Source organism: Panicum virgatum, chromosome 9K (genome assembly GCF_016808335.1).
Source record: "Panicum virgatum strain AP13 chromosome 9K, P.virgatum_v5, whole genome shotgun sequence".
Lineage (NCBI taxonomy): Eukaryota > Viridiplantae > Streptophyta > Magnoliopsida > Poales > Poaceae > Panicum > Panicum virgatum.
The window spans coordinates 9,222,065-9,359,741 of record NC_053144.1 but is presented as its reverse complement, the minus strand read 5'-3'; the positions used below and the strand labels follow the sequence as shown (position 1 = coordinate 9,359,741).

Here is a 137,677-nt window from a genome sequence, read left to right as displayed (position 1 = left end):
TGTGCACTTCTGTTCTTTCCTCGCTGGGCTACATTTTGCTAGCAGCTTGTGGAAGGCAAATGATAGAATCGGAGAAGGGGGCGCCTCAAGTTGGATTGAGGTTCAAAAATCTAGATGAAGCTTGGCAGTTTTGGGTGGCATATGGAGGCCGTATGGGCTTTGATGTGAGGAAAAGATACAAAAATGTGAGCAGATATGATGGTGAGGTGACTTCATGCAGATATGTTTGTTCCAATGAGGGTCATCGAAGGAAAGGACAGTCAGATAATGCACCAAAGCTTTTTAGAGCTGAAACAAGAACTGATTACAAAGCTCGGATGAGTCTTATATTGGATCGAGAAGCAAAAAATTATGAAGTCACTGATGTTGTGCTCGAACACAATCACCTCCTTCACTTGCCAGAAACTCGCCACTTGATGGTATCACAAAGAAAAATTTCAGAACTTCAAGTCTTTGAAATCGAGACAGCTGATGATTCTGGAATTAGACCAAAAGCTGCACGTGAGTTGGCTAGTCGTCAAGTTGGTGGATCACTTAACCTCAGCTACACAATTAAGGTGAAGGAGAAATGGGCTGAATGTTATATGAGAAATGTCTACACTTTGGGAGTGAGAAGCACACAATTAAGTGAGAGCTTCAACAACGCGTTAAAGAACCATCTGAAATCAGATTTTGATATTGTTCGATTTTTAAAACATTTTGAGAGGACAGTGCAAGAAAAAAGAGATAAGGAGCTGGAGGCTGAATTTGAGGCAAGGAAAAAAATACCAAGAAGACTAATGAGCACACCTATGCTGATGCAAGCAAGCAAAGTGTATACTCCAGCTATTTTTGAAGCTTTCCAAAGTGAATATGAAAGATCCATGGCTGCATGCAGTAAGGTATTGGATGGAAATACATATGGCATTGCTATTGGGAGTTTAAATGGTGATATCTTTGAGGAGGAGCGCATAGTTACATGTGATCCTTCAAAGCAAATTGTGTCCTGTAGCTGTGGAATGTTCAGTAGAACTGGAATATTATGTGCACATGGTTTGAAAGTTCTTGATTTAATTAACACAAAGACATTGCCGGCACATTATATATTACCGAGATGGACTAGAGAAGCATGCAAAGGAAATATACAAGATAGTCAAGGAAGGAACGTGGTAGCAAATCCTAAGTTGGAAGCTCATCTTCGGTACAGATCTTTGTCTCATAAGTTCCTCAATTTGGCATACAAAGCAGCGAATTATCCAGAGTGTTGTTTGATGTTAGACAATGGACTTGATTGCCTTGATGCACAGCTAGAGGATAAACTCATAGTCATTGCATTGATTGCTCCCATGAAAAATTCATGTAATGACCAAGAAAATGTTGAGCCCAATGTGCAGCAGAGAAATAACTTGGTCAGTGCAGCACAGCTAAAGAAAAAGGAGGTCCAGCCGAAAAGTTCAAAGAGGAAAAAATCTTGGATTGACAAGTTGCAAAAAAGGAAGCCTAAGCCAGCTAAATCTACCAAACAAACAAAAAAAGCAGCAAAGGTATTTGTTCCATTGAACCTGCACACTCTTACATGTTATTGTCATTCATTCATAAAATAATTAATTTAACTTGCATTGCTAGGAGCAAAAGAAAGATGATGGTGTACATCCCCAAGTAGAAGAGAATGGTGACAGCAACAAAGGAGCACCTGTGGAGCTTCAAGAATGCAGTATCATTCGCAGCTTAGGAATTTTTACCGAACTCCTAACATCTCCAAGTTGTGATCTTGGTGATGAAAATCAGTTCTAGAATGTGGATTCCAACTTAGTGATTTTGGACATACCTAACCACAGTATTTGGTTAGCTAACTATAGCATTTTGTGGCCTAATTGTACAAGTGAAATGGCCTTTACTTTGAAAGGTTCAGCTGCTGGTCTATTGCACTAGAATGAACAATATATGTTGTAATAAGCCCGCAGCTGCAAGACAGACAATACCTTTCCTTTTGTATCTATTTCAGTTAGTGTCCTGAAGATATAAAGTATGAACTTGTTAATTGGGGCAAGTTCTTAAAGAGTTCAGGGGATGATAGATGTGTCTATTTTACTACTGAATATTTCCTATTTGTTCCCTAAAATTCTGTTTGAATGATTCAGAATTCCATGTGTTTGTGATGTCCTGTAAATGTCACTTAGAATGCTTGGAAATGCATGCTTTGCTTCCTGTCATGTGAGGCACCTTGGATTTGACACTCTATTTATGAATTAACTATTTTTTTAGAGAAATATATAGTAGTATAAAAATCTGAATGTTTGGTACAAAACTAAAACTGTTTAGTCTGAATGTGTAGGTGTTTCCGTTGTATCCTGCTATCTTCTCTTGGGAGTGCTGAGAGCTGTTAGATTTGAAATGGACGCTGGATATGGCAGGTAAAGGTACAGCGTGCCTTTGTGAAGCAAAGGTACTGAAGCTGAGTCCCTCGCACGCGGCCTGGTCTGCTTGTGTGTGTTTGTGGGAGAGAAAGGTGAGCACGGCAAGACATTTGGCGTGCGAGCTTGCATGTCGTGTGTGTTGCCTGAGCTAGCTTGCTAGTGCAGCTTGTCTGACTGCAAGCATAGAACGTGAGGAGGTATGGAGAGGGTAAAAGGATTAGGGAAAGAAAAGATTAGAGGAAGCGTTAAGCTGCAATGATGAACTTGAAGGAAAGTTAATAATTGGATGGTTATTAGATAAAAGATGGGTTTTAGATAACAACGGAGATTCAGCTCAAAGGCTTTTTACAAAGTCTCAAAATTGATTTTTAACGAGTGATTTAACTTGGAAATTTTATGGGTGTTACAAAGGTATACATTTATTGAAAAGTTGTGCTTATCTTTATACTATGCTTTTACCAAGTTGAGACATTATTTGTTATCTAGTACATGTATAGTAACTTGTCAAGCCGATGTTATTAAGCATATGTTACAAAAACCGATTTTGAGTGGGAGAATCGGCAAATGGGCTTATGCACTTGTAGAGTACGATTTGGCTTTATGAGTCTTTGAAATCCGTAAAAGGCCAAATTGTAACGGATTTTATTGTTGAATATCGGATTAATGATGAATATGATTTGGAAGTCGGCTATATTACTTACACACCATGGAAATTATACTTTAATGGATCGGTTTGTGATGATGGGAGAGGAGTTGGCATTGGTAATGTTCTCATTTCTCCAAGTGGTGCTGCTTTTGAGTTATCAAACCGATTGGAAGAATTTTGCATAAACAATCAAGTTGAATATGAAGCACTTCTGTTTGGCTTGGAGTTTTTGCAATCCATGGGCGTGAAGCATGTTGAAGCCTTTGGTGATTCACTTCTGGTGATGCAGCAAGTATGCCAATGTTACAATGAAATTCTAAATGCATATCTTTACAAATGCCTTGATATTATCTCTTGCTTTGATGAATTTGTAATTCAACATATTTCAAGAGAGGATAATGAAAAGTCTAATGCTCTGGCTCAACAAGCATCAGGCTATAATGTGACGAAGAAATACTTCAATGTTAGAAAGCCGATGCGGATTAAAGCTGAGTCGCTGGTTCTAGACGAACCGGTCCGACCGGTCGCTGAGACCGGTCGGACCGCTGAGGGCGGTGTGAACAGCAGTTCGGCTGAAATTTCTACTCAAAAGGTTGAGGCCGAAGTGCATGATTGGAGGATGCCTATCATGGCATATTTGAGAGATCCTGGTCGTGGTGCAGATAGAAGTATTCGGCGTTTAGCATTTAAATATGTTTTGGTTGACGATGAGCTTTATCGTCGGACCGCCGATGATATTCTTCTCAAATGTTTGGGGGACTGATCAGGCCCGTGTTGCTATGGGAGAAGTGCATGAAGGCATTTGTGGTACACATCAATCGGCTCCTAAAATGAAGTTGTTGCTTAGGAGAGCCGTTTTTTGTTGGCCAAGTATGATTTCAGATTACTTTAGATATTATAAAAGATGTGAGGAATGTCAGCGGTTTGGTGATATTCAGTTGGTGGCTGCTGCGTTATTGCATCCTATCATTAACCCTTGGCCATTCAGAGGATGAAGTTTGGATTTTATTGGTCAAATCAATCCTCTTTCTTCAAAGTGACATCGCTTCGTGTTGGTGGCGACGGATTATTTTACTAAATGGACCGAAGCGGTACCTTTGAAGAATATGACACATAGAGAGGTAATTGAGTTCATTACGGAGCATATTATTCATAGATTCGGTATTCCTCAGACTTTGACAACGGATCAAGGCTCGTCATTTATTTGAAAGAAAGTTCGAGAATTTGCCGAATCTTACAAGATTAAGATACTCAATTCATCTCCATATTATGCTCAGGCCAATGGTCAGGCCGAGTCTAGTAATAAGATCTTGATAAAGCTCATCAAGAAAAAGATAGAAGAAAATCCTAGGAGGTGGCATGAGATTTTATCCGAAGCATTATGGGCTCATCGCATATCTAGGCATGGTGCTACTAAAGTTACTTCTTTTGAGCTCGTTTATGGTCAAGAGGCCGTTTTACCTGTTGAGATAAATCTGGACGCTTATAGATTGGCTAAACAAAATGACCTTTTCGCTATTAATTATCATTATTTGATGGTGGATAATATTGATGATGTAAGTGACAAGCGGTTGCAAGCTTTGAAGAAAATTGAGAAATACAAGCTTCCGGTGGCTAGAGCTTATAACAAAAAGGTAAGACCTAAATCTTTTCAAGTTGGTGAGCTGGTTTGGATGACAATTTTGCCTCTTGGGACAAAGAGCAATAAGTTTGGTAAGTGGTCGCCGGCTTGAGAAGGTCCATACAAGATTGTCAAAGTTATCTTCGGGAAATTCTTATATGGTGGAGACGCTGCAAGGAGAACGTCTACCCAGGGCGCTGAATGGAAGATACTTGAAGAAGTACTACTCAAGTATTTGGCAAGACGCTTAAAGATGAAGATGGCCGGTATTTGGATATCGCCTTAGCATTATTTTTAGGCCAGTGCTGGATTTTTAATTTTGTATTTTTAGAGCATGTCTAGGTACTTGTTTTTTTGGCTTGCATAGCTCACCAAAAAGGCAGGGGGGCATATGTTGGAGGCCAAAATTGACAATAACCGAGGCCTACCGGTCTGACCGGTTGGGCCGACCGGTCAGACCGTTCTGGGCCTGTAATCCGAGTAGGGTTAGGGTTTTGTATTAAGAGTTCTATTGTAACCCGATTTGGAAGGGGTACGTCCTCCCCGGCCTATAAATATAAAGGTTGTGGCCGATTGAGGGTTTTCGAACCACAATCGTATCAAGATTATTCTCTTTACTCAATCTCTCAAACCCTAATATTTTCTAACCCCTTTGCTGTTCTTTGCTCGTCTCTACGGCGTTCAAGGGCATCTTGAGTGGCCTGCCGACCTCAAGACAACCCTAGATCTTCGAGCTCCGACGGGTCCCTCCCGAGCTTGAGATTTTAGGTTTACGCGTGTTTTTGCCTTCAACCGGTCTAACCGGTTGGAGCGGCCAGTCTGACCGGTCGCCGTCTGAAGCCCGCTGGTGACGATCGTTGCGATCTGCACATGCTAGCGCTTCGGTGTGTTGATCAGATTAGCGTCAACAGAAACTGTCCGTTAGCTGAGCGCTTCCCTGCACTGCTCTCTCACTCCCTGCGCTTGAACATCTCGGTTGCTGATGCTCTTTCGGACGGCAACCTGCATCTGCGGAATCGCCTCTCCGCCGTTGCTGAGGCAGAACTCTCCCAACTTCTTGCCGTCACAAACTTGATCCATCTCGCCCCCTCGGAGCCTGATTACCGACACGTCCGGAACTCCACCAGCTCCGTTTTTTCCACAGCTGCTAGCTACTCCTTCGCTTTTTCTCACCTTCCTGATGACCCTTTTGCGCCCTTCATTTGGCGGAATTTCGCTCCGTCACGTTGCCAGTCTTTCCTTTGGCTTGCCCACCACCATAAACTCAACACAAATTTTAGGCTGCGTTCTCGCCGTGCCAACAACTCAGGTTGCTGCCATTTCTGGGGTGCCATTGAAGACACCCCTCACCTCTTCCTTCACTGTCCTCGGGCACAAAGTTTTTGGGCGCTTCTCAATGTTTCTTCCCCTTCCCTAACTCATTATTGAGCTCCTTTGGTCAACTCCCCTACCGGGTCCCGTCCCCCCTAACCAAAAGACACGCTCGACTATAATCACCTGTTTTTTGTGGAATTTATGGAAGTGCAGGAATGCCAAGGTCTTCGACCAAGAAGAACTTTCCAACTACAACCTGGTGCGACGTTGCTCTGCTGACCTTGCCCTTTGGGCGAATAGATCAACTGTACCTGATAGTAACATGTGCATTATGAACTGGAGCTCTTTTCTTCTTCTTATGTAATTCTCCTCTGTTTTGGCGTTTTCGGTTGTAATCTCTCTCTCCCATCCCCCTGCTCTGTTCTTTTGCTCACCATCTCCCTGTAAACGATACCTTTTTGCTTAATATACGTGTTCAGGCTAACCCCCAACGGGTTTGCCGCAGTTCGCGTCAAAAACACGAACGAATGACAATAATGAAAGTTCAAAAACTTGCTCGATTACAATTTCACAGGGTGACTAACAGGGAGTTTCTCTAGCTAGCTACTGATGATCTCCTCCACCTCCAAGCCGGACGTTCACGAGGGGCTGCAGGGCCTTGACGACGATGGTCATGTTGGGCCTGAAGTCGGCCTCGTACTGGACGCACAGCGCCGCCACCGCCGCGAGCTGCACAGCACAGACGAGCAACCCAAACACATCAGCAGGACGATCATGGAGTGATCAAGCAAGTCATGCTGGCATGCTGCCATTGCCCGCGCAGGAGAAATCGCCGTGTCCAACGGCGGCGTTGCGTACCTTGGCCACGGCTTTGGGCGGGTAGTCGTCCTTCAGCTTGGGGTCCACGCACTGCTTCACCTTGTCCTCGCTCAGCCTTGGAGTGGCCTGGACAAGATAGATCACCAATTGTTTTTTTCCCCTCAAGCGCCTCATCATGAGAAATCAGAAATGTGATCACGGCAAATAAAATGGGGGATCGGGACCCACCCAGGTGACGAGGCTCTGCTGCCCCTTGGGCATGGTGTGGTCCACGGGCTTCCTCCCCGTGAGGAGCTCCAGCAGAACGACGCCGAAGCTGTACACGTCGCTCTTCTGCGTGAGCTGCCCCGTCATGGCGTACTCGGGCGCGTGGTAGCCGAACGTACCGAGCACCTTGGTGGAGTGCAGGCGCGCGGCGGAGTCCGGGGACTGGTTGGTGAGGTTGAAGTCGCCGATCTTGGCGTCGTGGCCGTCGAAGACCAGCACGTTGCTGGAGCGCACGTCGCGGTGCACGATGGGCGGCCGCACCTTCTCGTGGAGGTGCTCCAGGCCCCGCGCCGCGCCGTACGCGATCCGGGCGCGCTGGCTCCACGTCAGCACCGTCCCGGGCTCCGCGCCCTGCACCCCCTTCTTCCCTGCAACAAGAGCAATGCTTGATTGATTCTGAACTCTGAAGACGCTCCGGATGATGGCTAGCTGCCTCGTTGCTACTAGTACTAGCATACCGTGGAGTATGTCGTAGAGGGAGCCCATGGTGGCAAACTGGTAGAGCACGATCCGGTTGTTGAGCTCGAGGCAGTAGCCGAGCAGCTGGGTGAAGTGGTCGCACTTGAGCCGGGACACCACGGAGAGCTGCTCGCAGAACTCGGCCTCCGACTGGCCGGAGGAGCTGCCGTTGTCGAACATCTTGACGGCGACCAGCTCCCCGGAGGCGAGCTTGGCGCGGTAGACGCGGCCGTAGGAGCCTTCCCCGATCAGCGCCCGTTCCCCGAAGTTGCCCGTGAGGCGGTTCAGCTCCGCCAGCGGGAACGCCGGGACGTCGATGGGCAGCACCTTGGCCGCGGACGCGCCGCCGCCGGCCCGAGGCATGTTCGGCCCTCTCGGCTGGGCTGCGCATATTAACCATACATGAGCGAGTGCGCACGGTGAGATTACTGTCACGTCTCTTCATCAGGAATTATTCAGGATGATGATGTCGATCAAGCATCTGGCTAACCGCCGGAGGAAAAGGTGGGAGAAAGGAGAAAGAACGAACCTGGTGCTCGCGGCGGCGTGGCGGCCGGGTAGCCGGCCGGCGGGGCGGCGAGGGGCTCCTCCTCCGCGCCGCTGCAGCACCACATCGTCAAGTCTAGCTACGCGCGCGTGCCGCCCTGAAACCTTAATCCGAGAAGCGGCGGCAACCACGGTGGATCTGCAGCTCTCTATCCGTATAGTCCGTATGCGGCAGGTTTGAACTGACCCCTCGATCTCTAAGGCGAAGGGAGACGCGGACGATCGAGGAGGCGAAGGTCGGAGAGCGGAAAGCGGAGGCAATGGCCGGCAGCTGGCGGGTGTTGGACCGAATGGTTGGGCGAAGGTCGGAGCTCGCGCGCGGCGGGTCGACGCGATTCCCGGCGCGCGGTCGGCCGGGCCGGCGTCGCAATCATTCGCCCGCTCCGCTACGTGCGGCGTGCGCGCGCGGCTGCGCTGATGTTGCTGGCATGTCGAACCAATAGGTCGGACTCGTTTCTTTCTTGAGCTCTTTTTCTCTGCTCTGTCGGGTGCCATCCCGCGCCGGCACCGTTGTCTGTCGGGTGCATGCACGTAGTCCGTAGTCGTCGTGTCAATGTACAAGCACGAGTCAACGTGGCAGCGCGTACAGCCCTGCAATGCGTTCAGATGGCCATCAGGCCATTGGCACGACCGGAGAGCAACCGGCAACCGCGAACGTACGGGGGCGGTGGTCAGACGATAGATTGCCCACGTTCCCACCGCAGGTAGCTCCAGGCCCAACGCCCCAACCCAACGTGCTCACATGCTCCCTTCACGTCGTCAAACTCAAACAGCAATGACTTGACCACAAAAAATTAACAAATCCTAGTCAATCATCAGCCAACCATAGGATCATGTTTTTTTTAAAAAAAAAAACAGGATCAGGATTACAGGTTCATCCGCACGGCAGTCCGTCTCCTAGTTCCGGCAAGAAACAGACGGACCCCGCGTCGGTCAACGCTGACATGCTGGCAATAACACGGCAACACAAACAACAGTACAGTCAGATGCTCAATCTGCAGCGCAGGGGCGATCTGCTTGCCTGTTCTCCGCAGAGATGGGCGGGGCCGATGGGGATTGTTGGTCGTTGAGGTTGATCGCCAACCTGGTTGATCAGCTTCCAGCAATCAACCTTCCGGAATGAACCTAGAACGAAAAAACACGGCAGGCAAATGCCCGTCTGGGCAAACACCGTCGGCTGCTCAGCTATGTGCAACTTGCAATTTGCAGACCCTCCATGAGAATGTGACATGGCTCAAGTTAGATGCATGCATACAAAGAGTTCAACACATGACCAGCAATTGAAATCCTTGCTGATACCAGAGTAGAAGCACATGAGATTGTATACATTGAGCAGCAACTTCCGAGAGTCAAATATATATTTTACAGAAAGGAGAGAAAATATGAATGTAAAATCAGACTATGTATCTGAGTACAATGAGAAACATTGCTTCGGCCAGATTCAATGCAGTGGGGGACATATATACAGGTTTTGAAGCGCGCTGTCCATGTTGACATCACACCATCGAGCTCCTCTCCCTCTGAACTCAAGTTGCTTTCTTGCTCTTGTACTTGCCGGCGCAGACGACATATACGACCAAGTTCAGAAAACTGAGACCGGCAAGGAGCCAGAAGAAGTAATCGAGGTGCCCTTGGTTCAAGTTATCTGGAATCCATCCAGGGTTGCCTCCCCTTGTCGTGAAGTAGGCGACCATAGTTAAGATAAACGTGCTGAGATAGTTCCCAAATGCTGTCGTGAGGAGCTGTAGCGCGCTGCAGAGGCTTCTCATGGCGTCTGGTGACTGATCATAGAAGAACTCAAGCGCCCCGATGAACGTGAACACCTCTGATAGACCGACCAAGAAATACTGAGGAATTTGCCAGAATATGCTCAGTGGGACTGGGACGTTCTGATCCACCAAGTGTTGCTCCCTGGCAATCGCCAGCCGCTTGATCTCGAGGATTGCAGCTACTGCCATGGTTATGATGGAGATTACCAAGCCAATGCCCATCCTCTGCAACTCCGTAAAGCCCCTCTCATTGCCAGTGAATCTCCTAGCTAGTGGGACCAGTATGTAATCGTAGATCGGGACACAAAGAATGACACTTAGCGTGTCAAAAGTGGATAGGGATGCTGGAGGAACCTTGAATGAACCCAAGGATGGGTCAAGCACCATCCCTTGCTCCACAAACATAGTTGACATCTGAGCATAAACAGCGGAAAACACTATTGTTGTTGTGAAGATAGGGAGCATCCTTAGCAGTATCTTCAGTTCTTCCACCTGGGTGACAGTGCATATCCGCCATGGATTAGTGAAGTCAGCTGTTTTCACATCAACATCAGTAATTGTAGCAGCCTTGTCCAAACATCTGAAACAAATGTCAGCGGAATATGTTAGGCTCTTAGCTTTCACATCATGGGAAAAGAAGGATACCACAATTCAAGTCATAAATATTCATCTATTTGGCAAAGCAACAAAGAAAAAGGTTTACAGAGCTTATAAGTTGCAATTGAGCCAAACTAAATCCTGACCAGAAAAAATTAGGGACTGATTTAGCAACTAGAAAAAACCCATGTCGACATTATTTGACAATTAAAACATTGATGGCAGGTTATATGCTTTAGAATTGCATCACAGAAGGAGACTTACCTGAGTTCATCGGTGTGCTCCAATTGTCGGCTCCCTTCAATTGCTGACACCCCATCAGGTAGCTCATACAAGAGGGAGCTGTCCTCTGGGACATGTACATTCCACTTGCGCAAAGAGGCAACAACCACCTGGCATACTCGTGTAATAGGACTACCTCCTGGTTTCTGGAACCTATAAATTGATGTGCCAGAGAAGAAACTTATGATTGCCAACCCCATGAATACTGTCGGGATGCCGAAGCCCAGCCCCCATCCTAGGTTGTCTTGGACCCAAACCAGAAAGCTGCTTGATATGAGAGCACCAATGTTTATTGAAAAATAGAACCAGTTAAAGAAAGACCCCTTCTGGATTCGCTCAGCTGGATCTGTATCATCAAATTGATCCGCTCCAAAAGATGAGACACATGGCTTAATTCCACCAGTACCCAGGGCAATCAGATAAAGACCAAGAAAAAATACAGTATACTGAAAAGGGCTTGCTGGTGGGCAAAAGGATCCTTCACAGGATGGAGGCATGAGCATAGGAACTGATGCTGAAAGAGTCAGTATTGCCATCCCCTACAATTAAAAGATGATGTCAAGTTAAAAATGTAACAAACTAACAGGGTCGTACCAGGATCAGTTGAATGTAGCACTTTGTGTATGGGCTAACCGCTAACGTATAAGCAAGAACTAGTAGCCTAGTTCACAGAAATTAGAGGGCACGTTCATTTGTTAAAAAAAGAACAAATTACTCACATAGTCACATGTACCTTTTCAACATCCATGCTAAGGGTTGACAGATTCCAATAATAGTACAAGGCATCTTTAAAAAATTTTTCTTTTCGTGTGTGGGTTCAGGGCGGTTGAAATGAAAACATCTTTAGCTTGACAGAGATATGCCATTTGGAAGCAAATTGTGTTGTATCAGTAAAATCACATGCTATCAAGAAGACAATTTCTACCAGCATATGCCATCGTTTTGCCTTCTTTCGATTGGAGGGGTCTTTAATGAGCAGCAAAACGGAATGTACCATGGCACTACAGAGCAAAATAACTTACAATGAAGTATATCGTGGAGAATGTTGCAATCGTCCAATACCTCCCCCAGTACGCATCAGCCAGGATTGCTCCAATAAGCGGAGTCAGATAGCAAGTTCCCTGCCATGTAGTCACATTGCTAGCAGCAGATGCATTGCCATCATGTAGCTTTTTTGTCAAGTAAGTAACGAGGTTTGTAGAGATGCCATAATAGGCCAGCCGCTCACAGCATTCATTACCTAGGTTAACCGCGATAGTTAATTGCAGGTTATAAGGGAATTAAATGGAAGAACGTACTTACGCACTTAGTGAGCTTATCCAAAAAAAAAATTACCTAATATGAATGGACATGCCTTCCATCTACCAGTTGTTTCCTTCACAACAGGATTTCCAGAAAAGTCGACAGATCCATCTCCAGTGTATATTAGTTGGTTCGTTTCCTGAAACCAAGATATCACGCCATTATGATTTTTGTACAACAAATGGAACAAGTACTAACAGACAAGAGAGCACTTTGACTACATTAGCACATCATCATACATTGCTGCACAGACTTTGACTAAAATAATATAATAATCCATTAGGACTTTCTGCACTTATTCAGCAAGGCCCAATACAGACTATATGTTCAGGCTTTACTTCAACATTAATGTGCAAAGGACACCACTCCAGCAATGCGCAAAGCTCCATCAGCTTAAGAAAAAACAAAGAGAAATGTCCTGGAACTGGAACTCTGGAAGCCTTTCAACCCGCGCAAGAGTTCAACGGACCCATAAGATAAACAGTTTAGGCTCAGATATATAGTATACATCAAGCAAATTAAGTACGAGAAAAGAGAGCTTCTAATTAAAACTGCAATTGCAATTCTCGAATTTTACTCGTGATCGTGACCCCGTGTCCATGTATAGAACACCAGAACTATGCCCAACTACAAAGTGGTGGCGGTGTGGCAAGCTATCCTTAAGAATTGTGTACTAAATCAATCAGGAAGTTCCACTCAAATTATTCCAAATTCGGTGCGCCAAGGTACGATTTTTTTTGTTGTCCATGAAATAGATTAGGAATCTCACAAAAATATGCTCCCTACAGATCGAGAGCCGCCACTCATCATCACTAAACACAAGAACACGATCGAAGTGGTCGAGTCAACTCACCTCCGGAGCGAGGAGCCCCTGCTCCAGCGCGGCCTCCTCCCCGCGGTCTGCGCCAGCCATCCCTAAGGCACGAGCACGCCGCCGGATCGAACCCCGGGCGCTCCAATCCTCCGCCCGATCGGAGAGCAAGGGCGGCGGCTGTTCTATCCGTTTTCCGCGAGGAAGCAACAACCGCTGGTCCAAGGTGGGAATCGCGGCGGGAGTGGTATTTATGGGAAGGGAAGGCGAGCAGTAGCTTGTAGATCTGGGTACTCGTACTACGTTTCAAGGGAGGAGTGAGTGAAGGATACGGCACCGGCGCCCCCGCTGCCCGCTGCTGTTGCTGTTCCGGTGTCCCGTTGATTTGCGCCCGTGCTGGGATTGGTGCCGGAGTTGGAGTCGGGATGTGCAGGGGGGTTGGGGTGGAATTTGGAGAGTTGGAGCGAGGGGGAGACCGCAAGGGGGATGAGTTCGGCTCGGGGTACTCGCGCCCGGCGAGGCCAAGCTGTGGGTAAATGGTGGTTGCGAGTCAGTTTACTTGCGCTCTTTCCTTGCCGCCTTGCCGCCTTGCCGGGGTCTGTTAGCCTGTCAGGACGTCAGCGTTAGTTCTTCGCATATAATAGTATACTTTGTTAAGCTAGATGTGACAGCTTTTGTTTTGGCTAGTGCGCTTCTTTGTATCGGTCTTGGAGATTTTAGGAATAGTGCGCGCATATTTTTTAATAGAAAAATCTGCATGCATGGAATATTAAATGAACTCTATTTGCGAAATTTTTGTAGGGATGAATGTAACTGTTCGCGACGAATCTAATAACGGTAATTAATTGATGATTGGCTACAATGATGCTACAGTGATCATCTTTTTATCACGCGATCAAAGATCTCATTAGATTGTTCAGGATTCCTAGCGCAGGGTTTTAAAGTTGGTTTTATGAATTAACTTTGTTTGACACCTTAATTAGCGGTTAAAGTTAATAAAATTCTTAGTCTAGACTTTTCCAGTCCAAACCAAACAGACCATTCACGCCATGGTCGTCCAGCGCGGGAAGCCCTAAATTGCCTAATCCACTTGAGGGAAATGTGTTCTTTTATGACTAGGAGTGGAAAGAAAGCGCACAAAGAGACGCGATAGGAAGGAGAGCCGGCACGGCACGTCAGAATCCGATGATCCTTTCCTTCGGAGCTCAGACTTCAGTCGAGCGTCCCCAGCACTAGTTATGCGAGGGAATTTGATCATTAATTTCTGGTACCAAAACAGCTTGCAAAACTAATTTTATAATTCTTGTGTTACTTCACGAGAAAAATTTAATAAGATTTTTGACCGTATAATTAGAAAATAGTTATTGTAGTATCATTGTATTCAATTATAAATTAATTATCATCATTAGATTCGTCGCGAAAAATTGTATCTATTTTTTAAAAAAAAATACAAATAAATATCATTTAGTACTCTATACATAAGAGATTTTTTCTTTAAAAAAGTGGGTTCTAGATGTTAGAACGATTCAAACAAGGTCCGCCGCGAGACGCTCAGGTAGTCCTAGCAGTAGTCTGCGGTCCACGAATTCTTCCCGGCCGAACGGCCCGCGGGGGTAGGGATGAAAACGGTTGGGAACGGTCGGGAAAACCCCTCAACCGTTCCCGTAACTGCATTTTTTGGTCGGGAACGGAAACGGGAACGGAAAAATCGGACGGGAAAACGAAATCGGTATTACGGGATATCGGGAACGGAATCAATCGGTCGGGAGCATGCCGATTACGATCGGGAATCGATAACTCAAAACGGGAAAATACATACAACCACTTCAAACATTTAACTCGATAAAATAATTACAACTATGCATAAATAACATGGAAACAAGACTCGTATAACTAAGAAACACAGGTAAAGTGAATCACAAATTCACAATTCATGTTGGAACACATGCAAACAATAATTCATGTTTCCAACACAGGTAACACAGCCGACTACGACAAATACGGGAATTCCCGCGGGAATTTTCTCGGCTGAAAACAGGAACCGTGAAAACGGTCGGGAAAACACCCCAACCGTTCCCGTTCCCGCCCGTTTTCCCGTTTTGTTTTCCCATTTTTCTATTTTTTTCGCGAAAACAGTTTACGGTCAGTTTAAACAGTAAACAGAGCCGATCGGGACGGAATTTCCCCGTCCCATTTTCAACCCTACCCGCGGGGCCCGGGGGCGGCCATCATCCAAAAGTACACCAGTTTCCGGCCCCATCGACATCGCTCGAGGCCGAATGGAATAGATCGTGATACCGGGCGGAACAGATCGTGATACCGGGCGGGCTGATTCGAGAGGCTGGCTAGGCTCTTGGGTGAGGAAGCCCATGGATAAAAAAGACCTGAACGACGCGACGCTTTCTTATTGTGTCGTGGGTGGCGGTTTTTTTATTTTTCATTTTTGTTTTTTACAAAAATATATTTTTGTTTTTAAAATTTACAGGAATATACCCCGGCCGCCCCGCTGCCGGGCGGCCGGCACTTGGTCGCCCCGCTGCCGGGTGGCAAGAACTTATCTGTAAAAAATTTCACAAAAAAATTACACTCCGGTCCCTGGAGGACCGGTCGCCCGGCAGCGGGGCAACCGGCCCCCAGGCCGCCCGGCTGTGGGGCGGCGGGCGAGCAGCACCTTTGTGTGCTGTGCTGCGCTGCCTGCTGCCTTGTTTCAGTGAAGTAAAAGAAAATTGAGAGCAGAGAGAAGAGTGTGTGTGCGTGAGTAGATGTGCTGCCAAATTGAGAGCGGAGAGGAGAAGAGTGTGTGTGCGTGAGTAGATGTGCTGCCAAATTGAGAGCAGAGAGAAGAGCGTGTGTGCGTGAGTAGATGTGCTGCCAAATTGAGAGCAGAGAGAAGAGCGTGTGTGCGTGTAGATGTGCTGCCAAATTGAGAGCAGAGAGAAGAGCGTGTGTGCGTGAGTAGATGTGCTGCCAAATTGAGAGCAGAGAGAAGAGCGTGTGTGCGTGAGTAGATGTGCTGCCAAATTGAGAGCAGAGAGAAGAGCGTCTGTCGGCAGCACTTCTACTCACGCACACACGCTCTTCTCTCTGCTCTCAATTTGGCAGCACATCTACTCACGCACACACGCTCTTCTCTCTGCTCTCAATTTTCTTTTACTTCACTGAAACAAAATAGCAGGCAGCGCAGCACAGCACACAAGGTGCTGCTCGCCCACTGCCGGGCAGCCTGGGGGCCGGCCGCCCCGCTGCCGGGCGACCGGTCCTCCAGGGACCGGAGTATAATTTTTTTATAATTTTTTTTATAGATAAGTCCCTGCCGCCCGGCAGCGGGGCGACCAGGTGCCGGCCGCCCGGCACCGGGCGGCCGGGGTATATTTTTGTAAATTTTGAAAACGAAAATATACTTTTATAAAAAACAAAAATTAAAAATTAAAAATTAAAAAACCGCGTCGTAGGGTGTATCTCGGAAAGGCCCACTAATATGCTGCGGCCCAAACGCTCTTGGGTTTATTCTCTCTCTTGCACGGTGGGTTCATGTTTGGATGCAGCCCACGTCGAGTGCTGCCGCAAATACTATGAATCACACGTGTGACTAACATCAAATCATTATACAAGATCTAATAATTATTTCTTTTGTTTCGAAATACTTTTTGTTGTTGGAACAATTATTATTATTCGTGCAACAAAAAAATATTCCGAAATAAATTTTACTGAATTACACATGTGAGCCTAGAATCTGGAGTGGGAGGTGCTTTTGCGCATGACGGCACCCAGTCACGCGGGCTGCCCGAGTAGCGCCTAATGCCGCTCCCAGGTCAAATCATCATACAAATGTCAATAATTTTTTTTGAAATATTTTTTTTGTTGCTGGAACAATTGTTATTGTTTATGCAACAAATAAAAATTATTTGTTACGAATTACACATATAAGTCTGTTTGTTGAGCTGATTAGGCCCAAAACAAAAAATTTGAAGTGGCGTGGGAGTCTCTAGCCCGCAGTGTTATTCTCTTCCACCAAATCAGCATCAGCCACCAGCACTAGCCAGCCAACAGAATTTTTATCACAACAAATCAGCATCAGTCATCAACCATCAGCCACGACTAGGCGAACTGAAAGTGCATGGTATGAAATCGGCGGTACGGCGGTGGTCGGCAAGCCGGCAAGCAAAACCGCGAGAGCGCGGGGTCACTTTGCGGTGACCAACGGCTTGATCCCGTGATAAGCCGTAACGGTGCGACGCGCAGGTGGGTGCTCATTCTTCTTTGGCAGATCGGAGCCTCGAAGGTGTACGGGGAAGGCGACGCCAGCCCGGTCAGCACGGGCACGAGCCGCCGTGGGAGGCATGTGCGTGAGTGCGTCCGCGACGCGTCCGTCGTCGAGGCCGAGCCGCATAATCCAAGTTGCCGTTGGGGAGGATTTGGTTAATCCATACCCATATCCAGAATTGTCCATATCCATTTACAATTATGTTGCCCACTGCACAGCTGTAATTCGATAGCATGCGAGGGCGAGGTCGACGAGCAGGCGGCCGCATCCGGAATCGCCGATCTTCACACAGTCTCACGCCTCGTGGCCACCCTCCGGAATCTGCAGTAACTCTCCCCTACCTTCCTGCGCTCCAACATTCCACTATTGAACTGTGGAAGCACAGCAACCGCAGGTCACTGTAGCTTCGATTTTCCTTTTTCTAAAGCACTCATCAGTCGTGGCCAAGAGAGAAGCAGAAAGAAAGAGAGGGAGGAGGGGGATCAGATTTGCTCCTGGTAGTCATTTTTTGGTGACGATGAATGCAAAGCTAGAGAGAGAGGGTGAGGGAGGGAGGGAGAGAGAGAGAAAGGAAGCGGGAGGTTGAAGACGATAGGGAAGAGATGAGATGAGATGAGCCGCTGCTTGCTGCCTTATTTATTTATTTTTAGAGTAAATGTTTCCCCCATTTTACTCAAACGAATAAAACGTTTACAAGTGTAAGCATCTGCGTATTGGAAGCGCGCCCGCTATATAGCCAACAAAAGGGAACATACATCACAGATCATGGGCTACCTCATTAAAACTACAAGCACCCCGCATCAACGAGTTTGCTGGCAGCACCCGCTGCACCCCCTCAAACATTGGTGAAGCATCCGTCTGAGGCCAAGTAAGACGCACAGGTTCTCTCGTCTTTCTGTCCATAGCTTCCGCGATCTCCCCCAAGCGTGCACCTTCCGAGTCCTTGCACATCACCCTCCATCTTCTTAACATTCTAGCCGCCTTGCTTAGAATCCTCTTCACATCCATCAACACAAGTCCCTGAAAACAAAGAGCATTTCTCATTTTCCAAAGGCTCCAAAGAATAGCAGAGATGCACATATTAGTAATGTAGTGTTTTTTGCGGCATAGCCACAATTTAGCAATGGAATCAAAGTCCGACAAAGGAGTCTCTAAGATGTCCGAACAAACATTCCAAATATTTGCAGCAACACAGCAACCAAAGAAGAGATGATTTACAAACTCCGGTTCTGCACAGAAAAGACAAGACTTGTTTTCGACATTTCTTCTCTTACTAAGGTTATCCCTAGTAAGGAGTTTATTATTGCTCAGTAACCAGAGAAAAACTTAGATTTTGGGAGGGATATTCAGCTTCCAAACCACAGGGGTGTGGATTGGTTGGACCCCTCTAAAGCTGATAACAGCATAAAGGGATTGGACTGAGTAAACCCCATTGGAATTAAAAGTCCAAATAGCTGAATCTGGTTCCTCAGAAAGGGTGATAGCACTCGTAATACCTAGGATTTCCTCCCATATCCTCATCACATAAGCCGACACGGTTCTCCTAAAAGTGAATTTAAGGTTTACCCCATCTCAACACTCAGAAATTGTGCTCTCTTTCTCATTAGCTAAGACATAAAGATGCCAGTATTGGATAGCAAGGCTAGAAGAGCCAAACCATCTATCCTCCCAGAAGCGGACATGTTGACCATTACCAATCTTCCAAGAATAACCCATCCGAGCTGCTTTAACCGCCCATAGAACACCTTTCCAGAAAGGAGAGGAGTTGATGTCAGGGCAGCAGAAGAGGTTAGGGTCATTAACTCTATATTTGAACTCTACTATTTTTTTCCAAAGGGCATTATCACTTAAGTGATACCTAGAAATCCAAGAGGCTAGCAGGCACAAGTTGAAGTTATGGAGGTCAGGGATGCCCATGCCTCCCACCTCTTTCCTCTGGGAAACAAGCTGCCAGTTGGCAAGATGGTACTTGCCCTCTCCCTCATGGTTATTCCATAAAAAGTGAGCCATTTGAGAGTTAATTGCATCAATAGCCCACTTGGGGAATTTGATTACAGAGAGTAGATAGGTGGGAATGCTAGCTAAACAGGATTTTAGAAGGGTTAAACGCCCCCCATAAGAGAGGAGTTTCCCCCTCCACCCAGCTACTCTCTTGATCACTTTGTCAACTATAGGTTGTATGTCTTCTCTTCTGAGCTTGTTAAAGTGAAGGGGTACACCCAGATAAGTAATAGGGAAAGTGCCAACTTTGCAGCAAAAGAGATTGGCAAAGGCATTAAGTTCGTCCTCATCCAACCCTACACCAATCATATCACTCTTCTCATAGTTTATTCTCATCCCAGAAAGCTGTTCAAAACAGGCCAGGAGCCATTTAAAATTCCTTGCCTTATCCAAAATTTTTTCCAAGAATAGCAAGGTGTCATCAACATATTGCAAACTAATTACTCCTCCAGAGCAAACCTCAGGCATAAGTCCTGAGATCAAGCCCTGCTCACCAGCTTTCATAAACATCTTGGTGAAGACATCAGCCACTAGGTTGAAAAGGAGGGGGGAGAGGGGGTCCCCTTGCCTCAAGCCTTTTCCAGTTTTAAAATAAACACCGTCCTCATTATTTATTCTAATACAAAGAGAGCCACCCTCACCACATTCCTAATCCAACCCACCCATTTTTCTCCAAAACCTCGAGACGTCAACATCTCATCCAAAAATTCCCAGCTCACCCTATCGTAGGCCTTCTCATAGTCAAGCTTGAAAATAATGCCACAATCTCGTTTTCTATGAACCTCATGTATAATTTCATGGGCTGATACTACACTCTCAAGGATATACCTGCTCTTAATAAAGGCAGATTGGTTTGAAGAAATCAGCTTATCACACAGATTGATTAACCTATTGTTCATAGCCTTGGAAAAAATTTTGAAACTGCAATTAAGTAGGCTGATAGGTCTGAATTTCTTCAAAGTTTTGGCATCCATTTCTTTAGGGATAAGAACAATTGAGGCATAATTAAGCCTAGAGAGATTTAACATCCCAGTTTCAAAAGCGGAAAACAGGGCTATTAAATCTAACTTGATAATATCCCAAAAGTGCTGGTAGAATAAAAAGGGGAGGCCATCAGGACCAGGAGCCCCTTCCGCATAAGAGTCAAAAACAGCTAGCTTAATTTCATCTTCAGAGAAGGGTGCCTCCAAAAAGCAATTATCTGCAGGAGAGACTTTATCCTCCTCTTTCCAGAAGTTGTCCCCCTAAAGAGAGACCCAAACTAGCTTCACGACAGAAAAGATTTTTATAATAATCTACTGCTAAATCAAGCATATCCTTAGTACTATCCACCATTCCAACAGGGCCCTCAAGGGCATGCCTTTTTTATTTATTTTGAGGGTGGGTATGGGTAAAACGGATATTATCTAGCAATACCCTATCTATACTCATATTTAGATGGGTAATCCATACCCTGCCCAAACTATGCGGATATGAGTTTGGATGCGGACAATGGGTACCCAGTGGCATCTAGACCGCTGATCCAACTGCTCGATCAAGATGTTTTTGACCCCGGGCACTGGATGCTGCCTGCCTTGACGCTTGACGGCCATGGGAACGCTGTAAATGCCGTGGAGAGCGAGAGGCTCATTGGTCCTCGCACGCGGCCAGGTCATGCGGTGCCTACTCGTACCACCCGAGCGGGACGGGGATCACGGAACGTTCTGCGGCAAAGTGCCATTTACCTGGCTTGAGGGAGGACCATGAAGCTTCTCGCGTTGGGCTTTCTATTCTGGAAGCCTTTTTGGCGCCAGAAAACTTGATCCACCAAGCCCACCTCGCCAGTTATTGTACCGTGAACTCCCCGTCGTCTGGACGGCTTTGCTGGTATATGGATGGTCTGAATCAGCACGGTGGTTGATTGACTAACGTGCAAAGTTATCGCATAAGCAGTTACGCCCTGACGACTTTGGAGGATTAATCGGGTGATCAGTGTGGGACGTAATTCCGGTACGTGTTGGAATGGTCTGTTCCGACCGTCGGTCAGACTCGATGCAGCTGCAGAACAGTAGTTTCTAGACGCGAGAGGAACTACTGATCCGCCTTGCAAAGAGGGTCATTCAGAGGGATAACGGGAAAATAGAAGGAAAGAAAAAACTACAGGCTCCAGCTGAATCCTTGGATGGTTTTATGGGTTTGTTGCATGATTACCGGCATGATAGGCTGCCTACTAACACAGCCACATGCTGGATGCAGCAGCATTTATCGCAGTTCAAGAACGGAAACGATCACTCGCTGTCACGTTGATCATGACAGGTTTGCGCGGATATTTTAGGCATTTAGAGCTGCGAGCGCCAGACTGAATAGGGACAGGAATGTTGAATACTCCTAGATCTAGTGGGGAAGTTTTTCGTGATCTAACACGGTAGTGGAGTATTAGGTCGGACTTTTGGATAAACAAGATGAGATATATTCCTGCTATGAAATCACATGTGTTGTCCAGCGGTCTGATTTTTTTTTGTGAATTTCCTGATTTTACAAGATTTAAAAATGTCGTTGCTTGTCCTTCGGTCCAAGTAATTGAGAATGCTAACCCGGCCGGAACCTGGGTTTTGTCTTGGTCAGGATTCCATGCAAATTGTCATGGGTGATGTCAGATTGTTCATTAGCATGAGCTCGGCCGCAGGGACCAGCGGACCAGTTGGAGTTGGTCGTCTAGAAAAAGGAGATTAGTTTTTGACGTATCTCTCAATAATTCATTGACTCAATTTAATATGGTAGAAATGTTTGGCTGTCACTTTGATTATGGGAAAACAACAGACAATAACTTAAATCCCATATATTCTCATTGACGAAGGCACGCATGTTCTCCAAGAGACTCTATTTCCATCCCAATTGTTAGGAATAGATATTCTGATAGAAAAATACTCTCCAAGAGCTTCTCTAAGTGGTTATCCAAATATAGACATCATCTATTCTGGATTTTTCGCTAGCCAAAGATAGATGACGAAAATAACTCTCTAGAGTATAAACACGATATAGAAAAACTGTTGGAGAGTAAACATGTATAGAAAATGATTTTTATGTAGATGACTCTCCAAATGATAATTTAGAGATTGAAATTTAGAAAGACTCTTGGTGATGTGAGTCTTTCTCTTTATCTATGCCAAGTGTAAAAGTAAAGCATACGAAGATTACTGAAACATGATTTGAGTTTTGCTCATAGCCTTGAATACTAATACATTCAGTAGGTGGCGAGATCATCATGAGAGTGTTGACCCAAAGCTCAAACGCACTAAGTCCTTTGTTTAAGCAAGCATTAGTCGCTGTTTTTTTTTGTAATAATGACCACTGGAGAAGGCATATTCTTACATAGATTTAACAGTGTTCGATCACCACTATGCAGATTGCGGAACATGATCCCCCCAACAACCACTCCAAAGTCCAAATTCCCATCGTGCCACAGTTTCTTTTACGTCTCGCACTATTTTTTCAGAGGGAGCGAGCTGATCCAGAGCTCCAAACCATAAGCCCTTTCTTTAAGCTAGGGTTGATTGCTTGTTTCGCTCCTTTTATATTGACAACTACTGGAGCAGACACGTTCTTCGCAATGATTAACCGTGTGTTGTAACGCCGATAGGCTCATGCGGAGGGAGAATAATGATCTCCCAACCACCACTCCAGTTTCCCATCGTGCCACACGCACGTCGCTTACAAATGAACGGGCCTTTGAAAATCTCAATCTGCCTATATATGGAAGAAACGATAGGTGCTGAAAGCGTGCAGGATTAAGGGTTACTGAAACGAGCCGTTTTCAAATCAGCAGAGGAGTTGTAAAGCGCGTAGATCGCAAAACAAGAGCGGAACCGATTATTGCTCGGCCCCACCGCCCATCACACATCACGCTTCCCCGGCATCAAGGAAACCAAACATCATTTACTTAGTCAAGGGTAATTTATAAAAGGAAAGCGACAAATACCATTTTTTCTAGAGGGAGGAAAAAAGGAAACGAGGAGGATACCGAGGAACGTGGAAGGAGCAAAGGAAAAAAAAACTTGTGAATATCTTTCCAAAAAAAAAACTTGTGAATGCGAAGACCGTGGCGGGGGGGAGGGGGCGATCGGTCAGAGGCACGGCCGGTGCACGACGCAGCTGCCCCGGGTAGAGACGGGCTCGGAGCGGAGCTCGCCGACCGGTTTCAGTTCACCCGCACCGTCGCCGCGGCCGCGGCGTCCTAATAAAACGAAAATTCAGCGAGCGCGTCCACCGTTTCTTGTTCCATTATTTAAAGTCCCGGAAAGCCAACAGCTACGACCGCGTCAGTTCTTGCTCATCACCCCCCCCCCCCCCCCCCCCCCTCCCCCAAGCCATCAGCGACTAATTGGAAGGCCCACTCAGAGCAGAGAGAGAGAGAGAGAGAGAGAGAGAGAGAGAGAGAGAGAGGAGCCTTACTTCTTCCTCCTCCCCGGCCGCCGGCGGCGAGAGATCGACGAGCGAGCGAGATGGTGCTGTCCCACGGCGTCGGCGGCGGCTCCGATGAGTCGGTGCACTCGACGTTCGCGTCCCGCTACGTCCGCGCCTCCCTCCCCAGGCACGTCGACCGACCGTCTCCTCCCGCGGCGGCTCGCCGCCGCCTAGCCCTTGCCGCTGTCGATGATATCATTACTGCTACCTTATTAATTAGCGACCTTCTATACATCTCGCAGGTTCCGGATGCCGGAGCAGTCGATCCCGAAGGAGGCGGCGTACCAGATCATCAACGACGAGCTGATGCTGGACGGGAACCCGCGGCTGAACCTGGCGTCCTTCGTCACCACGTGGATGGAGCCCGAGTGCGACAAGCTCATCCAGGCCTCCCTCAACAAGAACTACGTCGACATGGACGAGTACCCCGTCACCACCGAGCTCCAGGTACGCCGGCTCCCTTTATTAATTAATCTCGCTCCGTCGACCGGCCGTCGGCGTCGTCCCTCTCGCCTGATAGATGATCCCTGGATGGATGGATGGCTGCCAAGTCTCGAATCCCTTTTGCGCTGCCTGTTTGTGCCGGCGGCGACGGCGAGCCCCCTGTTTCTGATTGGTCCTCGCGGTGGAAACAGAACCCTGGTTTTTCATTGGCCCACTTGGCGTCTGATCTGGCCGCGGATATTTTAGTTTATTTTCGGAGAACAATCTGGCCTTGGATCCAGAAAACTAATGCTCAAACTGAAAGCAATCGAAAGCGATCGAGTACCCAAGGCATGCACATGCCCGTCAAAAGCCTCCGCCCAAGTTCCCATCTCTTCTCCCTGCTGCTCTCCGTCTCTTCCTCCGCTAGTCCGTCGATTACTCCATTTTCCCTTTCACTGTTTTGGAACGAGCACTGCTGCACTGGCCCCCATTTCTCCCGGATACCTGCCTTTGAAGCCTCGCGAGAACAAAGCGTAACGGAGAGAGCACGCTGGTCCGTGTAGCGTGCAGGAATTAGGGCCATGTTTGGATAAAACCATCAAAACTTTTGCACAAAAAGACGAATGCATGTATAAAGTACTAAACGAAGTTTATTTGCAAAACACTTTTAGGAATGGGGGTAATTTTTCGAGACGAATCTAATGAGCCAAGTTTCATCATTATTGGATACAGTGATGCTACAGTAACCGCGCTCAAACATCCTCTAATCATGCGGTCAAAGACCTCATTAGTTAGAGCAACTGCTACAGTACCACAGTTGTGGAGGTAATTTTATAATTAGACTTTATTTAATACCACTAATTAGTAGTCAAAGCATCGTTTCTCTCTCATCAAAACTTTTCCACCTTTCATCCAAACACGGCCCAGGATGGACCAGGCACGAAGAGGAAGCGCACTGGCAGCCTAGCAGTAGCAGCGATGTCGACAGAAATGAAAGCGTACAAGTGCCACGTGGTCAGACTGCGTGGCCGGCCGGGTACATCTCCTCGAGAGCAGGAACCTGAACGGCTGCACCTGCTCGTCGTCTTTTGCCTGCGGTGTTCGTGGGCCCTGTTTGGTTTTCTTTGCTGGCGAGTTTTAGAAAATTTTGACTACTAATTAATTATGGTGTTAAATAAAGTCAATTTATAAAATCAACTCCAAAACATCTGCGCTAGGAATCTAAAGAATCTAATTAGGCTTTTGACCGCGTGATTAGAGAATAGTTATTATAGCATCATTGTAGCCAATCATCGATTAATTATTGTTATTAAATTCGTCGTGAAAAATTATATCTATTTCTAAATTTTTTTTGCAAATAGACTTTGATTACCACTTCATATATGCGAGATTTCTTTCTCCGTTTGTTTACGTACACTAGAGGTTTCCAAACAAGGCCGTGGGCACCCAATTCTTTTCTGGTGTTTGCCTTGCCTGTCGGTGTCTGAAACCAAGAACGTGCGTGACCAGTGCCTGCCTTGCCTGCCAGAGTGCCAGCAGTGATTTCAGATCAGAGAGCCCGCTGCCGGCTGCTGGGTGCCAATTGGCCGGCGGTCGCCGTCGAGGATGGCCTGCTCCCGTAGCCGAGCCACCGCCCGCCAATCCCACGGCCGCCGGTGGCGCCGTGGCGGTGCTCCAATCCTTTCGGGTCGCCAGGACCAAACGCAAGATCATGAGGCGAGGCAGGAGGACCGAGGACGAGTTCAGATCGTGGAAAAGGCCACCGAGCTCGATCCTGACCTCCTGAAGTGTTCGACTAACCTGAATCAAAATTAGTGGGGCATGTTTAGTTTCCAAAAATTTTCCTACAGTAACCATCACATTGAATTTTTAGACATATACATAGAATATTAAATATAGTTGAAAAAATAATTTATTATACAGTTTAAGTGTAAACAACGAGACAAATCTTTTAAACCTAATTAGTTCATAATTGTATATTAATTAATTATTAAATAATAATAAAAATACTACAATACTAAAATCCAAAAAAAATTGCGAACTAAAGCCAATCTCAGTGGAAATGTCATAAGAGTGTCATGAACATTAAATTTGCTAACATGTACCAATAGTATGAGGAGAAAGAAGAGAAGAGTCATGAAATATGAGAGAAGTGTCATCACTATGACACTCTACTAGCACAATTCTTAAGATTTCAATCTAAATAACTGTATCGATAATACTTTCAAACCGGCGTGAACAAGGACCTAATCCTGGATCTGTGGCGCACGGGCCATGGAAAAGGTCATTGCCTCCTATCCACGAGGAGCCTGCTGTAGCACAGTGTTATCCGTCCTGCTTTTGGGAAACAGTTCCTTTGCATTATTGACTGCAGAGTACATCTTCACTGTACAACTCCACGTGTGCTGCCGCAGCCGGTGTATCCGGCTATCCGCGGGTAGCGCTTGCGGCTTGCCCCACTTGCCGGTGGTCGCCGGTCGCGGTCGAGAACTGCCTGCGACTCACCGGCGTTCGGCCAACTTGGGTTCTGTTTGGTTTGGTTTACCATATGTAGCACAAAAATTTTGACTAATAATTAGAAGTACTAAATAAAAGTAATTTATAAAAATAACTTCACAGCCCTGCGCTATTTCGCGAGACGAACCTAATGGGTTTTTTGACCGCACGATTAGAGGATGGTTACTATAATATTACTGTAGCTAATCATCGATTAATTCCTATCATTAGATTCGTCGTGAAAAGTTACACCCATCTGTAAAAAAAATTTGCAAATAAACTTCGTTTATAAAATTTTTTTCTCGGGAATTATGTGTTCTGATATAATAGGGAAAACCAAACAGGCCTTGCTATCCCTGCAGCTGGCTCCCACTGTCCCTTTGGCATTTACCCCGTCCCGAGGCACCTGAGAATAAACTACGGCAAGAAAACAAACCGGGGTGGCTTCTTGGCCCAATGAGATTCTTCTCTCAGAGAGAGAAAAAAAAAGAAGGATATCCGAAGAGATCTGCTGGCCCGCTGCTATCCACAAAAGCAAAGATGGGACAAATGCTAGTGGGACTGGTGCTGGGGAGATATGGTAGTGTTGGTCATTCGCACGGCCGAAAGGCGGAGCTGAGGGCACATTTTAAAAAGGCTACAACTCTAACATGCCCTTTTTGAATGAAAAATGTGTCATTAAGGAACAACAAAATTAGGAGAGCCAAGAGGGAAGAGGCCAAGTTGCGCTTTTGGTTCAAGCTGTGACCTTTTGTGATATCAGAGCATCTCCAAGAGTTTGCCATATTTTATTTGTCATATCTTGTGTTTTGCCAACTTCTAAAAAGATATGCCAAGTAAAAAAAGAGGTTATCTCCAACAGTTTGGCATAATTCACTTGCCAAATCCAGATCTAACTTACATCAGGAACCCTGAGAGATAAACAAAATTATATTTATGCACTTTCACATCTTGAAAAATTAAATCAGTAACCCTTCTCTGTTATTTATTTCTTTTTTCACCCTTTCACCTGACTAGAAACCACGATGCCAACCGCGCGCCGCGCGCGTATATTTACGCGCTGGAGGCTGTTTTTTCCCAAGTTGCCAAAAATTGCCAAGTCTTTTGCCAAACTGTTGGAGGAGTATTTTTAACGTTTTTATCAAAAATCAAAGATGACAACTCGATTTGCCAAACTGCTGGAGATGCTCAGGAGTTCGGGACACCTGCCTGGATCAGACATTTGGGTTAGGTCAGGAGGCGCTCCGAAAGCGAAGATTGACCTGAAAAAGAAAATACTGTGATGATTCGTGGCGGGCGCGCATGAATCGTGGAGAGACACCTGCATCGATCCACGGCCATTCCTTTTTTTTTTCGGGAACACCGGCCATTCCTTTTGTTTTTTTGCGGGAACACCGGCCATTCCTTGAAGCACAAGCCCAACACTATCTTTCCCCCAACTACTATTCGAATGGTTTTAGCATTGGATTCCAAACTTTAACCAGTGTGAAATCTCAGCACCCGTTCGTTGGGGAAAAAAATCTCAACACCCATCTACGAATTCTTCTTTTTTGGGAAATATTAAGCGCTATAATGACAGTTCCCTCTGTAGTGTGGATAGGGGTGGTAATAGGTCATGATCCTAGTAGTCTCTTCACAGCCCAACAAGGCTCTTAAATATTTTAGTTTAAAATTGTATAAGATTAGAGCCCGACCCTTTTAGGGCCCGACCCTTAGATTTTCTAGTACAAAATATTGAGCCCTTTACGACCCAAGTGTGGTATTTGCAAATTGCAACAGCTTTTTTCAATTTCTTAAGATTGACGATTTCTTTGAGAAATGTTTTTTTAAAAAATATTTTCTTAAAATAATGATTGTGAGTCAAAAGTTCTCCCTATTCTGAAATTAGAAAAAAAATATTTGTACTGTCCAAGGGGAAATGCACCGTGACCATCGTTTTGAATCTTAACTAATTTTAAACTGATCGGTGATTCTACAGAATCGGTGCGTGAACATGATCGCCCATCTGTTCAACGCCCCTCTCGGCGATTCTGAAACTGCCGTCGGGGTCGGCACCGTCGGCTCGTCCGAGGCCATCATGCTCGCCGGGCTGGCGTTCAAGAGGCGTTGGCAGAACAAGATGAGGGCCGCCGGCAAGCCCTGCGACAAGCCTAACATCGTCACCGGCGCCAACGTCCAAGTAAGCAGAAATCGCAACGCCCAATTTTGGTATATGTGCCAGTGCTAGTTTATTTCCACTGGATAGATCTTCTGAATAATTGGCTGGGGAAATGCAGGTCTGCTGGGAGAAGTTCGCGCGTTATTTCGAGGTGGAGCTCAAGGAGGTGAAGCTGAGCGAGGGGTACTACGTCATGGACCCGCACAAGGCCGTGGACATGGTGGACGAGAACACCATCTGCGTCGCCGCCATCCTCGGCTCCACGCTCAACGGCGAGTTCGAGGACGTGAAGCTGCTCAACGACCTGCTCACCCAGAAGAACGCCGAGACAGGGTAACTGCTGGCACTCTCTACCCGTGCAAGCGAGCTCAGCTCAATGTTTCGATGTGCTGCACACGTGTGGTTACTTGCCAGCCGTGCGATCCTGACCGATGAGCTCGATCTGAACGCGCACGCAGCTGGGACACGCCGATCCACGTGGACGCGGCGAGCGGCGGGTTCATCGCGCCGTTCCTGTACCCGGAGCTGGAGTGGGACTTCCGTCTGCCGCTGGTGAAGAGCATCAACGTCAGCGGGCACAAGTACGGCCTCGTCTACGCCGGCATCGGATGGTGCATCTGGAGGAGCAAGGAGGACCTGCCGGAAGAGCTCATCTTCCACATCAACTACCTGGGCGCCGACCAGCCCACCTTCACCCTCAACTTCTCCAAAGGTCTCTTTTAACTTCATTATTCTGGCCTGTTCCCCCCTGTGCACACACCACAGTGATCTGGCTGTTGTGCTCACGGCGCCCACCATGATTTCAGGTTCCAGCCAAGTCATCGCACAGTACTACCAGCTGATCCGCCTTGGCTTTGAGGTAAAATTTGCCATCGCTTATACTTGCTGATACCGTCAATGGATTATGTGTGTAACAGAGTATTCTGATTTTTTTAAAAAACAAAAAAATAAAAAAACGTGTGCTTCCTTCCAATGCAGGGTTACAAGAACATCATGGAGAACTGCCAGGAGAACGCGATGGTGCTGAAGCAGGGCCTGGAGAAGACGGGGCGGTTCAACATCGTGTCCAAGGACACCGGCGTGCCGCTGGTGGCCTTCTCCCTCAAGGACAGCAGCCGGCACAACGAGTTCGAGATCTCCGACTTCCTGCGCCGCTTCGGGTGGATCGTGCCGGCCTACACCATGCCCCCCGACGCGCAGCACGTGACGGTGCTCCGCGTGGTCATCCGCGAGGACTTCAGCCGCACCTTCGCCGAGCGCCTCGTGCTCGACATCGAGAAGGTGCTGCACGAGCTGGACGCGCTGCCCGCCCGCGCCCCCAGCGGCGACCTCGCCGCGCTCGCCGCCGCCGAGGCCAGCCAGAGGGAGATGGACAAGCAGCGCGAGGTCATCTCGCTCTGGAAGAGGGCCGTCCTGGCCAAGAAGAAGATCAACGGCGTCTGCTAATAAGCAACGACGCGACCGATGCATGTATATGGCCTATGGGGTGCGGTGCAGGCCAGTTGCTGTACCAACCGAAATTACCCTCTTTTATCTTTTTCTTCTTCTTAATTTCCGGTGAAAATTGTCGTGTATTGTGTTTTACCCCTGATGGAGGCTGCAATTTGTCGACGTTAATTTTGAGAGGACGGAGTTGCTCCCGCTTGGTATGATGTAGTGAGTGTATTATGTTACGTGCTGGGCACCGGTTTCTTTTTTTTTTGGGGGGGGGGGGGGGGGGACATGCTGGGCACCGGTTTCATGAATATTGGTTTTGTAATATTTGTTCAAGTTAATAATAAACTACTAGTAAGATGGACCTGCAAGTAAGTTATTTTCAAAGGATGGAACTGTTAAATTTTAACGTGAGGGCTTCGACGCTTCTGCTTTTTGGGCCAGGAAATTTTCTCCATAGCCCATCGTCGTAGTCGTAGACATAATATGAGGTCACAAGCCCACCCGACCCCTGGCCTCTCCTTTGGTTTTCTTTTCCTTCGCTGCGAGTTTATATATATATATATATATATATATATATATATATATATATATATATATATATATATATATATTCGATTTATCAAAAATATATGTTGTGATTTTTTTTTCAAAAATGTCACCCAGCCGCCGGTTCATCCGGCGGAAGGTTGTTACCGCCGGATGAACCGGCGGTAGGATCGTACCGCCGTGGGCCGTGGTGGGCCGGAGCTTACCGCCGGTTGAAACGGCGGAAGGTTGTTACCGCCGGATGAACCGCCGGTAGGATCGTACCGCCGTGGGCCGTGGTGGGCCGGAGCTTACCGCCGGATCATCCGGCGGTAGGTTCCACCTACCGCCGTTTCAACCGGCGGTAAGTTCCACGTATTAAACTGCGCGCGCCCGCTCCCCCAGCGCCGCCGCCCTCTCGCTCTGCCCACGCCGCCGCCCGCCCTCGCCGCCGGCCGCCCGCCCCGGTTATGAGGCAGTTCGGTCTCTACCTGCAGACCCCGGTCCCGATTGTGCACTCAGTGGAGGCCCACATCCATAGGTACCGAATAAATAGTTCTGTTAATAATTCATCATTTTTTATAACCTACCATTTAGCATTGAATCGCTCAAGCTTTCTATTATAGGTGGACACGGCAGGATCAGCCACCAGGCTCGCGGTGGGCCGACAAGGTCCGTCCTTACGTCGACTCTTGGGCCGCGGCCCTCGACGACGTCGTTTTCGAGGATCGGCCGCACAGCGACGAGGCGTTCGCGGACTACCTACGGTGGTACCTGCCGAGGACGCGCACACGGGTCGTGCACGTTCCACCAGAGGCTCCGATCGAGGCCGCAAGGGTGTCGGAGACGTACCCCGTAGTTCGAGACCAGAACTTCGCCATAGCGGTACGTTTCTCTGATTGATTTTGCAGTAAAAAAACTGGTTGCATATGATGTTACTACTTTCTCGGTACAGTACGATGTCATACGAGCGATTGAGTCCGAGGCTTCGTCGAGTATAGGCCAGTACCATGACATGACGCCCGCCCAGCACCAGAGCACGCTGCAGAAGATCGTCGATATGTGCAAGCGATTCCGATGAGCCGTGACCTGTCGTGAGGACGACACCTTCCTCCCACCTCGCAGTTCGGGGCCGGTTCCTGTGACCGGTCCATCGTCACGACGGTCTGCACCTGCGGCACAGTCAGGTCCACCGCCACCGCCACCGCCACCGCCACCTGACACGATGGCGACACCTTCGGGTTCTGCAGTTCGGCCCACGTACGTGCCGCGACCGGCACATTTGTACTCGGCAGGTAAATCATACTCTAACCTCGTGTCACTTACAATACCGTAACAGGTAAAACTTTATTCATTAACTTGTACTTCTTATTCGTGTAGCGCCCGGCTCGTCGCTGTTTCCGTCGATGGATCCCTACGACGCTGGATCTTCGTCTCTTCGTCGTCCAATACACGATTTAGGTACGTCTAAGACCAGTTGTTAATTTGCGGTAACAAGTGCATTTTTAATTGAATATTGATGGATTGAAGTTTGTGAATCAGAGTACCGGCAGGTGGGAGGGACAGACGACGATGAGGAGATTCAGGAGGTGGACGACCTCGCGCAGATGGAGTGGGTGAACACGTTCTTCTCTTCTGCACCGACGCAGGAGGTCGTCGGCACTTCACAGCTGGGGGGTGCCCCACTCGCGATGCAGGACTACAGTCAGGTGGAGCAGACGCCTGTTCCTGAGCAGGGTCATCGGTCCACTCGCCAGACCATCCCACCGGAGCCACTGACGTACTCGCAGCACCACACTAGGGCGGGCCAGGCTGCAGAGCGACGTGGCAGGAGGAGAGGGGGCAAGCGTGGACGCATCTAGTTTACAGGTTGTAGCTTGTTAATTACTTTGTTCCGTCATACTATGTTATGTATGCATGTGCAGACTATGATTTGATGTGTCCATTACGTACCATTATGATGAGTTGGCCGGTGCAATATTTCGGGCGATGGTATATGTCCGTGCAGTGAAATTATGATTTGATATGTCGGGGCAGTGCAATAATCACGAGTGAGCGCTGTGGAGCGTGCAAGTGCTGAAGTCATGAGCAGTGAGACGTCGTGTTGTTGTTTAAAGTGGGAGGAGTGAGCGGTGTTGAGCGTGCGAGGGTACAAATCAAGAGCAACGAGAGGTCGTGTCCGTGTTTAAAGTGGTAGGAGTGAGCGCTGTGGAGCGTGCGAATACAGTAGGCTTTTCATGTGTATTTACACTCCACACTTCGGGTATCAGACCTTTGTGCGCCTATAAATACTCACAAGCTTGTGAACTCCCAGCACCACTCAAACACCAAAGCTCATTGTATACCCAATGTCTGGAGGTGGGTCTAGCGGGAAGAATTACTACGGTTTTGGGAAAGGAAAAGGGAGAAGAAAGGGAGACCCCATAATATGGGAGGGGCCTCTTGGACCGGATTCCTTTCCGGAACCAGTGTTTGAGTTTCCGCCACAGCACAAGAGTGAATTTACCAATGAAACTCCTCTTCTACAATACGATAACCATAGAGAAACGTGGCCAAAATGCAGACATGGTGAGGACTGCTTAGTGCAGATGTGCACCGACGGGATGGATGGCGGTCAGCATTTCTTCAAATGCCCACACGCATGGGTAATGCTCGGTTGTTTTATTTCTTTATCTTCATTGAGACACCTTACATGAAATTTGTTTTGCAGTCTTCAGATGCTCCAGAAAACTGTGGGTTTACCAGGTGGGTCGATCCTGCACCAATTGATTCAGTTCAGGAGTTCATCGAGAACCTCCAGATAAAGATCTTTGATCTGGAGTGCAAGGTGAACCATTATGAGGAAGTGAGCGAGGGTAACAAAGACGACGTAGATGATGATACCAGCAATGCTGCCGCTTCACAAGATGAACCATGCACTATTCCTTACTGCAACTGCCCTTGTCACAAGAACAAGGGCACTGCCCCTCCGGTACCACCGCCTGCGCAACCTGCAATGGGTGGATACTGCGGAGAAGGCTCAACGCAGTTTGCTACGTATGGGTACTGCTATTAGTACTACCTAGTCCAAGTGACATGCTGCATCGTTGTATTTGTTGGGTTTTTTAAATTACCTAAGACATGTTAGCTTAGATCAGAATTTGTTTACCATAGTTGCAACGGGTTCTGCCATACCACTGTATTTCTGCTGTGTGTTTCATTAACATTGTATTATGATGTAATTTCTATGGTTAACATTGTGACGATTACGCCGGTACCGTGTAGTGTTCCGGGCGATGGGATGTGTCAGGGCAGTGCAATAATCACGAGTAGGTCGATGCAGTGACAGTACAACGAGTTTAAAGTGGGCGATGCGATGAGTAGGTCGATGCAATAATCCGTGTTTAAAGTGGTAGCAGTGAACGCTGTGGAGCGTGCGAGTACTGATGGTACGAGCAGTGAGAGATCCTGTTGTTGTTTTTTGTGGAATGAGTGCACACTGTGGAGCGTGCGAGTGCAGAACCGTGGACGACTGTGGAGCAGTGAGAGGTAATATCTGTGTTCAAAGTGCTTGGATATGCAAACAGCCCTGCGTCTATAAAAGAGCACCTTGTGGTTCCTGAGAGCACAGACTTGCAATTCAGTTTCCACTTTTTTTAATTAGCCCAACCAAACAGCTATGAGCTCCTCATTCTCCCGGACAGCTTTCCGTCGGGAAATGGAGGCTAATTTAGGACCCTCTCCTAACGATCCCAATAGATGTATTACAGATTGCAAGGTATGGCCGAAAGGTGTAGAGCCACCCAATTGCTATTGTCAAATGCGTTGGGTTCCGAATATATCTCGTGATTACGAGACTTTTGGCCAGAGGTATTGGTGTTGCAAGAATATCGAGGAAGTCCAAAAAAGAGGTGCAACATCACAGGTATAGATTAATTTGTAAATATGCTTTTATTATTTTTATTAATTTTGAATCGTTTCTTATTTGCAAAAGTATGCTGGTGATGACACGCATACTCATTGGTGTCATTTCCATGAGTGGATTGACACGTGGATCACTCATCGTGATCAGGAATATATGGAGTGGTTAAAGAAGGTGAATGAAGATTTACGCAAAGGCGAGCATGCAAAACCAGACATCGCGGGACGTGATAAAGGTACTGCCCGTGAATGATTGATGTTGTACTGCTCCGTCTGAATATATAATGTAACGTTTGTTCGAATTACCTAAGGCATGTTAGGTTTAGTATTGGACCTCGTTACCATAGTATGCAACAGGTCCTGACATGCCATGTCATGTGTTCTGTGCGTTGAATTGTGTGGACCACTATTTAATTTGTGTTCAATGTTTGAACGGTGATTGTTTTCATTGTTTTTATTGTGTGTACTGGCCGATATATGCCAATGGAGTTGTCATCGCATCGGTCTGAAAAGTTTATTTATAGGGAAATGCTTCTGAATAATTTAGTTGCAGCTAGTACAAATTACACAATGCAGATTAATTTGACATTGAAATTACAATAACAATTGCACTGGCATGTACATGGAACACGCTAACGTCGTGTTCCATCTAGACCTAACATGCCTTAGGGAATATGAAATTCGAACATTACATGATAGTCATCTACTGAGTGCACCGAGGATACTTCCCCTTCCTAATAGCCTCGGGTCCCGCCTCCTTCGCACGGCGGGCCCTCTCTCGCTTCCTCTCCCTATCAGCTTCACGCTCCTCCGTCTGCCGACGTTCCACTTCTGCGAACCTCTTCTCGATCTCTTCTTTATCTTTCTTGCGCTTCTCCTCCATTTTTTCCTCTTGCAGCATTCGCTGCCACCTTTCCGCAGCCCACCTTGCTTTGCGCTCAACGTGTTCCTTAGCTTCGGTCGATTGCTCCGTGTCCAGCCACTGTATGAAATCACAAAGAGGTGGTGGACTCTATTTCCAAGCCGAGTTAGAATTAACATACTGAACTCCGAAGACGCAAACTACATAATGCGAGGTGATACCTTCGCTTTGTCCTTGCCGTAGCGCTTTGGCGGATCGTACTCGTAGTTCTCACACATGAAGAACCTCCTGCCGAAGTCATCGCCCAAAACTTTGGACTCCATCAGCTTGCACAACGAACCGCAGAAGCACATTGGAACCTGCACTCCTTGAGGCACATGTTCTCTAATCTTGTTCCACGGAATGTAGGTAGAACCAGAGGAAGACATGGTGGCCGTGCGTGGATGGTTAAAAACTTCGTATGAGATGGCTACTGACTTCATATGAGATGGGGCGATGTTTTATTTATAGATGGAGCTATTTGGTCTATAGGCATGGTTCACGCATGTCTATCGCCGTTTGAAACGGCGGTAGGTACTCCCACATTTTTAATTATAGTGGGGGTGCTGAAGAATCTAATGCAAGGTGACAGGACATCGAAATCGTAATTGAAACTCATGAATATCTCATGAAAATATATTTTCACAGACTATTAGAGTTAAATCTAATTTGTATAAATTTAAAAAAAATATTTCCCTAACCTCCGCTATCTCTATTATTTTCTGAAATATCTCTAAACGTAAAGAAAATAATTATAGTTCAGACAGTCTTTAAAATAATTATACAATTAATTACAGTAGTGAAAGCATATAAAATAATTAAAAATAAATTGTGGGAACACCTACCGCCGTTTCAAACGGCGGTAGGGCGCTGCCGTCTACAGGGCAGCTACAGCCGGCTGCTACAGCGCGGCGGTAGCACTTACCGCCGGTTCGTTTGGAGGTAAGGAGCTACCGCCGGATCAAACGGCGGTAGGTTCCATGGGCCGTGGGCCAAGGATCTTACCGCCGGTTCATCCGGCGGTAGCTCCTTACCGCCAAACGAACCGGCGGCAGGGTGACATTTTTGGAAAAAAAAATATAGCCACATATATTTTTGATAAATCGAATAAAAAAAATAAAAAAATTCCTTCGCTGCCGTCCAGTGCAGGTGAACCGGCCCAAACTGGCTTCCCTGTTCTTCTATATGGTGCCGTCTGCACAGCAGCACATCAGTAATGCCATTCCAATTTCCATCCAATCCAATGACCGCAAAAAAAAAAAGCTATCCCATCCAACACCGCCGCTCACAACCGCCTTATAGCACCTAGCCACCTCTGGGTGATGCTGTGATGCAGGCACACCATGGGGTGCTTCACGTTCCACTTTCTTGGACGATGCGTAGTACAAGTGTACAACACATCTGTACACCTGGAAAGTTCGAACCACCCCACACGCACGCACGCACTCGCCTACCTTTGCCAATCCCAGCACACCACACCCAGCCGGCCAGTCCCAGAGGGAATCCAGGCACGCCGCGCTTCTAGAGCTGCTGGTAGCAGCATCAAGCCTGCGCAGATGCACACGCGGCCGCCCCGGCGCCGTCGATCCCCGCGGCTCACCCCCACTGCGATCCGTTATCACCGTCGCGCCCCGGCCCGGCCGCTCGTCGCCATCGCCGCCTCTCTTTCTCCCCGCGGCTGATGGCTACGCGCTCGCGCATGTGGCGCTGGGTGCGGGGCGCTCTCGCTTGGGTTCTACGGAACGGACCCCGTGCCCGGGCGCGCGCGCACCGCCTGGCAACGGAAAGCGCTCGGCTTCCGGCGCGCGGGCGGACGACGACGCGTCATCATTGTTACCCGCACCCACGAGAGGTCTGCAGCCGGCCGGCAGCTTGGTGCGCGACAGCGTCGTCAGCAGCGCACCACTACCTGAACGCTAGCTCGTTTAGGGGCGCAGGATGAGCTTTGGAGCATCAAATCAGAAACGTGTTCAGTGGCTCGACAAAGAACAGGGCTCTGAGAGCAACGCTAATAGGGTTGTTAAATTTTGGTGAACAAATATTTATTTAGAAGCCCACTTCTAAATTTTACTCATCTAAATATGGGCCTTCACTCCAGCAGGCTGAGTAAATTGGGCTTCCATTTTTGTGTAGTGGAGGGGTTGCTTCTTGAAAAGGAACAAAAAAGGGGGCTTCTTTGGAAAAGAACATAGAGAGGGGGGTTTCTTTAAAGAAAAGAAAGAAAGGGAGGGGCTTCTGGGCAAAAGTGCCCTTTTCTTCTTCCTCGGGACAGAACAGGGGAGGGGGGCGGTGGCGGTGGCGGCGCTGTGGGCGCCGGCGACCTGGGGCATGGCGGCGGCTGGGACATGGGGAAAACGAAGAGGAGAGAAAGGAGGTTTGATTCCCCTTCTCACCTCGGGCTGGGGCAGAGCGAGTAGGGGTGGGCAAATTTAACCGAAACCGAAGAACCGAACCGAAAGAACCGGAACCGAAACCGAAATAACCGGAACCGAAAAATTCGGTTCCTTGTTCGGTTCCAGATATTGAAGAACCGAAATAACCGAAAAAAATTCGGTTCCTACCCTCGGGTAACCGAATTAACCGAAAGAACCGAATTACATAAACTTTGTATTTTGTAAGAGTATATTTAGTTTACATGTGATGTATCATACTTCAATTGCCATGTATTTCTCTTACTATATTGTTATTGTTCTCTTCTCAATTATTATTCTCTAAAGTAGAGGAAGTATTGTCTAAATTTGCTATAGAACATGTATATTTTTCTTGTTATCTTAGCTTTCGGTAAAAAAATTCGGTTAGTTCGGTTAGAACCGAAACCGAACCGAAAGAACCGAGAACCGAAATACTCGGTTCCTGAAATTTCTTGGAACCGATCGGTTCCTATTTTCTAGGAACCGAATTTCTTCGAAAACCGAGGAACCGAACCGAACCGAACCGAAGAACCGAATGCCCACCCCTAAGAGCGAGGAGGTGGATCCACGGTGGCCGGCAGAGGAGCTTGGGGTGGCGGCTCTGCGGGCCTCGACGAACCTCCACACGGACCGGCCGTCGACCACGGTGTGGTGCATCGCGATGCCGAGCGCCAGCGCGCCCCGCAGCCGCGTGACCTGCGCAGCTATCGTCTCGGCGGGGAGCTAGCCGGCGTCGAGTGCCGGCGCGAGCGAGCGGAACGCCTCGGCGTCGTGGTCATCGGCCCCATGAGGTGCCCCGCGTCGGTGTCGCCAATCGTCTCCGCGACGACGAACCTGACGCCGCCGCCCCGGCGCAGTGGACGGCGGCATCGCCCGTGGCCGGCCGGTGCACGACCCTCCTAGCCAGCGTGGGGAACCGCGCGGCGGTCTCCGCGAGCGACGCGCGTAGGGCGGCCATGGTGGACGCGAACGGCGGGATGTTCCCCGCGCCGCCGCCGCCGCCATAGTCAACCAAAATTGGTGGGGCCCATAGTTTCGCAGCCCAAATAGAGGGCCACCAAATTGGGGGGTGGAAGGAGAAATTTGGAAGGGCTATCAAAATGGCAGTCCATTTGCTCCTCTTGCTGTAGATTGATTTTTGAAGTCCACCGACTAAATCTTTATATGGAAGCCCATTTGCTCTCCCTACTGGAGTTGCTCTGAAAAAGTAAAAAAAAAAAAGATGCATCGCTGGAAAATAAGAGAAAAAAAACTTGACACGTAAGGTTTTCTTTTTGTTTAAAAGATACACTATAGACATAATTCCTCACACGCACAGGAACATAAAAATTACACTTTCAAATGTTCATGGGAAACTGGCCTGGCTTGACATATTTTTACATTGACGAGCTCACAAAAATGTTTTCGTATCAATGCGTGTAACACCCCGATACTCCGGCCATTGGCCCGGATACTCCGGGCGTGTAGTTTCTATTTCACTAATTTAATCATTTGGGTCCCACAAATATAATAAATACTCTATTTTTTCTCTCACCCTCACCAGCACTCTCTCCCTCTCTCACGCCACTCCCTCTCCCTCTCACACCCTCACGAGCTCTCCCTCTCCCCTAAGCTCTAGATTCCGAAATCTTTCATTTCAACTTGATTCCATGGCCAAGGGAGCTTCACTCGGCGTAGGGGATCATCTTCTACAAGTATTCCACCTTGGGGCGACATCGTTTTCGAGTTTTCTTGCAAGAGGAACTAGCTCAAGGTACTAGAAGCTAGGGCTCACCGATTTGGTTGTTTTAGGATGTTCTAGGTGATTTCCTTTGGTCAATCATCTCTATATGCATCCTTCCACTAGGATTCAAGAGGGTTTCAAATTTGGTGGGGTGGTTTTGCCAAAAATCAAGATTTCAGTTTTTGGGGCGAAAATGCTGTCAAGCCCGGAAACTCCGGGTATAAGCCCGGATACTCCGGGTTTTTGGAACACTCCGGGCGAAACTCCGGGTATAAGCCCGGATACTCCGGGTTTGGGACACTCCGGGGGAAACTCCGGGTATAGGCCCGGAAACTCTGGACTTGGGGGTCCGGATACTCCGGGTATTCGTCCTGATACTCCGGATTTTTGGGGAATGTTCTGGGCCTGGGAGTGCAATTTTTGTGTAAATTACTAGTAGTTGCATCTAGTCATTGGCTACTTTAAGATTGCAACCCATGCATGCATTCTCATATCATTTGCATACGTGTAGACGCCGCTGCCGAGGGAGCCGTGAACGAGGTGATTGCCGAGCCACAGGAGCAGCAGGGGCAAGTTCAGCAGGAAGAGCGGCGTGAGCACCCGGCCCAAGGCCCAGCTGAGCCCAGTGTCGAGCAGCAGCCCGAAGGCAAGCCCCGGTGCACATCCTACTATTTCAAATTATGACACATATATATGTCTTTAATAATTGTGCATTAGGTTTAGGAATTATTTGAAACCTTAGTTGCATGATCCCTAGGTTTTCCTGGGCCTTATACTAGTATGAATAGGTCGTTAGCACTGCTATGTTTAATAGGGCTCGATAGAAGTCGAGTGATAATACTGTCACTCGCGAGATATAGGATGTCTTTATATTACAGTATATGAATTATTATATTCAAGATGGAAGGTGTGGGATGGGAGACCGGATGGGGGAAGGTGTAGCCCCATCTGTGTCGATTAAGGACCGTTCCATTGTCGGCTGTGCTGATCGGGGATTGAATTGTACTAGCCGCATGCCGGGAGTAGGAGGTAGTCGAAACCGGTAAGCCGAGTACTGCTTTGCTTCGAAAGTATAGGAACCCGCACACAACTCCTGTGGCGAGTCGAGTAGTCGCGGAGAATTGGGGATGCATATGTTTACTTTTGGTGGTCTCACGTTAAGCTCGGCTGACCATATGTCGTTGGGTTGGTTCCTTTAGTTCGAGGCGGGGAGGGGAAAGGTTGGTGCGTGGGGTCCGACGGGGCTTTTGCGTGCCGTGTTGGTTAGGTCCACCTTGCAAGGTTAAATCGGATCGATTCACCGTGTCTCGCGGTCATGAGAGCCTTGATCTCTTGGTCACATCGTAGCAAGGAAATGAATTAAAAGAGATGAGATGCGGGCTGATATTATCTAATTATTGAATTGTTCACCATGATTGTTATATATTTGCAAATCATAGAGGATTAGTAAATTGATTACTTTATATTGAAGCTAAAACATAGAAAAAATAAGTACTCACCTGTAATTGCTTCTTTTCCGCAAAACCAACCACTAGCCAAAAAGCTTGCATGTCTAGAATATGTGGGCTAAGTATACCCAATAGACGGGTAAGACTTGCTGAGTATTAGTATACTCAGGGTTTGTTGCCACAATTATTTCAGGACACCCCGACGTTGACTTCTGTCCCTGCTGTGTTAAGTTCATCCGCCGGGATGCAGAGGGGTGGGAGGTGGAGGGGCGAGACCCTTAGGTTAGTGAATTGTCGGGTTGTACACTTGAGGGCAGAGTGTTCAGCCTTTCTGTTTTGTGCAGACCGGTCTGACCGGTGGTGTCGGCAGGGTAGCGCCGACCGGTCCAACCGGTTAGATGAACCGGTCTGACCGGTCATGGTTAGTCAGGGCTTTTGCAGACTAGTGTAGTTGTAGGATCTAATCTATTCGAAATTCAGTGTAAAGTTTGTAAATTATGCAACTCTTGTAAATTATATGTATATTTGAACTCGGGTTGTAAAACCTAATGTTTTGTGCTTATATGGTGTTTGTATTTTTAAGTATTATGTTGTGCTTGTACCATCTGCGCCCTCCTTCGCGGGGTACTACCGGTGTTGTTTCGATCGGGCCGTGGGTTGAGAAAGGATCGCCAAATTAAGCCGTTAAGTTAATGCACCCGATGTGTTCAAATGACGGCCATTACGCTTAATTAGAGTTTTAATTTGGCGGTTCCGTCACAACGCGCACGTCACCTTCCATTGAATAAATAGCAAGCACACGGAATGTCATACCTGGGATTTGATCCTTGATGAATTGGGGTACAACAGCCCCCGCTAACCATCAAGCTATACTTATTCTCCATCCATAGAAAACTTTGAAAAATCTTTACAGCTAAGTTTGTAAGCGGAAAAAATAACAAAAAAAATCTTGAAACAAGCAATAATTTGGGTTGGCGACAAAATTGACAAGACACGGTAAAATAAAGCGTGATGAAACCATAATAACATCCAAACCTTAATTTCATTTTCCCGTACAAGAAACAATAAAGTGGCTCCCCACCTTTTCCTTCCAAAAAAGCAGTTATACTAAGGTAAGGACTAAAGAGAAAGAGATAGAGAGGCGAGAGCTCATTCCCGCTAACCCTCCACACGTTGCTGTCTGCGAGATCGCAGTTAGTTTTCAGTGATCGCCTTTACTGGACTTCCGTTAACAATTCGCCGCCACTTACATCCGGACCAAAAACGCAACGAGGCTATTGTTAGTGGTAGTGGTACAATCGAGACGGGGCTTTTTCGGAGACTTTAACCGAGAAAGAATATTTAGGAGACGTCAGGCGAAGTGCTCCCGCCTCATCGATCGAGCTCGCGCAGGAACTGAACAGGTCTCAGTGGGAAAGTCTATTTATCGCATATGCGATAAATTGTCAACTCATCGCAGAAGGGAATCGCGGAACCGTGCGGCGCCCGCCCCTGCCCCTGTTCATCTTCTACCTCGAGCCAGGGGAGGGGGCGCGGCAGCCAGCGGGCTAGGAGAGGGGGGAGGGGGGCCGGGAAGGGGTGGTAGGTGGGGGGATCGGCCGCCGGTGAGGCCGCCGGCGGCCGGGGTGGTGGTGGACGGCGGCGGCCTTTAGGTTTCGAGTTGCTGGGGTCCGGGGCGGCTCCATGGCCTCCGGCTATTGAAGAGGAGGGGGCCGGGGGCGGCGGTGGCCCGGCGGCAGCGGCGGTTCGGCCGGCGGAGGGCGAGGCGGTGGACGGGCGGCGCGGCGGCGTGCTTGGTTAGGGTTGGCAGTGGTGGAGGGCGGCGGCGGAGGCGCCGGAGGCGGTGCCGAAGCATGGGGAGGCGGGGGATGGCGGGGGAGAAGAGGACGGGGTGGAGGACGGCTTCTGCGACAGCTCCGCGCGAGCTCGCATGTGCGAGGAATAGACACCCCCGGTCTCGGGTCATCGATCGGATCAGACATCAATCGGATCAGACATCAGCTTCCGCCCAGTTGCCCAAGTGGCGATGATCTCCGCCGGCCGCTGTATCGGAGGGAAAGGTAGGCAAATGGAAGGCGTCTCTCCACCAGGGTTTCTCCAAGTCCCAAGCAGCACAGAGAGGAGGTGCCGAATCCCATCAGGCTAGGTACAGCATGACGACCTCCCAATGCAAGCAGCATGTATCTCTTTCAGCCGGGTGACAGGGCTAGGGAAGCTGCGTGATCGAGCTGAAGAAGCTGAGGAACCCTACCCAGCTTCCTGGATGGACTACCGGGTTTCGATCGGAAGAAGACAGGTCAGACGGGTGGTGGGGGAAACGAACTCTGTGCGTAACCGGCCAGGGAAGAACAAACATTGCTTTCAGATTCCGGTTTCATCATCAGTCTCCATTCATATCACATTGGGGGTTTACTTGCGTCCATACACTTCGTAACTGAACACACGCAGTTGTGGTTGTGCATGTGCCTCTATATATTGGAGTTCGCTCTTACTGTTCCTTCGCGTTTGAGTATAGGAGTAACTGAGATGCGAGAGAAGCACCCGGTTGCCTGTTGACTCGCACTTTTTTCTGTAAAAAAAATGCTAGAGCGGCTAGTAGCAATATTAATTGAAAATAAAATAAAACAACACCTGTCCAATATTGCCTACCACTACTACAGATTATCTCATCGCAAACGCCCCATCACCGCCGGTTTATTTCGAACCGGCGGTGATAGTCTATTACCGCCGGTTTCAAATGGACCCGGCGGTGATGCTCTCAGAGCATCACCGCCGGGTTGTAATATGATCCGGCGGTGATGTGTTCTCCGCCTATTTAATTTTTCTCTTCCTCTCTTTCACTCATCTCCCTTAGATTTTTTTCATCTCTCTCGGACCTTCTCCTCCCGCTGAGCTCCTCCTCTCCCCCGAGGCTCCCACTCTTGTTCACACCTCTCCCCTTCCTTCTTCCCAACGCCGCCCCCACAACGTAGCTCCCCTCCCGCCACGGCGCCACCACCCCACTCCCTCTCCTCTCCCCTCCCTTCTCTGCCCAGTGACGGGGAGGCCCACGCGCGGGAGCTCGACCACGGCCGGCGCAAGCTCGGCATGGGAGCTCGACCGCGGGTGGCCCAGATCCACGCGCTGCTGACCGGCCACCATGGGAGCTCCGCGGGAGCTCGACCGCCGCCGGGGGAGCTCGACGCCGGCCCGCCGGGGGAGCTCGACGCCGGCCTGCCGCGGGAGCTCGACCGCAGGACGCCGGCCGACCGTGGGATGCCGGCCCACCGCGGGAGCTCGACTGCGGGCCACCGTGGGAGCTCGACCACGGCTGCCGCTAGCTAGCGCGCGGGTGCTCGATCGCCGGTGGCCAGATCCACGCGCGGGCGGCCGCGGGCCGGCATGGAGCTCGGTACGCGGGTGCTCGGCGCGCGGGTTGGTGAGGCCGCGGCCGCAGTGGACGGCGCACGGGCCTTCCCCGCCGCACCCTCTCCTCCCTTCTTCCTCGGCATGGGAGCAAGCGGCGGTGGGCGTGGAGCAAGCGGCGCAGCGGCGTGGGGGCAGATGCAGAGCAGCGGCGTGGGGCAGATGCAGAGGAGCAGCGGCGTGGCAATTTTTTTTTTGTTTCGTGACGGGTCAACACTGCCAGTTGTTGAACCGGCGGTGAAGGTTTTGGAACATCACCGTCGGGTTGAGAACCGGCGGTGATGGCCCCTTTCATTACCAACGATTTAAATCCAACGCCACCCAAAATCGGCGGTGATGACCATTTTGAACCAGCGGTGATGAGTTGCGCTGGAGTAGTGTACCTCTTTAACTTATTACTAGTAGTTTTCTTATGCTAATTTATTAATTAGTTATAGGCTACGAGAAGGGATGAAAGGTATATGCACGTACGTACGCGGTACGCCTGTGCTGTCCCATCCGAGGCAGCTCCAAATTAAAAGCAAGCAAAAGATTCCCGCGTCCTCGTGCCTGCTCATCTATATAAAACCAAATCGCCGCCGCATGCTTATCACCAAAGCTAAGACCTGTTTAGTTCTAAAAAAATTTCTAGAATACCTGTCACATCGAATATTCAGCCACATATATAGAATATTAAATACAGTTAAAAATAACTAATTATACAGTCTAATGATTAGTATGAGATAAATATTTTAAATATAATCTATATAAAACCAAATCGCCACCGCATGCTTATCCATAAGTAAATATTATTTTATCAAATAACAACAAAATATGCTATAATATTAAAAGCAACAATTTTTCACACGTAACTTTACAAAGCTGCGAAGGGGCGTCCGAGCCGGTCCGGCCGCAAAGCCAAAGCGTCAGCTCCACCGGGCCGGCGGCTATCGAGCGCTAACGCCAGGGTGCCCTCTCAGTTCTCCCCGGCGCCGCTGCGCGTACGTACCCATCACATGCGTGGTGTGGTGTGGTGGTTAGGTGAGTAGTTAGGTATCGCTCGGTCGCGGCGCTTGCATTGCATGGTGTGAGGAATACCGTACCGGCCCGGCCCAGTCTTGTCGTCGTCGTCTCGGCGGCATGCGCCTGCGATCTGCCCGCCGTCGCGGCTACTTCTCCGGCCGGGCGCGAGCGGTCGTTTTCCGGTGCGTTGAAGGATGGACCATGGATGGGACGGATGGCTTCCGATCCGGCGAGAAGAGGTGCGGACGGATCGGAGGCGTGTCCCATCCGAATCCGATCGACGCGTACCGGACGCTCTCGATCGTATATGGTGTCCGAGTGCCCAACTCCAAGCCAAACTCTCAGATACGTACGTATCGGTCGCGGCGCGGGATCTGACGGACGGACGGACGGATCGGATCCGTCGCGGTGCGAGACGCGACGGGAGCAGGTGGCCCGCGTACATCGGAGAGCGTACATACTCGCGAGCTGACGGGCTGTGTTGGCTCTAGCGTAGGCGTAGCGTAGCCCAGAGAGTGGCCAGCTCTGCACGCTTAAAAGCCTATATCTATGTGTTCCATTCCATCAAATAATACTAATTTAAGGCTACTGTGTAATTTATCAATAATACAAGCTATTTGAGAATAATTTAAATTTGACAATATTTACATAATTTTTTAAAATAAGATTAGTGATCAAATTAGATGTCAAAAAAGTTAAACGGCTTGTAATTTGGAACAAAGGGAGTAGCTTGATCCCAGTCGCGCAATGGCGCTCGATCGCGAGGTGAGAAATGAGATGATGGCCTGGCTTGGGCCGCGTACACCACTCGAAACCTTTACCTGAAGGCCTGATCGCTCGATCTACAATGCTTCAGCCTTTCTTTGGAGTTTGACAATTCCAATAATCCTCATGTCGCAAAAAAAGCTCCTCCTCCGATCCGCTTTTGCTATGGAGTCCAAAGCAAGGCTTTCGAGCCAATGCCATGGAGCTCACGCATAGATGGCCTTGTTTGGATCGTGCTATTCACTAATACGCACATTTTTTCGAAAAAGGAATCTCGCATGTATGGAGTACTAAATGAAGTCTATTTGTAAAAAATTTTCAGAGATGGATGTAACTTTTCGCGACGAATCTAATGACGGTAATTAATCAATGATTGCTACATTGATACTACAGTAACTATCATCTAATCGCACGGTCAAAGGCCTCATTAAATTCTTCAGAGTTCCTAACGTAAGGGTTGTGGAGTTAGTTTTGTAAACTGTCTTAATTTAATATTTTTAATTAATGGTCAAAGTTCTTTAGCACAATTTGTGCTAGGAACCAAACATGACCGATTTCGCATGTGCGTATACACAACATCCAAGCTCCGTTGTTGATCCGGTCCGTGTCCCGATCGAGCACACCATAGATTCGGTAAACCCGTACGTCGTGTCACCAGGTGTTGCGGAACTTTCACAGGGAGAGGGATCGATCGACCTGGTTCACGCACGCACGTCACGGACCCGAGATCCAGACCAGATCGGCTCCATTCTTTTTTTTTCCCCGTGTCTTGCATGTCACTTCAAACGTAGTAGGAGTGGCCATTCCCGATGAGGTCACGTTCAAACGTGGTAGGCAGGAATAACCGGGGGCCTGATGAAAGCCCCGGCCGGGCTCCGGCCGATTAGGTCACCTTGACACACAGGCAGGCAGGCATCTTGTGACTGAAGATTCGGCAGTTACGTCCCGCGTCACGGTACGTACATACACGTCGCTATTGCACCGTTACTTCTTCGCCGTCCCTCCGTCTCCGTGACATCGACCACCCGCGTCTACTAAGATCTCCTCTCTGCTCCGATCCCTTTTTCAAATGTTTGGAAAACACCGCGCCTACAAAAGAGATCATCTCTATCAGTCAAGGCTCTCTCTGCACACGTGAGAGCCGAGACAAGGTACCTGGTGCGTGTCTGATCGGTCCAATGTTTGTGCCACTGATTCAAGCACGGTAAGAAGAATTCACCATCTCGAGGCCCTGTTTAGTTCCCACCTCGTAAACGCAAAAAACACAAAATTTTGCGAAGGAATCTTACTAATTTGAAGTACTAAATGAAGTTTATTTACAAAACTTTTTGCATGGATAGGCTGTAAATCGCGAGACGAATCTAATGAGCCTACTTAATCCATGTTTTGCAACAGTAATGCTACAGCAACCATCCGCTAATTATTGATTAATCATAGATTAATCATAGATTAATTAGTATCATTAGATTTGTCTCGTGATTCTGTGCAAAAAATTTTGTAAACATACTTCATTTAGTACTTCAAATTGGCAAGATTCCGTCGCAAAAATTTTTTTGCGTTTACACCCGGTGGAACTAAACAGGGCCTGAAAATTCTGGGAAACAGAAAGACTTCACTTCCCTCAAAGCGATTCTACGAAAGGTGTACGGATTCTGAAGATTGAAATGTGTTGATGTATAGTCTACAGAATCCAGAAGCCCTTTTTCCCCCTCTCCTTTTTGCAGAGAAGGGTAGAAAAAGAAGACCGGTGCGCAACGGGTTGAATTTTTTAGCTACGCCATTGGCTGTATCTGTATAGGTTTCCTATTGTTTAAGCTTATTTGGTGCTGCTTGCTTGATTCCTAAGAACTTTTATCTGCGATACGGAACAGGGTTAGGCCAACGGTTGAAGCTGACACATCCCGCTCCCTACTTCATCTTGTGGCGCATGTAACCTGCAATGGAAGCAGAGAACAGGCAGAAGCTAGCTCCCAAGCGCAGCCAGCTGATCTTCAGTTGTTGACCGCGGAAGCAATCTATCCCGGGAAGGAACGAAAACAATATCTCGAAATAAATTAACTTCTGTCTTCTGATAGGAAGTTGCTGTTACCATGATATGCGCTCGCCGGTCACCAGAATGCATGCCATCTCCTCTGTATAGTTGCCATGGCCCCATCACGTGATCGATTCTCGTCATAAAAAAGACCAAAGTTTCATATGCCTAGGCCTAGCTAGCTAGGTTCTACAAATCTGAAAAAAAAAAGAAGCAGATCAGGAACAACAATAGAGACACATGCAAATCATGACCATCTGGAGGTACAGAGATCGATATGCAACAACGACCAATCAAGCTAGCACTGGGTTTTATTCTTCTTCTAAAGATTTCTGTGCACTCAAAACATTTCCGATTTTTTTTCAGAAAATATTGCAAAGGTTCTCTATATGGACTGCTCATCAGTTAGTTACATGAATGCATGGACATATATATGTTTTCAGTTTTGCACCAATAGCTAGCACTGTTACTTCTGAATTATCGCACCTAGCTAGCTAGAGGTCTCAACATCAACTTGTTAGTCGTGCATGGTTGAAGCTGTTTCACAGTTCTAGGAACCCTCGATATCACCAATAATGTGTTGGTGATCGAGGTATTAAAATAGAAACGCTTAACAGCAATCGATGGAAGCAGTGTACATATATAGTTGCAACCCAGTTGACCTGCAGAGCATGCAGGCCAATAGAGAAGTGTGTGGATTGGCCGGGTAGGTCTGAGGCGCCCAACAGCACTAGAAAACCCGCAGCGACTACAACCAGCTGCTGCTAGCCTGCTACTTGGATCTTCGTCGCTGCAACGGCCTACAGGCATACTGTCTGAATGGAGCAACTTCTGATGAGTGTCCGGCACACTTGCATACATGAGCCTATAAACTGCTCATACAACCAATAAACACACAAATGAGATGGATTTTGTAAAGCACTATATTAGCATGTACTTCTCGAAACCGGTCGTCTGATGATCTGATGTGTTCTACACATAATGTTGCTGATTAGGGTCGCCCAACGCATGCAGGATATATTTTAAGGTATGTTACTATAATTAGGTGCCGAGTACGCTCGAGGAGGGAGAGTGATGGGTTTGGTTTTAAGTAGACGTTGTAGGTTTGAAACATCAGAGGGGATGTTGAAAACAACCGGTACTTATGGCTAAAATATCCTTTGGCTGGGATTTGAACCCGCGACCTCTAGCTTCGCGCGTTGCTACTTTACCATCTCACCTACGCAGCAGTTCTGATTGAGAAGGAGATATTTTCCTTTTGAAGTAACCCATGGAGAGCCTTAGATACCGGTTGGTAATACCAACCAGTACCTAAGGCTCATAAGGTACCGGTTGGTGGTACCACCCGGTACTAATATAAAAGTTATCACCCGGTACCTATGGAGAGCCTTAGGTACTGGTTGATAATAACCGGTACCTAAGGCTCATTCATAGATTCCATCCACCCTAAGGTACCGGTTCATCTATGTACTTGTACTTTTGGGTGGACCTAAGGCTTGTTTTCTAGTAGTGGCCCCCTACCGAAGCTTAACTACAAAACCACCCGTTAGCCCACACGTAGCATCAAACTAACTCTGGTGTAACCATCTCCTAACTCACTATCTTCTCCCTAACGATCAACAACACCGAGAGCCTGAAAGAAAGAAAAAAACGCCACCACTTTCCCTTCTTATATACCCCTGGCCCTTATCTTGCCTAGCTATATATCCCTCGTCCTCCCTCTTCCATCCTTGTTCAATTCACATCTCCCTCCCTCCCTCCAGCCCGGCCGCGCTCTCGATCGATCCATCCGTGTTCTTCTTCATTCCTGTATACCACACACCTAGCTCGATCAGCTGTTGATTCTTCCTCTCCTGCTGCTAATTAATTTATTCCCCCCACGCTCACCAATAAGCTCAGCTATTAGGAAGCTGAGTAAGAGGTGGTGCAAGATTTATTCCGAAGGATACATAGAGCTGAGCTTCAGATAGCAGTCTCTGTTGGCGATTGGGTGATCGATCGATCGAGGATGTGCACCAGGGGCCACTGGAGACCATCGGAGGACGAGAAGCTGAAAGAGCTCGTCGCGCTATACGGGCCGCACAACTGGAACGCCATCGCCGAGAAGCTTCAAGGGAGATCAGGTGCTGTGATCAAGACTATGTATGATCTCATCAGATAGATGCAGCAGCATGTATATGCACGATGCGTGTTTGAGTTTTCTGTTGGCTGGGAGCTATGTTGGTCTGCTTAATTCTTTCCTTTCGGTTCGATTTTTTTTTTGGCGTCGAGTTTGACTTTGTGCTTAGGCATGCGCATGTTTAGTTAAAAGAAGTTAAGATCTGTTAGCCTGCCATATCAGAGGTGTGCTCATCAGCCATTCCTCCTCATCGTCGACACACGATATATTCTCCATGATGTGCACATCACATCTGCATCTCTTGTAGAGCAATCTTATCTCTCTATGTTCCCTCCAACGAGTTTAACTTTTCTTGCTTTCTAATTTATCCGAGTGGCCGTGTTCTTCCTTGAACAAGCCATAGGCAGCATGCAGAGGATATAATATATAGCGTGATTAAGGGAGCTAACTGGTGAAAATGACGAATTGTGTTTCAGGGAAAAGCTGCAGGCTGAGGTGGTTCAATCAGCTGGACCCGAGGATCAACCGGAGCCCCTTCTCGGAGGAAGAGGAGGAGCTGCTCCTCGCCTCGCACCGCGTCCATGGCAATAGGTGGGCCGTCATCGCCAGGCTCTTCCCCGGGCGCACCGACAACGCCGTGAAGAACCACTGGCATGTGATCATGGCCCGGCGATGCAGGGAGCGGATGAGGATGTCCAACAGGCGCGGCGCCCCCAGTGCAGCCCCCGGCGGTGCTGCGGAAGATGAAAATAACAACCCTAGGAACGCCAAGATGCCGAGGACGGATTCGAGCAGCATGGCCTCCTTGCTAGGCAAGTACCGAAGAGAATTTGCAGTCCCCTTTGCCATTAACAATGATAGCAACAAGGAGGATTATTGTTCAACTACTAACGAAGAAGGTGAATATATCTTGCATGCAAGACTAAATGCATGTACACTCTACAGTAGCACACATTTTTCATTATCTGATATATGTGCATGTAGGGAATTGAATGTTGATCGTAATATAATATCAGCCTAATTATATGCGATTTCAATCTGATTAGCAGACGACATGAACAAATCGGTTGAATTCTACGACTTTCTCCAAGTGAATGCAAACTCGAGCGACACCAAGTGCTGTTCGAGCATCGAGGAGCAAGAGGAAAACCGGGATGATCAAGCTGAAGGGCAAGTGCCGTTCATAGATTTCCTGGAGGTTGGGGCTTCTCATCGCCAATGATTTATATATAAATATTTAACTAGGGATGCATCCAAAGCAAGTTGTAATGCTTTGTGAAAGAGGCATGCTGCAAATAGAAGTCTAACACCAAAGACACTTATAGAGGAAGCAAAATGCACCGTACATAATACATGACATGTAATTTATTGATGTATACATATCTGTCCTATCCACCATGGTTGGTGCATATATGTGCAAAATATTTTGAGATAAATGAAGAATTAATTATTCTCTCGTATATTTGTAAATTAGTTTATTTAATATAAATAATGTCTGGTTCATTTCCTGTACTGTTCATAATTATATTGCAATAATTGATCTCCACAATCTTCGCTACATTCTAATTAAATACATTTGCATGCATGGATTCTTCAGGTTCATTAGCTAGTTAGTTCAATTCTATTGATCGTAGTCTAAATACATGATAGCGCACATCACATTTAGCATAAGCGGTATTATCCAATTGAAATATGATTTAATTATGTACTCCAATCTTACATGTGATGCTGAACTATTAGCCCCTAATTATAAGATACGTATGTACGCAACCGATGGTGCCATATCGTCCTAGGGCAGCCGTGTACCATCAATAAATCACACCGTGCTGCTCTTGTTTTGTTTCGGACTTCCAAGTCGATGATGGCATGTTTGATTGAACAAAAAGATTTGGAAAAGGTGGGGAAAATAAGACGCAGTAGCTAAATGATTTTTGTCGACTTTCGGTGCAGAGACTTCATCCATTCACGTTTCTGTCGAATCGCTTTAGTGACATTATCGATCCCTACTAGACGAGTGTAACGGTGAAGCCTCCTGTACGACATGCTCGACAAGCTAGTCGACATGACATTTAACAACCTGAAAGAACTTTTTACAATGCTGCGCTGTACTTTCGTCCTAAAGCTAATTAATTTGTTACAAACAGACGACGATTAAATTGACCGTTCATATATGTATAGTATATATCACATCTATATCATGTGTTTATGGCTTAACAGTATTTAATTAGTTATTATTACTGGTTCTACAGTGATGAACCAAAGTCTAGTACTCGTCACCTGCTTATTAGTCAAATCAAAGGGCAGAGCACTTCAGTAACAAATTAGGTTTTGGTATAAAGACGTTTTCCAGCTTCTTAATAAAGTGATAGTTTTCTCTTGAATTGAAATAAGGCACTCACGAAATTCAATTTTTAAATCCCTCGTTAATTTTCCAAACGACAATAATAGCTTACAAACTGTTTTTTTTATGAAAGTGATATCATTGGTTTCATACGGGAAATTACTATATCTTAATTATGGTTGTGAAAAAAATTATAGATGTGTGATTTTGATATTAGAAACATTATACCACAAGACAAGTCATGGGTCAAATAAAATCTATTTTTAGACACTGTGCGAGCTGAGTCAAATTAAACCACAACTTATACTCTGCGCATATTTTTTGCAATGGAGGTAGTGTGCGACTTAATTAGTTTAAGGTTTGCGTGCATGAATAACTACGCCTCCTTTCACCAAACAACCACCACTCTCCCCTCCGAAGAAATCACCATCTCTCCTGTTTCATGGGAAGAACGTACGAAAAACTACTAGCTAGTTAGGAAGAAATAGGAATTCTCATGCATGCAGTGGCGAAGTTAGAGCAAATTGAAGGATGGTGCATTTGTCTTATGGGTGCATAGGTTTGAGTCATAGGAGTGCAAGTATGGTAAAAATTGGATATAATCACTGTTTGTTTCTTTTTTAGGGGTGCATGCACCCTCAAATCTCTATACAGCTTCACCCTTGCATGCATGCGCTTGTGCGAAAATGTACCGACCGTGCGCCGTGCGCGGCCATGCGCGAGGCACCTAATTAAGCACGCATCATCGCGTGTTAGTTGCTCTGGAGAGAGCAAGTACAGGGATTTATCGGCAGTTTTGCAACTGATCCGGTACTACTTGGTAATCATTGCCAGAGGCCAGCATCGTGTTAGTTATAGTGTACTTGCCAGAGATGTCAGCGTCGTCGCTCAGCAGAGAGCAACCGCGCAAGCTACTACCTCGATCGGGAGCGAAGGTGTATAGCAAGCTTGGCGATGACGAGCTTAATTTGATCGCAAGCAACCTACGCGCGCACGGAAGCGCGCGCCGCCCCCGATCGACCGCGCTGCGCCACCACCGAGCAAGGCGACTTACACGCCGGCCGTCGCCGCCGCGCGCGCCCACTGCACGGTGGGGCGCGCGCGCCGGCGTCGCTTCCCGGCCTGGGCGCGGCGTGTCATATGGCGCGCTCGCGTCGCGCGCGCGGCCGTACAAGCAGGCAGGGCGCCCTTGTGCTGCTGGCGCTGCGCGTGTGGCGCGCGCGAAGATTCCGAGCCGGGCCTCGATGCGTCAATCAGTTGCCGAGCCCACATCGCGTTGTTGGTGGGCGACGTGACCGCGCGAGCGAGCGGGCGTTCTCCCCACGAGCGCGCAAAAGCAAGCGGCGGCGGCGGTTCAGTAACGGGCAAGCGGGGACCGGCCCCCGGCGGCGACAGCTCGGTCGACCGGTCGCTTGCCGTTTCGTTATTTCATGGCGCGTTGAGAGGGAGCCCGGCGAGCTCGCGTCGCGTGCGCGGCGCGGCCTAGCTTTTCGGCTTCAATGGGGGTGCATGGCGGGGCCGAAGTGGGGATGGATGGATGGTCGGGGTCGGCGACGGCGACGGCGACGGCGAGCTAGCGTCTGATCAGAGCGGGTGCAACGTGCGCGTCGCGTGGCTCGTGGGGCCGGTGACGTACGAGTTGGATCATCCTCCCCTCCTCCGCAGGGGGCAAGGTCCAACGATCCATCATCAACGGGCCCGGGTTTAATTTAGTTCCGATCAGAGCACGGTGGTGGGATTAGTGGATAGGACGTTGCTTTCTGGCCCTCTAGCTAAGATACATGAACCGTTGGATATGTGGTTTCCTACTGTCGACTATCCTAACTAGATTTGTCAAGTTTAGCAAGCGATCGAAAACTAGAGTAAATTGCACCCACCATACATCAACTAGTGTGGTTGTATCACTTTAGTTCAACAAATTGTAAAACGCACTAGTTGATGCATGAACTTATCAAAAGTGTGCATCTACGGTCACACATATACACCATATAGCGTATTTAGGTCACAAACTTTAATGTGGTATTTAGGTCACAAACCCTGTTGGACAGGTTCCGATCCACCACAAGGAATCTTACCAGCCGAGTTACGCCCAGTTCGTCAAGATCCAAAAACTTTAATAAAAGTAAGTGCTAATAGACGCTAAAGTTTAGCACTCAACTTATTTAGCTATGAAAACAGACCCTTAGTAATAATAAATATAAGCTGATCGAAAGCCATGCAACTGCATGACTAGATTAATTGCACGGTTAGATGTATTTAGCTTCATAACTTGCAATATACAGCGGTTCGAATTAAAATTTATAAGCATCTAATAACGCCCATGATAAAAAAATCCATTATTATTCAATAGAAATAGTACTGCTGACATACGTGGGCTATGGATATTGCGTGCTTGTTGAGTATTATTACGTAGTATTCCCTCTAGTTAGATATGCTTTGCTTATCATTGACATTGAGCTCGGGTGGGTACTGGCGGAGCTCAGTGCCACGCAAAATTTTTAATTTTAAAGACCTCAGATGCTCTGCAGTTGCAGTCCATTCAAATCCAAGTGTCTTGCTAATTCAGGATTCACTCAGGATGCCAGATTGATAAACAGGGAACAAAGCAGCCCATCGGAAAGCAAATTAGCCCCCCTCCGCTACGAGTGAGGTTAGGATTTCTTTCAACGTCAGGTATAGCGCGCATGAAAGCAATGCAAGGCGCAACGCACTAGCAGTTATTTCGCTGAACTGCAAACGTTTTTAACGTGGATAGCCGTCTGCTAAACGAGTTCTGCAGGGCTCGATCTAAAAAAAAAGGAGTTCTTCAGGTTTTGTGAATCCTGTGCAAAAAAAATGTTTATCCTATACGCAGATCAGAATAAACCTACGTGTGTCTAAGCGAGCCTTGGTCGCAGTGGCAAAGAAAAATGCACAAAGAGTTCTCTACTGAGAAATAAGCGAACACCCTCTACAGCTGCAGGTTTATGAGCCCTTAACAAGCACTGCAGCCTTGGAGTCTCCTTTCTGAAAAATACGGGATTCTGAACTGCGAACCGTATCTCAGGCAGGTGAGTACTGAGCATTAAGCGACCACGCCCGGGCCGGCCCCCACGCGCGCGCCGCGATCGCCAGTTCGCCACTGGCGCACTCGGCGGAGTTCGCTCGAAGGACGATGTGCACGTACGTGAGCGCACGTCCAGTAGCAGCGCGAGGAAGAGGCGCACGAGCACGATTCGGTGAAAAAAGCTCGAACGGATCGGCACGGATCGGGAGCGGACCTGGGCCTGGTGGGTGGTGCCGCGTGCGCCGGTGCGCGCGGTTCGGGCGCTCAGCTAGGTGGGCTGTATAGGGCGTGATTGGTTAGCTGTTTTTGTCCTGTCCAGGCTCGCCGGATCCAAAATCCACTTGGTTGCCAGAGCGGGTACCTGGGCCTGGCTCGCCGGATGCAAAACGGGCCTGTGAGCTTGGCTCCCGGGGTGCGGATAAAATCGGCGTTTCTCCGGAGCCTGATTCTAGTGATGCTAGATGCCCGTGGTAAGATCAGTTTGATAAGGAGAGAAGGATGAAGTTTTATGAGATGTGAGGAGAGTTTCATCACCATAAAACTCATCTGGCATGGTTACCTAGTTCTCAGTCTAGGTATTTGTATTCATGAAACTCACTGAGATTGGCCTGAGGTGAAAAAACCTGTGCGCGTGCAAATACATGTAACCAATCACTCATATGAACACACGTACGCAAACCCTATTTCTATGAGCATCTTTGAAGACTAAGCCGGCAAATCCTCGATATTGACGAAGTCACCACAGAGTCACAGACGCCTCGCTGTCGACTACCACTCAATGCACAACGCCGTTAAATCCCAGAATATTCGTTCTCATGGGGAGTCGAATCCAGGACCTCAGATACTATCGAGACTCTTATAATTATTAGACTACTGGCCCTTTCGCGGCTAAATTTTAGTTAGGATGAAACTAAACTTTAATGCATATTTTAATCCACATATTTGGATCACCTAAGGACTATAGTTCAGTCCAAGGAACAGCCTTAAATTATCGAAAACCCATATTCACTTTGAGTAGAAAAATGCTACAACCTTACACACTAATGGTTACATCATTCTATTTAAGATTACATTTGGACCATCTTGAGTGAGCGTGCAATTTGCAATTCATATATCAGGTACCTACTTAGAGCAACTCCAACAGATTGATTTTTCCATTTTCTCTTTCTATTTTTTAGCCATAAAGGAGATTTAGGGGGGGAATTTAGCTCTAACAGGTTGATTTTTCCTTTTTTCCCTTTCCCTTTCCCCTATATTTCTTTCCCCTCTCTCCTTTTTTAAGGGAAATTCCACCTTCTCCTTTTTCTTCTCTCTTCTTATCCATTCTTTCCTAACCACAAGATCCATATGTATGAGAAGATTCTGGCCACTCATGAATTAAAGGGAAAAAAGAAAAATCAATCTGCTGGAGCATATCTCCCCAATAAACTAAAATTATGATGGAGAATTTTCATATAAGATGAGAAAAGGGAAAATGGAAAATTAAACTGTTGTAGTTGCTCTTAGGAGGTTCATATATTTGTAAGCTACACAGACTACTACTCATATCAAGAATGAAGATGATGAGAGAATAAAACCATTTTCTCGATCAAGAGACGAAGTGACGCACACATGGGAGATTGATTCTATATCAAATGTTTGTCAGGCGGGCTGCACGAGATCAACACAAAAACTAATGGCGTGGGATATTATCGCCGTAGGCTAGCTAGCGGAGCCGCCTGTTGTGATTTGTGACCGACTTTCCGAGGCTTCTTTATTACCAATCTAAAAAAAAGAGGCTTATTTATTACCGGGGCTGATCCCTGGGACCCAGAAGACAGCAAAAGGAAAGCCTAATATCACCTGGCAGGTCGGGCCCACAAGTCATACAGATTTGCCTGTAGTCTGCTAGTCTTAAACCCCAATCAACTTGCCAGTCCTCCCCAACGCTGCCCGCGGCTGCGCAGTCCTTGGCCGCCGCAGCACACACCACACCTGCGCGACCCATCTTCCCACACCGCCGCCGCCGCCGCCACGCCAGCGCCCCTCCTCCGCGATATGGGCGCGCAGGAGACGGCGGTGGAGGAGGTGCTGCGCGCCGCCGCCGCCGAGGTCTCCACCTCCTCCGTGAAGCGCCGCCTCCGCCTCTTCCGCCACACCCTGCCCCCACTCGTGGCGAAGGCCTCAGGTAACCACCCCACCTTTGCCTCCGCTCTCCCCTCTCGGGATGGCTCTCCTGCCGTCGTCTGCGTGTTTTGATCTCCATTCCGTGCGCCCCAGCTCGTTCCCGTGCTCCTACTTTTTTCTAGCGAGGGACTCTCCGGTCAGGGCTCTGCGATCGGACGGACATTTGGCGGCGGATTCGCTTCGATTTGCGCGAGCTGGATCTCATTGTGGATCGTGACTTTTCTCTTGTCTGTTTGCATGCTCAATTCCGCTCAACTTGCAGCGGATCGTAGCTCATTAGCTACGCCCTCTCGTGCTTGTGTGCAGATGTGCTTAGCAGCATGTGTCGACTTTCGGTTGAGAAGAGCGTGTGGCTTTGCTCTGCTTCTATGGTCGTTTATGTTTTTTCATTTGATGCATGCCCAAGCCCTACTCGTCTTTCCACCTGCGATCTGTGGCGGAATTGTAGTTATTGAGATCACACATAGTCAGCACCAATTAGCTGTGCAGTTTCTGGAGTTACATTTTGCTGTATAGACCCAAGTACCCAACCTACCTGGTCTGCATGTGGGTTTTCAACATGTGTATGGAACTTGTAGACAAGATAACGATGCTTGTACTGTCGATTCAAGTGATTTCCTTGCAGTTAAGTTAGTGACTTCCATTGGCTGATTATTAGTTTACTTGGTTGCACTTGCACATGCCTTGTTGCTGGTTGCTGTGGGGATATCCTATGACTGCTTCTGTCGCGTATCCTATATTGAGCACTGTAAGGCATTTTAACCCATGTTAATGGCCTATTCTATCCTAGTTCAACAATTTGAGACAGGAATGAGATTTTAGCAAATGCGCAGTGTGGTCTGAGCGCCTACTGTGAGATTCATATGATCCCCATGGCGATAAAGCATTATTCTGCTCATACCAGGATTCATCATGCCGAGCATGTATTAACACCTATGCTGCAACCAGACTACTAGTCATTATTCTATACTTTAGCTATGCTTCAAAATGATTTTAGTCAATTGTTTATCTGGCTATATGCTATGGTTAGGAGTTACTACCACTTGGTTCTAGAGCTTAGCCATATGCCTGGATAATTGCCAATATTTTGCATCCAGCATCTTGTAGCGTTAGATTTAATAAACTTTGAGGAATACATGTGGTGTGAATTTTATCATGGGATATATTACCATGTCATTAGGGCACCCAACTGAACCCTCCTCCAGATCACACTTTTGCCAGTGGTTATGTTTCCAAAACATTCAAATGTTTCACAGTCCACAGATCTTAGACAAGTTATGTGCCACTATTCCAGATATTTTTTTTGGGCTTTGGGTGAAGCATGTCCCTATTTTTCATGTGATTCAAACTTATACGTTCACAGCTCATTATTCAATTCTTACTGAGGAGGTCATTATGCAATTATTTTTCTTAAATTACATTGTTTTACATGCAGAGTCACCATCAGATACTGCATTGCTAGTTGATCTCATTTTCCAGACATTGCCTATATATGATGATCGGGCATCAAGAAAAGCAGTAGATGATATGGTTATTCAGGCTCTTGGTGAACCCACCTTCATGAAGCCCATTGCTGCAGCGCTTGTACAATCTATGGAAAAGAATCTAAAGGTTACAAACCCCCTTACAAGCTTCAAGCTTCTCAGATGGTCACACTTTCTTCTGAAATGGAGCCAGTTTGCCACACTTTCAAAAGGCGCCTTTTCCAGACTGGCCAATGCACAAGCTGTCTTATGTCAAGTCCTAATGAATGGGTCCTTTCGTCGGCGCCGGACTTGCAAAGAGTTATTCATTCATCTTTTCTCTGAGGTAATTGTTAACAATAAGTAAATAGCTGTAGAGCAAGTCAGAATTGTCTCCTTCCCATATCTTATCTTGTTCCATTTTCCAGCCTACTGGAATATATAAGATGTACATAGAGGAGGTCAGTGATTTAAGGATTTCCATGAGGGATTCTCCTGCATTCTCAAATCTAATACTGGATTTTACCATCACATCTCCATCATTATCTGCTGAGTACAAGGTAAATCTTCAACCTCATGTTGGTAGTCAAGCAATTATGTATTCACCCAATATTTTGACCTGATTTGTTGAAGCCTTTTGTTGATTCTCACATGTGTTTGACAATATGTTGCTATTGCCTTTCAGTCAATGTTCCTTGATTTGTATGTCAAAACCATCTTGAGTTCAAAAGACCGGCCACCGAAAGCAGCCACTGAAGCTTTTAAGCCTCTTTTCTTGGAAATTGGGCATGAGGATTTTAAGAATACTGTTATGCCGTCATGCATAAAGATGCTGAAAAGAAATCCTGAAATCGTACTACAATCTATTGGATATCTTCTAAAGACGGTCCGTTTAGACTTAAGCAAGTATTGCATGGAGTTTATGCCTGTTGTTCTGCATCAAGCTCGGCATTCAGATGAAGAGAGGAGGATTAATGCTTTGAGCATTATAGAAACACTAAGTGAGAAGTCAAGTGATCCGGATGCTCTACCTTCAATGGTCAATGCTATCAAAGCAATTTTAGGAGGTATTACATATATAGTTTCTATTTTCGAAAAAATATTATTGACCTATCATGTTAGGTTGTGCTAATGCCTAACTCCTGGAAAATTGGTTTCGGCAGGCTCAGAGGGGAAACTATCACTTCCATACCAGAGAGTTGGAACGATAAATGCTTTAGAGAAGATATCGAGATCTCCGCCAAAGCAAATAGGCAGACTTGCTCCTTCAGTATCTACATTCCTTCTAACTTGTTACAAGGATGATGGTAAAGTTCAGCAGTTCCATTCTATGATCCATAGCCATATATAATGGCACCAATTCTTAGTTTTTCTATCTTATGACAGGTATTGAGGAGGTGAAATTGGCGATTCTGTCAGCATTAGGGTCCTGGGCTTCAGTATCAGCTGAAGCTGTCCAACCAGATGTTGTTTCATTTATTGCTGCAGGCTTGAAGGAGAAGGACACTCTGAGGAAGGGACATCTAAAATTATTACGAGTTATATGTAAAAAGTCTGATTCTTTGACAAAGGTAAGGGAGTTGCTTCGAATTTTTATATAGAAAGAACAACCTTCCTCTTTACTTCATGTTTTCCTCTTTCCCTAAGGAAGTGTCGTTTGAGCGAACAATAAATGCTGGGACTAGGCATTGGCGGTAATTAACTATTAATAAAATTCTTGTTCTCCAGGTTACTTCTTTATTGGATCATTTGATTCAGTTGTCAAAAACTGGCTTCAGCAAGGCAACACAGCGGTTGGATGGAATCTATGCATTCTTTGCAGTATTGAGGCTTGCTGCTGTTGATACAAAAGCAGGTTTTCTACTATTTCTTGTTTTATCCAAGTGCCAAGTTTTATTTATGCAAGTACATTTTTTTCCATAAATTTGGTTTTGATGAATATGCAGATGGTACTGTTCTGAAGGAGAAATTGTGGCCACTGATTGCTCAAAATGAACCCTCGTTGATCTCCTTACAGTTGGTAATTCTATTGTTATTTGAATTTCCATCAAGATTAGTTTGTTATCCAGCAAAATGACACAAGAAGTGGATGTCCTTCAAGCATCTCATGGACCTTTTTCTTGATTTTTTAGAATCTGATGAGTTGGTACATTATGGCAACTGCTTTTATATAGATTCTGCTTGGAGAATTTAGTGATTAGTGGTTGCAAAACTCTGGTACCTTAGTGTAATCATTGGCACTAGTTCTTCTGATTTTTAAGATCTTTCGATGCTACCCCGAAACTAAAATTCTTTGTATTAAGGTTTACTTAACACTTTTTTCTCCTGGCAGCTTCCCAAACTAGCAGATGATGATTGCTTAGCTGCCGTGGATCTTCTTCAATCACTGCTTGTAGAACATCTCTTCAGGTCTAGCTCTAGCCTTTGCCTCATTAAACTGGGTTTTATGTGGTAGACAAGTACCTTTTGTTTTATGCTGTCTACTTAATTTATTTTTTGTATTGCAGGGTTCGGGAATATTTTTCTATCCAGGCATTGCTACAGGTAGGGCTACAATGCTCTAAAATGTTGAATCTTGACTTTCTTATCTTAAATGAATACATACATGCATTTACTTTACTACTGGAGAAGTATTCGCCCATCATATGTTGGCTGTATGGCTGTAGTGTGCATTGATTCATTGTCGTTTGGTACAGGTGCTAATATATGTAGCTTGCCATCCAAGTTGGGAAGTCAGAAAGGTAGCTTACGATGCTACGAAGAAAGTCCTCTCAAGCTCCAGTGATCTGGCTGAAGATACTCTATTCTTATTCACAGATTGGTTGTCATTAGTTGGAGAGAGACTGTCAATGTTGAAACAAGGGTATGCACCTGTAGACCTATTGATATCAAATGATTACCTATTCTTGATTCTTTGTCTTCCCCTTGGAGTCATCTGCTTTCCAATGTAGCATTACATTTTCTTCATCTGAATCCTCAGAATTTGCGTATCTTGTGTGCTGACACTTCTCTTTTTGAATCAGTGATATGGATAGCTCTTCGGATTCACAACTACCATTCATTCCATCCAATGAGGTCCTTGTCAAGTGCTTGTTTTTTATTGCACCTTATGCTGTTGTGCATAGTCCGAGACCATATTCTCGACTTATATTGTGCTCCCACCACCCTTGTCTTTCCGGCTCTGCAAGCCCAGCTGGTGTATATAAGGTTTGATGAATCTTGCTAGCTATCTTCTGTTGGATTGTTTTTGTGTCTGATTGCTTTTTGTTTATCAAATTTTCAGAGGTTGCAAAGAAGGTTGAAACAACAAGAGATTGTCTTTGTTGACTTAATTACTCCCAACATTTCTGTTATCTGCAAGGTAATTCTGAAATTTGGATATTTTTTTAAGGGATTTGCTTTAAGACTTATCATATGTTATTGTTTCTGTTTGTTTGTGGTGCTATTGAAGCAATGTCATTAGCATGTAATGGTCATGAACTCATGATACTTCGTTAAGTTAATATCAAAATTCAAAAGGTGTTGAAGTGGAACATGTTAGCAAAATCTTACTATGTTGTTCATTTTTGTTATCACAAACTATGATTGGGTTGTTTAGCACTTAGCAGTAGTGACTAGCCTTAGTAGGTGCGTTTTGGAATCTGCCTGGAACAAGATAGGGTAATCATGGTTGGTTTGCTGTGGAGAAGATCATAGGTTTTGATGCAAGTTTATTATGGTCTTGGTCTCTTGGGCCATCTTCCCAAAGTTAGCATTCATATAACCTAAGGCAACAATTTCTAATTTCTTGCGAACATGAAAAAATAATGAAAATTTGTAAAAAGTAAATAAAATTCCAAAATAGGCTTGTCTTTGGGGAAGCTTTGGTGGTCCATCATCAATTCCATATTTCCATATCTGCTTGGTTTTTGGTTTGCAGTATTTGACAATTTCTTTTCGTCGGATGTTGTGGCTGAGAAAAGGTGAGCCATGCCTGTGGCTTCATCATGCCTACATTGCTCCAGAATATTTTTTGAATGCTACTATATATTGCTTGTTGAGCAAGTTCCTTTCGGACACAAATTGTTTATTGTGCAATTTTTCAGATTTACTTCCCATCCAGAATTTCCCTGCTCATTGTTATCAGTTTTTGGGTCAATAACCAGTAGTTTTCCTTTTCAGGAATTACTCTCACAGGATGGGCTATTTAGTTCCAACAAGCAAATACAGAGTGCAGCATTATGTTCGCTATCGACGCTGATGACAATTACTCCAAACGATACATTTCTAGAATTTGAGAAGGTTATCTTGTTGCCTCGTTATCTTGTTGCCTCGTTATCTCAAATGGAGCTTGTCGTATCTTTTTTCTCACAGTTGATTTATGTTTTTGTTTATCCAGCACTTCATAGGACTCCAGGAGCGCACTTTGCACGATTCCTTCTCAGAGAATGATATTAAGGTGGACTTTGCGAACTTATTGATGAAATTTGATCTCAAATAAAAAAAATTGGAAGTCTTTTTGTTAGCGCATCGCAATAATTTAGGTCATAATTGTCCAGATTACCCTGTAATGATGTTAACTCATTTTTACTAGTATAGTTATATTACTGTTGAAGGGCGTGCCTGGCGCAGTGGTAGAGCTTTCCACTTGTGGCCTGGCAGCCTGGGTTCGAACCAGCCTCCTTGCACTGCAAGGGTAAGACTGCTAGATAACACCCGTGGCCCTTCCCCAGACCCCACATAACGTGGGAGCACTCGCACTGGGTACGCCCTTTATAGTTATATTACTGTTATTGCTTTGGACATGCATGTAATAGATTTTTTTTTCTCTTGCAAAATTGATTTCTGTCGCTGCTTTTGTTCCATAAGCTTTGTCATCATATGTTGCAAATAATGTCCATACCATTATTCTTTTTTGCCCCTCTCGAATACTCCATGCCTTCTTTTAACTATACAACTTATGCATTAGATTATTTGGAGATATGTTATACTATACTAATGTTCTTGGATTCCACAATCTCTGGAATAGCCTAAATGCTGGCATACAAACATTTTTATAATGTAATATTGTTAATTCATGTGCAATGAAGGTCTAATATTTGTTGCTTTTGTGCCTTTATCAATAGCTTTGTAGTTCATTAGAGTTCTTTTTGAGGATTGAGAGTCTTACAGGTTCTTCTAAATCCATTGTAGATATTCTATACTCCAGAGGGGCAGTTGTCAACTGAGCAAGGAGTTTATGTTGCCGAGGCTGTTGCTTCAAAAAATACAAAACTTGCAAAGGGCCGTTTTCGTGCATATGATGATCAAGATGTGGTAATTTATTTTGTTCTTGCAAGTTTTTTTAATCTTTTTATTTGAATTGTAATGAATATGTTGCTTCTGAGGCTTCGCTAAATAAGCTACCAAACATGTAATCTAATTGAGAGTCGCATGCGTCTGGCTTGCTAGTAACCTAGTCCAGATGTTAAGTTTTGTTGTTGCTGTGATTTGTAGGACATGGCTCGTTCTGTTGTCCCTGCAAAGACTGAGAAGAGAGAATCCTCAGGCACTGGCAAGCGAGAGACTGGGAAATCTACAAAAAAGAATGGTACTTCAAGCTCTTAGTCTTGACACAAGCTATGTATAGTGTGTTACTTGGTGAAAATTTACACCTAATATTTTTTCAGCTCCTGTTGATAAGGCTAAGACAGCTAAAGAGGAGGCCAGAGAGTTGCTCCTGAAGGAGGAAGCATCTGTACGTATGAAGGTTGAGCAAGTGCAGAAGAATCTCTCCTTAATGTTGGATACTCTTGGCGAATTGGCTATTGCTAATCCTATATTTGCTCACGGTCAACTGCCATCTCTGGTTAGCATTCTTTTCTTCCCATTGTAGCTTGTTTGCATTCTCACTGTTGCTTTGTCAGAACATTGTAGCTTGTTTGCATTTTCACTGTTGCTTTGTCAGAACTTTATCTCGATATTGAAGGCTGCTGGAAGTGAATTGACCAAAACTTGATCTCTTCTTTTATGCCTGTACCTAGGTTTACTATTATTATTTTTTGAAACGTGTTGGTGTCTTAGTGGACACACTAATATGTTATTTTGCTGTGATACTGGTTATTACGGACAATCGGATCATGATATCTAAGCATATGTGAGTATGTGACAACTGACCGTTAGATATGCAGTTAAAAAACAGTAGAATTTGTATCTTGTGATCAGTGTCTCATAGAGCCTTGAAGAAATCTTTTAGGGTCTTGTGTCTTTTTTTTTTTGGCATGTATGACATGGTTATTAATTGTGGTGCTTGTTCTACATCTGTGTTTATCATGTCTGTTGTGGCTGAATGCAGGTAAATTATGTTGAACCTTTGCTAAGTTCTGCAATAGTAAGTGATGCTGCATTTCGTACAATGTTGAGGCTTGCTCGATGCACAGCACCTCCTCTTTGCAATTGGGCGCCTGAGATTGCTGCTGCGATCCGTGTGATATCTGTCGGTGATTTTGAAATGGTTTTGGATCTTATGCCTGTGATCATGGAAGAAGATAGCAAGAAGAAGCCATCATCTGGCCTTTTTGAACAAATAGTAAATGGTCTGACAATTGCATGCAAAGCAGGACCACTTCCAGCAGATTCATTTACTTTCATCTTTCCGGTATTCCTCCACTTTGTCTTTAGTCCTATCATAGATTGACATCTATTCCACTTGATCTTTCCCTTTCAGCAATTATTTTCCCCCTGTTTCTCTTATTATTATTATTATCTGCTACCTTTGGTTCAGATAATGGAACGGATCCTTCTGTCTTCGAAAAAGACGTGTCTTCATGATGATGTGCTTCACATACTATCTATGCATCTGGATCCAATACTGCCACTTCCTCGTCCTAGGATGTTATCAGTTAAACATTCTTACTTCTTTCAGACTTAATGATTTTCCTTGTTTTGTTGTCCTAATATTCACCATCTTAAATGTTTCTGTGCACTAGGTTCTTTATCATGTGCTAAGCACTGTTCCTGCCTATCATCCTTCAGTTGGGCCTATGCTGAATGAGTTATGCCTGGGTCTAAGAAGCCATGAGTTAGCACAGGTGGTTATTGTGTAGTTTGTTATTCAGCTTGTTTTGTTTCATCTGGTTCTATGCATTCTTACACTTTTCTTTTTTCAGGCTCTTGTTGGTGTATATGCTAAAGAAGTGCATGTTAGGCTCACCTGTTTAAATGCTATAAAATGTGTCCCTATACACTCGGTGCAACGGGATCTGAAGGTGTCAACAAGCCTCTGGATTGCTGCTCATGATCCAGAGAAGGTTTGTCAGCATCCCTACGAAATTTGACACTGAACTGTTCTATTAATCCTTTTTATGTTCTTGAAATATGTTGAACTTTTTTGTTGTTTCTAGAGCAAGAAATGATGCTTATTTGCACTTTGCACATGTACCTTCTCTAGGTGGTTGCTGAATTGGCAGAAGAGTTATGGGACCTCTATGGTTTTGATATAATCACTGATTTTTCTGGTATTTTTGATGCACTTTCCCATAAAAATTACAATGTTCGTGCTGCATCTGCTGAGGCTCTGGCTGCAGCATTGGATGAAAATCCAGACAAAATGCAGGTAAGTTTCCAATGGTGCAAATTTCCTGTTCTGCATTTGTACTCCCTCCACAACTATATAGAATGCTCTAGGATTTTGCAAGACACCTAAGGCATTCTTACAAAGGAGCATGGTACCCACATTTAAAGACTGTCTTAGGTTAGTTATTGCTCTTGGAATTTCGTATTACTCTAAGGACTTGAAGTGGACTTGGACCACTTAACTAGGAGGGTATATAAGGAAAATTCATAATAGTATACATCGCGAAATCATAGTCATAGAATGTGTATTTAAAAAATTGGAACATATATTGCCATGTATTTGGGTACAGCCTGTAGTTATGCTACCGTGTCTTTTATTTCTTATTCAAATCGATCTTGAATAGAGCTACCTTGATCAAATTATTCTTGCTGATTCGGTGTAAATTTCTGATTATGGTGTCGTATTATGACAGGATGCACTTTCTACCCTTTTCTCTTTGTACATTCGTGATCTTGGTCCTGGTGGTGAATTTGGAGATATGCACTGGCTTGGAAGACAGGGCATTGCATTAGCACTCCACTCTATTGCTGATGTTTTGGCTTCTAAGGATCTTCCTGTTGTCATGACGTTTCTCATATCACGTGCCCTGGTAAGTAGTTTCCTTTATTTTTGTGGATCTTATTACTGCAGTGCTGCGTACATTCAATTTTTAATGCATCTTACGGTGAATTTACAGGCTGACCCAAATGTTGATGTTCGTGGTCGAATGATTAATGCTGGCATCCTTATTATTGATAGGCATGGAAAAGAAAATGTTCCTTTACTATTTCCTATTTTTGAGAGCTACTTGAATAAAAGGGTAAGTACTATTTTCCTATTAATAATTGTACTAATACTATTTAATTATTGTGTCTCTTTCATCTCATATTTGCTACATAATCCATATTTCACAGGCATCAGATGAGGAAACGTATGATCTTGTGAGGGAAGGTGTTGTTATTTTCACTGGTGCTCTAGCGAAACATCTATCAAAGGTGCAGATGGATACTGAACTGTCTTTATTTAAAACATGCATGCATTGTACTAAATGTAGTTTGTAACAGGATGATCCTAAAGTACACAGTGTTATTGAGAAGTTGTTAGATGTCCTTAACACCCCATCACAGGCAGTTCAACGTGCTGTCTCAGATTGTTTGTCCCCACTTATGGTCTCCAAACAGGTGAGTTGTCTTTGCACCATTTGGGTTCTGTGCTTGCATTGATAACTTTGTACCCATTTTTATCCACTTTTTATGCTTTTCCTTTTCTGGTTCATTTGATTATAAGTATACTTCTTTGTATTACCAGGAAGAGGGTCAAGCTCTTGTTTCTAGACTCTTGGATCGGATGATGAAATGTGATAAGTATGGCGAGCGACGCGGTGCAGCCTTTGGCCTTGCAGGGGTGGTTAAAGGATTTGGAATTTCTTCCTTGAAAAAATACAGTATTGCTGCAACATTGCGGCAAAGTTTGGAAGATAGGTTGGTTATTGGTGCTACTTCGAGACTTTGTGAATAGAATCAGTATGCATTTACCTGTCACAATGTTAATTACAATTATCGACCTAATATGTTCTTCAGACATTGTATTCAGTTTTCATGTCTTGTTATTTTCTAGGCATTTGTCCTTTAAAGGTTTGGGGCGGTTCCTTTTTCTCTTTTTTGGAGAGCGTAGTGCCTTCATTTGCACCCTAAAGCTGGAAGTTGAAGGCATAGTGCCTAACTAATGCATTTTTGCAACATAGGACTGTATTTTGTTTCTGACATTTCCTTTTCATGCCATTTTCATCTTATGTTCTCACCTATTATTTAATAAAGCATTCAATGTATTGGCAATTCTGATCACTTGTCATTGTAGCACTGAATTTTCCATTTTTGAGCAGAATGTCTGCAAAATCTCGTGAAGGAGCTTTACTTGGATTTGAGTGCCTGTGTGAGAAGCTCGGCAGACTATTTGAGCCGTAAGTGATGCGCATTTTCACTTCAAAATTATGGTCTGGTTCAAAGTGACTTATTCTGTTTGCTGTGTTGTAGGTATGTCATTCAAATGCTGCCTTTGTTACTTGTGTCTTTCTCTGATCAAGTCCTGGCAGTGCGTGAAGCTGCTGAGTGTGCTGCTCGGGCAATGATGTCTCAGCTCACCGGTCCTGGTGTTAAGCTTGTCCTTCCTTCACTTCTTAAGGTATCAATATGTTCAATGCTATCAAACTGTAAATTTATTGTATCCAAATGATCTATAGGGTACAGCCATACAGCTGGTCAGCTCATCTTGTTATATTTTTATTTGACCCAACCACTAAATCATCTGCTGAATATTTAGGCCATTGGCACCAGCAATGAACTACTAGTTGATTCCATTAACTAGAAAGAGCACAACATCTTCATGTTCCCTTATCATTTTGTTGTATCCAAATGATCTATATAGGGTATCCCATTGTTTTATTATTTATACACATTTCAGAAATTTTGTTCCCTTGTTCTCATTTGTATTTGTATTGACGATATGTTTTATATTTGTTCTTTAAAAGTAGATGAAATAGATATTCGGATACTTTTGACACAATACAATACTAGTCACATCCATTTTCTAGAAGTGTCATACAGTTATTTTGTTTAGTTAGTCTGATAAATTCAATTTTTTTCCTTAAAACGTGTATTTGGATGAATATCATTAACACATTTTTCCAGGGTCTAGAAGATAAAGCATGGCGTACTAAGCAAAGCAGTGTTCAACTTCTTGGTGCCATGGCATATTGTGCTCCTCAGCAACTGTCTCAGTGTCTTCCGAAGATTGTTCCAAAGCTAACAGAGGTATATGATGTTATTTGTATTATGAGCTTAGCTGCTTATATAACCGTTACTTTCCTGAAACAAAGCTGCTTATATAACTTAACAATCATGTTTATATATTATGCAATATATTTGCCAGGTGCTGACAGACACACATCCCAAAGTCCAAGCGGCAGGACAGACAGCTCTCCAGGAGGTAATGTTTGCTTATTTTCCATGACTGTATATTATTATGCTTTATCTTTAATGGACTCTGCTTTGTTTTCTTTTGCCAGGTTGGAAGTGTCATAAAGAATCCTGAAATTTCTGCACTTGTCCCTATTCTTCTGTCAGCTCTGACAGATCCAAATGACCACACTAAACATTCACTTGACATCCTTCTTCAGGTAATAAGATCTAAGATAGTGTTCACCCAAACTGTTGACTTTCGATCGCTTGCATCACCTTTTCAATTGAGAATTTAAGATTGGCTATTATTGTTTAGGTTTACATCTTCATATCTTTTTTGGCAGACTACTTTTATTAACTCGATAGATGCACCATCGCTTGCATTGCTTGTGCCTATTGTGCATAGAGGACTGAGGGAGAGGGGTGTTGAGACTAAAAAGAAATCTGCTCAAATAGTTGGAAACATGTCTTCTTTAGTTACAGAACCAAAGGATATGATCCCATACATTGGTTTGCTCCTACCAGAAGTGAAGAAGGTAAGTTCTCTTCCTGTTTATTGCACATCTCAGAAGAGGGCAACTGCTTATAGCAGTTCGTTTGTTGCTTCATTGACTGTAGTTTCCTTGCTTGCTATGCTCAGTTTGACTATATCTTGCAGGTTCTAGTTGATCCTATACCTGAAGTCAGGGCAGTGGCTGCTCGAGCTCTTGGGTCTCTTATAAGTGGAATGGGTGAAGAAATCTTCCCAGATCTTGTGCCATGGTTATTAGATACTCTTAAATCAGATAATAGTAACGTTGAAAGATCTGGTGCTGCCCAGGGACTGAGTGAGGTCGGTTTTCTTTTTTTACTTGCCTTTAGCCCCTTCTTTGTTTGTAATATTGCTTTTTTTGGCCTAGCAGAGTGTGTTATGTTTTATTACTGCCATTGTTTGATCTATTCGTAGCTCATTGTTTTTTTTATTAAAGTTGAGCCAAATGAATGGATGTTAAGGCATAAATGCTGACAAACATACATACTTTTCTCACAAGCTATGGTAAAAAAAGGGATTTATGTATGATTGTCACATATTCCTGGAAAGGCTTAAGTCTTGATGGTTGCTTGTGTGATGGATGACTGGTGCAATAAGAAAAGTTTCCTGTTAACATATAATTATGTCTGACTATATTCAATTTCCAGGTTTTAGCTGCTCTTGGCCAAGATTATTTCGACCATATTCTTCCTGACATCATCCGGAACTGTTCCCACCAGAAGGCTTCTGTCCGTGATGGGCATCTTACACTTTTCCGGGTAATTTCTCCCAAACTTTCCAGTGTTAATATGACTATATATATGCCTGCAACACAGTATGTTATTGATGGCTGGTATATCAATTTTATAGTATTTGCCAAGGTCTTTGGGCGGTGTTTTCCAGAACTATCTGCAGGCTGTTCTTCCTGCTATATTAGATGGTAAGATTGTTCAATATCTATCATCCTCAGCTATGCACTTGTCACATTGATTCTCTAACCAATTACACTTATCAGGGCTTGCTGACGAGAATGAATCTGTTCGTGATGCTGCACTTTCTGCTGGCCATGTCTTTGTGGAGCACTATGCAGCATCGTATGCTATCCTCTTTGAATTATTTGCTGATTTTATTTGCAGCTTATTGATATTTGATGGATTTTTCTTTGTTGAATAGGTCCTTACCGCTTTTACTTCCTGCTATTGAGGATGGGATCTTCAGTGATAATTGGCGTATCCGACAAAGTTCTGTTGAACTTCTTGGAGATCTCTTATTTAAGGTTGATGCCTCATTTATTTAGTACTAAACTCAGGTATTAGTTATGTTGCATCATCTGCTAATACTGCTATCTTTAGGTTGCTGGAACTTCTGGGAAGGCAATCCTTGAGGGTGGAAGTGATGATGAAGGTGCTAGTACAGAGGCTCAAGGACGTGCAATTATTGAAGTGCTGGGAAGGGAGAAACGCAATGAAGTTCTTGCTGCCATTTATATGGTCCGTTCTGATGTCAGCTTGACCGTCCGACAGGTATATACTCTATCCCAAGACATCATTAATAGCTATTCTTTATGTTTTTACTTTTTAGTACACCACTTCTCAGCATTCCTGGATTGCCCCTGTTCTGAATTTTTTCCTACATGTCAGGCTGCACTACATGTCTGGAAGACAATTGTAGCAAATACTCCAAGAACTCTGAAAGAAATAATGCCAGTACTTATGGACACACTGATTTCATCTCTTGCATCATCTTCCTCAGAAAGGCGTCAGGTCTGACCTATTTAATGTTCTGTTTCGTACCTGTGGAGATGTATTGTATTTTTAATTTTTCTTTGTGTTGCCATTTCACAGGTTGCTGGGAGATCACTTGGTGAACTTGTAAGGAAGCTTGGTGAGAGAGTTTTGCCCTCTATTATACCAATCCTGTCACAGGGTCTCAAAGATCCAAATTCTAGCAGGAGACAAGTAAGTTTCTTAATCAAATACATCTGTGAAATTTTGCAAATGCGTCGACCTGCTCATGTTCATAATAGAATGTGCCTGAAATAGCCCAAAATATTTTCACCATTTTCTGAATAACATAATGGTTTTCTTTGTATATTTCCTAATATAACATTGTCTGTTATTTTTGGTGGAATGTATATATGCACAAAATTATTTAACTTTTAAATATTAGTAGTAACCCCATCCATGTGCCCAAACCCTGTTGGTGGCTAAAACTTTTACCAGTTCTAATGCGTTGTTTACTCTTTTGCTACTGTTTGGTGAGGTTTCAGCTGTAGCCGATCCAAACTTGCTTGTGCTTAGATCATTAATCTGTTGTTTTTATATCTGTCACTTTATTTAAGGCTTGCTGGACCAGTCTGTTCTTATTTCCCCCCATAACTAGACCTTATCCAGGAATAGTCCATCCAAGCTGTTCAGGAGTGTCATAGAACTTTCATGGTTCCACTTATGTTTACAAGGATGTTTTATTTTTAAGTAGATATTAGTGAAAATATTCATATTGTCAAGATACACTTTACTATCAAAATCTTTCCTCGTCCAGAAGTTCTGTTCGAGAGACCCTATTTTATGTGTTTATTATTTTGAACTTACCATTTATTTTGTTTCACATGCAACCCATTTCTTTTCAGGGGGTTTGCATTGGTTTGAGTGAGGTTATGGGCAGTGCCGGAAAACATCAGCTCTTAAGTTTTATGGATGAACTTATCCCTACTATCCGTACTGCTCTATGTGACAGGTATGCTTTCTTACTGGACCTTTTTGCTGTTTTTATCTGATGTCTCATTTAGCCGTATCTCCCTGTAACAGCACCCAAGAGGTCCGTGAATCTGCTGGGTTGGCATTTAGTACTCTGTATAAGGTATTTGAGCTGAACCAAATCTGAATATTATGGATGGTTTTCCAATATTATGGATGGTTTTCCATTTTCTTGAACATGTTCACAATATGTAGAGTGCTGGACTGCAAGCCATTGATGAGATTGTCCCCACATTGCTACGGGCTTTGGAAGATGATGATACATCTGCAACAGCCCTTGATGGTCTGAAGCAGATTTTAAGGTCTTTTTTTTTCTTCCTCTTTTTTGGTTCTCATTAGTTTGGTGAAACCAGATGTCTTATTTGAACTCGACACAAATATTGAACTCGTGATCTGATTTTACAGTGTCAGAACTGCAGCTGTTTTGCCCCATATACTGCCCAAATTAGTCCAGCCCCCCCTCTCGTGAGTTGGCCTCTGATATTATATTCTTTTTAGTCTTTGGATAACCCCGTTTTATTTACAAATTGCTTTATTGGTTCAGTTCATTCAATGCACATGCATTGGGTGCACTAGCAGAGGTTGCTGGACCAGGTTTGAATTCACATATTGGAACTGTCCTCCCAGCATTGATTCTTGCTATGGATGATGAAGATGCGGTGAGATGCATTCTAAACAAAACCATCTTTTATCTAGGCATCTAACTAGTTTATTCATTTAGTGATAGCCGTATGTTCTCTTGTTTCTTACAGTTTTTTCTCTCCCATCTGTATAGGATGTACAAAACTCAGCCAGGAAAGCTGCTGAAACTGTTTTGTTAGTTATTGACGAGGAAGGAATTGAAACTTTGATACCTGAGCTTCTAAGAGGAATCAATGACAGTCAGGTTGTTGTTTGGCCTGAGTTTTTTTTAATTTGGGATTTTTAACAATATTAGGCCTTGCTTTTATCTCTTTTTTGTTCAAGTTTTTTACCGTATTATTTGCGTGCAGGCATCAATGAGGCGGGGCTCAGCCTATCTAATTGGTTTTCTCTTTAAAAATACTAAATTATATCTGGCTGATGAGGCTGCTGATATGATGTCAACCCTAATTATTTCGTTGAGTGATACCGACAAGGCTACTGTATCAGTGAGTAGCTTCCATACCTGCAGTATGGTTCCACTTCACTAGTTCTTCTGAGACTTATTCATTCATGATGATCAACAGGCTGCTTTGGAAGCATTTTCAAGGGTTGTTGGGTCCATTCCAAAGGAACAGCTCCCAACACATATAAAACTAGTGCGTGATGCTGTCTCTACAGCCAGAGATAAAGAGCGTAGAAGGCGAAAGGTGCTACTTAGACTTGAACTACTAAAATTTGTGTTTTGCATGCATTGTAGCCTCCTAGCTCAAAAGAAGGGAGAAAAAATAACATACCCAGTACCCACTATTTTTGAATTGCTCCAGATCTTTGGTGTTTCTGTCCTAGACTAATAATTTCTTGTCTATTTTCAGGGTGTGCCTGTTCTCGTGCCTGGCTTATGCCTTCCTAAAGCACTGCAGCCTTTCCTTCCCATATTTCAGCAGGTATTTATTTGTGAAATTTATAATAGTGTATGAATATTTTAATTTCCAGAGTAAGAAAAAGCAGCACAAGATTAGGCTAGTCTTGTTTCCTATTTTGTCACCAATTTCAGGCTTGGGCACATCTGATACATCTTTCTGTTGAACTCCAGGGTTTAATTAGTGGAACGGCCGAAACAAAGGAACAGGCAGCTGAAGGTCTTGGAGAATTAATTGACGTGACAAGCGAGAAAACTCTTAAGGAAGTTGTTGTGCCAATTACAGGGTATGGCTTTTGTCTTAAAATAGGCCCTATTTTATTATTGCCCCTTAAATGCCGGACATACGGGGATTTGTGCTGTCTGAGCTAGCCCCAACATGTAACTCCATTACAACCATGAGGCATTTTTTTCTTTGAAAAATAGGCCCTGAAATGGCTAACAGTTACCATGAAATGAACTAGATGTACATTTCATAAGCATATTGCATTATCGTATGTTCTCTGTTTGGTTATGTGTCAATTATTGATGCATTAAGCTGGTTGCATATATATTATTTCTTGTGTGAATAATCATTTTCTTTAACTTGCACCTGTCTACTGCTTCACCATTTGTTCAACTTAGGTCATATATTTAAATGGGCAACGTATATACCACAACGTGAATAGCATCGTCACATTATTGCTGCTAAGTTGTAGCTTTTGCTTTGTTAACTTGCTGTATACTTGGAACAAGGCAAGTACAGGGAAAGGAAATTGTAGCTTTTGCTTTGTTAACTTGCTGTATACTTGGAACCAGGCAAGTACTGGGTAAGGTAATTGCAAACCCTGTTTATGGAACTTCAGCAGAATCCCCCCCACATGGTTTCTGAACCTTACTGACTATACTAGAAGCCAAAAGCAGAAGCTACCCTGAGAACAAAACAGCTCTCCAAACATTCTGTCAGACCACTAAGTCTCATACTTGCTTCATCCTAAGTTGAATGACTTTTTGGATGTATGCAGACCTCTTATTCGCATCCTTGGCGATCGGTTTCCATGGCAAGTTAAGTCAGCTATCCTGTCAACACTGACAATCATCATCACGAAAGGAGGAATAGCACTTAAGCCCTTCCTTCCACAACTTCAGACTACATTTGTAAAATGTCTACAGGATACCAATAGGTCAGTATTTTCTCCCTTTTCTGTGTCCCTTCCTGTTATGGATCTGAATACCTACACATGTGAATATATTTGAATTGCAGGTCTGTTCGTACGAGGGCTGCAGCTGCCCTTGGAAAGCTTAGTGCACTTAGCACGCGGGTGGATCCTTTAGTTAGTGATCTTCTGTCCATGTTGCAGGTTGTGGATGTTCTATCTCTTGTCCTTTTGTGTTTGTCTAAATACCGCTGTAAGTTTAAAGGTTATTTAAGTTTTTCTTTCTTCCTTTTTTCAGTCAGGAGATGAATCTGTCAAAGACCTTTAGTTAGTGATCGAGCTGAAGAAGCTGAGGAACCCTACCCAGCTTCCTGGATGGACTACCGGGTTTCGATCGGAAGAAGACAGGTCAGACGGGTGGTGGGGGAAACGAACTCTGTGCGTAACCGGCCAGGGAAGAACAAACATTGCTTTCAGATTCCGGTTTCATCATCAGTCTCCATTCATATCACATTGGGGGTTTACTTGCGTCCATACACTTCGTAACTGAACACACGCAGTTGTGGTTGTGCATGTGCCTCTATATATTGGAGTTCGCTCTTACTGTTCCTTCGCGTTTGAGTATAGGAGTAACTGAGATGCGAGAGAAGCACCCGGTTGCCTGTTGACTCGCACTTTTTTCTGTAAAAAAAATGCTAGAGCGGCTAGTAGCAATATTAATTGAAAATAAAATAAAACAACACCTGTCCAATATTGCCTACCACTACTACAGATTATCTTATCGCAAACGCCCCATCACCGCCGGTTTATTTCGAACCGGCGGTGATAGTCTATTACCGCCGGTTTCAAATGGACCCGGCGGTGATGCTAACATATCACCACCGGTTCGTAATACGACCCGGCGGTGATGCTCTCAGAGCATCACCGTCGGGTTGTAATATGACCCGGCGGTGATGTGTTCTCCGCCTATTTAATTTTTCTCTTCCTCTCTTTCACTCATCTCCCTTAGATTTTTTTCATCTCTCGGACCTTCTCCTCCCGCTGAGCTCCTCCTCTCCCCCGAGGCTCCCACTCTTGTTCACACCTCTCCCCTTCCTTCTTCCCAACGCCGCCCCCACAGCGCAGCTCCCCTCCCGCCATGGCGCCACCGCCCCACTCCCTCTCCTCTCCCCTCCCTTCTCTGCCCAGTGACGGGGAGGCCCACGCGCGGGAGCTCGACCACGGCCGGCGCAAGCTCGGCATGGGAGCTCGACCGCGGGTGGCCCAGATCCACGCGCTGCTGACCGGCCACCATGGGAGCTCCGCGGGAGCTCGACCGCCGCCGGGGGAGCTCGACGCCGGCCTGCCGCGGGAGCTCCGCGGGAGCTCGACCGCAGGACGCCGGCCGACCGTGGGATGCCGGCCCACCGCGGGAGCTCGACTGCGGGCCACCGTGGGAGCTCGACCACGGCTGCCGCTAGCTAGCGCGCGGGTGCTCGATCGCCGGCGGCCAGATCCACGCGCGGGCGGCCGCGGGCCGGCATGGAGCTCGGTACGCGGGTGCTCGGCGCGCGGGTTGGTGAGGCCGCGGCCGCAGCGGACGGCGCACGGGCCTTCCCCGCCGCACCCTCTCCTCCCTTCTTCCTCGGCATGGGAGCAAGCGGCGGTGGGCGTGGAGCAAGCGGCGCAGCGGCGTGGGGGCAGATGCAGAGCAGCGGCGTGGGGCAGATGCAGAGGAGCAGCGGCGTGGGCAATTTTTTTTTGTTTCGTGACGGGTCAACACTGCCGGTTGTTGAACCGGCGGTGAAGATTTTGGAACATCACCGTCGGGTTGAGAACCGGCGGTGATGGCCCCTTTCATAACCAACGATTTAAATCCAACGCCACCCAAAATCGGCGGTGATGACCATTTTGAACCAGCGGTGATGAGTTGCGCTGGAGTAGTGTACCTCTTTAACTTATTACTAGTAGTTTTCTTATGCTAATTTATTAATTAGTTATAGGCTACGAGAAGGGATGAAAGGTATATGCACGTACGTACGCGGTACGCCTGTGCTGTCCCATCCGAGGCAGCTCCAAATTAAAAGCAAGCAAAAGATTCCCGCGTCCTCGTGCCTGCTCATCTATATAAAACCAAATCGCCGCCGCATGCTTATCACCAAAGCTAAGACCTGTTTAGTTCTAGAAAAATTTCTAGAGTACCCGTCACATCGAATATTCAGCCACATATATAGAATATTAAATACAGTTAAAAATAACTAATTATACAGTCTAACTGATTAGTATGAGATAAATATTTTAAATATAATCTATATAAAACCAAATCGCCGCCGCATGCTTATCCATAAGTAAATATTATTTTATTAAATAACAACAAAATATGCTATAATATTAAAAGCAACAATTTTTCACACGTAACTTTACAAAGCTGCGAAGGGGCGTCCGAGCCGGCCCGGCCGCAAAGCCAAAGCGTCAGCTCCACCGGGCCGGCGGCTATCGAGCGCTAACGCCAGGGTGCCCTCTCAGTTCTCCCCGGCGCCGCTGCGCGTACGTACCCATCACATGCGTGGTGTGGTGTGGTGGTTAGGTGAGTAGTTAGGTATCGCTCGGTCGCGGCGCTTGCATTGCATGGTGTGAGGAATACCGTACCGGCCCGGCCCAGTCTTGTCGTCGTCGTCTCGGCGGCATGCGCCTGCGATCTGCCCGCCGTCGCGGCTACTTCTCCGGCCGGGCGCGAGCGGTCGTTTTCCGGTGCGTTGAAGGATGGACCATGGATGGGACGGATGGCTTCCGATCCGGCGAGAAGAGGTGCGGACGGATCGGAGGCGTGTCCCATCCGAATCCGATCGACGCGTACCGGACGCTCTCGATCGTATATGGTGTCCGAGTGCCCAACTCCAAGCCAAACTCTCAGATACGTACGTATCGGTCGCGGCGCGGGATCTGACGGACGGACGGGCGGATCGGATCCGTCGCGGTGCGAGACGCGACGGGAGCAGGTGGCCCGCGTACATCGGAGAGCGTACGTACTCGCGAGCTGACGGGCTGTGTTGGCTCTAGCGTAGGCGTAGCGTAGCCCAGAGAGTGGCCAGCTCTGCACGCTTAAAAGCCTATATCTATGTGTTCCATTCCATCAAATAATACTAATTTAAGGCTACTGTGTAATTTATCAATAATACAAGTTATTTGAGAATAATTTAAATTTGACAATATTTGCATAATTTTTAAAAATAAGATTAGTGATCAAATTAGATGTCAAAAAAGTTAAACGGCTTGTAATTTGGAACAAAGGGAGTAGCTTGATCCCAGTCGCGCAATGGCGCTCGATCGCCGCGTACACCACTCGAAACCTTTACCTGAAGGCCTGATCGCTCGATCTACAATGTTTCAGCCTTTCTTTGGAGTTTGACAATTCCAATAATCCTCATGTCGCAAAAAAAGCTCCTCCTCCGATCCGCTTTTGCTATGGAGTCCAAAGCAAGGCTTTCGAGCCAATGCCATGGAGCTCACGCATAGATGGCCTTGTTTGGATCGTGCTATTCATTAGCACGCACATTTTTCGAAAAAAGAATCTCGCATGTATGGAGTACTAAATGAAGTCTATTTGTAAAACCTTTTCAGAGATGGATGTAATTTTTCACGACGAATCTAATGACGGTAATTAATTAATGATTGCTACAGTGATGCTACAATAGTTATCCTATAATCGCGCGGTCAAAGGCCTCATTAAATTCTTCAGAGTTCCTAACGCAAGAGTTATGGAGTTAGTTTTGTAAACTAACTTAATTTAATATCCTTAATTAGCGGTTAAAGTTTTTTAGCACAATTTGTGTTAGGGAACCAAACAAACATGACCGATTTCGCATGTGCGTAGACACAACATCCAAGCTCCGTTGTTGATCCGGTCCGTGTCCCGATCGAGCACACCATAGATTCGGTAAACCCGTACGTCGTGTCACCAGGTGTTGCGGAACTTTCACAGGGAGAGGGATCGATCGACCTGGTTCACGCACGCACGGCACGGACCCGAGATCCAGACCAGATCGGCTCCATTCTTTTTTTTTTCCCCGTGTCTTGCATGTCACTTCAAACGTAGTAGGAGTGGCCATTCCCGATGAGGTCACGTTCAAACGTGGTAGGCAGGAATAACCGGGGGCCTGATGAAAGCCCCGGCCGGGCTCCGGCCGATTAGGTCACCTTGACACACCGGCAGGCAGGCATCTTGTGACTGAAGATTCGGCAGTTACGTCCCGCGTCACGGTACGTACATACGCGTCGCTATTGCACCGTTACTTCTTCGTCGTCCCTCCGTCTCCGTGACATCGACCACCCGCGTCTACTAAGATCTCCTCTCTGCTCCGATCCCTTTTTCAAATGTTTGGAAAACACCGCGCCTACAAAAGAGATCATCTCGATCAGTCAAGGCTCTCTCTGCACACGTGAGAACCGAGACAATGTACCTGGTGCGTGTCTGATCGGTCCAAAGTTTGTGCCACTGATTCAAGCACGGTAAGAAGAATTCACCATCTTGAAAATTCTGGGAAACTGAAAGACTTCACTTCCCTCAAAGCGATTCTACGAAAGGTGTACGGATTCTGAAGATTGAAATGTGTTGATGTATAGTCTACAGAATCCAGAAGCCCTTTTTCCCCCTCTCCTTTTTGTAGAGAAGGGTAGAAAAAGAAGACCGGTGCGCAACGGGTTGAATTTTTGAGCTACGCCATTGGCTGTATCTGTATAGGTTTCCTATTGTTTAAGCTTATTAGGTGCTGCTTGCTTGATTCCTAAGAACTTTTATCTGCGATACGGAACAGGGTTAGGCCAACGGTTGAAGCTGACACATCCCGCTCCCTACTTCATCTTGTGGCGCATGTAACCTGCAATGGAAGCAGAGAACAGGCAGAAGCTAGCTCCCAAGCGCAGCCAGCTGATCTTCAGTTGTTGACCGCGGAAGCAATCTATCCCGGGAAGGAACGAAAACAATATCTCGAAATAAATTAACTTCTGTCTTCTGATAGGAAGTTGCTGTTACCATGATATGCGATCGCCGGTCACCAGAATGCATGCCATCTCCTCTGTATAGTTGCCATGGCCCCATCACGTGATCGATTCTCGTCATAAAAAAGACCAAAGTTTCATATGCCTAGGCCTAGCTAGCTAGGTTCTACAAATCTGAAAAAAAAAGAAGCAGATCAGGAACAACAATAGAGACACATGCAAATCATGACCATCTGGAGGTACAGAGATCGATATGCAACAACGACCAATCAAGCTAGCACTGGGTTTTTGTAACACCTCAGGTGTTTCATTAGCTAAATTAGGGTCATTAGCACCAAGTCATGTACCCTTAACCCAATGCAAGTCTACCTGAAATGATTAGCAATTCAAAAACTTTAGTTGTGTTAGATTTAAAATAATTTTCAAACCGTGGTTTAAGTGAGCTTTTTCCTGAAATAAAACTTGTAGAGTTTTAAATGTTGAACAATTGTCATGCTCAAATATATTTAAGTTTTCATACAAAAGTCGAAGAAAAATTTGAATTTATCTCGAACCGGGTAATAACTACTTTTGTCGGGATTCAAATTGAACTTTTGAATTGGGTCCCAAATGAAAGTAGGCCTGAAACAAAAGTGGTAGGATTTGAAATTTGGAACATCTTTCATATTAAAAAATTTTCGAGTGTTAATTGAAAATTTTGAGAAAGATTCAAATTTGAAATCAATCAAATTTCTCTCTCTCTTTCTCTCTACTCTCTCTGCTCTCTCCCTCCCTCCCCTGTTTCTGCTGAGCCGAGGCCGCCGTCCAGGTCAAGGTCGCCGGCCACGCGCCGTGCTCACCTCGCCCCGTCCTTGGCTCCTCCGCGATGCTTCTCGGCCTCTCCACGCGGCACTCCCTCCCTACGCGCACGCCGAGGACTACCGTCGGCGTGCCACGGCGACAAACGAGCCGAGCCGTGCCGTGCACTGTTTCCCCAGCCCGCTCGCGCCCTCGCCTGGCTCTCCTCCCTCCCCTTGCTGCGCAAACGGGCCTCCTTCCTCCCCCTCTACTCCCCTCCCTGCTCCACGCGCCGAGCCGAGCCCTCCGCGGCGTCCAGAGCCGCCGCCGCCTGCCATTTGCGCCGCCCTGCCCTAGGCTCCCGCGGAGCTCCCTCTTCCGCTCTTTCTCGCGCCCCACAAACCCCTCAGCTAGCTCCGCATCGCCGCCCTGAACCTCCTGCACCCGGCCACCCCCTCCTGTCCCCGTCGGAACGCCGCCGCCGCCGGTTCAGTGCGCCGCCGGCCGCCCCTCTCCGCCGCGAGACCACCACAGCCCACATCCGCGAGCCCCGAGCCCCTCCAAAGGTAGCTCTTGCTCCCCTCTTTCTTTTCCCCTGAGAATCCCCCACCGCCGGCGACCCTATGCGCTGGAAATGGCGCCGCCGACCTTCCTCTGTTTTGCGGCCAGGGGTCTCCCCGGAGAAGAAGCCAAAAGTCCAGGGGGCCAAGTGCAAAAACGTCATGAACTCAAAACAGCAAACTTTGAAAATTCCTAGAAATTCGTAGAAAAATCGGAAAAACGCAAATCCAAATGTTCTGGAATCCTTGCAACAAGATCTACAACTTTCTGTCTGTATTTTAATCTAGGAAAAAGATTAGATTACCTAGACTATAATTAGTCTAGGAGTTTTACTCAGCATTTATAGGTGATTTTTGGCTGGTAGGTAGTACATACCATGCTTAGTGTTGTGTAAAAATTTGAGCACCATTTGACCTTTGTAACTAGATGAAACCCTAGTCTTGGCTAGATCTAGTAAAATATTTTTCTTTTTATTTCTGGATGTTATGACTTAGATATATGTATGAAACTTTTTCTGTATATTTCCAATACTAAATGAGCACCACTGTACAAGTTTCAATATTTTTAGATTTGTGTAGCTATTTATTTGTTTTAATGCTTGTTTAGTAGATATTAATTATGATAAATAGTTTATGTTGATAATAAATCATGAAAATATTTCTGAGTGTTCTTTTTGCATAGTTTAGCTCGTCCAGGGAGTTTGAGCCCCAGTTCATGATTAGAACAGGATCTAAAAATTAATCTTGATGAGCTGATGTATGTTTTGTTTATTTTCTCCTATTTATTTCTGTGCATAATAAATCCTAAAAAATTCACAGTAGCTAATTTATCCCTTGGTAGACCTACTGTTAAAGTTTGATATTATTTTATACTCTGGTGTAATCTGTATAATTCAATCTTATTTTAGGAGTTGTCTGTTTACATGAATTGTTCTGGATAATTGGCTACAAGTTTTAGGATGAATTTTGTAGGATAGCTAGTTCTGTTTACCTTCTGTTTGAAGTAATTTTTGTTGAATTTATTACTGTATGTGTGCTGAGTTACTGATTTATTAACTAACCATGATTTAATTGCTATATGAAACTAATCCCATTTGTTTAGGAAGTTAGTATAGCTTTCTTGTGCTGTTAATCATGATGTCTTGTGTAGTTAGATATGTTGAGTTACTACTCTATAAACGATTGCCCAGTAAACTATGAATGAAAGTGTTTCACTCTTTAACTTCGGGTTTTGTTTGCATTACACCGTTATTGTGAAATAATTCATAAATTCTTACCATCACAACGACTTACCCATGTGCATTGCATCTCATATAGATACTACTACTCTCGCTGACGGGACTTACGAGCTGGTGCCCGAGTCCAAGAGTGAGCAGCGCGAAGCTCAAGTTAATCTAACTGAAGCTGCGCAAGACCCGAACCCGATTTCGGAAGAGCCCAGATCCAGTTACGCCCAGGAAGGCAAGCCCCGGAGCATGTCCTACTATTTTAAATTTATGCAACTCATTATTGTTCCTATCTATTTGTGCATTTAAGTTTACAGGAGTTGACTGGAACATTAGTTGCATAATCCTAGGTACCGATGTTTGAATACTAGTATGTGTAGGTCGCTAGTTGGCTATGCTAATGTTCGGTAGAAGTCGAGTGATTTCCTGTCACTCGCGAGAATTATAGGAGTTGGATGTCTACTACCTGTTGCAACCATAAGGCCTAAGGGCGGGACTGTGGTACTTGGGGTGTCCCGTCTGTTTAGTGAAATTTGATAAGGCCGCAGTGTGTGGTAGTGGTAGTTAAGCGTTTGAACGTACTAAACACATGCCGAGAATATGGTATTCGGTAAGCTTAAGTACCTGATTGGCCCGGCAAGTGGACTTTTCCCTCACCTTCTTTGAACATCGTTTCTCATGCGCGCACATGCGGGTGCAGAGTCGTCGTACTCTGTAGTCGAGGACGGTGACCCTGATCCACAACCCGGAAAGAAAGGGGAATTGTTGCACGTGTGACTCTGGGAGTAACCACGTGACGTGTGTTTAGGTCTGCCTTGCAAGGTTAACAAATTCGATTCGAATCGTCCGCCTCTCACGGATAATGGGACTGCTTAACTCTTTTGCCACATAGAGTAAGAAGTGAAAGATGAGGATGATGAATATGGTTGATTGGATAATAAAAGATAAATGTTTTCACCATGCATGCTATTGGATAGATGCTCACCTAGAATGGGTAATTGAACTAGAACCTGAATTCTAGAACTTGAAATTAAGGATCTACTCTTTACTGCTTTTCGGCAAAACAAACCCCCCAGCCAAAAGCCTTGCATGTCTAGATAAAGGGCTAAGTATACCCTTAGTCGGGTAAGCCTTGCTGAGTATTAGAATACTCAGCCTTGCTTGTGGCTCATTTTGTTTCAGGAAATACTTTTGAGGACATGATTGCCAGCTTGACCTGGCCGTGCACTCTTCCGCCTGGTTGGTCCGTGGAGTGGGATGCGTCCCCGGCCAGTGATGACAAGAACGAGTGATGTCTTGTATCGGGCTTTCTCGAGACATCCATATCGTCGTTAGTTCTCGTGTTTACTTTCCACTAAAATAAAGGACTAGTGAACTTCTTATTTGTTGGCTTTGAAAAGTACTTTGTTAAATTTGGAACCTGGTTTGTAATCCTAAAGTTATGTTAAGCCCTCTGAGTTGTAATATATGGTGTAGTGTTGTAATCTCTGGACTCGCCTTCGCGTGAGTTATGCTGCTTTGTTCGATCCAGGTTTAAGTGGTTTTATCGGGATTTTACCCGACAGCACTGCCGGATTTCTCCGTTTTAAGTGCGTGTTAACCCTGATTGTCGTTTTGATGATGGTTAGCGCACTTAAGCCGGTTTATGTCTGGCGGGGCTGCCACAGTTTTATTCTTCTTCTAAAGATTTCTGTGCACTCAAAACATTTCCGATTTTTTTTTTCAGAAAATATTGCAAAGGTTCTCTATATGGACTGCTCATCAGTTAGTTACATGAATGCATGGACATATATATGTTTTCAATTTTGCACCAATAGCTAGCACTGTTACTTCTGAATTATCGCACCTAGCTAGCTAGAGGTCTCAACATCAACTTGTTAGTCGTGCATGGTTGAAGCTGTTTCACAGTTCTAGGAACCCTCGATATCACCAATAATGTGTTGGTGATCGAGGTATTAAAATAGAAACGCTTAACAGCAATCGATGGAAGCAGTGTACATATATAGTTGCAACCCAGTTGACCTGCAGAGCATGCAGGCCAATAGAGAAGTGTGTGGATTGGCCGGGTAGGTCTGAGGCGCCCAACAGCACTAGAAAACCCGCAGCGACTACAACCAGCTGCTGCTAGCCTGCTACTTGGATCTTCGTCGCTGCAACGGCCTACAGGCATACTGTCTGAATGGAGCAACTTCTGATGAGTGTCCGGCACACTTGCATACATGAGCCTATAAACTGCTCATACAACCAATAAACACACAAATGAGATGGATTTTGTAAAGCACTATATTAGCTTGTACTTCTCGAAACCGGTCGTCTGATGATCTGATGTGTTCTACACATAATGTTGCTGATTAGGGTCGCCCAACGCATGCAGGATATATTTTAAGGTATGTTACTATAATTAGGTGCCGAGTACGCTCGAGGAGGGAGAGTGATGGGTTTGGTTTTAAGTAGACGTTGTAGGTTTGAAACATCAGAGGGGATGTTGAAAACAACCGGTATCTATGGCTAAAATATTCACACAAAATCCTTTGGCTGGGATTTGAACCCGCGACCTCTAGCCTCGCGCGTTGCTACTTTAGCATCTCACCTACGCAGCAGTTCTGATTAAGAAGGAGATATTTTCCTTTTGAAGTAACCCATGGAGAGCCTTAGGTACCTAAGGCTCATAAGGTACCGGTTGGTGGTACCACCCGGTACTAATATAAAAGTTATCACCCGGTATCTATGGAGAGCTTTAGGTACTGGTTGATAATAATAACCGGTACCTAAGGCTCATTCATAGATTCCATCCACCCTAAGGTACCGGTTCATCTCTGTACTGGTACTTTTGGGTGGACCTAAGGCTTATTTTCTAGTAGTGGCCCCCTGCCGAAGCTTAACGTACAAAACCACCCGTTAGCCCACACGTAGCATCAAACTAACTCTGGTGTAACCATCTCCTAACTCACTATCTTCTCCCTAACGATCAACAACACCGAGAGCCTGAAAGAAAAAAAAAAAACGCCACCACTTTCCCTTCTTATATACCCCTGGCCCTTATCTTGCCTAGCTATATATCCCTCGTCCTCCCTCTTTCATCCTTGTTCAATTCACGTCTCCCTCCCTCCCTCCAGCCCGGCCGCGCTCTCGATCGATCCATCCGTGTTCTTCTTCATTCCTGTATACCACACACCTAGCTCGATCAGCTGTTGATTCTTCCTCTCCTGCTGCTAATTAATTTATTCCCCCCACGCTCACCAATAAGCTCAGCTATTAGGAAGCTGAGTAAGAGGTGGTGCAAGATTTATTCCGAAGGATACATAGAGCTGAGCTTCAGATAGCAGTCTCTGTTGGCGATTGGGTGATCGATCGATCGAGGATGTGCACCAGGGGCCACTGGAGACCATCGGAGGACGAGAAGCTGAAAGAGCTCGTCGCGCTATACGGGCCGCACAACTGGAACGCCATCGCCGAGAAGCTTCAAGGGAGATCAGGTGCTGTGATCAAGACTATGTATGATCTCATCAGATAGATGCAGCAGCATGTATATGCACGATGCGTGTTTGAGTTTTCTGTTGGCTGGGAGCTATGTTGGTCTGCTTAATTCTTTCCTTTCGGTTCGATTTTTTTTTTGGCGTCGAGTTTGACTTTGTGCTTAGGCATGCGCATGTTTAGTTAAAAGAAGTTTAGATCTGTTAGCCTGTCATATCAGAGGTGTGCTCATCAGCCATTCCTCCTCATCGTCGACACACGATATATTCTCCATGATGTGCACATCACATCTGCATCTCTTGTAGAGCAATCTTATCTCTCTATGTTCCCTCCAACGAGTTTAACTTTTCTTGCTTTCTAATTTATCCGAGTGGCCGTGTTCTTCCTTGAACAAGCCATAGGCAGCATGCAGAGGATATAATATATAGCGTGATTAAGGGAGCTAACTGGTGAAAATGACGAATTGTGTTTCAGGGAAAAGCTGCAGGCTGAGGTGGTTCAATCAGCTGGACCCGAGGATCAACCGGAGCCCCTTCTCGGAGGAAGAGGAGGAGCTGCTCCTCGCCTCGCACCGCGTCCATGGCAATAGATGGGCCGTCATCGCCAGGCTCTTCCCCGGGCGCACCGACAACGCCGTGAAGAACCACTGGCATGTGATCATGGCCCGGCGATGCAGGGAGCGGATGAGGATGTCCAACAGGCGCGGCGCCCCCAGTGCAGCCACCGGCGGTGCTGCGGAAGATGAAAATAACAACCCTAGGAACGCCAAGAAGCCGAGGACGGATTCGAGCAGCATGGCCTCCTTGCTAGGCAAGTACCGAAGAGAATTTGCAGTCCCCTTTGCCATTAACAATGATAGCAACAAGGAGGATTATTGTTCAACTACTAACGAAGAAGGTGAATATATCTTGCATGCAAGACTAAATGCATGTACACTCTACAGTAGCACACATTTTTCATTATCTGATATATGTGCATGTAGGGAATTGAATGTTGATCGTAATATAATATCAGCCTAATTATATGCGATTTCAATCTGATTAGCAGACGACATGAACAAATCGGTTGAATTCTACGACTTTCTCCAAGTGAATGCAAACTCGAGCGACACCAAGTGCTGTTCGAGCATCGAGGAGCAAGAGGAAAACCGGGATGATCAAGCTGAAGGGCAAGTGCCGTTCATAGATTTCCTGGAGGTTGGGGCTTCTCATCGCCAATGATTTATATATAAATATTTAACTAGGGATGCATCCAAAGCAAGTTGTAATGCTTTGCGAAAGAGGCATGCTGCAAATAGAAGTCTAACACCAAAGACACTTATAGAGGAAGCAAAATGCACCGTACATAATACATGACATGTAATTTATTGATGTATACATATCTGTCCAAATCCACCATGGTTGGTGTATATATGTGCAAAATATTTTGAGATAAATGAAGAATTAATTATTCTCTCGTATATTTGTAAATTAGTTTATTTAATATAAATAATGTCTGGTTCATTTCCTGTACTGTTCATAATTATATTGCAATAATTGATCTCCACGATCTTCGCTACATTCTAATTAAATACATTTGCATGCATGGATTCTTCAGGTTCATTAGCTAGTTAGTTCAATTCTATTGATCGTAGTCTAAATACATGATAGCGCACATCACATTTAGCATAAGCGGTATTATCCAATTGAAATATGATTTAATTATGTACTCCAATCTTACATGTGATGCTGAACTATTAGCCCCTAATTATAAGATACGTATGTACGCAACCGATGGTGCCATATCGTCCTAGGGCAGCCGTGTACCATCAATAAATCACACCGTGCTGCTCTTGTTTTGTTTTGGACTTCCAAGTCGATGATGGCATGTTTGATTGAACAAAAAGATTTGGAAAAGGTGGGGAAAATAAGACGCAGTAGCTAAATGATTTTTGTCGACTTTCGGTGCAGAGACTTCATCCATTCACGTTTCTGTCGAATCGCTTTAGTGACATTATCGATCCCTACTAGACGAGTGTAACGGTGAAGCCTCCTGTACGACATGCTCGACAAGCTAGTCGACATGACATTTAACAACCTGAAAGAACTTTTTACAATGCTGCGCTGTACTTTCGTCCTAAAGCTAATTAATTTGTTACAAACAGACGACGATTAAATTGACCGTTCATATATGTATAGTATATATCACATCTATATCATGTGTTTATGGCTTAACAGTATTTAATTAGTTATTATTACTGGTTCTACAGTGATGAACCAAAGTCTAGTACTCGTCACCTGCTTATTAGTCAAATCAAAGGGCAGAGCACTTCAGTAACAAATTAGGTTTTGGTAGAAAGACGTTTTCCAGCTTCTTAATAAAGTGATAGTTTTCTCTTGAATTGAAATAAGGCACTCACGAAATTCAATTTTTAAATCCCTCGTTAATTTTCCAAACGACAATAATAGCTTACAAACTGTTTTTTTTATGAAAGTGATATCATTGGTTTCATACGGGAAATTACTATATCTTAATTATGGTTGTGAAAAAAATTATAGATGTGTGATTTTGATATTAGAAACATTATACCACAAGACAAGTCATGGGTCAAATAAAATCTATTTTTAGACACTGTGCGAGCTGAGTCAAATTAAACCACAACTTATACTCTGCGCATATTTTTTGCAATGGAGGTAGTGTGCGACTTAATTAGTTTAAGGTTTGCGTGCATGAATAACTACGCCTCCTTTCACCAAACAACCACCACTCTCCCCTCCGAAGAAATCACCATCTCTCCTGTTTCATGGGAAGAACGTACGAAAAACTACTAGCTAGTTAGGAAGAAATAGGAATTCTCATGCATGCAGTGGCGAAGTTAGAGCAAATTGAAGGATGGTGCATTTGTCTTATGGGTGCATAGGTTTGAGTCATAGGAGTGCAAGTATGGTAAAAATTGGATATAATCACTGTTTGTTTCTTTTTTAGGGGTGCATGCACCCTCAAATCTCTATACAGCTTCACCCTTGCATGCATGCGCTTGTGCGAAAATGTACCGACCGTGCGCCGTGCGCGGCCATGCGCGAGGCACCTAATTAAGCACGCATCATCGCGTGTTAGTTGCTCTGGAGAGAGCAAGTACAGGGATTTATCGGCAGTTTTGCAACTGATCCGGTACTACTTGGTAATCATTGCCAGAGGCCAGCATCGTGTTAGTTATAGTGTACTTGCCAGAGATGTCAGCGTCGTCGCTCAGCAGAGAGCAACCGCGCAAGCTACTACCTCGATCGGGAGCGAAGGTGTATAGCAAGCTTGGCGATGACGAGCTTAATTTGATCGCAAGCAACCTACGCGCGCACGGAAGCGCGCGCCGCCCCCGATCGACCGCGCTGCGCCACCACCGAGCAAGGCGACTTACACGCCGGCCGTCGCCGCCGCGCGCGCCCACTGCACGGTGGGGCGCGCGCGCCGGCGTCGCTTCCCGGCCTGGGCGCGGCGTGTCATATGGCGCGCTCGCGTCGCGCGCGCGGCCGTACAAGCATGCAGGGCGCCCTTGTGCTGCTGGCGCTGCGCGTGTGGCGCGCGCGAAGATTCCGAGCCGGGCCTCGATGCGTCAATCAGTTGCCGAGCCCACATCGCGTTGTTGGTGGGCGACGTGACCGCGCGAGCGAGCGGGCGTTCTCCCCACGAGCGCGCAAAAGCAAGCGGCGGCGGCGGTTCAGTAACGGGCAAGCGGGGACCGGCCCCCGGCGGCGACAGCTCGGTCGACCGGTCGCTTGCCGTTTCGTTATTTCATGGCGCGTTGAGAGGGAGCCCGGCGAGCTCGCGTCGCGTGCGCGGCGCGGCCTAGCTTTTCGGCTTCAATGGGGGTGCATGGCGGGGCCGAAGTGGGGATGGATGGATGGTCGGGGTCGGCGACGGCGACGGCGACGGCGAGCTAGCGTCTGATCAGAGCGGGTGCAACGTGCGCGTCGCGTGGCTCGTGGGGCCGGTGACGTACGAGTTGGATCATCCTCCCCTCCTCCGCAGGGGGCAAGGTCCAACGATCCATCATCAACGGGCCCGGGTTTAATTTAGTTCCGATCAGAGCACGGTGGTGGGATTAGTGGATAGGACGTTGCTTTCTGGCCCTCTAGCTAAGATACATGAACCGTTGGATATGTGGTTTCCTACTGTCGACTATCCTAACTAGATTTGTCAAGTTTAGCAAGCGATCGAAAACTAGAGTAAATTGCACCCACCATACATCAACTAGTGTGGTTGTATCACTTTAGTCCAACAAATTGTAAAACGCACTAGTTGATGCATGAACTTATCAAAAGTGTGCATCTACGGTCACACATATACACCATATAGCGTATTTAGGTCACAAACTTTAATGTGGTATTTAGGTCACAAACCCTGTTGGACAGGTTCCGATCCACCACAAGGAATCTTACCAGCCGAGTTACGCCCAGTTCGTCAAGATCCAAAAACTTTAATAAAAGTAAGTGCTAATAGACGCTAAAGTTTAGCACTCAACTTATTTAGCTATGAAAACAGACCCTTAGTAATAATAAATATAAGCTGATCGAAAGCCATGCAACTGCATGACTAGATTAATTGCACGGTTAGATGTATTTAGCTTCATAACTTGCAATATACAGCGGTTCGAATTAAAATTTATAAGCATCTAATAACGCCCATGATAAAAAAAATCCATTATTATTCAATAGAAATAGTACTGCTGACATACGTGGGCTATGGATATTGCGTGCTTGTTGAGTATTATTACGTAGTATTCCCTCTAGTTAGATATGCTTTGCTTATCATTGACATTGAGCTCGGGTGGGTACTGGCGGAGCTCAGTGCCACGCAAAATTTTTATTTTTAAAGACCTCAGATGCTCTGCAGTTGCAGTCCATTCAAATCCAAGTGTCTAGCTAATTCAGGATTCACTCAGGATGCCAGATTGATAAACAGGGAACAAAGCAGCCCATCGGAAAGAAAATTAGCCCCCCTCCGCTACGAGTGAGGTTAGGATTTCTTTCAACGTCAGGTATAGCGCGCATGAAAGCAATGCAAGGCGCAACGCAGTAGCAGTTATTTCGCTGAACTGCAAACGTTTTTAACGTGGATAGCCGTCTGCTAAACGAGTTCTGCAGGGCTCGATCTAAAAAAAAAAGGAGTTCTTCAGGTTTTGTGAATCCTGTGCAAAAAAAAAATGTTTATCCTATACGCAGATCAGAATAAACCTACGTGTCTCTAAGCGAGCCTTGGTCGCAGTGGCAAAGAAAAATACACAAAGAGTTCTCTACTGAGAAATAAGCGAACACCCTCTACAGCTGCAGGTTTATGAGCCCTTAACAAGCACTGCAGCCTTGGAGTCTCCTTTCTGAAAAATACGGGATTCTGAACTGCGAACCGTATCTCAGGCAGGTGTGTACTGAGCATTAAGCGACCACGCCCGGGCCGGCCCCCACGCGCGCGCCGCGATCGCCAGTTCGCCACTGGCGCACTCGGCGGAGTTCGCTCGAAGGACGATGTGCACGTACGTGAGCGCACGTCCAGTAGCAGCGCGAGGAAGAGGCGCACGAGCACGATTCGGTGAAAAAAGCTCGAACGGATCGGCACGGATCGGGAGCGGACCTGGGCCTGGTGGGTGGTGCCGCGTGCGCCGGTGCGCGCGGTTCGGGCGCTCAGCTAGGTGGGCTGTATAGGGCGTGATTGGTTAGCTGTTTTTGTCCTGTCCAGGCTCGCCGGATCCAAAATCCACTTGGTTGCCAGAGCGGGTACCTGGGCCTGGCTCGCCGGATGCAAAACGGGCCTGTGAGCTTGGCTCCCGGGGTGCGGATAAAATCGGCGTTTCTCCGGAGCCTGATTCTAGTGATGCTAGATGCCCGTGGTAAGATCAGTTTGATAAGGAGAGAAGGATGAAGTTTTATGAGATGTGAGGAGAGTTTCATCACCATAAAACTCATCTGGCATGGTTACCTAGTTCTCAGTCTAGGTATTTGTATTCATGAAACTCACTGAGATTGGCCTGAGGTGAAAAAACCTGTGCGCGTGCAAATACATGTAACCAATCACTCATATGAACACACGTACGCAAACCCTATTTCTATGAGCATCTTTGAAGACTAAGCCGGCAAATCCTCGATATTGACGAAGTCACCACAGAGTCACAGACGCCTCGCTGTCGACTACCACTCAATGCACAACGCCGTTAAATCCCAGAATATTCGTTCTCATGGGGAGTCGAATCCAGGACCTCAGATACTATCGAGACTCTTATAATTATTAGACTACTGGCCCTTTCGCGGCTAAATTTTAGTTAGGATGAAACTAAACTTTAATGCATATTTTAATCCACATATTTGGATCACCTAAGGACTATAGTTCAGTCCAAGGAACAGCCTTAAATTATCGAAAACCCATATTCACTTTGAGTAGAAAAATGCTACAACCTTACACACTAATGGTTACATCATTCTATTTAAGATTACATTTGGACCATCTTGAGTGAGCGTGCAATTTGCAATTCATATATCAGGTACCTACTTAGAGCAACTCCAACAGATTGATTTTTCCATTTTCTCTTTCTATTTTTTAGCCATAAAGGAGATTTAGGGGGGGAATTTAGCTCTAACAGGTTGATTTTTCCTTTTTTCCCTTTCCCTTTCCCCTATATTTCTTTCCCCTCTCTCCTTTTTTAAGGGAAATTCCACCTTCTCCTTTTTCTTCTCTCTTCTTATCCATTCTTTCCTAACCACAAGATCCATATGTATGAGAAGATTCTGGCCACTCATGAATTAAAGGGAAAAAAGAAAAATCAATCTGCTGGAGCATATCTCCCCAATAAACTAAAATTATGATGGAGAATTTTCATATAAGATGAGAAAAGGGAAAATGGAAAATCAAACTGTTGTAGTTGCTCTTAGGAGGTTCATATATTTGTAAGCTACACAGACTACTACTCATATCAAGAATGAAGATGATGAGAGAATAAAACCATTTTCTCGATCAAGAGACGAAGTGACGCACACATGGGAGATTGATTCTATATCAAATGTTTGTCAGGCGGGCTGCACGAGATCAACACAAAAACTAATGGCGTGGGATATTATCGCCGTAGGCTAGCTAGCGGAGCCGCCTGTTGTGATTTGTGACCGACTTTCCGAGGCTTCTTTATTACCAATCTAAAAAAAAGAGGCTTATTTATTACCGGGGCTGATCCCTGGGACCCAGAAGACAGCAAAAGGAAAGCCTAATATCACCTGGCAGGTCGGGCCCACAAGTCATACAGATTTGCCTGTAGTCTGCTAGTCTTAAACCCCAATCAACTTGCCAGTCCTCCCCAACGCTGCCCGCGGCTGCGCAGTCCTTGGCCGCCGCAGCACACACCACACCTGCGCGACCCATCTTCCCACACCGCCGCCGCCGCCGCCACGCCAGCGCCCCTCCTCCGCGATATGGGCGCGCAGGAGACGGCGGTGGAGGAGGTGCTGCGCGCCGCCGCCGCCGAGGTCTCCACCTCCTCCGTGAAGCGCCGCCTCCGCCTCTTCCGCCACACCCTGCCCCCACTCGTGGCGAAGGCCTCAGGTAACCACCCCACCTTTGCCTCCGCTCTCCCCTCTCGGGATGGCTCTCCTGCCGTCGTCTGCGTGTTTTGATCTCCATTCCGTGCGCCCCAGCTCGTTCCCGTGCTCCTACTTTTTTCTAGCGAGGGACTCTCCGGTCAGGGCTCTGCGATCGGACGGACATTTGGCGGCGGATTCGCTTCGATTTGCGCGAGCTGGATCTCATTGTGGATCGTGACTTTTCTCTTGTCTGTTTGCATGCTCAATTCCGCTCAACTTGCAGCGGATCGTAGCTCATTAGCTACGCCCTCTCGTGCTTGTGTGCAGATGTGCTTAGCAGCATGTGTCGACTTTCGGTTGAGAAGAGCGTGTGGCTTTGCTCTGCTTCTATGGTCGTTTATGTTTTTTCATTTGATGCATGCCCAAGCCCTACTCGTCTTTCCACCTGCGATCTGTGGCGGAATTGTAGTTATTGAGATCACACATAGTCAGCACCAATTAGCTGTGCAGTTTCTGGAGTTACATTTTGCTGTATAGACCCAAGTACCCAACCTACCTGGTCTGCATGTGGGTTTTCAACATGTGTATGGAACTTGTAGACAAGATAACGATGCTTGTACTGTCGATTCAAGTGATTTCCTTGCAGTTAAGTTAGTGACTTCCATTGGCTGATTATTAGTTTACTTGGTTGCACTTGCACATGCCTTGTTGCTGGTTGCTGTGGGGATATCCTATGACTGCTTCTGTCGCGTATCCTATATTGAGCACTGTAAGGCATTTTAACCCATGTTAATGGCCTATTCTATCCTAGTTCAACAATTTGAGACAGGAATGAGATTTTAGCAAATGCGCAGTGTGGTCTGAGCGCCTACTGTGAGATTCATATGATCCCCATGGCGATAAAGCATTATTCTGCTCATACCAGGATTCATCATGCCGAGCATGTATTAACACCTATGCTGCAACCAGACTACTAGTCATTATTCTATACTTTAGCTATGCTTCAAAATGATTTTAGTCAATTGTTTATCTGGCTATATGCTATGGTTAGGAGTTACTACCACTTGGTTCTAGAGCTTAGCCATATGCCTGGATAATTGCCAATATTTTGCATCCAGCATCTTGTAGCGTTAGATTTAATAAACTTTGAGGAATACATGTGGTGTGAATTTTATCATGGGATATATTACCATGTCATTAGGGCACCCAACTGAACCCTCCTCCAGATCACACTTTTGCCAGTGGTTATGTTTCCAAAACATTCAAATGTTTCACAGTCCACAGATCTTAGACAAGTTATGTGCCACTATTCCAGATATTTTTTTTGGGCTTTGGGTGAAGCATGTCCCTATTTTTCATGTGATTCAAACTTATACGTTCACAGCTCATTATTCAATTCTTACTGAGGAGGTCATTATGCAATTATTTTTCTTAAATTACATTGTTTTACATGCAGAGTCACCATCAGATACTGCATTGCTAGTTGATCTCATTTTCCAGACATTGCCTATATATGATGATCGGGCATCAAGAAAAGCAGTAGATGATATGGTTATTCAGGCTCTTGGTGAACCCACCTTCATGAAGCCCATTGCTGCAGCGCTTGTACAATCTATGGAAAAGAATCTAAAGGTTACAAACCCCCTTACAAGCTTCAAGCTTCTCAGATGGTCACACTTTCTTCTGAAATGGAGCCAGTTTGCCACACTTTCAAAAGGCGCCTTTTCCAGACTGGCCAATGCACAAGCTGTCTTATGTCAAGTCCTAATGAATGGGTCCTTTCGTCGGCGCCGGACTTGCAAAGAGTTATTCATTCATCTTTTCTCTGAGGTAATTGTTAACAATAAGTAAATAGCTGTAGAGCAAGTCAGAATTGTCTCCTTCCCATATCTTATCTTGTTCCATTTTCCAGCCTACTGGAATATATAAGATGTACATAGAGGAGGTCAGTGATTTAAGGATTTCCATGAGGGATTCTCCTGCATTCTCAAATCTAATACTGGATTTTACCATCACATCTCCATCATTATCTGCTGAGTACAAGGTAAATCTTCAACCTCATGTTGGTAGTCAAGCAATTATGTATTCACCCAATATTTTGACCTGATTTGTTGAAGCCTTTTGTTGATTCTCACATGTGTTTGACAATATGTTGCTATTGCCTTTCAGTCAATGTTCCTTGATTTGTATGTCAAAACCATCTTGAGTTCAAAAGACCGGCCACCGAAAGCAGCCACTGAAGCTTTTAAGCCTCTTTTCTTGGAAATTGGGCATGAGGATTTTAAGAATACTGTTATGCCGTCATGCATAAAGATGCTGAAAAGAAATCCTGAAATCGTACTACAATCTATTGGATATCTTCTAAAGACGGTCCGTTTAGACTTAAGCAAGTATTGCATGGAGTTTATGCCTGTTGTTCTGCATCAAGCTCGGCATTCAGATGAAGAGAGGAGGATTAATGCTTTGAGCATTATAGAAACACTAAGTGAGAAGTCAAGTGATCCGGATGCTCTACCTTCAATGGTCAATGCTATCAAAGCAATTTTAGGAGGTATTACATATATAGTTTCTATTTTCGAAAAAATATTATTGACCTATCATGTTAGGTTGTGCTAATGCCTAACTCCTGGAAAATTGGTTTCGGCAGGCTCAGAGGGGAAACTATCACTTCCATACCAGAGAGTTGGAACGATAAATGCTTTAGAGAAGATATCGAGATCTCCGCCAAAGCAAATAGGCAGACTTGCTCCTTCAGTATCTACATTCCTTCTAACTTGTTACAAGGATGATGGTAAAGTTCAGCAGTTCCATTCTATGATCCATAGCCATATATAATGGCACCAATTCTTAGTTTTTCTATCTTATGACAGGTATTGAGGAGGTGAAATTGGCGATTCTGTCAGCATTAGGGTCCTGGGCTTCAGTATCAGCTGAAGCTGTCCAACCAGATGTTGTTTCATTTATTGCTGCAGGCTTGAAGGAGAAGGACACTCTGAGGAAGGGACATCTAAAATTATTACGAGTTATATGTAAAAAGTCTGATTCTTTGACAAAGGTAAGGGAGTTGCTTCGAATTTTTATATAGAAAGAACAACCTTCCTCTTTACTTCATGTTTTCCTCTTTCCCTAAGGAAGTGTCGTTTGAGCGAACAATAAATGCTGGGACTAGGCATTGGCGGTAATTAACTATTAATAAAATTCTTGTTCTCCAGGTTACTTCTTTATTGGATCATTTGATTCAGTTGTCAAAAACTGGCTTCAGCAAGGCAACACAGCGGTTGGATGGAATCTATGCATTCTTTGCAGTATTGAGGCTTGCTGCTGTTGATACAAAAGCAGGTTTTCTACTATTTCTTGTTTTATCCAAGTGCCAAGTTTTATTTATGCAAGTACATTTTTTTCCATAAATTTGGTTTTGATGAATATGCAGATGGTACTGTTCTGAAGGAGAAATTGTGGCCACTGATTGCTCAAAATGAACCCTCGTTGATCTCCTTACAGTTGGTAATTCTATTGTTATTTGAATTTCCATCAAGATTAGTTTGTTATCCAGCAAAATGACACAAGAAGTGGATGTCCTTCAAGCATCTCATGGACCTTTTTCTTGATTTTTTAGAATCTGATGAGTTGGTACATTATGGCAACTGCTTTTATATAGATTCTGCTTGGAGAATTTAGTGATTAGTGGTTGCAAAACTCTGGTACCTTAGTGTAATCATTGGCACTAGTTCTTCTGATTTTTAAGATCTTTCGATGCTACCCCGAAACTAAAATTCTTTGTATTAAGGTTTACTTAACACTTTTTTCTCCTGGCAGCTTCCCAAACTAGCAGATGATGATTGCTTAGCTGCCGTGGATCTTCTTCAATCACTGCTTGTAGAACATCTCTTCAGGTCTAGCTCTAGCCTTTGCCTCATTAAACTGGGTTTTATGTGGTAGACAAGTACCTTTTGTTTTATGCTGTCTACTTAATTTATTTTTTGTATTGCAGGGTTCGGGAATATTTTTCTATCCAGGCATTGCTACAGGTAGGGCTACAATGCTCTAAAATGTTGAATCTTGACTTTCTTATCTTAAATGAATACATACATGCATTTACTTTACTACTGGAGAAGTATTCGCCCATCATATGTTGGCTGTATGGCTGTAGTGTGCATTGATTCATTGTCGTTTGGTACAGGTGCTAATATATGTAGCTTGCCATCCAAGTTGGGAAGTCAGAAAGGTAGCTTACGATGCTACGAAGAAAGTCCTCTCAAGCTCCAGTGATCTGGCTGAAGATACTCTATTCTTATTCACAGATTGGTTGTCATTAGTTGGAGAGAGACTGTCAATGTTGAAACAAGGGTATGCACCTGTAGACCTATTGATATCAAATGATTACCTATTCTTGATTCTTTGTCTTCCCCTTGGAGTCATCTGCTTTCCAATGTAGCATTACATTTTCTTCATCTGAATCCTCAGAATTTGCGTATCTTGTGTGCTGACACTTCTCTTTTTGAATCAGTGATATGGATAGCTCTTCGGATTCACAACTACCATTCATTCCATCCAATGAGGTCCTTGTCAAGTGCTTGTTTTTTATTGCACCTTATGCTGTTGTGCATAGTCCGAGACCATATTCTCGACTTATATTGTGCTCCCACCACCCTTGTCTTTCCGGCTCTGCAAGCCCAGCTGGTGTATATAAGGTTTGATGAATCTTGCTAGCTATCTTCTGTTGGATTGTTTTTGTGTCTGATTGCTTTTTGTTTATCAAATTTTCAGAGGTTGCAAAGAAGGTTGAAACAACAAGAGATTGTCTTTGTTGACTTAATTACTCCCAACATTTCTGTTATCTGCAAGGTAATTCTGAAATTTGGATATTTTTTTAAGGGATTTGCTTTAAGACTTATCATATGTTATTGTTTCTGTTTGTTTGTGGTGCTATTGAAGCAATGTCATTAGCATGTAATGGTCATGAACTCATGATACTTCGTTAAGTTAATATCAAAATTCAAAAGGTGTTGAAGTGGAACATGTTAGCAAAATCTTACTATGTTGTTCATTTTTGTTATCACAAACTATGATTGGGTTGTTTAGCACTTAGCAGTAGTGACTAGCCTTAGTAGGTGCGTTTTGGAATCTGCCTGGAACAAGATAGGGTAATCATGGTTGGTTTGCTGTGGAGAAGATCATAGGTTTTGATGCAAGTTTATTATGGTCTTGGTCTCTTGGGCCATCTTCCCAAAGTTAGCATTCATATAACCTAAGGCAACAATTTCTAATTTCTTGCGAACATGAAAAAATAATGAAAATTTGTAAAAAGTAAATAAAATTCCAAAATAGGCTTGTCTTTGGGGAAGCTTTGGTGGTCCATCATCAATTCCATATTTCCATATCTGCTTGGTTTTTGGTTTGCAGTATTTGACAATTTCTTTTCGTCGGATGTTGTGGCTGAGAAAAGGTGAGCCATGCCTGTGGCTTCATCATGCCTACATTGCTCCAGAATATTTTTTGAATGCTACTATATATTGCTTGTTGAGCAAGTTCCTTTCGGACACAAATTGTTTATTGTGCAATTTTTCAGATTTACTTCCCATCCAGAATTTCCCTGCTCATTGTTATCAGTTTTTGGGTCAATAACCAGTAGTTTTCCTTTTCAGGAATTACTCTCACAGGATGGGCTATTTAGTTCCAACAAGCAAATACAGAGTGCAGCATTATGTTCGCTATCGACGCTGATGACAATTACTCCAAACGATACATTTCTAGAATTTGAGAAGGTTATCTTGTTGCCTCGTTATCTTGTTGCCTCGTTATCTCAAATGGAGCTTGTCGTATCTTTTTTCTCACAGTTGATTTATGTTTTTGTTTATCCAGCACTTCATAGGACTCCAGGAGCGCACTTTGCACGATTCCTTCTCAGAGAATGATATTAAGGTGGACTTTGCGAACTTATTGATGAAATTTGATCTCAAATAAAAAAAATTGGAAGTCTTTTTGTTAGCGCATCGCAATAATTTAGGTCATAATTGTCCAGATTACCCTGTAATGATGTTAACTCATTTTTACTAGTATAGTTATATTACTGTTGAAGGGCGTGCCTGGCGCAGTGGTAGAGCTTTCCACTTGTGGCCTGGCAGCCTGGGTTCGAACCAGCCTCCTTGCACTGCAAGGGTAAGACTGCTAGATAACACCCGTGGCCCTTCCCCAGACCCCACATAACGTGGGAGCACTCGCACTGGGTACGCCCTTTATAGTTATATTACTGTTATTGCTTTGGACATGCATGTAATAGATTTTTTTTTCTCTTGCAAAATTGATTTCTGTCGCTGCTTTTGTTCCATAAGCTTTGTCATCATATGTTGCAAATAATGTCCATACCATTATTCTTTTTTGCCCCTCTCGAATACTCCATGCCTTCTTTTAACTATACAACTTATGCATTAGATTATTTGGAGATATGTTATACTATACTAATGTTCTTGGATTCCACAATCTCTGGAATAGCCTAAATGCTGGCATACAAACATTTTTATAATGTAATATTGTTAATTCATGTGCAATGAAGGTCTAATATTTGTTGCTTTTGTGCCTTTATCAATAGCTTTGTAGTTCATTAGAGTTCTTTTTGAGGATTGAGAGTCTTACAGGTTCTTCTAAATCCATTGTAGATATTCTATACTCCAGAGGGGCAGTTGTCAACTGAGCAAGGAGTTTATGTTGCCGAGGCTGTTGCTTCAAAAAATACAAAACTTGCAAAGGGCCGTTTTCGTGCATATGATGATCAAGATGTGGTAATTTATTTTGTTCTTGCAAGTTTTTTTAATCTTTTTATTTGAATTGTAATGAATATGTTGCTTCTGAGGCTTCGCTAAATAAGCTACCAAACATGTAATCTAATTGAGAGTCGCATGCGTCTGGCTTGCTAGTAACCTAGTCCAGATGTTAAGTTTTGTTGTTGCTGTGATTTGTAGGACATGGCTCGTTCTGTTGTCCCTGCAAAGACTGAGAAGAGAGAATCCTCAGGCACTGGCAAGCGAGAGACTGGGAAATCTACAAAAAAGAATGGTACTTCAAGCTCTTAGTCTTGACACAAGCTATGTATAGTGTGTTACTTGGTGAAAATTTACACCTAATATTTTTTCAGCTCCTGTTGATAAGGCTAAGACAGCTAAAGAGGAGGCCAGAGAGTTGCTCCTGAAGGAGGAAGCATCTGTACGTATGAAGGTTGAGCAAGTGCAGAAGAATCTCTCCTTAATGTTGGATACTCTTGGCGAATTGGCTATTGCTAATCCTATATTTGCTCACGGTCAACTGCCATCTCTGGTTAGCATTCTTTTCTTCCCATTGTAGCTTGTTTGCATTCTCACTGTTGCTTTGTCAGAACATTGTAGCTTGTTTGCATTTTCACTGTTGCTTTGTCAGAACTTTATCTCGATATTGAAGGCTGCTGGAAGTGAATTGACCAAAACTTGATCTCTTCTTTTATGCCTGTACCTAGGTTTACTATTATTATTTTTTGAAACGTGTTGGTGTCTTAGTGGACACACTAATATGTTATTTTGCTGTGATACTGGTTATTACGGACAATCGGATCATGATATCTAAGCATATGTGAGTATGTGACAACTGACCGTTAGATATGCAGTTAAAAAACAGTAGAATTTGTATCTTGTGATCAGTGTCTCATAGAGCCTTGAAGAAATCTTTTAGGGTCTTGTGTCTTTTTTTTTTTGGCATGTATGACATGGTTATTAATTGTGGTGCTTGTTCTACATCTGTGTTTATCATGTCTGTTGTGGCTGAATGCAGGTAAATTATGTTGAACCTTTGCTAAGTTCTGCAATAGTAAGTGATGCTGCATTTCGTACAATGTTGAGGCTTGCTCGATGCACAGCACCTCCTCTTTGCAATTGGGCGCCTGAGATTGCTGCTGCGATCCGTGTGATATCTGTCGGTGATTTTGAAATGGTTTTGGATCTTATGCCTGTGATCATGGAAGAAGATAGCAAGAAGAAGCCATCATCTGGCCTTTTTGAACAAATAGTAAATGGTCTGACAATTGCATGCAAAGCAGGACCACTTCCAGCAGATTCATTTACTTTCATCTTTCCGGTATTCCTCCACTTTGTCTTTAGTCCTATCATAGATTGACATCTATTCCACTTGATCTTTCCCTTTCAGCAATTATTTTCCCCCTGTTTCTCTTATTATTATTATTATCTGCTACCTTTGGTTCAGATAATGGAACGGATCCTTCTGTCTTCGAAAAAGACGTGTCTTCATGATGATGTGCTTCACATACTATCTATGCATCTGGATCCAATACTGCCACTTCCTCGTCCTAGGATGTTATCAGTTAAACATTCTTACTTCTTTCAGACTTAATGATTTTCCTTGTTTTGTTGTCCTAATATTCACCATCTTAAATGTTTCTGTGCACTAGGTTCTTTATCATGTGCTAAGCACTGTTCCTGCCTATCATCCTTCAGTTGGGCCTATGCTGAATGAGTTATGCCTGGGTCTAAGAAGCCATGAGTTAGCACAGGTGGTTATTGTGTAGTTTGTTATTCAGCTTGTTTTGTTTCATCTGGTTCTATGCATTCTTACACTTTTCTTTTTTCAGGCTCTTGTTGGTGTATATGCTAAAGAAGTGCATGTTAGGCTCACCTGTTTAAATGCTATAAAATGTGTCCCTATACACTCGGTGCAACGGGATCTGAAGGTGTCAACAAGCCTCTGGATTGCTGCTCATGATCCAGAGAAGGTTTGTCAGCATCCCTACGAAATTTGACACTGAACTGTTCTATTAATCCTTTTTATGTTCTTGAAATATGTTGAACTTTTTTGTTGTTTCTAGAGCAAGAAATGATGCTTATTTGCACTTTGCACATGTACCTTCTCTAGGTGGTTGCTGAATTGGCAGAAGAGTTATGGGACCTCTATGGTTTTGATATAATCACTGATTTTTCTGGTATTTTTGATGCACTTTCCCATAAAAATTACAATGTTCGTGCTGCATCTGCTGAGGCTCTGGCTGCAGCATTGGATGAAAATCCAGACAAAATGCAGGTAAGTTTCCAATGGTGCAAATTTCCTGTTCTGCATTTGTACTCCCTCCACAACTATATAGAATGCTCTAGGATTTTGCAAGACACCTAAGGCATTCTTACAAAGGAGCATGGTACCCACATTTAAAGACTGTCTTAGGTTAGTTATTGCTCTTGGAATTTCGTATTACTCTAAGGACTTGAAGTGGACTTGGACCACTTAACTAGGAGGGTATATAAGGAAAATTCATAATAGTATACATCGCGAAATCATAGTCATAGAATGTGTATTTAAAAAATTGGAACATATATTGCCATGTATTTGGGTACAGCCTGTAGTTATGCTACCGTGTCTTTTATTTCTTATTCAAATCGATCTTGAATAGAGCTACCTTGATCAAATTATTCTTGCTGATTCGGTGTAAATTTCTGATTATGGTGTCGTATTATGACAGGATGCACTTTCTACCCTTTTCTCTTTGTACATTCGTGATCTTGGTCCTGGTGGTGAATTTGGAGATATGCACTGGCTTGGAAGACAGGGCATTGCATTAGCACTCCACTCTATTGCTGATGTTTTGGCTTCTAAGGATCTTCCTGTTGTCATGACGTTTCTCATATCACGTGCCCTGGTAAGTAGTTTCCTTTATTTTTGTGGATCTTATTACTGCAGTGCTGCGTACATTCAATTTTTAATGCATCTTACGGTGAATTTACAGGCTGACCCAAATGTTGATGTTCGTGGTCGAATGATTAATGCTGGCATCCTTATTATTGATAGGCATGGAAAAGAAAATGTTCCTTTACTATTTCCTATTTTTGAGAGCTACTTGAATAAAAGGGTAAGTACTATTTTCCTATTAATAATTGTACTAATACTATTTAATTATTGTGTCTCTTTCATCTCATATTTGCTACATAATCCATATTTCACAGGCATCAGATGAGGAAACGTATGATCTTGTGAGGGAAGGTGTTGTTATTTTCACTGGTGCTCTAGCGAAACATCTATCAAAGGTGCAGATGGATACTGAACTGTCTTTATTTAAAACATGCATGCATTGTACTAAATGTAGTTTGTAACAGGATGATCCTAAAGTACACAGTGTTATTGAGAAGTTGTTAGATGTCCTTAACACCCCATCACAGGCAGTTCAACGTGCTGTCTCAGATTGTTTGTCCCCACTTATGGTCTCCAAACAGGTGAGTTGTCTTTGCACCATTTGGGTTCTGTGCTTGCATTGATAACTTTGTACCCATTTTTATCCACTTTTTATGCTTTTCCTTTTCTGGTTCATTTGATTATAAGTATACTTCTTTGTATTACCAGGAAGAGGGTCAAGCTCTTGTTTCTAGACTCTTGGATCGGATGATGAAATGTGATAAGTATGGCGAGCGACGCGGTGCAGCCTTTGGCCTTGCAGGGGTGGTTAAAGGATTTGGAATTTCTTCCTTGAAAAAATACAGTATTGCTGCAACATTGCGGCAAAGTTTGGAAGATAGGTTGGTTATTGGTGCTACTTCGAGACTTTGTGAATAGAATCAGTATGCATTTACCTGTCACAATGTTAATTACAATTATCGACCTAATATGTTCTTCAGACATTGTATTCAGTTTTCATGTCTTGTTATTTTCTAGGCATTTGTCCTTTAAAGGTTTGGGGCGGTTCCTTTTTCTCTTTTTTGGAGAGCGTAGTGCCTTCATTTGCACCCTAAAGCTGGAAGTTGAAGGCATAGTGCCTAACTAATGCATTTTTGCAACATAGGACTGTATTTTGTTTCTGACATTTCCTTTTCATGCCATTTTCATCTTATGTTCTCACCTATTATTTAATAAAGCATTCAATGTATTGGCAATTCTGATCACTTGTCATTGTAGCACTGAATTTTCCATTTTTGAGCAGAATGTCTGCAAAATCTCGTGAAGGAGCTTTACTTGGATTTGAGTGCCTGTGTGAGAAGCTCGGCAGACTATTTGAGCCGTAAGTGATGCGCATTTTCACTTCAAAATTATGGTCTGGTTCAAAGTGACTTATTCTGTTTGCTGTGTTGTAGGTATGTCATTCAAATGCTGCCTTTGTTACTTGTGTCTTTCTCTGATCAAGTCCTGGCAGTGCGTGAAGCTGCTGAGTGTGCTGCTCGGGCAATGATGTCTCAGCTCACCGGTCCTGGTGTTAAGCTTGTCCTTCCTTCACTTCTTAAGGTATCAATATGTTCAATGCTATCAAACTGTAAATTTATTGTATCCAAATGATCTATAGGGTACAGCCATACAGCTGGTCAGCTCATCTTGTTATATTTTTATTTGACCCAACCACTAAATCATCTGCTGAATATTTAGGCCATTGGCACCAGCAATGAACTACTAGTTGATTCCATTAACTAGAAAGAGCACAACATCTTCATGTTCCCTTATCATTTTGTTGTATCCAAATGATCTATATAGGGTATCCCATTGTTTTATTATTTATACACATTTCAGAAATTTTGTTCCCTTGTTCTCATTTGTATTTGTATTGACGATATGTTTTATATTTGTTCTTTAAAAGTAGATGAAATAGATATTCGGATACTTTTGACACAATACAATACTAGTCACATCCATTTTCTAGAAGTGTCATACAGTTATTTTGTTTAGTTAGTCTGATAAATTCAATTTTTTTCCTTAAAACGTGTATTTGGATGAATATCATTAACACATTTTTCCAGGGTCTAGAAGATAAAGCATGGCGTACTAAGCAAAGCAGTGTTCAACTTCTTGGTGCCATGGCATATTGTGCTCCTCAGCAACTGTCTCAGTGTCTTCCGAAGATTGTTCCAAAGCTAACAGAGGTATATGATGTTATTTGTATTATGAGCTTAGCTGCTTATATAACCGTTACTTTCCTGAAACAAAGCTGCTTATATAACTTAACAATCATGTTTATATATTATGCAATATATTTGCCAGGTGCTGACAGACACACATCCCAAAGTCCAAGCGGCAGGACAGACAGCTCTCCAGGAGGTAATGTTTGCTTATTTTCCATGACTGTATATTATTATGCTTTATCTTTAATGGACTCTGCTTTGTTTTCTTTTGCCAGGTTGGAAGTGTCATAAAGAATCCTGAAATTTCTGCACTTGTCCCTATTCTTCTGTCAGCTCTGACAGATCCAAATGACCACACTAAACATTCACTTGACATCCTTCTTCAGGTAATAAGATCTAAGATAGTGTTCACCCAAACTGTTGACTTTCGATCGCTTGCATCACCTTTTCAATTGAGAATTTAAGATTGGCTATTATTGTTTAGGTTTACATCTTCATATCTTTTTTGGCAGACTACTTTTATTAACTCGATAGATGCACCATCGCTTGCATTGCTTGTGCCTATTGTGCATAGAGGACTGAGGGAGAGGGGTGTTGAGACTAAAAAGAAATCTGCTCAAATAGTTGGAAACATGTCTTCTTTAGTTACAGAACCAAAGGATATGATCCCATACATTGGTTTGCTCCTACCAGAAGTGAAGAAGGTAAGTTCTCTTCCTGTTTATTGCACATCTCAGAAGAGGGCAACTGCTTATAGCAGTTCGTTTGTTGCTTCATTGACTGTAGTTTCCTTGCTTGCTATGCTCAGTTTGACTATATCTTGCAGGTTCTAGTTGATCCTATACCTGAAGTCAGGGCAGTGGCTGCTCGAGCTCTTGGGTCTCTTATAAGTGGAATGGGTGAAGAAATCTTCCCAGATCTTGTGCCATGGTTATTAGATACTCTTAAATCAGATAATAGTAACGTTGAAAGATCTGGTGCTGCCCAGGGACTGAGTGAGGTCGGTTTTCTTTTTTTACTTGCCTTTAGCCCCTTCTTTGTTTGTAATATTGCTTTTTTTGGCCTAGCAGAGTGTGTTATGTTTTATTACTGCCATTGTTTGATCTATTCGTAGCTCATTGTTTTTTTTATTAAAGTTGAGCCAAATGAATGGATGTTAAGGCATAAATGCTGACAAACATACATACTTTTCTCACAAGCTATGGTAAAAAAAGGGATTTATGTATGATTGTCACATATTCCTGGAAAGGCTTAAGTCTTGATGGTTGCTTGTGTGATGGATGACTGGTGCAATAAGAAAAGTTTCCTGTTAACATATAATTATGTCTGACTATATTCAATTTCCAGGTTTTAGCTGCTCTTGGCCAAGATTATTTCGACCATATTCTTCCTGACATCATCCGGAACTGTTCCCACCAGAAGGCTTCTGTCCGTGATGGGCATCTTACACTTTTCCGGGTAATTTCTCCCAAACTTTCCAGTGTTAATATGACTATATATATGCCTGCAACACAGTATGTTATTGATGGCTGGTATATCAATTTTATAGTATTTGCCAAGGTCTTTGGGCGGTGTTTTCCAGAACTATCTGCAGGCTGTTCTTCCTGCTATATTAGATGGTAAGATTGTTCAATATCTATCATCCTCAGCTATGCACTTGTCACATTGATTCTCTAACCAATTACACTTATCAGGGCTTGCTGACGAGAATGAATCTGTTCGTGATGCTGCACTTTCTGCTGGCCATGTCTTTGTGGAGCACTATGCAGCATCGTATGCTATCCTCTTTGAATTATTTGCTGATTTTATTTGCAGCTTATTGATATTTGATGGATTTTTCTTTGTTGAATAGGTCCTTACCGCTTTTACTTCCTGCTATTGAGGATGGGATCTTCAGTGATAATTGGCGTATCCGACAAAGTTCTGTTGAACTTCTTGGAGATCTCTTATTTAAGGTTGATGCCTCATTTATTTAGTACTAAACTCAGGTATTAGTTATGTTGCATCATCTGCTAATACTGCTATCTTTAGGTTGCTGGAACTTCTGGGAAGGCAATCCTTGAGGGTGGAAGTGATGATGAAGGTGCTAGTACAGAGGCTCAAGGACGTGCAATTATTGAAGTGCTGGGAAGGGAGAAACGCAATGAAGTTCTTGCTGCCATTTATATGGTCCGTTCTGATGTCAGCTTGACCGTCCGACAGGTATATACTCTATCCCAAGACATCATTAATAGCTATTCTTTATGTTTTTACTTTTTAGTACACCACTTCTCAGCATTCCTGGATTGCCCCTGTTCTGAATTTTTTCCTACATGTCAGGCTGCACTACATGTCTGGAAGACAATTGTAGCAAATACTCCAAGAACTCTGAAAGAAATAATGCCAGTACTTATGGACACACTGATTTCATCTCTTGCATCATCTTCCTCAGAAAGGCGTCAGGTCTGACCTATTTAATGTTCTGTTTCGTACCTGTGGAGATGTATTGTATTTTTAATTTTTCTTTGTGTTGCCATTTCACAGGTTGCTGGGAGATCACTTGGTGAACTTGTAAGGAAGCTTGGTGAGAGAGTTTTGCCCTCTATTATACCAATCCTGTCACAGGGTCTCAAAGATCCAAATTCTAGCAGGAGACAAGTAAGTTTCTTAATCAAATACATCTGTGAAATTTTGCAAATGCGTCGACCTGCTCATGTTCATAATAGAATGTGCCTGAAATAGCCCAAAATATTTTCACCATTTTCTGAATAACATAATGGTTTTCTTTGTATATTTCCTAATATAACATTGTCTGTTATTTTTGGTGGAATGTATATATGCACAAAATTATTTAACTTTTAAATATTAGTAGTAACCCCATCCATGTGCCCAAACCCTGTTGGTGGCTAAAACTTTTACCAGTTCTAATGCGTTGTTTACTCTTTTGCTACTGTTTGGTGAGGTTTCAGCTGTAGCCGATCCAAACTTGCTTGTGCTTAGATCATTAATCTGTTGTTTTTATATCTGTCACTTTATTTAAGGCTTGCTGGACCAGTCTGTTCTTATTTCCCCCCATAACTAGACCTTATCCAGGAATAGTCCATCCAAGCTGTTCAGGAGTGTCATAGAACTTTCATGGTTCCACTTATGTTTACAAGGATGTTTTATTTTTAAGTAGATATTAGTGAAAATATTCATATTGTCAAGATACACTTTACTATCAAAATCTTTCCTCGTCCAGAAGTTCTGTTCGAGAGACCCTATTTTATGTGTTTATTATTTTGAACTTACCATTTATTTTGTTTCACATGCAACCCATTTCTTTTCAGGGGGTTTGCATTGGTTTGAGTGAGGTTATGGGCAGTGCCGGAAAACATCAGCTCTTAAGTTTTATGGATGAACTTATCCCTACTATCCGTACTGCTCTATGTGACAGGTATGCTTTCTTACTGGACCTTTTTGCTGTTTTTATCTGATGTCTCATTTAGCCGTATCTCCCTGTAACAGCACCCAAGAGGTCCGTGAATCTGCTGGGTTGGCATTTAGTACTCTGTATAAGGTATTTGAGCTGAACCAAATCTGAATATTATGGATGGTTTTCCAATATTATGGATGGTTTTCCATTTTCTTGAACATGTTCACAATATGTAGAGTGCTGGACTGCAAGCCATTGATGAGATTGTCCCCACATTGCTACGGGCTTTGGAAGATGATGATACATCTGCAACAGCCCTTGATGGTCTGAAGCAGATTTTAAGGTCTTTTTTTTTCTTCCTCTTTTTTGGTTCTCATTAGTTTGGTGAAACCAGATGTCTTATTTGAACTCGACACAAATATTGAACTCGTGATCTGATTTTACAGTGTCAGAACTGCAGCTGTTTTGCCCCATATACTGCCCAAATTAGTCCAGCCCCCCCTCTCGTGAGTTGGCCTCTGATATTATATTCTTTTTAGTCTTTGGATAACCCCGTTTTATTTACAAATTGCTTTATTGGTTCAGTTCATTCAATGCACATGCATTGGGTGCACTAGCAGAGGTTGCTGGACCAGGTTTGAATTCACATATTGGAACTGTCCTCCCAGCATTGATTCTTGCTATGGATGATGAAGATGCGGTGAGATGCATTCTAAACAAAACCATCTTTTATCTAGGCATCTAACTAGTTTATTCATTTAGTGATAGCCGTATGTTCTCTTGTTTCTTACAGTTTTTTCTCTCCCATCTGTATAGGATGTACAAAACTCAGCCAGGAAAGCTGCTGAAACTGTTTTGTTAGTTATTGACGAGGAAGGAATTGAAACTTTGATACCTGAGCTTCTAAGAGGAATCAATGACAGTCAGGTTGTTGTTTGGCCTGAGTTTTTTTTAATTTGGGATTTTTAACAATATTAGGCCTTGCTTTTATCTCTTTTTTGTTCAAGTTTTTTACCGTATTATTTGCGTGCAGGCATCAATGAGGCGGGGCTCAGCCTATCTAATTGGTTTTCTCTTTAAAAATACTAAATTATATCTGGCTGATGAGGCTGCTGATATGATGTCAACCCTAATTATTTCGTTGAGTGATACCGACAAGGCTACTGTATCAGTGAGTAGCTTCCATACCTGCAGTATGGTTCCACTTCACTAGTTCTTCTGAGACTTATTCATTCATGATGATCAACAGGCTGCTTTGGAAGCATTTTCAAGGGTTGTTGGGTCCATTCCAAAGGAACAGCTCCCAACACATATAAAACTAGTGCGTGATGCTGTCTCTACAGCCAGAGATAAAGAGCGTAGAAGGCGAAAGGTGCTACTTAGACTTGAACTACTAAAATTTGTGTTTTGCATGCATTGTAGCCTCCTAGCTCAAAAGAAGGGAGAAAAAATAACATACCCAGTACCCACTATTTTTGAATTGCTCCAGATCTTTGGTGTTTCTGTCCTAGACTAATAATTTCTTGTCTATTTTCAGGGTGTGCCTGTTCTCGTGCCTGGCTTATGCCTTCCTAAAGCACTGCAGCCTTTCCTTCCCATATTTCAGCAGGTATTTATTTGTGAAATTTATAATAGTGTATGAATATTTTAATTTCCAGAGTAAGAAAAAGCAGCACAAGATTAGGCTAGTCTTGTTTCCTATTTTGTCACCAATTTCAGGCTTGGGCACATCTGATACATCTTTCTGTTGAACTCCAGGGTTTAATTAGTGGAACGGCCGAAACAAAGGAACAGGCAGCTGAAGGTCTTGGAGAATTAATTGACGTGACAAGCGAGAAAACTCTTAAGGAAGTTGTTGTGCCAATTACAGGGTATGGCTTTTGTCTTAAAATAGGCCCTATTTTATTATTGCCCCTTAAATGCCGGACATACGGGGATTTGTGCTGTCTGAGCTAGCCCCAACATGTAACTCCATTACAACCATGAGGCATTTTTTTCTTTGAAAAATAGGCCCTGAAATGGCTAACAGTTACCATGAAATGAACTAGATGTACATTTCATAAGCATATTGCATTATCGTATGTTCTCTGTTTGGTTATGTGTCAATTATTGATGCATTAAGCTGGTTGCATATATATTATTTCTTGTGTGAATAATCATTTTCTTTAACTTGCACCTGTCTACTGCTTCACCATTTGTTCAACTTAGGTCATATATTTAAATGGGCAACGTATATACCACAACGTGAATAGCATCGTCACATTATTGCTGCTAAGTTGTAGCTTTTGCTTTGTTAACTTGCTGTATACTTGGAACAAGGCAAGTACAGGGAAAGGAAATTGTAGCTTTTGCTTTGTTAACTTGCTGTATACTTGGAACCAGGCAAGTACTGGGTAAGGTAATTGCAAACCCTGTTTATGGAACTTCAGCAGAATCCCCCCCACATGGTTTCTGAACCTTACTGACTATACTAGAAGCCAAAAGCAGAAGCTACCCTGAGAACAAAACAGCTCTCCAAACATTCTGTCAGACCACTAAGTCTCATACTTGCTTCATCCTAAGTTGAATGACTTTTTGGATGTATGCAGACCTCTTATTCGCATCCTTGGCGATCGGTTTCCATGGCAAGTTAAGTCAGCTATCCTGTCAACACTGACAATCATCATCACGAAAGGAGGAATAGCACTTAAGCCCTTCCTTCCACAACTTCAGACTACATTTGTAAAATGTCTACAGGATACCAATAGGTCAGTATTTTCTCCCTTTTCTGTGTCCCTTCCTGTTATGGATCTGAATACCTACACATGTGAATATATTTGAATTGCAGGTCTGTTCGTACGAGGGCTGCAGCTGCCCTTGGAAAGCTTAGTGCACTTAGCACGCGGGTGGATCCTTTAGTTAGTGATCTTCTGTCCATGTTGCAGGTTGTGGATGTTCTATCTCTTGTCCTTTTGTGTTTGTCTAAATACCGCTGTAAGTTTAAAGGTTATTTAAGTTTTTCTTTCTTCCTTTTTTCAGTCAGGAGATGAATCTGTCAAAGAAAGTGTGCTTTCTGCCCTTAAAGGTGTTATCAAACATGCTGGGAAAAGTGTTAGCGCTGTGATTAGATCTCGTGGATGTGATCTTCTCAAAGATCTGCTGCAGGCTGATGCTGATGATGTCCGCAGTTGTGCTGCAAAAGTGATTGGCACATTGTCTCTGGTAATTATAATTTTTATTCTTTTCATCTGATACATCACTCTTTACTTGTCCATTCATGATGTATCATAGAGTTTGATGCTATAAGAAATAATGTTTCACATTTGTCTAAAAGTCTAGTTTTCTGACTCTAAAAGAAAAGGGTGAATTATTTTCAAAATCTAACTCAATATACAGCTCACGTACTTGTTTTTAATGAAAAGATTGTCAAGTGAGAATTCCCATTACAATGACACAATGGTTTTTGTATATGCTTTTTTGGTTGACATAAGAAGGATTGTTATGCAGCTGCTATGCTTCCCTAAGTTTGCATTCAAGAATGGATGCACGGGTTACAGTTTGCTAGTGTCTTAAAATTGTGCTAAACCTGTTTCTGGACATTTTTTGGCTACTTTTTAACCTTGCTAGAAATTTAGTCTGTGCTTTAATGGAAACAACATTAATATTTGTTCATTTGATGACTGATGAGTGTTGCGACCAAGCAACAGAAGCTGACATAACTTGATAGCCTGCAGCAGTTATAAGCTCTACTCCCTCCGTCCTGAAATGTTGGACATTTTGTTTTTGTCCTAAGTCAAAGTAGTCTAGGTTTGACCAAATTTATAGAGAAGAATATTAACATCTAACACATCAAATAAATTATGAGAATATATTTCATAATGGATCTAATTATGCACATTTTACATTCAAATATTATCACTCGTTTCTATAAACTTGGTCAAACTTAGAACAGTTTGACTTAGGACAAACCAAAGTGCCTTACATTTCAGGATGGAGGGAGTACAACAACAACAACAACAACAACAACAACAACATAGCCTTTTTTCCCAAGCAAGTTGGGGTAGGCTAGAGATGAAACCCGAAAGAAATAAGTTCAAAGTTCAGGCACATTGATAGCTAGTCTCCAAGCGCTCCTATCTAAAGCTATCTCTTTAGAGATATTCCAATCCTTAAGGTCTCTCTTAACCGACTCATCCCACGTCAGTTTAGGTCTACCTCTACCCCTCTTTACATTATCGACCCGCTCAAGAACCCCATTACGCACCGGCGCCTCAGGAGGCCTTCGTTGGACATGTCCAAACCATCTCAGCCGATGTTGGATAAGTTTCTCCTCAATTGGTGCCACCCCGACCCTATCCTAAATAACTTCGTTCCGGACTCTATCCCTCCTTGTGTACCCGCAAAACCACCGCAACATCCGCATCTCTGCTACACTCAGTTGCTGGACATGTCGCCTTTTTGAAGGCCAACATTCAGCACCGTATAATATCGCCGGACGAATTGCTGTCCTATAGAATTTGCCTTTTAGCTTTTGTGGCACTCTCTTGTCACAAAGGATGCCAGAAGCTTGCCGCCATTTCAACCAGCCAGCTGAAATTCTATGCCTAACACCTTCAGGATGGAGGGAGTAAGTTGATAAAAAAAAAAGGCAACACCTTCAGGGAACTATCATGGAACTATCATGTTCCCTGGTGCACTGATCCACTCGTGAATTGCCATTGTTGGATCTGTGGAGATCCATTCTCTTTCATGCATTTCTTAGCCTTTTTCACTATAATTTTGCCACATTTATCGACTGTGATATTCATCCATGCTTTCTTTACAGTACATGGAGGAGACTGAGATTTCAGATTTGGTGCAAATCTTGTTGAACCTGAGCACCTCGCCAGACTGGTGTACCAGACATGGTGCTTTGTTAGGATTGTCATCCATATCAATGCATTCTCCATCAAAATTGTGCCATTTGGCATCCTTCCCATCTCTTGTTGACCTTCTGAAAGATTCTCTTAAAGACGACAAGGTATTGGATCAAGTTGCACGCCTTGTCTGTTTTAACTGTTATTCGGTGCTATGTGTAACTCATCTGTGTTTTGTGAAGTTCCCTGTTCGTGAAGTTGCCACAAGAACTCTGGGAAGGATACTCTGTTTCCAGTTGCAGTCGGAAACCGGTATCTCGCAGCTGGTTCAGTTGCTTGTCTTGGCCTTGCGTGATGATTCAAGTGAAGTTAGGAGGAGATCTTTGTCGTGTTTCAAAGCTGCCGCAAAGGTTCATAATTGGAGCCTCTATCTTATTGTTCGCTGGTGACTTTGTTCTTGATGTTGTTGTGGTAATTTAGTGGTTCCTTCTTGTAGATAAATCATTCAGCTCTCGCTACGCATCACCAAATATTGGGCCCGGCAATTGCTGATGCTTTGAAGGACTCTTGCATGCCTGTACGTTTAGCAGCAGAACGCTGTGCCCTTCATGTTTTCCAGTTGACTAAAGGTAACTTTCACTTGTTCTTTGTTTTCTACCGCACCATGTCAGCTATTCCATGTATTGTGTTCTATGAATTTATGGTAAACTTTAAGTAGGATTATGGTAAAAACTTTATAGAGATTGCACACCTGTTGTCTAATAAGAACAGAAAAATAATGCTACTGCCTCTTTCAGGGCCAGATAATGTTACAGCTGCGCAAAAATACCTTGGCATGACTAGCTTGGAAGTTAAGAAAATCGCAAAGCTGAACGAGGAGAGGTATGTGTAGGCTTATTAACCTCTACATTGTGGAGGCTTGTGATGCTTTGTCATGTTTTATCAAGTTGGATCGCCACTTGACAATTTTCTTTTCATGTTTTCCCATGCAGTGATGGAAGTGAGAGCAGTGATGATGACAAGAGGACATAAACCCTACTCACAGCAGCCTTTTGGGCAATCTTTTTTCAGTTGCAGTCATATATATGATCTTTACATATAGTTAGCTACATTGATGGTGGAAGATGGGGTCGTTTTTTCTGTCTGACCCTTGTTGTGAAAACCGTTTTTGACAGCATATAGTAGCAGAGGAAGACACATCGGCATTGTTCATATCTGTTGTGACAAACCAACAGTATTTGCGTTACGTTATCATTATAGTCTACAAATTCTGGCTACCCATTGTTCCCTGGAACATTCTTTTGAACCTGTTCGTTTCAATTGGATGCACAAATTTCGAGCATTCAACTGTTATGTTGCAAACAATCTGATTTCAAGCACTCGACAGTCTGATTTCAAGCGTTCGCTAGTTCTAGCACAATCATCTCAGTAGTACAACAAAGCACGCCAATAATAATAGCCACACACAAATCCTGGGGCCCTGTTTCTACCATCTCTCGTCCCCCTCCCAGTTGTTCTTCTCCTTGGGCCCTGTTGGTCCTTCCTCCCTGGACAGCTCGTTGGGCATCTTGTTCAGCATGTTCTCCGCTCGGCACCTGATCCGGAGTGGCAGCCGCCCGACCATCCACTCCATCCGCTTCCTCGACTTGTACACCACCATCGGTCCCCACTCCCGCATGAACTGCAGCCACTGCGGCTCGGCGACGGCGCCCTCACCCAGGTACTCCGCCGCCACGATGCGGTACTTAGCGCTGGAGTCCACGAACAGCCGGCTCCGCGCGGCGTCGTTGCGGATGCCGATACCGAGCGCCGCCGAGCCCTGCAGGTACACGCCGGGGTACGCGTAGCTGGCGTGCCCGTTCCTGGACGAGTACACCACGGGCCGGTTGCCGTCGGCGTACTCCAGCGCCGACGCGTCCACCCAGTGCCCGCCGCTGTGCTGCGAGTAGTACACGCCCATGAGCTCGCCGGTGAGGTTGCTGACGCGGAGCGTGAAGTGCTCCCAGTCCCCGACGTGCCGCCCGGTCTTGCCCAGCGGGAGGCTGATCGGGCCGAGCTTGAGCCGCGCCGGGCCGTTGAACGGGCAGAACACCCACATGGCCACGTCCGTGCACGCGCCGCCCATGGCCGGCTTCACGTGCGCGTACAGCTCCGCGCTGTCGATGTTGCCGCAGCACACGGCGCGGCCCCGCTCGCCGCCGGGGACGTCGATCCAGTACTCCCCGTCGTTGCACCCGCCGCCCGGGAGGTTGGACCCCTCGCCGTCGACCTCCTCGCCCGCGCCGTCCCCGCCCCGCCTGTACAGCGCGGCGCCGTTCTTGAAGAACCAAGAGACGGACGACGGCAGGTACACCTCCTTGGGGTGGAAGAAGAGCGTGGGCCCGTAGTGCCGGATCACGGCGTGCGCCTGCTCCAGCGTCGGCATCGCAGACAGGTCCAGCTCGACGTTGCTCCGGCACGCCATGCCCTGCTCCCGCGGGGCGGTCCCGTCCGCGGCGCAGCAGAAAGTGCCCGCGCCCACTCCCTTGCCCCACATCCCCCGGTGCACCGGCCTCACGCCCCGCACGGCGAAAGCCGGCGCGCAGGACTCCGACGGCGGCCGCGCGAGCTGCAGTTGGAGCAGCGACCCATGCGGCTCGCATTCCTCCGTGAGGTCCGCGCGGACGCAGGCCACCTCGTCGAGCGGCGGCTTCCGTGGCTCCGTCGTCACGAGGCACCCGAGCGCCCTGTACCCCTCCGGCGGCACGGGGACCCAGAAGTAGGCGTCGCAGAGGCCGTAGCAGGAGCCGGCATCGCCGCCACGGCTGCCACTGCCGACACCACCGGCGCGGAACTCCCAGACGAGCGCGTAGTCCCGCGGCGCGCTGAGCGGAGGCGGCTGGGGCGGGGCGCCGGCCGGGCGCGCGCCCGCCCTCGCGACGAGGAGGTGTCCGTGGAGCGGGCGGCAGTTGGGCTGGCAGTAGTGCCCGAGGAGGCAGAACCCTTCCGGGACGCCGACCGGCCGGTAGAAGGTGGTGCTGCTGCCGCCGCCGCCGCCCCGCCGCGTCGACGACAGAGTGCAGATCTTCTGGAACGACGTGGCCGCGGCGAGCTCCAGCTCCCCTCCGCCGATGCGCATCCTCCCGCGCGCGAATCCCCCACCTGCAAGAATGCCACGCCGAATCCATCCATTAACCAACCAATTAGCAAAGGTAACAATCCTTCGCCCTCGCGGGAACAATCCAGCGGCACGCATTTCGCACAAGCGCGCGAAGGCAGAACCCAAATCCAGAGAAAATGGAGGATGTGCCGCCACTCACACTCACCTGGGGGCCACGCCGGGAGGGATTCGGCGAAGGAGAAGACCTCCGGCTCCGGCTCCTCGAGCGGGCGCCCGCCCACGCGGACGTCGCCGCCCGAGAAGCAGCCGCCCCACCGCTGGCGCATCGCGTGCCGGCTGGACACGAACGGGACGGGCTCGGCGCTGGACGGCCGGCAAGGCTAGCAACCGGGGGACACGCGCCTCATCGGCTCATCAGCTGGCGGCGGCAAGCAGCCGAGCACCACGATCCGGCGGCCCGCGGCCTGGGGAAGGGCGAGGGCATTTTCTTTAGGCAAAATTGGCTGTTTAGCATCCAAAGATGCCGACTTTCTGATAATACCATTAAAATTGTTAGGTCACGTGAAATAGCACCAAAACTTGCAAACGTTACCGTAAACTAGCATTCTGTCACGGAGGAGGAAACGACGTCAACTGCCCATCCATCTCACGGTCTGCTGCTCATCCGCCTCCGCATCGAACTGCCATTCGCAGCTCGCGCGCCGGCCTTCTGCGCTCCGCCGGCCGCTCGCTCGCCCGCATGGCGCCCCACCCTGCTCGCCGGCCGCCCGCACAGCGCCGCGGCCCCCGCTCGCCGGCCCTCACCACCCTCGCCCTCCGCGGTTCTCGCTCACCTCGAGGAGGCCACGCTCGGCGGCGTCCAGCTCCCGCCGGACCTCCACGAGCTCCTCGCCCTGGGCGTGCCCCCGGACCACCGGTCCCCAGCCGGGCTCCGCCGCCTTCGCTTCGCCGCGCAGCAGGTCCTGGACGCGGTCGCTACCGCGCTGCGACGCGCCTCGTGCACAGGACGCCGCCGCCGCCGCCCGCCGATGGGGAGCTGCACGAGCGGTCTCCGCGCCGCCCGACCAGCGGCCTCGCGCGTCCCCCGCACCGGTCTCATGCGCCGCCCGCCAGAGGCCTCGTGTCCCTCTCCTTGCCCATCCCGATCCCGCCGGCGTTGCTCCACGCTGCCGCGAGGCTCCGCTGCCCTCCTCCTCCTCCTCCTCATCGCCTTCTCCTCTCACCTATGGGCCACGGCCGCGGCGAGGCCTGCGCCGCTGTCCTCCTCCCCGTTCAATGCCGCGAGAACGGTCGCGCGCTCGCCGTCCTGGGCCTCATCTCCGCCTCTCGCTCCACTCCGGTAGCAGGGCAGCCACCTTGCCCCTGGCGCGGCGGAGGTCGGCGCGCGCCCATCTCCTCGAGGAAGCCACTGCCGTAGGCCGGGCAGGTGACGGCGGCGGACGGGCCTCGCCGCGCCGCGCCGCTTGCTGCTTCGCCCGCCCCACCTGCTGCTCTGCGCCGTCGGCCCCATGCCCTGCCCCCGCTGGCTGCCGTGTCCCCTCGCAGCGCGCCGCCGGGTCCTCCGGCGCCGACGATGTGGAGGGGCGGCGGGGAGAGGAGGGCCCTCTCCCCACGCCGCCGCGTTCGCGTCCTCGAGCGCCACCGCGGCCCCGCAGCAGGGGAGGGGCGGCTAGGGAAGCGAGGGAGGAGAGGGGAAGGGCAGCAAGGAAGCTAGGGAGGAGATGGGAAGGGCAGCGGGGGAGCCAGGGGTGGCCGCGCTCACGACGAGGCTCTGGAGGCGCTAGCTGAAGGAGGAAGAAGGACGTCGTGACGACGAGTTAGCGGAAACGGGACGGAATGCTAATTTGAGGTAACGTTTGCAGTTTTGGTGGTCTTTCACGTGGTCGAACGATTTTAACAGTATTCGTTTTTCAGTGGTATGAAACCAATTTTTCGAATGCTTGATGCCCGCACGGTGGTGGTGGATTTGCTTCGCTCACAGGGTTTGACGCTTGCCTCCTCTACCCGAAAAGTCGGGGCCGAGGGGACCCCCGCGCTCGCCAAGAAGAAAAGGACACGGCGCCTGCCACCTGTGGGTTGGTGGAGGGAGGGAAAGGGAGTTGTGAATCCGAATCCTCCCGCCGCGACTTTGCCCGCACGGCGCCCACCAACAAGCGCATCGATCCGGAGTGAAGGCCGTGGCCCGTGGGGACGCCGGGGTCGCGCGCTGCCGACGTGCCCCTCGGTGCGGCGGAACCTCACCTGATTGGTCAGCGCGGTGCACGCCGGTGGATATGCCCACTGCTGCAATCCGGCGGCTGTGAATTCGTGATCGATATTTTTTTAAGTTAAAATTCGTGATCGATATGTTGTGTCCTTTTCTGAAAATGGCAGGCGCAACGGCTGGTACAGGGAGCGGTTGCGGTAAAAGGAAATCGGAAGCCAATAGCAATAGCGTTCGCCGTTCGGGACGACTAGAAACGGGGGCGCCAGTGGATGTCGTGTGATAGTATTAGCGTAAGTTATGTTTTGCAAATTTAAAAGGCTATGTAACTATTTGGAATTATTTGGGAATGATCTGATTTTTAACTTTTTTTGTATTGTATGAAATTTTGAATATTATTTTGGGTATCGAAATGTTTTTTTATGGTGAAAAAAGGGATAAGATAGTTTATTAGGGAAGGCGGAGCACAATTAGTCCGATACTTAATGTATTTGCGAAAACATGTTGCGATTAGTAGAGGTGTCATTTTTTTAGGAAGTAGTGGTTACATTTAAATATGATGTGTTATTGTGGAGGTAGCATGAGAAGCCATAGAAGAATGGTGATCGAATTGTACGTATAGTGTTGCTATTATAGTAGTAATGACGCGGCCTTGCCGCGTGGACCTGTATCCCGCGTTGTAGTACGGTACTTGATGTGGATTTTAGTTCATGCATGTAGTTGTTGTGTACAGGCAAATGTATAATTTTTTTAAAGCAACGTAGTTAAGTTGAATCCACTGTTCCATTATTTTCGCATAGATGTCATGGTCTGCAGCCTGCTGTTGCAATTGGTATGATTTGAGCATTCAATTGTCGTGACGTTAATATTTAAGTACTATAATATTTTGGGTATCGAAATGGAGGTATGACATTTGTTGTTGTATTTATTATGGTGAAAGAAAGGGTAAAATAATTTATTACGGAGGGTGGTGGCGCGGAGCACAATTAGTCGGATACTTAATATAGTTTGTGAAATCGTGTGATAATTAATAGATGTGATGTTTTTAAGAAAGTTGTAGATATATTAAAATATATCACGTTATTGTGGAGATCGCATGAGGAACCATAAAAAACGGTAGTACAATATTTTTTTAATAAAATAATATGCTATGTTGAATGGATTATGGAAATAATTGTGGTGAAAAAAGGGTTAGATAATTTATTAAGGAGGTTGGAGCACAATTAGTCATGTACTTAATGTATTTGCGAAATTATATTGCAATTAATAGCGCATTTTTTTATAAGGGAGCGGTGGTTGTACTAAATATGACATGTTATTATGGAGGTAGCATGAGAAGCTATAGAAGATTGGTGATACAATATTATATTTTTAGTAAATTAAAATGTTATGTTAAATGAATTATGAAAATGCTTTGAATTAAAAAAAACTTTGCTATACAGTGAAGTTGTAGATTTTGAATTTTTAGGCAACTTTTGTATTGATCACTTTTTATTTAAAGATATTTTGGTGTCAAAATTATAGGTGCAACGGGTCGCATGTAAATGTTTGTTTAAATGAATTGCGAAAGCATTTTGAATTTTAAAATTTGCTCTATAATGAAGTTGTAGTTTTTGAATTACTGATTAAATTTTATGTTGAGCAACTTTTGATTCCAACACATTTTGGTGTTTAAATTGTAGGTATAATGTTGTTCGTGTGGAAGTAATGGATGAAACAGGTTGTGGTTTGATTCAATTAAAATCTGAGGGATTTTTGGAAAAAAAAAATATGAGAGAGGATAAGGACGGCGGGTTGATTTTATGAAAACTTAAGGTTTTATTCGCAAATTTCCTTCAACCAGCACTGTTGGTCTGCGGGTTGATTTCGAGAAAAACTAAGAGCTTTTTTGCAAAATTTCCTGAGAGAGGAACTTGGACGGCGGGTTGATTTCTCTGTTTTTTTGCAAAATGACCGGAGAAAGCACGATCTGGGTCGTCCACCCGGCCGATCCGACGGCCGGGAACGGCCGGCGACGTGGCCTGCTTCCTGGCCTCGGAATTGGCCAGGATTCGTAGGGATAGATGGTATTGCTGGCATGGCAATGGAGTTCAGAGGGTTTGGTGGACGAGGGCGAGCGAGGCGCGTGGCGGCCGGTGCCATGGTAGACGGCGGTGAACCAGACGATGCGCCCGTTTTCGAGCGAACGAGAGATTTTTTTTTTTTTTTTGAGAAACTCGAGCGAACGAGAGATACCGGCCGCTAGCGAGCTTGAGAGAACTTTGGGCCGCAAGCAAACATCATACTTGAATGGTGTCCAATAGCAAAGATCAAGTTGACTGATGTTCATCAGCAAATATCAACAATGAAGAGTGTCCATCAGCAAAATTATCCGCCAGAGATCGTCCTCACAAGCTCTTTGCAAGCAACGGCTGACAAGTTTAATGACAAGAAATCGGCCGTGTAGTAAGGCCGGCCACAATGGGAGAGCGATGCCCACAAAAAAGTGGAACCTACAGAGGGAAAACCAGGCATTGCTATCCGGAGCTACAGCGTGGGCAAAAGCAATTCCATCTACCAGCTAGGGCCCACGTAAAATTACTGAGACTACCTCTTGTTGATACAGTAATTTTATTATGTTTATGGTCATGTGAATGCACCGGTTCTAAATTTTCTAGCATCATTTTAAGTTAGCATCACTTGCCACAGTGTGTAGAGTGTAGATTGATGCTCAAATCCTCTCTTTGGGTATCACTCTAAGCACAAAATGTGGAGGGCCTAAGACTCGAGCATTGTGCCAACAGTTGCTAGAAACGGCAGATCATCTATGTCCATTTGAGCTGGAACCTGGACTTGTATGGAGCGGAAGCAGGCATGTGGGCCGGAGTTTACCAGCTGAAGTTGATGGACAAAATGCAGTTTCAAGCGGCCTCATTTTTCCCTTTTTAAAAAAGCTACCTCATTGAGAATTTAAAGATAGCTGGAACAAGGATCTCTATGAAATATTTATGAGTGCAACATTATGTCCGCAGAGAGATCAACGATATAACCAATCCTAGTATAAAATCAGGCCGAAAATCAGGCTGCACATTGTCACAGCCTAGCAGCAGGTAGTTCAAGCTCTGTTCAGTCTATGCAATAAATAAGTTAACCTTCATGCTTGCAGATCATCGATCCAACAGAAGACCGGTGAGTTCTGGAAACTGAATTTGATACACCTACTGGTACAGAGTCTATAACACCTTCTTCCCAGGGCGACCATGCTATTCCTTCGTCCAGAATCCAGATTCACTCCTCTCAGAAACAAACCCGTGGTGGTGGTAGGCGTAGCTGCAGAGAAAAATGGTTGCAGATCAGATACTGAGGTATAAAAGCAAAAGGAAAATTATTGTGCATAAGAATAAACAACAATATATGAGCATTTTCTATTGTCACGATGCATTTTCTGAATTGCTGCTCTTACTGCTGATGCCCCCTTGAGATATTTTGGTTTAGTTCCACATTTTAAGCACATGATTAATAGCACAGATGCTGCCCAAAGTAGCTAAATTCACTCCCTGTAGTTTTGAGATTAATGATGGTGTCCTATAATGAATAATACACTGAAAAAATAAAAAGAACTAGAAAGGGATGTCTGAAACTGAAAAGGGCTGCACAGGAATGCCAGTACCCCAAAACTTAAAAGAAACTGACTCTGAAGAATTCTTAGTTCACCAAGGAAAATATGATTCATCAATTATCATTCTCAGAAAAAAAGATTAATTAATTATCTGTAGTTCAGTAATACTTTGTAATTCAAGAGCCTCAAACAAGCAAATCCTAATCAACAGTTACTTTAGTGTTAAAATCACTAGCGACAGCTTCACCTCTGCACTGTATGGCGAAACAGCGATAGTGTTGGCACAGTGTTCCTTAGGGCAAGAGAGGTCTAATTGCATCATCTATATGCCATGCAAATTACTTAACATCTATACAACAAAAGGAGGAGGATATCCTGTGTACATGGATGGATGAGCCGTTGAGGTGAATCATGAACACTATGGGCTCGGTCATGACACAGTCATGCTGAAGCGTAGGAATTGGTCACACTAACAAAACGCAACTCAATCAATCTGAAAACATCAATCACTTATCACCCACATGCATCAAAAGGTCTGATCTAACAATTTTCATCAGGACTGAGGATTATGATCTAATAATCTTTGCAAGACACTAGGGATCCGAATTTAGCACAATCATCAGTAAAGCGTACCGACGAAATTGAAGCAAAGAGATCGATCTGGTACCTCAATTCACTTTCGGATCGGGCATGGGGAAGAGGCCCCCGCCGGCCGCAGCAGCCGCGCGTGGCGGTGCGAAGCCCAGCAGCTTCTGGAGGTTGGTCCGGATGCTCATGGAGCAGAGGAAGTAGAGGAAGACCATGGAGCAGTCGGTGGGGTCGTTCCCGGGCAGGCCGCGGTGGCTCATCCGCTGGACGAGCGGGACGGGCGCGAAGGGCAGCTTGGCGACGGCGCGTCCCTCGAAGAGCGAGTTGAGCAGGCCGAAGACGACGAAGAGCACGGCCGCGACGACGGCGCCGGACTTGAGCTTGGCGAGCGAGAGCTCCCGCGCGGCGTCCTTGAGGCTGGTCTCCACGCGGTCCATCTTCTTGGCCCGCGACGAGGCGGGCTGCGCGGAGGAGGACCCGCCGCCCCCCGCGCCGGAGGAGGCGGAGGAGCCAGCGCCGGACTTCATGGCGTCGAGCTTGCGGGAGTGGCGCTCGATGGAGGCGCGGAGGGAGTTGTAGGTGGCGGTGCGGTAGATGAGGAGCCAGGAGATGGCCTCGCAGAGCACGGCCGTCGCGGCGGAGATGGCCACCACCGAGAGGCTGTCGCCGTAGCGCAGGGAGGAGAGCGCCGAGGCCATCTCCGCTTCCGGTTCCTCTTCGGCTCCTCCGCCCGACGCGATGCCTCCGCGGTCGGCCGGGTCCGAGAGAGAGAGAGAGAGAGAGAGAGAGAGATCTCGATTTGGCTGCGGAACGGAACGCGCACGGGATCTTCGGGGCTTGACGGCCGCGGTGTGGTGGTTGGCTCCTCGGCTCCGCAGCGGCCCTGTGAAGCATTGAACCCGGCCGCTGTGGGGATGGGGGACTATTCGGCGAGATGGGTGCCTGACGTGTGGGGCCTCTTCTTGAGTTCATCGGTTCGTGCAACTGCACGTCCAGTGAAGCATTGAAATAAATCGGTTCCGGTTCTAGGCACAGCCGCACAGCGTATCAATTCCACTGAGCAAGCAGCTTGCTCCCTGTCAAGTACAGGCGCTGGTCAAGGCAAGCAACATCATCACCCAACGTTTCGTCGGGGAAATGTCAAGGCAGAGTGCCTCGTCACGGACCTGTATTGCATTTGGGAACCCCCGATCCAAGCAGAAAAAGCAGAAGAACAGTGCGCTCTCTGAACTGTTCGAGGAGAATGAAAATCAAAGAAAACACTACTACTCTCAAACCATCGGTTTCCTGTGAAATCTGTGTGGAGGAAGGCGGTGACAGTTGCAGAATTTTTGGTTGATCCTATCCGTTCCTTTTTACTCGGAAGCAAGATCAGGAAAACCGCGGCGCAATGTGCCCTGGAGTCACAGAGGTAAGACGTCAAAAACAAGAAGCTAAACGCATGCCCAGAAGAGATGCCATTGATAAGAACCCAGTAACCCACCACGTCCTTTGTTTGTTCAGAACATTGGAACCACTTCTACCATTACAGATGAATATCATTATCAGGTAATCATTACATTCTCCAAATTTCTGGTCCATTGATTCCTCGGACAAACAAAAACCAATGAAAAACGATTGTTTCAATCATCTGATGCGGCTAAATTCGTGCAATGTTGACTGTAAAATATGTAACGACTTAAACACCATAGGTACTACAAAGAGACGTGTGAAAAGATGAGAGGACACCCAAACATCCAAACGCAGCAAACTACCGAGCTTCTACCGAGATTGCTTGGATTAAGGGACTGTTTAGCTGCCCGCCAATACCTGCCACGCTACTTGTAGCGCCGCCAAAGGCGAGGCGCAGAAAATGGCCGCCACAACCATGGTGAGAAAATGAAGAGAAGCTTTGTGGCTGCCATCTTTTACACGTCAACCAAACACCAGCCAGCTTTTTGTGCAAGCTGCATGTGTGGCGTGGCAAACATTGGCGGGCAACCAAACAACCCCTAATTCATAGAGCACAACAATTCCAATGTGAAAACACCGACTTTCGTTTCTATTTTTCATCTGTTAATGGCATATTCTTATAACTTACATGCCTTAAAGTGCGATACAAAATCATTATGCACAGTTTTTTCTGAAAAGTTATTATGCGCGACTTCAACCCTGTTTAGATGGGTTAAAGGCTAAAATAACAGTTTCATAAAAATGAGTTGGCTAAAATTAGCTATGTGTTGGATAAAGGGTTAATAAATGGCTAATAGATTGCTGGAAAACTATTAACCCAAAGTAATCATCGCTCAATCAACTAATGGGCTAACAACAAACAGATTTTTAGCAATACTAACTATCTTTGGATCAGCTACCACTACTTTGTACTCCCTCCATTTCAAATTGTAGGTCATTTGACTTTTTGACATCAAGTTTGACCACTCGTCTTATTTAAAAATTTATATGAAATATCACTTTTTTTATGGTTTGCTTTATCAATACAAGTTTTTCAAGAATGCTTTAATTTTGACTAAGTTTGCACAAAAATTTTGAATAATACGAGTGGTCAAACTTGATATCAAAAAATTCAAACGATCTATAATTTGGAACGGAGGAAATATTGGCTAAAAATTAGAAATGGAATCCAAACACCTCCGATCTATTAATGCCATGCTTTTTAGCACCAGCATGAACCCTTCATTTTCTCTTATACTTCTAAGTAGTTGCTATTGTATATTTGTATTCATGTAAAAATATTTTTTCTACTTAAATCAGGTCTGAAGGGTCGTAGCGTCGTAGGACTGAAGAAATTATAGGGAGCAAATGCAAGTGAATGTTTAAACCATTTGACCAAAGCAAAACCACCCTTCAAAATTCTACCGAGTACGAGATTTTTTTGTTCTTTCCAAATACTACACCTTTTAAGATACAAAAAGAACTTTTCGAATTGTTCGAGTGAAATGCTTTCTGGAAGGAAATAAAAACCCCGCCTGAGAAAAAGGGAAGCATTCCATTTCACACCCGCCCAAGCTGTCTCGCCACGTCACCGATCCGCGCCTCCGAACTCCCAGCCAACCACAGCCCGGCTCCCACCCAAACCCTAACGCTATAAAATCCCAGGCGCCGCCCGCGGCTCCCACCAACACCTCTCCTGCAGTCTCCACAGCGCCCCCAGCCTCGAAGAGTTCAGAAGTTTCCAGACCCCACCAACGCGTAGCGGCGATGAGTTCCTCCGGCGGCCGCGGGAAGGCGAAGCCGGCGACCAAGTCGGTGTCGCGGTCCTCCAAGGCCGGGCTGCAGTTCCCCGTCGGCCGCATCGCGCGGTACCTCAAGGCCGGCAAGTACGCCGAGCGCGTCGGCGCCGGCGCCCCCGTGTACCTCTCCGCCGTCCTCGAGTACCTCGCCGCTGAGGTAACCTCCCGATCCCGTTCTCATCCAATCCCCTCCCCCTCCCAATTTTTCGATCCGCGCCGATCCGATCCCCCCGTTTTGAATGGATGGTTTCGTGGATGTTCTCAGGTGCTGGAGCTAGCCGGGAACGCGGCGAGGGACAACAAGAAGAACCGCATCGTGCCGCGTCACATCCAGCTGGCGGTGCGGAACGACGAGGAGCTGAGCAAGCTGCTGGGCACCGTGACGATCGCTGCCGGCGGCGTGATGCCCAACATCCACCAGACGCTGCTGCCCAAGAAGGCCGGCGGCCACAAGGGGGACATCGGCTCCGCCTCCCAGGAGTTCTGAGCGCGTCGGCGAAACGGGGAGATGGAGCCTCCTGTCTTTGCCGTGTCAGCGTGATGGCGGTGATGTTTCTCGCCGGTTTTTGGGATGTTTGGGAATGAGTTGGGATTGGTGGAACTTTGCTGGATGTAAGCAAACGCAGTGCGTTGGTTCGCGAATCAATGAATAGAAGAGAACATATACCATGATTTCATCTTGTCTGAAATGGCTCGGCGTTTTGTATTCGAATTCGATTTGTTTATCCTACTGTACAGGATGGTGCATTTTATAATCGGTAGAGGTTGATTTAAGTTCGATATATTTTCAATCTGCATCCCTCTGGAAGCAGCTTCGAGCAGTAATGATGAAGATTTTTGAGAGGTAATGGCAGGTGCCAGTGTTTGCGACTGCTGTTCTGTATGACGACTCTGAGAATCGGATGACACTCAAATTCTGTTCACTGCACGGTCTGAACCAAATGCAGTATCCTTGTTCTATTTCATTCATTTCTTGTTCGGATCATGGTATGCGTTTTGCACTTGCTGCATGCAATTCATGAAGGAGATGCAGGCTGATCGTTTGTTTCTGGTTATATCACCTATTTACATGTACCTGAGTCTCTGAAAGTGCACAAGATCAGTATTCAGTTCTTAATGCTAAGGACGTTGGCCAATGTTTGTTAATTCATCATAAGATCACTTAGCCTGTAATGTCTAATGTGGTAATGCCCTTGCCAGTTCAGTTTAAGATCAGTTCTGATCATGATGATCAATTGATCATGCGCTCTTGCACAGCAGGTTATGTTTATAGCCATGCAATGCAGAAGTGAAACACCAAAAAGCCAGAAGTTTTTGAAAGCGATGTAGGAATTATCAGGAGAAATGCAATACTTGCACACACACACAAAAAAACTCCAAATTATGAACGTCTGCTCAAATGGACACACTATTTATTCGATCCAAATTCTCTGTTGAACAGTATAACAGAGAAGCATAAGGAAAGTTGTCCTATCTGATCGCCAGAAAATTATCTATTTGCCATATATATCACGAAAATTGTGGTTGCATTACCTGAATCCCTGATCACCAATCCAACCTACTAAACCAATGTGCTCCCTGTGGGAGATCGGCTGTCAGTTCGTCTTGCTAGACCAATGTGCTCCCTGTGCATGATCAGTTGTCAGTTCTTCGTGCTAAGGATGTTGGCCTTCATGGCTTCCAGCTCCGCCATGTTTTCGATGGCGCCAGTGGAGAAAGACGGCTCCGGGATTGGCTCCTCCGCCATCTGCGACAGCCTTACGAGGCTCCTGGTGGCCAGCAACGCGGGCGCATCCACCGTCTCGGCGGCCCGCCAGTACAGGCACTCCGCCGCGCGGGCGGCCTGCGCCTTCAGCTCGTCGGAGCGCATCGGGCCCAGCAGGCAGTGCGCGACGATCCGCACCACCGGCTGAAAGAGCTCCCACGGCAGCGGCACGCGCCGCCATTTCTCCTCGCCGCCGCCGGCGGCGGCGGCCTCCGGGGCGGGCGGCAGGCGCGGCTTGTCGGCGCCGTCCAGCTTGCTCTGCGTCCCCGCCCAGGCGACGCAGAACTCACAGAAGTCCATCTTGGAGGAGAGCGGCATGTGCGCGAGCTTGCCGTGGTAGAGCTCCAGGACCGCGCCGACGATGCGGGCGCGCCGCGTGGCGCGCATGGTGCCGTGCGGCTCCAGCGGCTGGGAGAGCACGGCGACGTCGAGGTCGGTGGGCTTGCCCTTGGGCGGCACCTTGGCGTCGTGGTACGGGCTCGGGTTCGCCAGGTTCGGGAGCGACACGGTCTCGGCCTGCCCGGCGCCGCGCTGCGCCGCGGCGTGCGCGTACAGCGCGAGGAGCACGGCCTCGAACCCGGCCAGCGGCTTCCGCGACACGGCGCGGCACATGTAGACCCCCGCCAGCGTGGGCACGAAGCGCAGCACCGCGAGCTGGAGCCCCGGGACGTTGGCCCGGAACGCGTCGTAGAGCCAGCGGCAGAGGGCGTCGTTCCCGGCGCCCGACCCGGCCCCGCGGAAGCGCGCCGTCACGGCGCTCGCCACGTCGGGGTCGTTGAGGAGCGCGGCCGCGGGGTCCTCGGCCGCGGCGACAGGGCCCGGGAGCGTGCCCCCGAGGATGCCCGCGAGGGCGTCCAAGGCGTCCTTGGCGCTGTGGATGGGCTGCGGCGGCGCGTCGTTCGGCATCGTTGCAGGGAGGAGGGGCGAGGACGGGGACCAGGAGGGTGTCACGGTCGCGTGTGGCGTGGCCTCGACGACGTAGAGAACGGGAAGGGAAGGCGAAGAGATCGGAGAATTGCGCGGGCGCGCACTGCTTCAGCTTTGACCCCGCATCCTCGCGCGTCACTAGAGCGAAACAAGGCCGTGCTTTTGACCAGCTTGCATGAAGGAAGGAACGAAGGAAGGAAGGCAATGCAAATTTAGAGCATTGATTGGGTGCCAATTTTTGCCAGGGGCGGAGCTACATAGTTAGGAGTGGGTGCAAGTGCACCCACGGCAAAATCAAATTCCAGTGCTAACCATCTTCAGTTGACCACATATGCACCGCCCTGGGTCAAGTCCATGCACCCACGAGCTAGGCCAGGTGGCCGGCAAACTAAGCCTGAGCAGCATCCTCATGTTAAGACCTAGCAAACCAGCAAGCTCGTGTCTCCGGCAACTAAACAGGCCAAGTTTGATTAAGCTGCATTGATCCACACAGTAGGTCACAACCATTTGTGACGTGCCATTAAGTAGACCACATGTTGTAACTCATCGTCTATTCAATCCCCCATCCTCCCCCCTCCACCTAAAACACCATTTATTCTGGCGCTTTCTTTGCTCGGCATCACTACTTTTTAGCCGCAGTTCTCTCTCGCAAGCAATTTTTTTAAAGGCTCATGCAATTTATTCTTATCTCAAGATCTATCAGCATATGATGTATTTTATATTGATGAGGTCACCTGTTAAAAATGTAATCACTTCCTCTAAAATTAACTTTTCATGATCTGTATATGCTAATTAAATTGATGTGACAGTTTTGTTAAAAATAGAACATTTTGTTTCTCAACAGACCCATGAGAACTTTAGGATCCAATGAGTTATCTTGACAACCCAAACCAACTTTTATTTGTAGCCTTCTATTCTTCAAACCTCACCATAATACATTAATAAATATTATTAATATTTTTTAATTCAATAAACAATTTTATCACTTCGCAAATCGCAAATTAGAAGCCAATTTGCAAAGAAAACAAAGTAGGAGTTGGTTAAGCCACTCATTTTATTTCACCGTCAGTGCTTCTCCGCTACTTTAGCAAGGAGCTGGTTTGAGAGTTCTTCTCTGAAATGTGCCTTAAAAGTCTGCACCCCCCAAAGTTTTGGTCTAGCTCCGCCCCTGATTTTTGCCAAGCCAAAATCATGGCAAGCCAATATATTGGGTTACCAAAATCAGGGATTGCCAAAGTGTTGGCAAGAAATTTAGATAATTATCTGGTTTAGTGCCAATCAATATTTTTTCTCTCTTAAAGGTTTAAGAAGTTCCTAGTGACTTGGCATGGTTCTGGTCAAAATGACCAATTTCTAGGCTGGAACGAATTGATAGCCAAATTTTATTGGCAGCCCTATATTTTGGCATAGCAAAAATTAGTAGCAAACCAATCAAGCCAGAGCATCTCCAAGAGTTCCCATCCCAGGTTGCCATTTTTATTTTTTTGGCAAAAAAAGAAAAAACCTTCTCCAACAGTTCTCCATCCCAGCTTACCATTTATGCCAAGTTCGGAAAAAGAGCCTCCCCGCGCATATATATGCGCGCTCGTATCCGCGGCGCATCCGTCCGTATCAGAAGAGGTGGAAGGGCATAAAAATAATTTTATTTCTGTCTCAGGGTTCCTGATGTAAGTTTTCATGAGGCAGAAGGGCATAAATATAATTTTGTTTCTCTCTCAGGTTTCTGATGTAAGTTATATCTGGATTTGGCAAGTGAATTATGCCAAACTGTTGGATATGAGTTTTTTTTACTTGGCACATCTTTTTAGAAGTTGGCAAAACACAAAATTTGTCAAGTAAAATTTGATAAAATCTTGGATATGCTCTTAGCTTCACGAGGGAACTCCTTTCCGACCGCGCATCCGTTGGAAGCACTGTACCAATGTACCATTCAGTGCGATGAGTGTGAGCCAGCAGAGACGAGCAAGTTTCTCGGGCTGTTCTATCAGCAAATGAGCAATCTCATCTCTGTGCATTGAGAAAAAAATAGACGGATTTTCCTTCTTGTGCTCTCATTTGTTAAAGCTGTCTCAATTCCTGAAACTTCACCAGAAAAATATAATGACTAGAAATCATAAAATGTACTACACTAAAGTAGCAGGTAATACTATCTCTATGTCCATAGCCATTCGTGAGAAAGCATAATCTCTATTCCACAGTTTTGCCATTAGATTGTTTCCTTCCTTAAATTTACAAGGAACCCTCCCAATTTCTGTGTACCTCACACGTACTCTATTAAGGGAAGAGATCAAGTAATGGGTGAGCACTAAACAGATAAGTAGAATCTGAGTGCATCTCCAAAAATCTTTCTAAATTTCATTCTCTAAATTATTATTAGGAGAGTCTTTTGCATAAAAATCGCTCTCTATATGTTTCTTCTTTCCAACAGTTTTTCTATATCTTGATTACACTCTAGAAAGTTATTTCTGTTGTCTATCTTTGGCTAGCAAGAAATGAAGAATGGATGATAATTACATTTGGATAACCACTTAAAGAAGCTGCTGGAGGATATTTTTCTATCAAAATCTCTATTCCTAGCAATAGAAAAAGATATAGAGAGTCTCTTAAAGTTGCTCTAAACTATTTTATGTTTTATTCAATATCAAAACCAACCAACATGAAGGGTAAAATGCCAATCAGTGGCTAATGTTTACAGCTAGGCAAACAAAATTTAGTGTCGAAAAAGTGGGAAAATAGTGTTACCAGCTCCAATAGCATAGACATTCTTTGGATCACGCATCACCTCATGAGTGACAAGATCAATGTTCTCCTAGACAACGAAATACGGTTGCCTCAAGCAAGCGCCAAGCAGTTTCCTCCATTTGTTGGATCTTCAATAAATTCAACCATAATCGAGCACACTGCACACTAACCTTTATAGCAATAGGGCATACTCCTAACACAACAAGAACAAGCCCCCTCCACCACCTCCCCCCAATCCTTATAGCTGGAGCTGTATGAAATTCGGGCAATCCGTCATTTTACCTGAGGAGATGCTAATTTGCATCAACAAAGCTAGTTTTTGAGTTATTCATAAAAACTCAATTAACTGTTCCATTTTCTTATATGCACTTTCATCTACGCGATCACATAATAACATTTGTTGATTCTGTAATCCCATTATTTACATGGCAAAATGGCAATGCCAGAAGAACAAAGAAATTTTACAACTACTAAAGCACCCCTTAGTTCAAAAAACTATGCAGAAATACATGCTAAATGGCTCTATCTTTTAGTGTGAGAAATCAAACTTGCGCAGCCTCTAGGTGTTGAACACTCATTCCCCTGTCTGGCACCCTCTACAGAATAAATAAGATCATGGTTTTCCGAGTAGATGTCACACCCGGTTTTAAGGACAAAACCGAATGCATAACTATATGTATACCAGGATCAAGTTTCATACATATAGAGACATTATAAGTGAATAATCAGTAACAGTATCACGTAAAAGCAATAATTAAAAGATTATCAGAGTTATACAGCTTATCCTGGAAACGAAGGCTTCAAACTTCACAGGCAATCGACTGGGGGTTGCGTACGCCTAGAACTCAGCATCATCTTCAAAATACTCCACAGCAACTTTCCCTTCTGAGCAGCAGTAAGTAAGGGTAAGTACACTTATGGTTGGTACTCAGCAAGGCCACAAGAAATAACCAGAAAATTATTTAAATCCATCTTTAACTTTATTAATCATGTGAGGGTCCAAGCCGCTCTTGACCGTGAGCACGGCTAACCGGTTAGTTTTAACTCTGCAGAGGTTATACACTTTCACCACAATTCGCGTAAAAGTTCCAAAGAACTTTGAACCCAACCACGCAATGTGCTAGCTAGGCACAATACCACACTTTCGAGGTGTGATTGCACAGGGACGCTACGAGGCTTTTCCAAAGAATCACTATATGTACGCACTGGTCCCTTGCTTTCTGCGGTACCTCAGAAGACGAAGATTCCTTCACCCGCTCCTCAAAGCTCGATAACCCAAATATCCACCAATCAAACGCCCCAGGCACGACATATAGATCATCTAATTACTTAGCCAAGACCAGAGCCATATAGTATTGTGGTTGTACGGTTTTCTTGGGTGGTTCTCCATGTTTCAATTAAATCAAGTACTCTTGTATATAAGCATAGATAGAAAGATGGTTAGGGTCACTTGCCTTTCTCCAACGAAAAGCTACTCTTACTGCTCTTTACTGCTCTTCAGCTTTTGCTCACTTGCAATTCTTGATCTTCAATCTTCGAACAACGATCCTTCTACTCGAAACAATCATCGGGCAAACATACAAAGCAAACAAGAAAATACATCTAAGAACAATACACCAAAACAAAAGAAAGACTTTAAAAGGGCGTACTAAAGGATAGGGCTTGCTGCTATGGTTACGAGAGCTCAAGAAACACGGAAAACGGAACTAAAACGGCGATTCTATGGGATAAACGATGCTTCAGGGATCTAGTCGCGATTAACTATAGAGTTAGGAGCTAGCGGAAAAGATTTGCAAGACACAGTAAACTGTGCTCACAGAGGATAACAAGGTCATAAAGCTATCGCACACGTTGCAAGGATCACGTGAGCGCGAGAATCGATGAAAACAGAGCTAAAACGAAGAAGTTATAGCCAAAACAGGGTTCTAGGGGCTCATTTGTAAAGAAACAGAGCTTCCAGGGGTTAGATCAGAAGAAACCAGGGGCCTAAACATAATTAAACCTAAACTTTAGGGGCTAGCATACAAATCTTCAGGCTAGGGGCGGCGGGTTCGATTTTAGAAAAGCTCAGGGGCTAAAACGGAAAACAAAGGACTTAAACCTAATTACTTTTGAACTACGCTGGACTGCGGGTTGATTCTAAGAAAACTCAGGGTCTCTTTTGCAAAAAGGGCAGGGACGGCACAGATCCGGCTCGAGTTTAACAGATCTGATCCGTTGGATCTAGATCTAACGGCGCAGAGGCGTCTTAGGTGGCTCGGCTCGGCTCGGAAACGGCTCAGGCGGGCGGCAGCTCGGCTGAAGACAGGCACGCGGCTCGGGCGGGGCGGCTCCATGACTTTGGCGGCAGCGCTTGCACCGGCGGCGAGGTGTGCGTGGCGGCGGGCGGCGGCGCAGTTGCCGGAAAACCGCGAAAACGCGATTCCGGCAGCGGTTTCTCCTGGGATCTGGCCTGGGAGCTAGCTGGGGAGACGACGAACCTGACTGCGGGGTTCGCGCGGGGCATTGGCGGCCACAGCGAGCTTGCGACGGCGAGCGGCGGCGCGCAGATTCCGGCGAGGCCGTGCGGATGAGAGAGAGAGGGGTGGGGAGAAAGGATGGGTCGGCGAGCGTCCTCTCTACCTCGCGGAGCTCCTGGGCGATGAACTTGTCGAGGAGGAGCGGCGGAGTGGCAGCGCGGCGTGAACCCGAGCTCCGAGCTCACTAATGGCGGCGGCTAGGGTTTGCGCGAACTGGGTTGGCGGCTGCGGTTCGATGGGGCTCAAAAGGGTTCCAGGGGGTGCGGGCGCCTTATATAGGGACGGGGACCGGGCCTTGGCGTGCGGGCCAAGAAGGAAGGAGCGGCGCGGGGCGTGCGGCGTGGCCGGGTCAGACTCCACCGGGAGTCCGGCTCCGTCACGAGGTCGGGGGCGACCCCGACAGGCGGGCCCCCTCTGTCGGTGGGCTGCGGGAGGGGGAGGCCGGGACGGGCTGGGCCGGAGGGAGAAGGTGGGCCGGCGGGAAAAGAAAGAGAGAAGGAAAGCGGAGCAGGCCGGGCCGGGAGAGAGAGGAAAAAGAAACTGGGCCGGGCGAAGAGGTTTTGGGTCGCGGGAAAGAAAGAAAAAGAGAGGGAGGGAGAGAGAAAGTTGGGCCGATTGGGCTGAAAAGAGGAAGGGGGTAAAAGAAAGGCTTTTCCATTTTTGAAAGGATTCAAACATATTTAATTTAAATTCAAACTCAAACGAATTCAAAATTAAATTTAAATTGAACAACAAACAATAAAACAATGCACTGCAGCATGAATGCAAAACAAACCAAACAACATCAATTAATTTTTTTGAAAATTTACCAATATTTATTTTCTCTTACACTAAATTCCCTGTGAAGAAAACAAATGTTGGACAAATTTTAAAATTATAAGAAAATTGTTGATTTTTTTAATTTTAATCACATCCTGAAATCCAAAAATTTCAAAGTGTGACAGTAGAAATGGATGGTAGTATGCATGGCTTTATGCCATCTCAATAAGTAGTTTGAAGCAGTTACAGTGAAAATTTTCAGTTAGACAGCGCTCTCCAAAGTACATGCTGCACATTGACCAATTAAAAAGGAGGCAAATGCCACAATGGTGAGCAGAAAAAGAATATTTTAACAAGCTCTACAAATCCTTTCTTCAGAATATGGCACAGTTAAGTAGTAGCAATTTGCTTGTTTTCATCTAGAAGTTGCACACATATTAAGTTTGTTTTTCATAGTTCTCTTAAGTTTTCATGTGACATGTTTTTTACAATAACCTATCCACAAAAGTCGTTATATAAAATATATATAGATTTATTTTATAGAAAATATATGAATAACTTCCTCTGATAAAAGTCACTAATTTTTTCTACAAGTAACGTTTATAGAGGAAATATTTCTAATAGCTTCCTCTTATAATAGTTTATAAAGTAAGTTTTCTACAAAAGTTATTGATATAAGTTTCTCAAAAATGATCTAACTTTTCCGATAAGGGAATTATTTTCTAGAAAAGTTTATTCAAGAAAATATTAGTAGAGCTATTCATATGAAACGAGCTAGCATTGATGCATGGATAGTATGTAAAACGAAAATAGGTCAAATATTACATTGTAGATTCCATGCACATGGGAGGTTGTGGACGACCCAAGAAGATTTTGCGAAAATTGGATGAAATAGGTTACATGGATTGGCATGGTGGGTTGTTCCCTCAATTAATGCATGGCAAACAAACATGATTTTCATGTAGAAATAATTTTCTTGTTGCGTGATTGTATTCATTCTTGGACAATATATTCCAAAAAAAAAAGATTTCCATTTAGTGTAGTAGCACCAATTATAACTTCTTTTAACAAAAAATCTTCACGAATATGATTTATGTATCAAATCAACTGCATATAAATATAAATAAATATCAACCTACTATACACATCATCACCAGTGGCGAAGCCAGGAATGAAAGGTAGGGGGGCTGGCGACCCTTCCTCTTCCTTATTCTCTCTTCCTTCATCAATGGTCTCCAAAATTTTAGGGGGGGCTATGGGGGGCTCCATAGAGTTTTGGGCAGTAGGGGGGCTGGAGCCCCCTTAGCCCCCCCTTAGATCCGCCCCTGATAATCGCTCACATGACGTGTGCTAAAAATAGGGTTAGTAAAAGGCCCTAGATTTTGGCCTAGAAAATCTAAGGGCCGGACTCTAATCTTATATAATTTTGAGCTAAAGGGCCGGTCATATTGGGCTGTGAAGAGGCCACTAGAACCAAGGCCCATTACCACCCCTATCTACAAAGCCTTTAGTTTTTTATAAGTCGTGTAGAATAAGAGTGCTGTGTCAGAGGTTTTGATGGTAATTCCCGGGATGAATTGATCGTGTGACTATATCTTTGTTGTATCTTATTTAACACGTATTAGAATTAAAAGAGTTTTGAAAACTTCTTGATCTACTTTTGAACAAGATCCAAAACTTCTCAGTAAGATTTCTCGATCCAAACACGTATTTAGTAAAAGTTTATTTTTGAAGTAATGTGTACTCGGCAAAAGTAAAAACTCAAAATAGAACCACCGGCCATTCTTGCTTTGCAATTTGCAAGCAATGAGACTAACTTCAACAGCGATAGGCAAACATATTTTT

The 137,677-nt window shown here is 45.4% G+C and overlaps 13 protein-coding genes and 1 long non-coding RNA gene across 18 annotated transcripts in view; 9 read left to right on the top strand and 5 right to left on the bottom strand.

The window, feature by feature from the left end:
• The window catches only part of LOC120649950 (protein FAR1-RELATED SEQUENCE 7-like), a 2,902-nt gene extending 764 nt beyond the window's left edge, over positions 1-2,138 (top strand). The window contains exons 2-3 of one of the 2 annotated variants that reach the window (XM_039926891.1): positions 46-1,523; positions 1,606-2,138. In XM_039926891.1, the coding sequence (XP_039782825.1) occupies positions 60-1,523; positions 1,606-1,773 (1,632 nt within the window). In that variant the 5' untranslated portion in view covers positions 46-59 and the 3' untranslated portion in view covers positions 1,774-2,138. Of the gene's footprint in view, positions 1-42; positions 1,524-1,605 lie in introns of both variants that reach the window. The other variant, XM_039926892.1, reaches the window with a different exon arrangement.
• Positions 2,139-6,491: 4,353 nt separating this feature from the next.
• Positions 6,492-8,354, bottom strand: LOC120649949 (probable protein kinase At2g41970). Its single transcript, XM_039926889.1, has 5 exons — positions 8,052-8,354; positions 7,522-7,905; positions 7,025-7,431; positions 6,836-6,922; positions 6,492-6,706 (listed from the first exon to the last, which is right to left on the bottom strand). Exons 1-5 carry the CDS (start codon positions 8,134-8,136, stop codon positions 6,581-6,583), a joined length of 1,089 nt encoding a protein of 362 aa, XP_039782823.1. The 5' UTR covers positions 8,137-8,354; the 3' UTR covers positions 6,492-6,580.
• Positions 8,355-9,338: 984 nt separating this feature from the next.
• Positions 9,339-13,395, bottom strand: LOC120649948 (protein NRT1/ PTR FAMILY 8.3-like). The gene is made up of 5 exons (XM_039926888.1): positions 12,872-13,395; positions 12,052-12,157; positions 11,739-11,956; positions 10,699-11,255; positions 9,339-10,417 (listed from the first exon to the last, which is right to left on the bottom strand). Exons 1-5 carry the CDS (start codon positions 12,929-12,931, stop codon positions 9,595-9,597), a joined length of 1,764 nt encoding a protein of 587 aa, XP_039782822.1. The 5' UTR covers positions 12,932-13,395; the 3' UTR covers positions 9,339-9,594.
• A 10,034-nt stretch (positions 13,396-23,429) lies between these two features.
• Positions 23,430-30,269, top strand: LOC120649947 (glutamate decarboxylase 1-like). The gene is made up of 8 exons (XM_039926887.1): positions 23,430-23,474; positions 23,505-23,664; positions 23,780-23,984; positions 28,438-28,638; positions 28,736-28,950; positions 29,076-29,329; positions 29,424-29,476; positions 29,596-30,269. Exons 2-8 carry the CDS (start codon positions 23,576-23,578, stop codon positions 30,061-30,063), a joined length of 1,485 nt encoding a protein of 494 aa, XP_039782821.1. The 5' UTR covers positions 23,430-23,474; positions 23,505-23,575; the 3' UTR covers positions 30,064-30,269.
• Positions 30,270-31,227: 958 nt separating this feature from the next.
• On the top strand, positions 31,228-32,544 carry LOC120648513. The gene is made up of 4 exons (XM_039925274.1): positions 31,228-31,464; positions 31,535-31,874; positions 31,960-32,040; positions 32,122-32,544. The coding sequence occupies exons 2-4, from the start codon at positions 31,805-31,807 to the stop codon at positions 32,439-32,441; spliced, it is 471 nt and encodes a 156-aa protein (XP_039781208.1). The 5' UTR covers positions 31,228-31,464; positions 31,535-31,804; the 3' UTR covers positions 32,442-32,544.
• A 17,270-nt stretch (positions 32,545-49,814) lies between these two features.
• Positions 49,815-51,742, top strand: LOC120649946 (transcription factor MYB52-like). Of its 2 annotated transcripts, none has more exons than XM_039926885.1 (3): positions 49,815-50,289; positions 50,762-51,184; positions 51,332-51,742. In XM_039926885.1, the coding sequence occupies exons 1-3, from the start codon at positions 50,175-50,177 to the stop codon at positions 51,505-51,507; spliced, it is 714 nt and encodes a 237-aa protein (XP_039782819.1). In that variant the 5' UTR covers positions 49,815-50,174; the 3' UTR covers positions 51,508-51,742. The 2 variants fall into 2 exon arrangements, with proteins under 2 accessions (XP_039782819.1, XP_039782820.1); XM_039926886.1 differs by having other exon boundaries at positions 49,826-50,289; positions 51,335-51,741.
• A 5,847-nt stretch (positions 51,743-57,589) lies between these two features.
• LOC120649945 (protein ILITYHIA-like) lies at positions 57,590-76,540 on the top strand. Its single transcript, XM_039926884.1, has 55 exons — positions 57,590-57,839; positions 59,274-59,647; positions 59,730-59,861; positions 59,987-60,368; positions 60,465-60,608; positions 60,688-60,872; positions 61,030-61,156; positions 61,248-61,321; positions 61,634-61,710; positions 61,809-61,845; positions 61,998-62,164; positions 62,325-62,508; positions 62,585-62,662; positions 63,463-63,582; positions 63,680-63,739; positions 64,474-64,596; positions 64,777-64,870; positions 64,950-65,128; positions 65,615-65,917; positions 66,044-66,160; positions 66,249-66,350; positions 66,429-66,569; positions 66,710-66,874; positions 67,308-67,484; positions 67,572-67,694; positions 67,789-67,869; positions 67,939-68,055; positions 68,183-68,355; positions 68,757-68,834; positions 68,908-69,055; positions 69,562-69,684; positions 69,803-69,859; positions 69,939-70,049; positions 70,176-70,367; positions 70,490-70,663; positions 71,011-71,121; positions 71,213-71,282; positions 71,358-71,436; positions 71,516-71,618; positions 71,695-71,865; positions 71,983-72,105; positions 72,187-72,300; positions 72,972-73,078; positions 73,150-73,201; positions 73,294-73,400; positions 73,504-73,563; positions 73,643-73,757; positions 73,874-73,984; positions 74,091-74,228; positions 74,307-74,429; positions 74,595-74,666; positions 74,816-74,928; positions 75,646-75,804; positions 75,885-75,981; positions 76,076-76,540. The coding sequence occupies exons 1-55, from the start codon at positions 57,710-57,712 to the stop codon at positions 76,103-76,105; spliced, it is 7,104 nt and encodes a 2,367-aa protein (XP_039782818.1). The 5' UTR covers positions 57,590-57,709; the 3' UTR covers positions 76,106-76,540.
• Positions 76,541-86,397: 9,857 nt separating this feature from the next.
• On the top strand, positions 86,398-88,248 carry LOC120649944 (transcription factor MYB52-like). 3 transcript variants are annotated; one of them, XM_039926883.1, is made up of 3 exons: positions 86,398-86,793; positions 87,266-87,601; positions 87,839-88,248. In XM_039926883.1, exons 1-3 carry the CDS (start codon positions 86,679-86,681, stop codon positions 88,009-88,011), a joined length of 624 nt encoding a protein of 207 aa, XP_039782817.1. In that variant the 5' UTR covers positions 86,398-86,678; the 3' UTR covers positions 88,012-88,248. The 3 variants fall into 3 exon arrangements, with proteins under 3 accessions (XP_039782817.1, XP_039782814.1, XP_039782815.1); XM_039926880.1 differs by having other exon boundaries at positions 87,266-87,688; positions 87,836-88,248; XM_039926881.1 differs by having other exon boundaries at positions 87,266-87,688; positions 87,839-88,244.
• Positions 88,249-94,098: 5,850 nt separating this feature from the next.
• LOC120649941 (protein ILITYHIA-like) lies at positions 94,099-115,737 on the top strand. The gene is made up of 60 exons (XM_039926878.1): positions 94,099-94,348; positions 95,783-96,156; positions 96,239-96,370; positions 96,496-96,877; positions 96,974-97,117; positions 97,197-97,381; positions 97,539-97,665; positions 97,757-97,830; positions 98,143-98,219; positions 98,318-98,354; positions 98,507-98,673; positions 98,834-99,017; positions 99,094-99,171; positions 99,972-100,091; positions 100,189-100,248; positions 100,983-101,105; positions 101,286-101,379; positions 101,459-101,637; positions 102,124-102,426; positions 102,553-102,669; positions 102,758-102,859; positions 102,938-103,078; positions 103,219-103,383; positions 103,817-103,993; positions 104,081-104,203; positions 104,298-104,378; positions 104,448-104,564; positions 104,692-104,864; positions 105,266-105,343; positions 105,417-105,564; positions 106,071-106,193; positions 106,312-106,368; positions 106,448-106,558; positions 106,685-106,876; positions 106,999-107,172; positions 107,520-107,630; positions 107,722-107,791; positions 107,867-107,945; positions 108,025-108,127; positions 108,204-108,374; positions 108,492-108,614; positions 108,696-108,809; positions 109,481-109,587; positions 109,659-109,710; positions 109,803-109,909; positions 110,013-110,072; positions 110,152-110,266; positions 110,383-110,493; positions 110,600-110,737; positions 110,816-110,938; positions 111,104-111,175; positions 111,325-111,437; positions 112,155-112,313; positions 112,394-112,490; positions 112,585-112,767; positions 114,371-114,565; positions 114,644-114,811; positions 114,898-115,030; positions 115,199-115,283; positions 115,394-115,737. Exons 1-60 carry the CDS (start codon positions 94,219-94,221, stop codon positions 115,431-115,433), a joined length of 7,878 nt encoding a protein of 2,625 aa, XP_039782812.1. The 5' UTR covers positions 94,099-94,218; the 3' UTR covers positions 115,434-115,737.
• Positions 115,735-119,041, bottom strand: LOC120649942. Its single transcript, XM_039926879.1, has 3 exons — positions 118,094-119,041; positions 117,707-117,965; positions 115,735-117,542 (listed from the first exon to the last, which is right to left on the bottom strand). The coding sequence occupies exons 2-3, from the start codon at positions 117,825-117,827 to the stop codon at positions 115,888-115,890; spliced, it is 1,776 nt and encodes a 591-aa protein (XP_039782813.1). The 5' UTR covers positions 117,828-117,965; positions 118,094-119,041; the 3' UTR covers positions 115,735-115,887.
• On the top strand, positions 119,039-120,080 carry LOC120649943. The gene is made up of 2 exons (XR_005665423.1): positions 119,039-119,350; positions 119,483-120,080. It is a non-coding gene; the product is annotated as an uncharacterized LOC120649943 (long non-coding RNA).
• A 2,580-nt stretch (positions 120,081-122,660) lies between these two features.
• Positions 122,661-124,772, bottom strand: LOC120649939 (calcium load-activated calcium channel-like). Its single transcript, XM_039926876.1, has 2 exons — positions 123,970-124,772; positions 122,661-123,013 (listed from the first exon to the last, which is right to left on the bottom strand). The coding sequence occupies exon 1, from the start codon at positions 124,586-124,588 to the stop codon at positions 123,971-123,973; it is 618 nt and encodes a 205-aa protein (XP_039782810.1). The 5' UTR covers positions 124,589-124,772; the 3' UTR covers positions 122,661-123,013; position 123,970.
• Positions 124,773-126,998: 2,226 nt separating this feature from the next.
• On the top strand, positions 126,999-127,809 carry LOC120649940 (probable histone H2AXa). Its single transcript, XM_039926877.1, has 2 exons — positions 126,999-127,277; positions 127,386-127,809. Exons 1-2 carry the CDS (start codon positions 127,089-127,091, stop codon positions 127,605-127,607), a joined length of 411 nt encoding a protein of 136 aa, XP_039782811.1. The 5' UTR covers positions 126,999-127,088; the 3' UTR covers positions 127,608-127,809.
• A 742-nt stretch (positions 127,810-128,551) lies between these two features.
• LOC120649938 lies at positions 128,552-129,791 on the bottom strand. Its single transcript, XM_039926874.1, has one exon. It carries the CDS (start codon positions 129,789-129,791, stop codon positions 128,763-128,765), a length of 1,029 nt encoding a protein of 342 aa, XP_039782808.1. The 3' UTR covers positions 128,552-128,762.
• Between the last annotated feature and the right edge of the window lie 7,886 nt (positions 129,792-137,677).

What these genes read in the sequence shown, in the direction of transcription:
- LOC120649949 (XM_039926889.1), bottom strand. Translation starts at nt 8,136, where the DNA reads ATGTGGTGCTGCAGCGGCGCGGAGGAGGAGCCCCTCGCCGCCCCGCCG. An exon ending in CACGCCGCCGCGAGCACCAG is followed by an intron (nt 7,906 to 8,051) that starts GTTCGTTCTTTC and finishes TAATATGCGCAG; the next exon opens with CCCAGCCGAGAGGGCCGAAC. An exon ending in CGCCCAAAGCCGTGGCCAAG is followed by an intron (nt 6,707 to 6,835) that starts GTACGCAACGCC and finishes TGTGCTGTGCAG; the next exon opens with CTCGCGGCGGTGGCGGCGCT.
- LOC120649948 (XM_039926888.1), bottom strand. Translation starts at nt 12,931, where the DNA reads ATGGCTGGCGCAGACCGCGGGGAGGAGGCCGCGCTGGAGCAGGGGCTC. An exon ending in GGCATGTCCATTCATATTAG is followed by an intron (nt 11,957 to 12,051) that starts GTAATTTTTTTT and finishes CGGTTAACCTAG; the next exon opens with GTAATGAATGCTGTGAGCGG. An exon ending in GAGCACACCGATGAACTCAG is followed by an intron (nt 10,418 to 10,698) that starts GTAAGTCTCCTT and finishes CATTTGTTTCAG; the next exon opens with ATGTTTGGACAAGGCTGCTA.
- LOC120649947 (XM_039926887.1), top strand. Translation starts at nt 23,576, where the DNA reads ATGGTGCTGTCCCACGGCGTCGGCGGCGGCTCCGATGAGTCGGTGCAC. An exon ending in GTCCGCGCCTCCCTCCCCAG is followed by an intron (nt 23,665 to 23,779) that starts GCACGTCGACCG and finishes TACATCTCGCAG; the next exon opens with GTTCCGGATGCCGGAGCAGT. An exon ending in TCACCGGCGCCAACGTCCAA is followed by an intron (nt 28,639 to 28,735) that starts GTAAGCAGAAAT and finishes GGGGAAATGCAG; the next exon opens with GTCTGCTGGGAGAAGTTCGC.
- LOC120648513 (XM_039925274.1), top strand. Translation starts at nt 31,805, where the DNA reads ATGGCGACACCTTCGGGTTCTGCAGTTCGGCCCACGTACGTGCCGCGA. An exon ending in GGCACATTTGTACTCGGCAG is followed by an intron (nt 31,875 to 31,959) that starts GTAAATCATACT and finishes TTATTCGTGTAG; the next exon opens with CGCCCGGCTCGTCGCTGTTT. An exon ending in TCGTCCAATACACGATTTAG is followed by an intron (nt 32,041 to 32,121) that starts GTACGTCTAAGA and finishes TTTGTGAATCAG; the next exon opens with AGTACCGGCAGGTGGGAGGG.
- LOC120649946 (XM_039926885.1), top strand. Translation starts at nt 50,175, where the DNA reads ATGTGCACCAGGGGCCACTGGAGACCATCGGAGGACGAGAAGCTGAAA. An exon ending in GAAGCTTCAAGGGAGATCAG is followed by an intron (nt 50,290 to 50,761) that starts GTGCTGTGATCA and finishes ATTGTGTTTCAG; the next exon opens with GGAAAAGCTGCAGGCTGAGG. An exon ending in TTCAACTACTAACGAAGAAG is followed by an intron (nt 51,185 to 51,331) that starts GTGAATATATCT and finishes CAATCTGATTAG; the next exon opens with CAGACGACATGAACAAATCG.
- LOC120649945 (XM_039926884.1), top strand. Translation starts at nt 57,710, where the DNA reads ATGGGCGCGCAGGAGACGGCGGTGGAGGAGGTGCTGCGCGCCGCCGCC. An exon ending in TAGCGAAACATCTATCAAAG is followed by an intron (nt 67,870 to 67,938) that starts GTGCAGATGGAT and finishes AGTTTGTAACAG; the next exon opens with GATGATCCTAAAGTACACAG. An exon ending in TCAGCTTGACCGTCCGACAG is followed by an intron (nt 71,866 to 71,982) that starts GTATATACTCTA and finishes CCTACATGTCAG; the next exon opens with GCTGCACTACATGTCTGGAA.
- LOC120649944 (XM_039926880.1), top strand. Translation starts at nt 86,679, where the DNA reads ATGTGCACCAGGGGCCACTGGAGACCATCGGAGGACGAGAAGCTGAAA. An exon ending in GAAGCTTCAAGGGAGATCAG is followed by an intron (nt 86,794 to 87,265) that starts GTGCTGTGATCA and finishes ATTGTGTTTCAG; the next exon opens with GGAAAAGCTGCAGGCTGAGG. An exon ending in TTCAACTACTAACGAAGAAG is followed by an intron (nt 87,689 to 87,835) that starts GTGAATATATCT and finishes CAATCTGATTAG; the next exon opens with CAGACGACATGAACAAATCG.
- LOC120649941 (XM_039926878.1), top strand. Translation starts at nt 94,219, where the DNA reads ATGGGCGCGCAGGAGACGGCGGTGGAGGAGGTGCTGCGCGCCGCCGCC. An exon ending in CGGCAAAGTTTGGAAGATAG is followed by an intron (nt 104,865 to 105,265) that starts GTTGGTTATTGG and finishes ATTTTTGAGCAG; the next exon opens with AATGTCTGCAAAATCTCGTG. An exon ending in CACTTGACATCCTTCTTCAG is followed by an intron (nt 106,559 to 106,684) that starts GTAATAAGATCT and finishes CTTTTTTGGCAG; the next exon opens with ACTACTTTTATTAACTCGAT.
- LOC120649942 (XM_039926879.1), bottom strand. Translation starts at nt 117,827, where the DNA reads ATGCGCCAGCGGTGGGGCGGCTGCTTCTCGGGCGGCGACGTCCGCGTG. An exon ending in CCTCCCGGCGTGGCCCCCAG is followed by an intron (nt 117,543 to 117,706) that starts GTGAGTGTGAGT and finishes GCATTCTTGCAG; the next exon opens with GTGGGGGATTCGCGCGCGGG.
- LOC120649939 (XM_039926876.1), bottom strand. Translation starts at nt 124,588, where the DNA reads ATGGCCTCGGCGCTCTCCTCCCTGCGCTACGGCGACAGCCTCTCGGTG.
- LOC120649940 (XM_039926877.1), top strand. Translation starts at nt 127,089, where the DNA reads ATGAGTTCCTCCGGCGGCCGCGGGAAGGCGAAGCCGGCGACCAAGTCG. An exon ending in TCGAGTACCTCGCCGCTGAG is followed by an intron (nt 127,278 to 127,385) that starts GTAACCTCCCGA and finishes GGATGTTCTCAG; the next exon opens with GTGCTGGAGCTAGCCGGGAA.
- LOC120649938 (XM_039926874.1), bottom strand. Translation starts at nt 129,791, where the DNA reads ATGCCGAACGACGCGCCGCCGCAGCCCATCCACAGCGCCAAGGACGCC.